General features: G+C 42.3%; 2 protein-coding genes and 1 long non-coding RNA gene across 6 annotated transcripts in view; 1 reads left to right on the forward strand and 2 right to left on the reverse strand.

Annotated features, from left to right (window-relative positions):
- Positions 1 to 2274: 2274 nt before the first annotated feature.
- Positions 2275 to 78986, reverse strand: LOC137332207 (glutamine--fructose-6-phosphate aminotransferase [isomerizing] 2-like). The gene is made up of 19 exons (XM_067995903.1): positions 78950 to 78986; positions 61342 to 61449; positions 58536 to 58640; positions 55647 to 55772; positions 41294 to 41352; positions 41080 to 41214; positions 40097 to 40158; positions 36475 to 36554; positions 32898 to 33018; positions 29752 to 29915; positions 23309 to 23404; positions 23040 to 23137; positions 18566 to 18686; positions 18149 to 18306; positions 13770 to 13884; positions 10952 to 11079; positions 4820 to 4987; positions 3816 to 3977; positions 2275 to 2922 (listed from the first exon to the last, which is right to left on the reverse strand). The coding sequence occupies exons 1-19, from the start codon at positions 78984 to 78986 to the stop codon at positions 2878 to 2880; spliced, it is 2088 nt and encodes a 695-aa protein (XP_067852004.1). The 3' UTR covers positions 2275 to 2877.
- A 44095-nt stretch (positions 78987 to 123081) lies between these two features.
- Positions 123082 to 130548, reverse strand: LOC137332442 (uncharacterized). Its single transcript, XR_010965663.1, has 3 exons — positions 130086 to 130548; positions 129164 to 129279; positions 123082 to 123633 (listed from the first exon to the last, which is right to left on the reverse strand). It is a non-coding gene; the product is annotated as an uncharacterized lncRNA (long non-coding RNA).
- cnot6a (CCR4-NOT transcription complex, subunit 6a) overlaps positions 130277 to 144179 on the forward strand; it is a 79527-nt gene continuing 65624 nt past the window's right edge. Inside the window, exon 1 of one of the 4 annotated variants that reach the window (XM_067996285.1) lies at positions 130277 to 130379. The gene's annotated coding sequence lies outside the window, so the exon portion shown is untranslated. Of the gene's footprint in view, positions 130380 to 130430; positions 130872 to 130911; positions 131015 to 144179 lie in introns of those variants that run through there. The other 3 variants (XM_067996288.1, XM_067996287.1, XM_067996286.1) reach the window with 3 other exon arrangements.

Genomic DNA, 144179 nt, shown 5'->3' on the forward strand with positions numbered 1-144179 from the left:
ACAAGCCAGATATGGAACCAGCACCCTGAAGAAGTTTCAGAATAACAGTTAAATTGCTACCTGTTCAAAGAGAGTGTAAACCACAACAACAACTTGCATTTATATAGCACCTTTAACTTAGTAAAACATCCCAAGGTGCTTCACAGGAGCATTATCAAACAAAATTTGACACCAAGCCACATAAGGAGATATTGGGACAGGTGACCAAAAGCTTGGTCAAAGAGGTAGGTTTTAAAGGAGCATTTTAAAATCTGTGTTACAATTTGGATCCTTCACCAATTCTCTTTATGGCTCGTGTGGAGCATTAAAACTGGCATAGACCTGTTGGGCCAAATGGCCTATTTCCGTGCTGTAAAATTCTGTGTAATTCTTCAATACTGTTCACCATAAATTGCCATTTCCATAGACAAATCTGTATTACCCATGAGCCAGAAACCCTACACGATTTTGAAGCGTCTAGTGAATAAGAGTATCATGCCACAGGGTTGACAATCTATCTATCCTTCTCCATCAAAATTAGCACTGGATAGTTCGTAGGTTTCCATACTGTTACTTTAGAAGGATGTTTAAGAAACCTTTTATAATATCTCTCTAAATGCTTGGTTCTGTAATTCTATTTGTAAATAAATGTGATTCATAGATTAGCATACTACAAAAATTTTGAACACTTAACCCACTTGAGAAGAGTTTAGGAGGGTTTTTCCAAGTCCCTCATCATAACTATATCTGTTCAGCCCTAGTTTCCTGCTAGTAAATCTATGTTGCACCTTTTTCATGTCTCCAATATGCTTTCTATAATCTTATACTAAACATTAGCAGTGTCGGGAAAATTTAAGAACTAGGGGGGAAGGGGTAAGAGGAGATGATTTTCTTTTTAAGTAGACATGGGTGTGATGGGTCAGGTAGAAATGACAACACAAAGAGAAGCTATGATTCATTAACAAGATGGAACTAAGGACTTTTCCGCGTGCTATTCACAGCCAAGATTGTTGATGATGGAAAAGAATTATATGCTCCACATCAGGTGAGATAGATAATGATGTAATCTTGCATGTATATTCAAAAGGAACAGTATTGCTAGCTGGCTTTCATGTTCCCCATGCAGATGAGCAAATGATCCTATTTGGATGTGGAGAATGAATGTAGCAAGAACAAGGAAACCAATATTTAGGCACAGAAGTCTAAGTTACAAAAACCTCTGTAGGATGCAGCACCATCATTTTTAAATGCAACTATTTTCTCCACACTAGGTCATAATCACCAGTTTTTTAAAAATCTGAATATCCCCTTTATGAAAAAAAATCTTTAACAAGCGAATGGAGATCAGGACTGCAGGGGTAAACTAAAATTCCTCCACTTGATATATAAATGCAAGCTGTTTTCTATTTATTGTATTAAAAGCCACATATGAAAGTGTAATCCCTCTGGTAAACTTGTATGAATGCATGTTATGAGCATAAGCTAATGAACCATGCAGCATTCTCAAGTTGTGCATTATATTAAAAAAAACACAGGGAGAGAACCATAACAGAACAGGGACATATATAGCAAATTACTCAAAATAGTGATACTGCTCAAACTTCACAACCGAACAGCTAAGTTTTCTGTAAAGAAAGAATCCTGCCATTCCATTAGGACTGTCACGTTGGAACTGGGTTGGCTAAGCACACTGTAGCAGTGTGACTATTTCCTAGGTAATGTATAATAATCTAAATCATATAAAATAGTAGGCATAATAAATAATTTTGAGGACTAAAAGAAGCTGCCAGAGGGTAATGAAAAGATGGTAGAATAAGCAAAAAAAGTGGCTGTTGGAATACAATGTCAGTAAATGTGAGGTGGTACATTTATACTATGAATGGGGACGGTTGGGTGATGTAGAAGAGCAGAGGTATTTGAGGATTCAATCAACTTTTAAGAATAGATCAGATTGGTGGTTGAAGAAAAGGAGGTTAAGGGGATATGGGAACAATGCTGGCAGATGGGATCAGAACTACTGCTCGTGTGGAGGATAAGCACCCAACATGAACCGATCGGTTGGCTCGACTGGCCTGTTCCCGTGTTTTAATATCTATGTAATTTTCAAAAGCAATGATTATTTTACATAAAGTGTTAGGTGCAAAAAAAGTGTGCATTTTGAATACTAAAATGAGTAATTAAATGATTTATTCTGACACAAGAATTCTTAATAGAAGACACACATACACAATAGGTACCTTCAATTTTTAAAAAATATTTGCTTCTTACATAATTACCAGTAAAGCACAATTCCAGTACGTGTAACTGCAAAATGAATAGTCAAAGCATTTCATTCTTGCTTCTTTATTTCATTCTCAAGTTTTGAAAAAATCCCCTTTAACACAAAAAATATAGATATACACAGTATTAAAGTATAATTCCAGTAAGCACGATCACTGCAGATACCCTTGACAAATAAAAACTGAAGTGATCCTTTGTAAAACAGTCATAAATAATCTAAAAGCCATGAAAATACAGAAAAAGGACTATCAAGGTCTTACATTTGCTTCTCTGCAGCTGTAAATATTGCACTATTGTATGGATTCATTCTGAGCAGCTTGTGTAAACATTAGTTTCCTTACAACTTTTAAATCAAGGTAGCGACAAGGATGAGATGTAGTTTATCCGTTGATAGAATACAAGGATGAGGTACTTAAAATTGTATTCATGCTACGTATAACATTACATCATTTAAAATCAAATATGCAATTTGTACATATTCCACATCACTGCATTTGCCCCAATTAGATATCTTAATTTAATTATAGCCATCACGTTTCGTAAGAAGAAAAAGATAACCGAAAGAGAATGGAAAATGGTTAGAACACCAATTTTCAAATGCTTGGAGTGTTCAGTTCTTCATTCTACAGTGACAGACTTGGCCAGGTTTCGAGGAAAGTCAACCTAAAATAAGAAACTCAATTTAGTTAATAGCCACTTACATTAAAAACATAACTTTTTTCAGACAGGAAAGAAAACAAAATTGACAGCAATAAGGTTAATGCTTAAGCCCTGGAATCTTTGTGGTCTTGGTCATTCAGCTTCTCCAAGCCAATAATCCAATAAATAGGGTGGCCCCAATTGGAGGAGCAGCAGGAAGATTACTAGTTCTTTGTACTGGTAATGTTCCCGCTGCTTGTCCAGCTAGGACCATTCTACCAGCTGGGATGACTTACAAGGTTTTTAGCTGACCAAACACCAGCAATATTGCTGTACATAAGTGGGAGTTCCTAAGTATTAGCTAAGTGGTCCCCATGGGTGGTGGGAGGGAAAGGAGAGAGAGACAAAACAGACAGAGACTGTACAAGGACAATATGGTTTTTTTGTTTTATACTGGATCATCCTAGCTATATAATAGAGTATTTGCTTTCGCGATAGCCTCTCGGCACTGGTCATGAGCCTTTAGAGGGTCATCAACTGAGACACCTGCTTAACGGACTAATTCAGAACCCAGCACGGTATACGCATGCTTGGCCTTAGCCCTACCCAAATATACAATGTCTACAGGGCTACCTTCATCCTGCACCCGAGTAACCTCCTTGAAGAATCCAACCTGATTGATAAGACAAGACCTTCTTTTCCAGTAGCCATGTTGAGCCTCTCTAATAATCCTTTCTTTGTCAAATTTTAAACAAATACAACCATAGACCCTTTATGGCTTCAGGTTTCAAGTAGAACTTAAGTTTATACTTAAATTGTAAGTTGGTATCTGAATGCTATTTAAAAAAAGTTTGACTTTTGAGAATTTACAATCAACAACTTAAGTCAGCACATCTTAAGATATACAATTAACTCACATCATATCCTCGAAGAACAGCCAAGTGGAAAGAAAGGAGCTGAAGAGGAATTACACTCAAAATACCCTGTAAACAGTCAACCGAATGTGGAATTTCAATAGTTTTGTATGCAAATTTCATACTCTCCTCGTCATTCTTTGCACAGAGTATTATTGGACGGCCCTAACCAAAAAAAAGAGCACAGATTAGAACTGCTGAACAAAATTCCTTTGCGACACCGATAAAAATTCCTGGTGAAATATTTTGGGTGAAGATACAATATATGAGGATCTGAAAGCAGAACTTTAAAAAAAAATTCACTGTGAACATGTGCATTCACATTGCAATTCCCTGCCCACTCACCCACCCTCCAAATATGTAATGTAATTTGCATAGCATTTTCCTGTCCTTGTGATTCAGACAAAACAATTTTCTACAACAAGTATATAAAGTTGATTTTCATTTATCAGTTGTAGGTAAATTTAATGCATGAGCAAGATCTGGATTTAAAAATAAGGGTCCAAATCCATAATTTCATCAAAGGCCACCTTCATTAAAAAATATTGAAGAACACCACCATCTTCGTATAATGGGCAGCATATGCTAATTTCACTTGTTGCTACAGCTAGTTTTATTTGCACGATATACATAGATCACATTTGTAATTGTCTGGACTAATGCTTCACCTAGCTCACATTTTTATAGAAATATAATAGCAAGGCTAGTTTTTCTTTCCTTCCCCAAACTTTGCACCCAGATCTGCTAATGAATCCAAAACTAAACATTTATCCAGTAATCCATTTAATTATGGGTTCAAATTTTCACAAAAATGCAAAAACATCATGCTAAATTTAATAATTATGAAGTACCTCATCAAAAAGTTAAAATTCTATTCTATTTACCTTTTCAAGTGATGTTTTACTCTGTCAATTGAACAGGGTGGCACACAAAGCATTGAAATTAGTACTGTTACCTCCAATGCAATACTAAGAGTATACAGCAAAATATTGCAATTATAGCTGTACCTGTCGTGCAGCGACCTGTTGCAGAGCATTCTGACACTTGGTATAGCATGGATCCCTCATGACAACCATTATGACAGGCATCAACTTGTCAATTAAAGCCAAAGGACCATGTTTCAACTCTCCAGCCAGGATCCCCTCAGAATGCATATAAGTGATTTCTTTGATTTTCTGTCGACATGACGAGAACAAAATTCATTACTATTCAAACTTATTACTGCAATCAATATTTCAGAGAATGCTGTATCAATTTATAAAACTAGAAATGGTCAGAATGGGGAATAGCTGATTCACGTGATCAAGTTCCGATACATAAATATTTTGCGGACATTTTCACCATATGTATTAAAGACTGCGATAAAAAAATATCCAAGTTTGCAGATGACACCACTTTAGGAGGCATAGTAAGCTTTGTAGATGTGATCAGGAAGTTATAAAAGGAACATAGACAGATTAATTGAGTGGGCAAAATTATGTCAGCTGGAGTTCAATGTGGAGAAGTGTGAACTTATCCACTTTGGATCCAAGAAAGGCAAATCAGAATATTTTCTTAATGGTGAGAGACTAGGAGCTGTGGCAGAGCAAAGGGATTTAGGTGTCCACTACACAAATCATTAAAAGCTAGTGCAAAGGTATAAAATTCAATCGAATAGGCTAATGGAATATTGGCCTTTATCTCAAGGGGGTTGGAATGCAAAAGTGAGGAAGTTGTGCTTCAGTAGTACAGAGCCTTAGTTAGACTCCATCTTGAGTACTGTATTCAGTAATGGGCACCAAGCCTCAGGAAGGATATAATTCCTTGGAGGGGGTACAGCACTGATTCACCACAATGATACCAGGGCTTAAAAAGGTTAAATTATGAGAACATGTTGCATAAACGTGGTTTGTATTCCCTTGAGTTTAGAAGGTTGAGTGGTGATCTAATCGAGGTGTTTAAAATGATAAAAGGGATTTGATTGGGTAGATACAGAGGGTCATACTGTAAAAATTAGAGCTAGGCCAGATAGGAGTGAAATCAGGAAGCATTTTTTCCACAAAGGGTAGAGTAAAGCTGGAACTCTCCCCTCACAAAAGGAGGAGGTAGTAGCAATATTGGATAGGATTAAAAAAAGATAAAGAGCACATACTTAAAAAGGTTAGCAATACTCAAAGTAGAAAAGATACCAGGTCTAGATGGGATGCATCCTAGGTTACTGAGGGAAGTAAGGGTGGAAATTTCAGAGGCTCTAGCCACAATCTTCCAATCCTCCTTAGATATCGGAGTGGTGCCAGAGGACTGGAGGATTGCAAATGTTACACCCCTGTTCAAAAGAGGGGAGAGATATAGATCCGGCAACTACAGGTGTGTTAGCCAAACTTCGGTGGTGGGGAAACATTTAGAGATAATAATCTGCAACAAGATTAATTGGCACTTGGAAAAGTATGGGTTAATAAATGAAAGTCAGCACGGATTTGTTAAAGGAAAATCGTATTTAACTAACTTGATTGACTTCTTTGATGAAGTAACGAAGAGGGCTGATGAGGGTAGTGCGGCTGATGTTGTGTATATGGACTTGCAAAAGGCGTTTGATAAAGTACCACTTAATAGACTTGTTAGCAAAATTAAAGCCCAAGGGATTATAGGGACAGTGGCAGCGTGGATACAAAATTGGCTAAGGGACAGAAAGCAGAGAATAGTGGTGAATGGTTGTTTTTCAGACTGGAGGGAAGTTTCCAGTGGTGTTCCTCAGCGGTCAGAATTAGGACCACTGCTCTTTTTGATATAAATTAATGACCTGAATTTGGGTGTAGAGGATACAATTTCAAAGTTTGCAGATGACACGAAACTCGGAAATGTAGTAAACAATGGATAGTAAATGTAGTAAACAACAGAGGATAGCAACAGACTTCAGGAGGACATAGACAGACTGGTGAAATGGGCAGACACATGACAGATGAAATTTAACGCAGAGAAGTGTGAATTGATGCATTTTGGTAGGAAGAATGAGGAGAGACAATATAAATTAAATGGTGCAATTTTAAAGGGGGTGCTGGAACAGAGAGTCGGGGACGTATGTACACAGATCTTTGAAAGTGGCAGGACAAGTTGAGAAGGCCGTTAAAAAAGCTTATGGGGTCCTTGGCTTTATAAATAGAGGCATGGAGTACAAAAGCAAGAAAGTTATGCTAAACTTTTATAAAACACTGTCAATTCTGGGTACCACACTTTAGGAAGGATGTCAAGGCTTTAAGAGAGAGTGCAGAAGAGATTTAGTAGAATGGTAGCAGGGATGAGAGACTTCAGTTATGCAGTGAGACTGGAGAACCTGGGGTTGTTCTCCTTAGAGCAGAGAAGGTTAAGAGGAGATTTGATAGAGGTGTTCAAAATCATGAAGGGTTTTGATAGAGTAAATAAGGAGAAACTGTTTACAGTGGCAAAAGGGTCAGCAACCAGAGGACACAGATTTAAGGTGATCGGTAAAAGAACCAGAGGCAACATGAGGAAAAAAATTTAGGCAGCGAGTTATGATGATCTGGAACACACTGCCTGATAGGTGGTGGAAGCAGATTCAATAGTAACTTTCAGGAGAGAGTTGGACAGGTACTTTAAGGGGAAAAAAATTGCAGAGCAATGGGTAAAGAGCAGGGGAATGGGACTAATTGGATAGCTCTGCTGGAGCTGGCACAGGCATAAAGGGCCAAATGGCTGCCTCCTGTGCTGTATCATTCTATGATTCCATTATTCTATGATTCTGTAAAAAGGCTGTGGATGCTGGGTCAATTGAAATTTTCAAGACCGAGAACAATGTATTTTGTTAGCTAAGGGTATCAAGGAATATGGAGCAAAGGTGCATAAATTAAACTAAGGTACAGGTCAGCTACAATCTAATAGAATGGCAGAACGTGATCGAAAGGCTGAATGGCCTACTCCTGTATCTATATGTCTATAGAATACATAAGGAAGAAAAAGTTCAAATTGGGATAAGGTGAAGTTAAAATAAAAGTTTAAATACTTTTCTAAAAATGTAATATTATTAGGACTAAAATAGTGGAATTATTGGTATTGATATGGAGAGGCTGCATAAAAACTGACCCAACTAGCATCAAGAAGCATGGCAATCAGCAGAAAATGCCCAGGAGATAGAGCAATGAATGTACAGAATAGACTGAGATGAGGAGAAACTTCTTCACTCAGAGGGTAGTAGGTCTGTGGAATTTGCTGCCCCAGGAAGATGTGGAAGCTACATCATTAAATAAATTTAAATTTAAACCAGAAATAGACAGTTTCCTAGAAGTAAAGGGAATTAGGGGTTACGGGGAGCGGGCGGGAAATTGGACATGAATTTAGATTTGAGGTTAGGATCAGATCAGCCATGATCTTATTGAATGGCGGAGCAGGCTTGAGGGGCCGATTGGCCTACTCCTGCTCCTATTTCTTATGTTCTTATTAAACTAGGTCAAGGAGTGGCATTGTGAGGATATAACAAGCATTGAAAGATTGGAATGGGAAAAAAAAGTAGGTAGCAAAAACAATACTGGTAGATATTATTGGTGAGGGCAAGTAAGAACTTGCCATTCACTAGCAGTTGTTAAAGTAAGCAGGTTGACAGCAAGAAAGGCTGCAGAGAATTTATTTACATCAGATATGAAACATGCTATGACTGAATTGGCAGATCAGTGATAACCAAAAGGACGGACTGAAAGTACAAACAATTCCACAGAGGACATCAGTGTGTTCCTGACACGGTGAAGCAGAATCGTATATCAGATTTAGAATTCGGCAGTTAGGCAAAAGTGAAAAACCTAAAAGCTCGCTTGGGTTCTGATGATCACTGAAGAGTTATATTTTATGTCGTGACGAGGATTGGGGAGGGGGGGGGGGGGGGGGTGAAGGAGAAAAAAAAACTACATGAATGTAAAAGACTTCGAGAACAAATTCGGAGCATCTGGAATCAAATTGAACTGGATATTTTTTTAAATAGATTTTACAGAATGTAAAAAAATTCCTTGTGAGGAATTAAAGAAAGAGCAAAATCAAGTCCTATTTGAATAATGCAGAATAAAAAACCCTAAAGACCAAGCAGAAATATTTTAAACTAACCAAGGAAACAAAGCTATACTTGGTGCCAAACAAAAGTTAAATGATAACTTGGAGGAATATCAGAGGAAGAATATCAGAAGAGCAAAAAGTATAATTATGGATTTTACTCTCCTCAGGTACTGTCCACCTCCCCTTCAAATCTGCCGTCATCACCTTCCTCAAAAAACCCACCCTTGATCCCTCTGTCCTTGCAAACTACCGCCCCATCCCCAACCTCCCTTTCCTCTATAAAGTCCTTGAACGTACTGTCGCCTCCCAAATCCGTGCACATCTTTCACACAACTGCATGTATGAATCCCTCCAATCAGGTTTCCGCCCCAGCCACAGTACTGAAACAGTCCTGATCAAAGTTATAAATGCCATCCCATGTGATTATGACCGTGGTAAACTATCCCTCCTCATCCTTCTCGACCTGTCTGCAGCCTTTGACACAATTGACCAAACCATCCTCCTCTTACGCCTCTCTTCCGTCGTCCAGATGGGTGGGTCTGCCCTCGCCTGGTTCCATTCTTGTCTATCCAGTCATAGCCAGAGAATCACCTGCAATGGCTTCTCATCCCTCACCGTTACAACCTCTGGAGTCCCCCAAGAATCTATCCTTGGCTCCTTCCTATTTCTCATCTACATACTGCTCCACCGAAAACGCAACTTCAGGTTCCACACGTACTCTGACAACGCCCAGCTCTACCTCACCAAAACCACCCTCGACCCTTCTACTGTCTCTAATTTGTCACACTGCTTGTCCGACATCCAGTACGAGATGAGCAAAAATTTCCTCCAACTAAATATTGGGAAGACCGAAGCCATTGTCTTCGGTCCCCACCACAAACTCCGTTCCCTAGCCACCGAATCCATCCCTCTCCCTGGCCACTGTCTGAGGCTGAACCAGATCGTTCGCAACCGTGACATCCTATTTGACAAAGATGAGCTACCGACCACATATCCTCTTTATCACCAAAACGACCCACTTCCACCTCCGTAACATCGCCCGCCTCCACCCCGCATCAGCTCATTTGCTGCTTAAACTCTCATCCATGTCTTTGTTACCTCTAGACTTGACTATTCCAATGCTCTCTTGGCCAGCCTCCCATCTTCCACCCTCCATAAACTTGAGCTCATCCAAAACTCTGCTGCCCATATCCTAACTCACACCAAGTCCTGTTCACCCATCGCCCCTGTGCTCGCTGACCTACATTGGCTTAAACACTTCGATTTTAAAATTCTCATCCTTGTTTTCAAATCCCTCCATGGCCTCAATCCTCCCCATCTCTGTAACCTCCTCCACCCCAACAACCCTCCGAGATCGCTGCGCTCCTCCAATTCTTACCTCTTGCTCATCCCCAATTTTAATCGCTCCACCATTGGCGGCCGTGCCTGCAGCTGCCTAGGCCCTAAGATCTGGAATTCCCTTCCCAAACCTCTCCATCTTTCTTTAAGCCACTCCTTAATACTTACCTCTTTGACCAAGCTTTTGGTCACCTATCCTAATATCTCCTTATGTGGCTTGGTGTCAAATTTTGTTTGATAATCGCTCCTGTGAAGCGATTATCAAACATTGTACTACGTTAAAGGCACTATATAAATGCAAGTTGTTGTTATTGTAAATAGTAGTAAGTGAGAACAAATAATAATTTATGCAAGAAGCATAATTTTAAAAAGGTTATTTGGCTCCCACTTGCCACCGTTTAACAGAGTATTTTAAAATCATAGTGAGATATACCCATTATAGAGAATCAGGAAATTAAAGAGTTGCAGACAGAAACAGACTATTTGGCTCAGCCTAGTCTAATTCCAGTGTCCTCATTGCACCCACATCCTTTAATATTCCTTTTTCTTAAAGGAACTATCTAATTCTTTTAAACGCATTCAACAGTAGACTCCTAGCCTAAGCAGATTAGCACCTCCTTGAAGAAGGTTACAATGAATTTAAGAATGGGACTGACGAGAGTAACAAAGAACACATATAATTAAAGAATCTATAGAACATGATGGTCTTACGTTGTAAATGATCATGAATAGAAATCAAGGAAGGCTTTTGTTGAGGCTATACTTACTAAAGCTCCTTCTAGGCATGTAGCATAATGATACCCACGGCCCATAACTAGGAGTGATTTGTGCTGGAACAGCTCACGGGCCAGTAGCTGAATTTTTTCGTCCAAGGATAAAACCTCTTTAATCAGGTCTAAGGGGAATTATTTGGGAAGAATAATGATGGGTTAATAAAATAAATGAAGGTAGCTTTAGGGTTAATAGCAACTACATCCTACCTGCAGCTGTTTACGTGTATTTATCTTCTAACTATTACAAGATTTTTACAAACTGCTGAGGCAACATGCATACAAACATTTAATATAAAAACTATATTTTCAAATAAAATCATAGAAGTTTACACCACAGGAGGAGGTAATTTGGCCCGTCATGTCTATGCCAGGTGTTTGCCAGACCAATCCCAATGCTCTGCTCTCCCTCCATAACCCTGTAACTTCCTCTGCTTCAAATATTTATACTCCCTGTGGCAAAGCATTCCATGCTCCAGGAATCTTCAGTGTAAAGAAATTTCTCTTAACTTCTCTACTCACTGTGCATTTTAAATTGATGATCCCTTATTACCGAGTCCCCAACCAGAGGAAATAGTCGTTCCCTATTATTCCTTCAAAACCCTTCATAATTTTAAAAACCGCAATCAAATCTCATTTTACCCTACTCTGCTCCAGTGGAAATGGTCCCAGTATTACATAGAACGTACAGCACAGAAACAGGCCATTTTGCCCAACAGGTCCCTGCTGGTGTTTATGCTCCACACAAGCCTTTTCCCTCCCTACTTCATCTAACCCTATTAGCATATCCTTCCATTTCTTTCTCCCTCATGTGTTTATCTAGCTTCCCCTTAAATGCATCAATGCTAGTCGCCTCAACTACTCCTTGTGGTAGCGAGTTCCACATTCCAACCACTCTCTGGGTAAAGAAGTTTCTCCTGAATTCCCTATTGGATTTATTAGTGACTATCTTATATTTATGGCCCCCAGCTCTGGTCTCCCCTACAAGTGAAAACACCTTCTCTACGTCTACCCTATCAAACCCTTTCATAATCTTAAAGACCTCTATTAGGTCACCCCTCAGTCTTCTCTTTTCGAGAGAAAAAAATAGAGTCCCAGCCTGCTCAATCTTTCCTGATAGGTATAACTTCTCAGTTCTGGTATCATCAAAGTAAATCTTTTTTGCACCTTCTCCAGTGCCTCTATATCCTTTTTATAAAATGGAGACCAGAACTGTTCACAGTACTCCAAGTATGGTCTAAACCAAGATTCTACACAAGTTTAACATAACTTCTCTGCTTTTCAATTCTATCCCTCTAGAAATGAACCCCAGTGCTTGTTTTTTTTAAAAAAAATGTCCTTATTAACCTGCATCACTACTTTTAGTGATTTGTGTATCTGTATCCCCAGATCCCTCTGTTCCTCTACCCCATTTAGACTCTTATTTTCCAGGCAGTATGTGGCCCCCTCATTCTTCCTACCAAAATGTAATACCTCACACTTAGCTATATTGAAATTCATTTGCCAATTACACACCCATTCTGCAAGTTTATTAACGTTTTCCTGTATTTTGTCACAGTCCTCCTCGGCATTAACTATACGCCCCCAATTTGCTGTAGTCCACAAACTTTGAAATTGTACTTCCGATTCCCGAGTCCAAATTGTTTATGTAAATTGTGAACAACAGTGGTCCTAGCACCAATCCTTGTGGAATACCACTTCCCACCTTTTGAGTATCTCAAGTTACTCCTCCTAACTATAGTTTCCCACACCTGACATCATCCTGGAGAATCTACACTGTATGCTCTGTAGCTTTACTGTCCTTTTTTTTAATGGAATGGCCAAAACTGTACGCAGTACTCTAACTGTGGCTGCACTAAATTTTTGTACAAATTATTTCATTACTCATTCTCTATAACCTATTTATAACCCCCCCCACCACCCCACCACCACCAAATATTATTTAAGCCCCGATTTTAACTCTGGGCACGAGTGCCGCATTTGGGCGACGGCAGGCCAAATAATAAATTCGCACAGCCGAACCAGCATGAGGCCTGGACCATTTTAACCCAGGCCTCATTACCATGGTCAAGAAATGACTCCTGCCCGAGCCTGGTGGAAGTGATGAGGAGGCTGGCGGGCAGTTCAGGTGGCAGGAGACCACTGCCAGGAACCCAAGGGAATGGTTCCCAGCATTAAGGTAAGTCCTGGGGGCAGGGGGAGGCAAGGTTAGGAAGCGATCATTGTCAGGGGGAGCAGGAGGGAAGCCCGAGGTTTCCTTGTTAGGCCTGGAGGAACGCTCATGCTACACCTGGCCCACAAGGAAAGCAGTGAAACTTTTTTTTTAAATAAAAAAAAAGGAACCTTGCTGGGCCTCTTCTGGTTCTGATCCATCTGCCGGCAGTTTTCCCTGGTGCACATGGCACTGTGTGCGAATCGCGGGGCCCAGGATTAAAATCATGTTGGGGTCCGAGTGACATTATTGCACCCTGCCTCTTGAAGCCCTCACACATCTCCTGAAACCAGGGAGTTAAACTGGTGGCGGGCAGGAGTGCAGCATGAACAGAGGGTAAGTATTCTGCCCCTATTTTAATCCCGTTCTTGTTAGACGCAAGGGGTTAAATTCAGAGCAATAATATTTATAGTTTTAAAAAAAAATTAATGGTTCTAAAGAGATGAAATCAAGTCATCAGGGAGATTAGCATTTTTTAAATGTACAATAGGTTATTTACAAAGGTAAAACAAGAAAACATTTCATTTTAAATATTTCAATAATTTAATATACATTTCTCTGATTAAATGCTCAGTGCGCAGCCTGATATACAATGAGAACCACCTGGTAGAGACTGAAGCCCGGTGATAATCTCCTTTCTCCTTTGCTGCATAGAGATACGATCCTCAGACATCAGGAGGCCAAACATAATCAAGGAAACAAACTGGCTAGTATAGGCCTATAAGGAAGATAGGATAAAACAAGTTCTCAATAGACTCTGAATGTTGTACTTGCAATATTTAGGAAATGTTTATATTACCACTTGGAATTATCAAGTTCAAAAAAAAATATTGTGGTGGTATGGGGAGGATCAAAAGAGTATGTTCAGCACTGAGCTGCACAAGAAGTGAACACGGATCGGTGCTCCCTTCTAGCATGGCATCCCACTGGAAGTGCTGTATGCGAACTATCGTTAAAACTTTCACAAATTACTAATTTTAAATAAAGATATATTTTATAGTTTTATTCAGCAGCATTATTTACAATCCTGCTTGTATAACTAGTAAAATGCATTTAATGTTTTTTCAAAACAACCAATGCAGTGCCCACTCTAGAGATATAATCCACTCACGAAACAGTTTTAGAGTATTGCTGTAAGTGGCTCTTATTTTGTTAACCTTATTGCTAAAATTGCATTGCACAGGTTTGAAAACATTAGAAAATCATTAACAGACATTTTATGAAAGGGAAGAGAGAAGGTTAATCAGCGCCTGAGGATTGTAGAACGGCTACCTCAACAGGAAGATTCTTTGATCTGAGTTTCCTACAGTTTCTTTCTTTGAAGTATTTGATTTCAAACAAAAACACTTCTGTGAGAAAGTTCAGCCTGAAATCCCAGCAGAGGGCACACTTCCAACAGGGATCCATGTAAAGAAACTGAAGTCTGCAAAAAGGCTACCAATAATACTTACACAACATGGGAGCTAATTTATCTTAAATTTATATAAAATGTTCGTATGGGGCCTTGCAAGCATATGAATTGGCTAGTCATATTTTTAAACCATCCAAATGGTAATTAAAAAATGTATAATATTTACTGAAAAAATCATTTTCAGTTATTCCATCATTAACAACTTGATCTCAGCAGGAAAACTCTTCAGATTACTTCCTTTTCTTCACGCCCGAGCTCATTCTTCCTGTTTGAAAAGTGATTACAAGCATCTCTGCTGCTTGTTTGCTTTAGTATATCAGATGCCTTCCAAAGCACATTCTTTAAATCCTATTCCCTCTCAACTAGCCTAGAACTGAAGGCCTGCTTCTTGCAAGAACTGAAACTTGATTCTTCCAAATAGACACAGACTGACTGGACATTTTTGGTAAAAGGGCAGCCTTTCAGGTGAATAAAATGATTGAAGCAAGCTCTTTTGCTAAGCTTATAGTAGGCTTCATAATTCTGAAAATCATCCAACATTAAAAGACAATCGCCTGGAATTTCCGCAGGGTTCTCCAGCAGAAGATCAGCGGAATCTCTGGAGTAACGGCATAAATGGGCTAATAACGGCAATTTACACCATATCTTCAGGATTTCCACCAAAGCTACAGTGGAGATCCCCATGGAAATTCTCCCTTAGTGTAAAGTAGATGCTGTGGGTACCAGTCACTGAGAAGGATCCATGACATTCAGTACAAATTTTGAAACTCGTATTAGTTGAAGACCACATGGATTGAAATTAATCTTCCCAAAGCAGGAAAATACTGATGCACACAAAAAAACAAACAATCATGTTGTATCAGTGGAGAAGGTGGTTTTGGAAACTTTTCTAACTAAACCTTCAAGCTCAATAAACTAAATTCTAACTTTTCAAAATTTTTGCTGGACTTTGCAGATTATATATTAAATACTATTTTATAACAGAAAAAGATACCAAAATAAGTGAAGCTTTCCTGTGTACAGTCAAGATTGCTGCTAAAAGACATAAACTAAAGGTGTATCACACGTACACCCCAATCCAAATTTTTTTTTGTTCTCATAATATGGCCGATACCAGCAGGGCCACATTTTATTGCCTATTTCTAATTGTCCTGAGGTGGTGGTGATAGGCCTTCTATTTGAACTGCTGCCGCCTTTGTGGTGATGGCGTTTCCAGAAAATGGCAGCATAAGGATACAATTTTCACAAAAGTGACAGAGTGCTAGGCAATTCCCCCTCCCCCAAAGGAACAGTATCTTGGGTGACATTTCTCCTCTAGGGAAGTTGGCAATTTCTATTCAAAACAAGTTTATCCTCCATATATAAAGAATGGAGATGATCATTTCTATCATACGTAATCCATAATTTGTTAATTTCTTTCAATTCTATCCTAAAAAAACAAATTTAGTGTCATAAGCTGAAGTAATAAGAGCAGGAAAACTATTCATATTATATTATAAACACTGACCTAACTGTTGCATAGTAATGGTTTAAGCTGGGCTAAATTATATTTGTACAGCGCTGCTGCTAAATAGTTTAAACTATCGAGGAGTAGGAATAGACTGGATGTTAGGAGGTTCTTCTTTTCCCAGATAATTGAGAGCCTCTGGAATTCATTGCCAGCTGCTGCGGTGGGTGCTGACTCTCTGCCTGCCTTCAAGAGGGAGCTGGACTGGTCCTGACTGGAGCAGAGATTGCATCATATAGCAGGTAAATGTCATTATAGATATCACTTGGTCCATGTGATCTTCTAGACTGGTTTCGATCACCTGAGGGGGTTCGAAGAGGAATTTTAGGGAGTATTTTTTTCCCCTTATTGGCCCTGGGTTTTTTCTCTATTCTTTTGCCTCTCCCAGGAGATTACATGGCTGCGGGGGAGGGAAGAAGTGTTAGCCATAATGATCCGGCCATCATGGTGTGGGGCAAGCTTGATGGACCAGCTGGTCTTTTCCTGCCTGTTAATTTCATATGTTCGTAACAGCATTAATGTCAAGTCAACAGCATAAACATTAACAGCATCCTTCTGCAGTAATCTATTTTAGTCATCCTCCTCACCTCAATTAAAAAGCAATACATAATTTCTATACATGGTAGGAAACAGAAAATAGATATTAGTCACCTGAAGCACTACTAATGGAATTTAATTTGTGCCACTATTAGCTTCAATCAATATTGTATATAATGATACTTCTGACGAACCATTCTGGTGGGGCTATGATTCCCTACACCGTAAATACATACAGAAGAAAAATGTAGTCCCTTTACTCAACAGGGCAGGGATTCACAAAATTGTTTTGCCATTTCCCATCCTCAATCTTTTTTCACCCGCATATTTTGAAACTGGGATGATTTCCTGGGATATAGATGGCGATTTCTACCAATGCTTCAGGAAAATTCCAAATGGTACTAGCAAGAAAGTAGGGCCGAGCATATTTAAAATTGTGATGTAATTATTTATTAGGGTTCTAATTCTATTTCTCATCTCAAGTATTTCAAAGCTTCTTTAATCATCGGATCCAAGTATTATTCATACACTATGGATTGCCATTATTTTATTTCAATTGTTTGGAACCTTATGACCAATACCACCAAATGGGACAGATCTTCCACTCTGCTCTGAGCTGTGCCACGTGGGGCAATGCCAGGAGATCCCCAGATCATTATTGCACATCTCTTTGTGCTTAGTCAATGAGAGCATTGGAAGAGACACCAGCCCCCGTGGGAAGAATGGAAAAGAGAAGGAACATGGAGGAGAAAGCAATACACACCAGAGAATGAAAATAAAGTGGGTTGGTTGTAGGTTTAAAAAACTGTAGTGCATTTTATGTGCTCCCCATTCATTAATATAAATCTTGTTAACAGTCAGAAACTAAGTGAGAACCCGACATAGCCAGTGGTGCATGAATCTTAGAACGTGGTACCAGCATAAGGAACAATTTACTGCAAATAAACTCTCACTCACATATCTATAGTCTTGCACCTGGTGTGCAACAAATTTTCACACTTGAGGTGTGACACTTAAACCCTTCTGATTTAATTTAACAAATCACAACTGAACAGGATATAGAACCTTCTAATGAATAAGCAGCAAATGGAAATCAAAACTACTGATTAAATGCAAAACACGCCAATTGTGAATTTAGCCAGCAAACAACTAGGGGAACCAATGAAAAAATAATAATTTTGACCTCAATCTTGTATATGCTATAATTGTAAGTTTAACATTTTACAAAATCACTTTGTACTACAACATTTTGTATTTGCTCCTCTCAGATTTATATCTTGATAAGAGTATGTCAAAATTCAGTTGTGCACTTTGAGTGCACTGTACATCAGGCTACTGCAATAGGAGTTAAGGCAATTCAGACTGTGTTAACTTTCTTGTCACACCTTATTTTACTATACTGCAGTACATATTACAAAATTGAAAATATCAATTACTTAGGTTGTTTAAGCAGTCACAAAATTCTAAAGTACTCAAAGCATAAATACAAGGTAACATTGTTTGTTTTAAAAGAAAGAACTCATTAACCTTTGTGCTCGCCACTCCAATTTCAGGTCCTGCGTTAATATGTACACCACAATCAGTTTCTCGAGAAATAGAGCTTCCAACTGTGTTTGTAACACCAATAGTCAAGGCACCACGACCCTTACAGTATCGCAGAGCCATGAGAGTATCTGCAGTTTCACCTGTTAAACAGAAACAGATGTTATATCTTTTTTATAAACAATTTTGTTCACTTCAAATCCGTTAAATTACAGGAATATAAAATGAGAGATAAATTTATCTTCCAAATGAATAATGTTCAATGTTGTTCAATTAGCAGATTCCAAGATACCTCTTCAGAACTGCAAAGGATATTTTCCTCATGATTGCATGCAGATGTACAGGTTATTACAAGAAATAATAAATGACATCAGAATTCAAAAAATGTGTTTTAATGCACACCTGACTGGCTAATAAAAAAGCAGACATCATCTCTGAAAATAGGAGTATTTCTGTCCAAGAAATCACTGGCAAGCTCAACCATCACTGGCAGTTCAGTTAGTTCTTCCAATACTTGACGTGTCTAGATTGACCAAAAATATTGGATATAATGATCAAACAGAATGTATGAATCTATGTTGATTATAAGGTAGGATTTGTAAAATAAAGAATAACCATTCCTAACTACATAAATATCCACACTTACGTACAGTTTAAGCTAGTTTTTTTTTCACGCTTTCTAGAATCATTCACTTTTTTCAACTATGAACAAACTCCAGATACAAGATAGAATTACATAGAAATTACAGCACAGAAATTACAGCCATTCGGCTTTATGCTCCACACCAGCCTCCTCCCACTCTATTTACTCTGCTCATCTCCCCCTATCAACATATCCTTCTATTCCTTTCTCCCTCATGTACTTAAGTAGTTTCTCCTTAAATGTATCTAAGCTATTCGCCTCAACCACTCCATGTGGTAGCAAATTCCACATTCTCACCATTCTGGATATAGAAGTTTTTCCTGAATTCCCTATTGATTTTATTAGTGACTATCTTATATTTATGGGCCCTAGGTTTGGACTTGCCCACAAGTGGAAACATTTTCTCTTATGTCTACCCTATCGAACTCCTTCATAATTTTAAAGACCTCTATCAGGTCACCTAAGTCTTTTCTTTTTTAGAGGAAAGAGCCCCAGCCTGTTCAGTCTTTCCTCTTGGTTGTACCCTCTCCGTTCTGGTATCATCCTTGTAAATCTTTTTTTTCCACTTTCTCCATTGCTTCTATAGAATCATAGAATCATAGAAGTTACAACATGGAAACAGGCCCTTCGGCCCAACATGTCCATGTCGCCCAGTTTATACCACTATATCCATTTTGTACCATGGAAACCAGAAATGTGCACAGCACTCCAAGTGTGGCCTAACCGAGGTTCAATACAAGTTTAACATAACTTTTCTTTTGAATTCTATTCCTCTAGAAATGAACCCCAGTGTTTTGTTTGATTGCTTCGACATATTAGAGAGAAGATAGATAATCTGTGTTCTACCATGTTTATCCTGAAGTAGATTACGCAAATAAAAAGTGCTGCATGTGTGAAATTACTTGACTTAAGTGCATATTTTAAATCAATAAATAAAAAGGATGTAATTTCATAAGTTTACAACTGAATGTAAAGCCATCTATGTAAAGGTAATCGAAACAAAGAAAGACAGAAGAACAAATTTGCATTTATATAGCGCCTTTTACGTCCTCAGGACATCCCAAAGCAGTTCATAGCCAATTAATTACTTTTGAAGTGTAGCCACTGGTGTAATGGAAGGAAACGCAGCATCCAATTTGTGCACAAGGTCCTACTAACAGTACGAGATAAATGGCGAGATCATCTGTTTTAGTGATGTTTGTTGAGGGATAAATTTTGGCCAGGACACCGGGAGAACTCGCCGGTTCTTTTTCGAATAGTGCCATGGGATCTTACAAAGAACGTACAGCACAGAAACGGGCCATTCAGCCCAAAATGGTCCATGCCGGGGTTTATGTTCCACGTGAGCCTCCTTCCACCCTTCTTCCTCAAGTCCTATCAACATATCCTTCTATTCCCTTCTCTCTCATATGTTTATCGAGCTTCCCCTTAAGTGCATCTATGCTAGTCACCTCAACTACTCCTTGTGGTAGCAAGTTCCACATTCTTACCACTCTTTGGGAAAAGAAGTTTCTCCTGAATTCCCTATTGGATTTATTAGTGACTATCTTATATTTATGTTCCCTACTTCTGGTCTCCCCCACAAGTGGAAACATCTTCTCTACGACTACCCTACCAAACCCTTTCCGAATCATAAAGACCTCTATCAGGTCACCCCTCAATCTTCTCTTTTCTAGAGAAAAAAGCCCAAGCCTATTCAATCTATCTTAATAGGTATAACCTTTCATTTCTGGCATCATCCATGTAAATCTTTTTTGCACCTTCTCCAGTGCCTTTATATCCTTTTTATAATATGGAGTCCAGAACTATTCACAGTACTCCAAGTGTGGTCTAACAAAGGTTCTGTACAAGTTTAGCATAACTTCTCTTCAATTCTATCACTGCAGAAATGTGCTTGGTTTGCTATTTTTTTTAAATGGTCTTATTAACCTGCATTGCTATTTTTAGTGATTTGTGCACCTGTACCCCATAATCCCTCTGCTCTTCTACACCATTTAGACTCTTATTTTCCAAGGAGTCTGTGGCCTCATTATTCCTTCCAAAATGTACCACCTCACATTTATCTATATTGAAATTCATTTGCCAATTTCATGCTCATTCTTCAAGTTTATCTTTTACATCCATCCAAAAGGACAGATCGATCCTCAGCTTAATGTCTCTCTTCTATTGTGGACTTTCTTGGCCTGTTTTCATAAAGACATGAATGAAATGCTGACAGTTTGCTAAGCCCTACCAAAGCTAGGCAATTGGCAACTGTGCTTCTCTAAACAGGAATGCAAGAACAGACAGCTTGCAAGTGGATATTGGTTGCCTTTTATGGTCCTATCCACATCAGTGAAATGTTTTCTCGGAGATGAATGGTGTATCATGCTAGAACATGGGCTCTCTTGTGTGGGTGGTAGAGACAGCCAAGGGTGTATAAAAGGAAAGAAAGCATCTCACATGCGTATACAGCTGATTAAGGGCAAGCATGAATGTATTGCAGGCATGCCTTACAAAGAGGTAAGTAGAGAATTCACTTTCCTTGGCAAACTTCATGAGGGTATTAAATGTCGTCTTGATTTGGGAGGATGAAATATTTATTGCAGAGAATGCACTGACCTGCTCAGCCACATTTTCCAGGCCATACTGACTGCAGCTCACTAAGGACCTCAGATTCAAAAATGGCCTATCTCCTTGCCAGGACCTCACTTAACATCACCTTCAGGATTCTGTCACTAAAAGTAGTTGTACCTTCTCCTCCACCTCCCAAACAGAAAGTGCAGGTACAGCTATAAAAAGGTGCTTTTAAAGCTCTGCACAAGAAATCCTGCCCCAGCTTACCTCTGCGCTCTCGTGTATGACGCAAAGTGTGCTGGCAGCACGTCAGTCATTGTTACATGTTTATAAGGGGACCCCAGAAAACCAGGGGAGATTGCTAATCTCTGTTGGTGGCACAGGCTGCTTCTGTGGTGGCAACCACCTGGGAGTGGAATTTCAGCCCCCAGATTATTTTTCCAACACAATAAAACTGGGGCTGAATTTTTCGGAACTGGTAGTTTAGCAAGATATTTGCATTTCAAAAAACAAAATCCTTTTTAAGCAGACGTTTTAATAATCTACTTCAATTCATCTCTGAAACTAATGTATGTGTTTAGTTTTCCAGCCCCCCCCCCGCTTTTTAATTCTTCTGTTCCTAACATCAATTGTGCCAAGATCAAGGACAATATGCAGCGAGAATTAGCAAATAAATTAGGATCAGGAGCAGCTTTTCAATTCAGTGAAGGATCGAATAAAAATAGGTGAGTAACCATTCCAACTGAGTAATCACTGCAGTGAACAGCAGAATCTTTCCTGTGCAACATAGGGGCTGATTTTTAACTTCCGCCCAAAACAGGCCACGTAACTTGCCTGAAGCCTGCATCTGGAAGCCGGAACCATTTTCAGGTTTGGGCCTCATCAGCATAATTGGGACGAGCTGGACAGTGGTCAGTGACCACAAACAGGCAAGCTTGCTACACTAGAGGGCGGGAAATCTGGTGGCTCTATGGGTGAGTCAAGCTGGATATCAGTGGTAAACAGGGGGTGGGGGGGGGGGGGGGGAAGAGAGGGGAGGGGAGGAACCATCCAGTAGCAGGCTGCAGTATTTTTGTGGGGCAAGGAGGAGCACTTTTGCTTCTCCTGGCCTCACAATATTTCCAAAAAGTTCTAAGATGTTTCTGAGCAGCCTCCAGCAGTCTCTTTAAAGACCAATGGTTACTCCGCTCACTGCTTGGTAAAAAATAAACAGTGAATGCGTGGCACATGCTCTGCCCATTTGTACCTGAAAATTCCAAATGAGGTCCTACAACTGGCGTAAGATTTGCATATGTAAGAAGCATTCCTACCTGTTTCAAGCGGGCAAGCTGTCCACCCATTTACAGGTTTGCTTGTAAATTGCACCAGTGGGGGAGGAATTACATCGCCTCTTGGATTCCTCCCCCACTGATTTTCCACTGTCGGCCACCCATTTTTCAGGTGGGAAACGAGTGAGCGGTAGTTGAAATCGGCCCCAGAGTGGCACATGTTTGGTTCAATATTAATTTTTTTTTGGGGGGGGGGGTGCGGGGGTTAAGAATTTTAATAGATAAACTAAATTTTGTGAACTAAGCAAAAATAGCAAATCTAAAATAGTGTTGCAAAAGATGGTGATTCTAGAGGCAGCTGTTTAGATTTTAAAAATTGTGCAGCATAATAGTGAATGTTCAAACTTACTGCCACTGCAGCATGGTAACTGGTTCCACAGCCAATCAAGAGCAAGCGCCTGCACCTCTTTATTTCTTTGAGGTGGTCTTTTAATCCACCCAGCACAACTGTAATAATTAAAATATATTAATGATTAGAAAGCACTGTATATCTTCACTTTTTTTTTAAAAGTGTATTTAAAACACTAATAACTTGCCAACTAATGATTAACATAATTAACAGATCATACTGAAACTGGCTTTTGCCTCACAAATGCAGATATGAAGCTTATATATTACCTGTGTTTGTTTCAAAGTTTACTCTTCCTCTCAAAGTATTAACAACAGATTCTGGCTGTTCAAAAATTTCTTTCTGCATGAATGCACTGAAGTTACCTGCATCAAAAAATTGAAATTACTAGTTACCCCCCAAAATTTTTTAGATACACCTGGAAATGGTTACCTCAACAAATATTTAAAGCACTCCACAGTCTACTGTTCAACTTAGGGCTCATAAATCATAACAATCAACTTGTCCAATAATAAAATCAATAAAAGAGGCAGCGAGAGTGGACCCGAGCGGCCGATAAAAGAGGTGCCGGGAGAGCGGACCTGAGCGGTGAAATCAAAGAGAAAAAAAAAATCAAGAAAAAGACAAAGGTGATATCACAGAGGAGTGCCGAGGGTAAGCATAGAGTTTATTGGTTAGTGTATTTAGTGGCTAGTCTATTAATGTTAGTTAAAAAGCCTTAAAGCTAAACAGTTAAAAAGAGCGGGAAGTCAGAGCAGTTAAACAAACCCAGGGAGAAATTTCAAAAGGTGACATCATAGCAGAGGGGGCAGTGGCAGAACCCAAGAAAATTAAACTAAGTCATTAATTTAGAATACACACACTATCTTTAACTATAAAATATAAATAGTTAAATAAAATCAATATTCAGAATGATTATTTACTAATTAATTCAAAATCAAGCTAAAATCTACCTACCAAATATAATCTGGACCAAAAGTGTTTCTATTAGTTCTAGAATTAAATTAATACTGATAAATAAAAACTAGAAATGGCTATGCAGGCTGTGTGTTGGAACGGTGGCATGAGAGAGTCTGTGGACGGTGAGAATGTCCCGGATTGCCACGTCTGTAGCAAGTGTCTCTGCATTGAGTCACTCCAGCTCAGAGTCGTTGAACTGGAGTGCGAGTTAGAGACACCCCGACACACAGCTCAGCAGGGGAAGGGGAACCAAGGGGAGGTAGAGAAGGAGGTCCCGCAGACACTGGTCCTATCCAACAGGTACAACATACTTTCCACCTGTGAGGATAAGGATGTAGGCTGCAGGCTGCGGGGTGGACAGCCAGAATGCTAACCATGGCACCGTGGAGCAGGAGGCAGTCCAAGGAGGGGAGAAAAGAGCAGAATAAAAAGGTTGTAGTCACATGGGATTCTATAATTAGGGGGATAGATAGCATCCTCTGCAATCGCAACCGAGAGTCCAGAAGGGTATGTTGCCTGCCTGGTGCAAGGGTAAAGGATATCTTGGAGCAACTGGAGAGGAACTTGGAAGGGGAGGAGGAAGATTCAGTTGTCGTGGTCCACGTTGGGACCAATGACATAGGGAAGAAATGGGAGGAGGTCCTGCGAAGAGAACATTAGACGTTAGGAACTAAATTAAGAAACAGTACAGGGTGAGAAATGGGTGATAATCTCTAGATAACTACCCATGCCACGTGCTAATTGGCATAGGGATAGACAGATCAGGAAGGCGAACGTGTGGCTGAAAGACTGGTGTGGGAAGGAGGGGGTCCATTTCATGGGACACTAGCACCAGTACTGGGACAGGAAGGAGCTGTTCCGTTGGGACGGGTTCCACCTGAACCGGAACCGGACCGGTGTCCTACTGGAAGGATAAATAGGGCTGTCAATGGAACTTTAAATTAGTGAGATGGGGGAGAGATCTGGGGAAGAGAACATAAGTCTGTAGAAAAAAGAAATAGGAAATGAAAGTAAAGGTCAACAACAACAACAACTTGCATTTGTATAGCGTCTTTAACGTAGTAAAACATCCCAAGGCGCTTCACAGGAGAGTTAGCAAACAAAATTTCACACGAGCCACATAAGGAGGTATTAGGACAGACGACCAAAAGCTTGGTCAAAGAGGTAGGTTTTAAGGAGAGTCTTAAAGGAGAAGAGCGAGGTAGAAAGGTGGAGAGGTTTAGGGAAGGAATTCCAGAGCTGAGGGCCTAGGCTGCTGAAGGCACAGACGCCAATGGTGGAGCAATTAAAATCGGAAATGTGCGAGAGAAGAATTGGAGGAGCGCGGACATCTTGGAGGGTTGTAGGGCTGGAGAAGGTTACAGAGATAGGGAGGGGCAAGGCCATGGAGGGATTTGAAAACAAGGATGAGAATTTTAAAATCGAAGTGTTTAAGCCAATGTAGGTCAGCGAGCACATGGAAGATGGGAGAACGTGACTTGGTGCGAGTTAGGATACGGGCAGCAGAGTTTTGGATGAGCTCAAGTTTGTGGAGGGTGGAAGATAGGAGGCTAAGCAGGAGAGCACTGGAATAGTCCAGTATGGAGGTAACAAACACATGGATGAGGGTTTCAGCAGATGAGCCGAGGCAGGGGTGGAGACGGGCGATATTACGGAGGTGGAATAGGCAGTCTTGATGACGGAGCTGCTATGTGGTCGGAAGCTCTTCTTGGGGTCAAATAGGACCCCAAGGTCGCGAATGGTCTGGTTCAGCCTCAGAGAGCAGCCAGGGAGGGGATGGAGTCAGTGGCTAGGGAATGGAGTTTCCAGCGGAGACTAAAGACAATGGCTTCGGTCTTCCCAATATTTAGTTGGAGGAAATTTTTGCTCATCCAGGTCAGACCAAGTTAAGGAATATGGGTAACATAAACAGTCAGGGAACAAATACAGTTATAGAACATAAGCGCAAAATGATTGTTAAAAACAAAGGGAGGGGAACTATTACTAAAAACAAATTAAATTGCCTCCACAGCAATGTGCACAGCATCCGAAACAAAACAGGGGAATTGGAGGCAATTCATAATGAGGAGCCAGATGTGATAGGGATAACTGAAACATGGTTACATAAGGAACAGGACTGGCTGTTAAATATTGCAGGATATAATATATTTAGAAAGGATAGGGAAGGAAGTGGGTAGTTGTACTAATTGGAGACAACATAATGGTAATAGAAAAAAAGGGACATAAGTAACATTGAGGTAGAAACAGAATCCATATGGATTGAGACAAAAAATAAGAAAGGATCGGTCACATTAATAGGCAGAATCATAGAATGGTGGAAGGGAAGTGGAGGATGAAATATGTGGACAAATCTATGAAATGAGTAAAAAACATCAAATAATAATCATGGGACGACCCCCCAAATAAACTGGCAGAAAAGGAGAAAACGGAATGGAGTTTTTAAACAGTGCGTACATAACTCCTTTCTTACCCAGTATGTGAGAAGCCCAACAAGAGAGGAATCACTGCTGGATCCAGTAATGGGAAATCAACCAGAACAGATGAGAAGTAAGCCAAGGGGAACATCTAGGCAATAGCGATTATAACATAATAAGAGTTAAAATAATGATTGAGAAAGACATTAGTAAGACAAAGACCAAAGTAATAGGTTGGAAAAAAATCTAATTTTAAGGGTATGAGAGTGGAGCTAGGGCAGGTAAACTGGGAAAAAATTTTGACAGACAAAGAAATAGAACAGCAGTGGATAATATTCAAAATGGTGATCAATAGAGTTCAAGAGAAATATATTCCTCTAAAAAGCAAGAACAAACTAGCCAATAATGAAACACCACGGATGAATAAGGAGATAAGGGTAAAATTGAAACTGAAGAAAAAGGCATACTCTAAGTATATAGACAATAAAGGAGAGGATGACAAAAGGGTATATCGAAGAGGTTAGAAAAGAAGTAAAAAAACAAAGGAAAGCAAAGAGGAATTGAGATTAAATTATCAAGGAATATAAGAAGAAATAGTAAAGTATTCTACAGACACATAAATAACAAAAGAAAAATCAGAATAGGAAACGGGTCACTAAGGGATACACAAGATAAACTCATAGGTAACGATAGTGAAATGGCAGAAATATTGAATAGCTACTTTACCTCCATATTACTGGGGAGTCCAACTAGGTGGGCAGGACATTAGAAGACGAGGTTGAAAAAGATATTAAAACATTTAAGATAGAAAGTGGGGAGATAATTAATAAACTAATCAAACTAAGGGATAAGACCCTTGGTCTGGATGGATTGCATCAATGAATATTAAAAGTTAGGGAGGAGATAGCAGAGGCACTATTGCATATGCATAAAATTTACTAGAAAAGGAAAAAGTGCCAGAAGACTGGTGGACAGCTAATGTTATTCCTATATTTAAAAAGGGAGATAGAACAAGTCCAGGGAACTATAGACCAGTTAGCTTAACGTCGATGGTAAGAAAGATAATGGAAGATTTTACTCAAAGATGTAATAGAAAGACATCTAGAACAAAAATATAATAAAGAATAGTCAGCACGGATTTCAGAAGGGAAAGTCATGCTTGACCAACCTTATTGAATTCATGAAGAAGTAACAGAAAGAGTAGACAAGGATAATGCAGCAGATGTAATATATTTGGATTTTCAAAACGCCTTCGATAAGGTACCGCACTGTAGACTCATGACTAAGGTAAGAGCATGTGGAGTCAGGTTACAGGTAGCAGAATGGACAGCAAGCTGGCTACAAAACAGAAAAGAGTTGGGGTTAAGGACAGCGACTCAGACTGGCAAAAGGAGGGAAGTGGTGTACCACAGGGATTGGTGCTGGGATCATTGTTGTTCACAATTTACATTAACGATTTGGATTCAGGAATCGGAAGTACAATTTCAAAATTTGCACACCACACCAAGTTGGGGGTGCAGTTAATATAAAGGAAGACTGCGTCAAAATACAAGAGGACATTAATAAACTTGTAGAATGGGCATGTAATTGGCAAATGAATTTCAATGTGGATAAGTATGAGGTGGTGCATTTTGGTAGGAAGAATAAGGAGGTCACATGCTGCTTGGACAATGAGACTCTAAATGGGGTAGAGGAGCAGAGGGATCTGGGGGTACAGATACACAAACCACTAAAAGCAGCGACGTAGGTTAATTAGGGCATAAAAAAGGCAAATCAAGCGCTAGGGTTCATTTCTAGAGGGATAGAACTGAAAAGCAAAAGCGTATGTTAAACTTGTATAGAACCTTGGCTAGACCACAATTGGGAGTATAGTGTACAGTTCTGGTCTCCATATTATAGAAAAGGTGTAGAGGCATTGGAGAGGGGGCAATAATTATTCACAAGGATGATACCAGAACTGAGAGGTTATTCTCATCAGGAAAGGTTGAACAGGTTGGGGCTCTTCTCTCTGGAAAAAGAGAAGGCAGAAGGGTAACCTGATAGGGTCGACGTAGAGAAAATGTTTCCACTTCTCAAATATAAAGTAGTCACTAATAAATCCAATAGGGAATTCAGGAGAAACTTCTTTACCCGAAGAATGTAAGAATGTGGAACTTGCTACAACAAGGAGTAGTTGAGACAAATAGCATAGATGCAATTAAGGGGACGCTCGATAAGCACATGAGGGAGAAAGGAATAGAAGGGTATTTTGATATGGTTAGATGATGCAGGGAGGGAGGAGGCTCGTGTGCAGCATAAACACCGGCATAGGCCAATTGGGCTGAATGGCCTGTTTCTGTGCTGTAGTTTCAATGTAACTCGATGTAAAGTATCTGTAGGATATCCTCAATCCAGCAAGGGATAAAAGATGAATTAAACATAATTGGGAAATTTAAGGAAATAATTTAAGTGCAGCAGAACCCAGGGATACAGAAGTGAGACAGTTGGAGGGGGAAATAAGAGAGAAGTTCCTTTAGTAAAACCCTGACAATTGGCGTAACTTGCCAAATTTGTGTTTGGAAATTGATTTATCAATTCCAGGTTTATAAATATTTTAGTATGAATCATTTATGAATCCATGGAGCGTGAACTGTCAAAGCAACAGTGCTTGCCCTCTGATGCTTAAAATATAATGAAAAGTTAACTCCATGTCTGTGACAATAATATATGAATCTTCACACTCTGAAGCATTGATTTAATTAAGAGTCTTGGGGACTATAAAAATTAGCCACTGACTGGCTGAAAACAACCTGGCTTCCACTTCCAAACTGAAGGCACAAAAAAAAGATAAATATTTAGGCTTCAAAAAAATATTGGGACAAAAAAAAACAAAATTAGAAAAGTATAAGTTAAAGGTAAAGATAATGTTAGAATAATAAAAATACAAGAATAAAGGATTGAGACAGAGGAAAGATTAGATAGGGAGGGGAAGACAGGACAATCAGAAGCGTTACAAATTTATGTTGACTACTTGAATGTGGTTAATATTAACTGATACAACGAATCAAATTAATGGTTTAAAAACTACTCCTAAGAGAGTAGCTTTATTACTACAATATTGGGAATGATTGTAATATTATTATTTCAGCATTACAACATGAAAGCTGATCCAGGGAATTCCAGTCAAAGTACACTGCTGGTACAAATAAAATACTGGTATATTTTAATTGACTGATGTGAGCTAACATGAATTTACTCAGGGAAAGAAGAGCTCAGTGTATACACACTGTAACAAATGTACAGATCTCCGCTCACTGGCTTCTACTTGAGTTTTTATTGGTTTTGCATATTCCACTCACCTTTCATTATTTGATGCAATTCCATCTGCAGAGTGTGTATGGCTCTAGATGCCAAATCACCCACTGATCTTTCAACGCGGTGAATGGAGAGACAACCATCAGCCACCGCAGCAATGTCATCGTCTTCCAGAAATATAACTCTGTTTGTGTGCTCAATGATTGCACTGTTAAAGAATGATTAAGATACTGTTGTATTTACTCAATAGGTAAAGATATATTTTCTAATAACCTGCCATAATTGTAACTAAGAAATATACAACTGCATAATGCTTATATATTACTATTTCTGGTATATATGTATTACAGCAACATTTGTAAAGTCAGTAACTGATATTTTCAAAATTTTCCGAGTTAAAAATTTATCCAGACATTTCACATATTCCCCAGTAAAAACACAGCGATACTAAAGCACCTTTCTTCTGTAGCACCTATTTTAACTTCAGTGTTTCTGTTTGGCAAAGGTCTTATCCACTTAATAAACAAAAGAACAAAGCATTTATGTAGTGCCTTATCATATCTTCAGGACATCCCACAGCGCTTCACAACCAATTCATTACACTGAAAGTGCAGTCACTATAATGTAGGCAGATGCAACAACAACAACTTGCATTTATACGGCACCTTTAACATAGTAAAATATCCCAAGGTGCTTCACAGGAGCATTATCAAACTAAATTTGACATCGAGCCACATAACGTGATTTTAGGACAGGTGACAAAAAACTTGGTCAAAGAGGTAGGGAAGCAGAGAGGTTTCGGGAGGGAATTCCAGAGCTTTGGGCCTCGGCAGCTGAAGGCACGGCCGCCAATGGTAGGATGATTAAAATCGGGGCTGCGCATGAGGCAAGAAGTGGAGAAGCGTAGAGATCTTGGAAGGGGTTACAGAGATAGGGAGGGGAACGGCCATGGAGGGATTTGAAAACAAGGATGAGAATTTTTAAATAGAAGCGTTCCCGGACTGGGAGCCAATGTAAGTCAGCGTGCACAGGGGTGATGGGTGAACGGGATTTGGTGCAAGTTAGGACACGGGCAGCAGAGTTTTGGGAGAGCTCAAGTTTATGGAGGGTGGATGATGGAAGGCCGGCCAAGAGAGCATTGGAATAGTCAAGTCTAGAGGTAACAAAGGCATGGATGAGGGTTTCAGCAGCAGATGAGCTAAATCAGGGGCAGAGACAGACATTGTTGCAGAGGTGGAAGTAGGTGGTCTTGGTGATGGAGCGGATATATGGTCGGTAGCTTATTTCAGAGTCAAATAGGACGCCAAGGTTGCAAACGGTCTGGTTCAGCCTCAGACAATGGCCAGGGAGAGGCATGAAGTCGGTGGCTAGGGAACGGAGTTTGTGGTGGGGACCGAAAACAATAGCTTCGGTCTTCCTAATATTTAGTTGGAGGAAATTTTTGCACATTCAGTACTGGATGCCGGACAAGCAGTGCAACAAATCAGAGACAGTGGAGGGGTTGAGGGAGGTGGTAGTGAGGTAGAGCTGGGTGTCGTCAGCATATACGTGGAACTTGACGTGTTTATGGATGATGTCACCGAGGGGCAGCATGTAGATGAGAAATAGGTGGCCAAGGATAGATTTTTGGGGGACTCCAGACGTAACGGTGCAGGAGTGGGAAAAGAAGCTATTGCAGGTGATTCTCTGGCTACGATTGGATAGACAGCAGTCAATTTCTACATAGCAAGGTCCCACAAATAAGACTGATTAACGTGTGCGTTTTTGGTGGTGTTGGTTGCGAGAAGAACATTGGCTGAGACACCAAAAGATCCTGCTCTTCTTCAAATAGTGCCATGCGATATTTAATGGCCATCAAACCATTGGGATAGATAGACAAGGCCTCGATGTAACTTCTCATCTGAAATATGGCACTTCTGACAATGCAGCACTTCCTCACTACTGCACATACGTGTCAGCCTAAATTATGCACTAATGTCCTGAAACCCACAACCTTCTGATTTAAGAGATTATCATCGACTGAGCCAAGCTAGCAATTTATAACTTAATTGTTTCATATAGTTTTATAAGGCTGCATATAGTGACACTGCTATTCCCGGCCTGAATGGGGATAATTGGATAATTCCTCCGTCAATCATGCCTGGAAACTGCTGTAAGTGACAGGGATTGTTTCTCCGCACATAAAATTATGTAACTATCCCCCACACACTGCATTTTGCTGGAGAAATCACGGTGCTTTTATCGGGAGAAGTTGCTGCAGTTTTAGTCATGCATGAGCTGTTTGCTGCTATTGTAAATAGACATTGTTTACTTTGCTGTCTGCTGCAAAATACACTTGTCTGCTGCAAGTCCTGCCACGCCTCCAACTCATTGGCTGACCAGGGGTGTCAATACACACTCTGGTTTTATAATTAAGTTTTAGCTTCTGTGGAGGCAGGTTGGTATTTACTAAGTGATACAATTTCTCATACTGCTAAGTATCCAATAGTCCCATGTGATGTCACATCCTACTTTTAATCGTCGAGCAGAAATTGATAGCCAAGTTCCGCACCCATGAGGACGGCCTCAACCGGGATCTTGGGTTCATGTCACGCTACACGTTACCCCACCAGCGAACAAATGTTATCTGTTTTTAATATAACGGGTCAGTTGCTGTCTTTTCTATGTTTCTACCTCTCTATCTCTGTTTTTTTTTGTTTGTTGTTTTTTTTGGTGATTTGTATATTCTGAGACCTGGCAGGTAACACCTGTCTGTCTGCACACTGATTGCCTTGGCAACAGGCAGTTGAAAAAACTGTCTGTTATCACCAAGCATTGTTCTGTGAATTATAAATGCGACTTCATTTCGAGGATTTCATTTCCACATCGTTCACCTGAGGAAGGAGGTAGCCTCCGAAAGCTTGTGAATTTAAAATAAAATTGCTGGACTATAACTTGGTGTTGTAAAATTGTTTACAATTGTCAACCCCAGTCCATCACCGGCATCTCCACATCATTAATAAAAGGAGAACATTTCTTCAGAATTAACTAGCTCACATTCAAAGAAAGCAACAATACAGGCTAGTACTTTTGATTGATTAATTAGCATGTCAAGACAATATTGTTGACTTTAGCAAACAGTCAGTACAGATTACAGTGGAATTTCAAAACACAAACACAAACAAAATAGAAGAGTATGTTTTGCACTGACCTAGCATCAGATGCCAAATAAAATTCAACAGTTTTCTCCTCTCCAATGGGATGCAGGCACTTAACATTTTCAGTCTCAATTCGTTGTGTCTTGGTCGTACTGCCACTTTTGCTGTTGTTGTCTATAGTGTAAAAAAAAACTTCAGCAAATCATTCCGTTGAGTGCTTTTGCTAAAAATAAATTAATAATCATACTGGAAAATAAGAAACTCCTTCCTAAAATATGTTACGAGTAAAAAAAAAATCACACAGCTCCGAGTTTTTGTTGTGAAAGTTTCAAGGCGCAATATGCAGTGCCTTTCTGAGGGAGAGCTGCACTGTCTTTTGGACGGGATATTAAACTGAGAACCTGCCTACCCTCTCAGGTGAACATAAAAGATCTCGTGGCTCTACTTCAAAGAAGAGCAAGGGAGTTCTCCCGGTGTCCTGGCCAATATTTATCCCTCAACCAATACCACCAGAACAGTTTAATTGGTCATTTATACTATTGCTGTTTGTGGGACCATGGTGTGTGCAAATTAGGCTGCCCCTTTAAATAGAGCTCCTCCAACTGACAGATCTTACTGCGCATGCGCAGCCCGCCCAACGCGCAGATCAGCAGTGGGGAACCCGGAGGAGCAGGTAAGTGGATCCAATTAGTGGATTGGATGCTACAATCGCGCAGGATTATAACAGTGGCCACACTCAGAAAAAAATAACGAATTGGCTGTGAAGTGCTTTGGGATGTCCTGAGGTCATGAAAGGTGCTATATAAATGCAAGTTTTCTTTCTTTCAATTCTAATTATAGTTTTCTTGTGACCATTTACAGTAAAGCTGAAGAGGAAGCTTACTGATTACCAACATTTTCCTCACCAGGCTTGCTTAAACTTGGAGTGGGGGTGACAATTTAATGATTCAACTATAGCAGCTTTAATTATCTATCATATTTCTGATCACTCCTAATTCTTTCACAATTAGAAACAGCAATCTTATTGAAACATACAAGATTCTGAGGGGACTCAATAGGGTAGCTGCTGAGAAGATGTTACCCCTCATGGGGGAATCTAAAACTAGGGGGCATGGGGCCCGATGTTAGCAGGGCTGCGGGTTCTCGGTGGGGGGGCTATCAGGCGCGTGGGTAACGCGCCCGGTGAAATTAGTCAGCTTCCCGCGCGATTGTAGCATCCAATTCACTAATTGGAACCACTTACCTGCTCCTCCGGGTTCCCCACTGCTGATCTGCGCGTCGGGCGGGCTGCGCATGCGCAGTAAGATCTGTCAGCTGGAGGAGCTCTATTTAAAGGGGCAGTCCTCCACTGACAGATGCTGCCACAAATAGCAAAAATTACAGCATGGAGCAGCCCAGGGGGAAGGCTGCTCCCAGTTTAATGATGCCTCACTCCAGGTATCAATACATGGGGTGAGGAGGAGGGGGAGGACAGAGATCCTCCTCCCGGCGTGCGGGAGGAAGCGGCCTGCCTCTGCCACCAGGAAGGCCTGGCTCGAGTGGCAGAGGAGATCACCAGCGCAACCAACATATCGCCCACCTGCATACAGTGCAGGAGGCGCTCCAATGACCTCAGTAGGTCAGCCAAAGTGAGTACACGTAGTCTTTCCCTTACACTCCGTCTGCCACATCACTGCCCCCACCCCACATCTCCTTCTGCACTGCCAACACTACTCTGTCACATCATACCTCATACCCACTCAAACCTCATTCTCATCTTACCTGCACCTACTCATCCCGATCCTCATACAATCTCATGGCTCTCTCTCATACTCACCCTCTCGTGCATCTCTTTGACGGCCAGCCTCACTCAACCTGCCACCACCTGTGCTGCAGCCACAGGGCATGCATCACATATGTGCAGTAGGCAGCGTAAGGCAAACGTGTCGTGAGCATGAAGGGGATGCACAAGGGTGTTTGAGGGTTTGTCATGTGTGTTACTTATTTTGAATTTCTGATCAACTCACATTACATATTATATTGGCACCACTACTGCCATGTCTTCACGAATCCTGTCTGGTTTGTGCAATAATGCCCTCTCCTGAGGATCACTATGAGGACCCACAACTGATGCCACCCATTGTGTCACTGCAGAGTGGGTGTAGGTGTATTTGCAGGGCTCTTTTGCGCAGACGACTGAGAGACATCGGCGATGTCCCCGGTTGCACCCTGGAAGGATGCGGAGGAGAAGTTGTTGAGGGCAGTGGTGACTTTGACAGCAACAGGTAAGAAGATGGTGCTTGGGCCAGCCAGGAGCAGCTCGGCATGAAAGAGGCTGCAGATGTCCACGACTACATGTCGAGTGACTCTGAGCCTCCGTGTGAACTGCTGCTCAGAGAGGTCCAGGAGGCTGAGCCTCGGTCTGTGGACCCTGTGGCGAGGGTAGTGCCCTCTGCGACGCATCTCTCTCTGCGGTTGCCCTCCCTCCTGCTGTACAGGTGGATGTGTCACAGCACTCTGTTGTGGAGCTCCACGTGTCAGAGGTGGACGGCGTGGATGGCGAGGCTGGTGATGCTGTTCGCCCTCCGAGGAGGTCATTACTGCAGCTACGGCGGCCCCCATCCGCAAGATGTACATCTGAGGGGGTCCGCAAGGTAGGTACATGTCTCCGGACCCCGGGGTAAGTGTGCAGGTTGGTGACTTTGACTGTCAGGAGGAGGGTGGTGGAAGCCAAACTTTGTCCCAAGTGACAGAGTGGCCTCCTGCAATGGGTGAGGGTCTCCCGCCCCCCCCCCCACCTGTCAAATGGACCTTTGCAGCTGCCACAGGCTGACAGCTGCAACACGTCCATTTGACCTGGGAGTGTTTCCCCCAGTGTGGGAAACAGTCCCAGTTTGCTCTAAAATCCCACCCCTCCTCACATAATCCCTTAATCAGGTCAGTTAATGACCTGAAATACCTAAATAAATACTTTCAAGTGGCATCCCGCTGGCTTAAATTGCCTGCGGGATTGCCACCAGCGGGGGCTGCGCGCGCACGCCGGCGCGTCAGCGGGGAACCCGGAAGTGCGCGGGTTCGAGGCGGGCTCCGGTCCCGCTCCGGGATTCTCCGATTTTCGGGGCCCCCCCGCCAGGACGCACCCGATAGCGGGTGCTAAAACGACGCCCATAGTCTCAGAATAAGGGGTCGCCTGTTTAAGACGGAAATGAGGAGGAATTGCTTCTCCCAGAGGGTAGTGAATCTTTGGAATTCTTTACCCCAAAAAGCTGTGGAGGCTGAGTCATTGAATACATTCAAGGCTGAGTTAGACAAATTTTTGATCAGCAAGGGTGTCGAAGGATATGGGGAAAAGGTGGGAAAGTGGAGTTGAGGTAAAAATCAGATCAGCCATGATCTCATTGAATGGCGGAGCAGGCTCGAGGGACCAAATGGCCTACTCCTGCTCCTATCTCTTATGGTCAAACTAAAATTCAAGCCTCGGGCTAGAATAAGTTTCTGATTCGCTAAAACCCAGTCAGCTCTGGTAAAAAAAAACAGATTTTCCTCGTTTTTGGCAAACAGAGGTCAATTAAGAACACAAAAAAGCTGGCAGAATTTCTAAGTTTGAACAAATATTGACTAGTCCACTTATACACTAATGGCCCGACTTACATGTTCGGTACAGGATTGGAATCTGGTCAGTGGCGAGCTTGTACTTGCTGTGAACACCAATTAGCAGGGGGCTCCCTCGCCTAAAGAGATTTTAAAAACAAAATACTGAATTTTCTAATTTAAATTCCAATTTATAAGTTTAAATTTAAAGGGAATAGCACAACTGAATTCATGTGGCATTAGCAAGAATTCAGGTTCACTAAATCAACAATATTTCTAAACCGTATAATATCTGGATTGTCCCAAATTACTATTGTTTCACTTCTTACAAGTTGCTTTACTTTGCAACAGTTTCGTAATAAATGCCTTTTCAAAAATCCTTTTGTGTACAGCTAAATCACTTCCTCAGCTGATATACTGCAGGCTAATTGTGATGCCTGGTTTGGAATACATTCACTAAACACTTTAGGGTTGATTTTAACCTTGCCTGTTCCATGGAAAGCAGACGTGCAGGCAGTTAAAATCAATGTGCCAACTGACGCACTGCCTTCCTGCTGGTTGGAATTTTAACTTGCTCTTTTGAGCAGGCAAGCAGAACATCGACTGGAAGGCAGCGGGGGCCTGGGGTTAAAATATGGAGATTGGGACTCAACTGCAATTTTAAAACCAGGCCAGCGCCGGGAAGCCGTCGTGGTTTCTCCAGGCCCACCTGGCGGCAAACTGGAGCTTGGCTAGAAGAGGTCCAGAAAGGCAAGCTTAAAAATTTTTTTTTGGTTTCTTTGTGGGCTGGGAGGAGCAGGAGTGCTCTTCTGGGCCCCACCAGGATACCTAGGGCCTCCCCCAGGCTTCTCTCCCCGTCCTCCCCCAACCGCGTTGCTCTCCTGACCCTCTCCTAGCCACTTACCTGACTGCCGGGAACTGTTCCTACTGCCGCCCAAAATCCCGTTCCTGTCTGCCAGCCAGCTATCACTTCCCGCCAGGTTCGGGCAGGAAATTGATGGGGGCCATTCAGATTAGGCCCAGGAGATACAATCTCCCAAGCTTTGAGTTGCTGAGGGCCAGACGGTTTATCGCACGCCCCCAGCCCATGCCTGGACAATTCCCGCTGACAGTTAAAACTGGTACTTTTGTAAATGAATAACAAATCAATTAATTTAAATTAAAAGAAAATTACATTTTTTCCTTCATTTTAGTACTTTCAGTGCTCAATGTTAATTTACTTTGCCTGCTCATTGACTCACGTAACAGTGTCCTATGTATTCTTTTGAACTACAGCCAGAAAGAAACCTCGATTTGTACAAGAACTGCATTTAAGAGTTTGTAGAATAGACTCCATTCATAACCTTTTTAACACTGGCTGGGAGAGAAAACAAAGCTGCACACAGCATTATTGACTATGGCCACGCATTTTAATTCATCTTTAAAGTAGCTCATAATAACTTCATTTTTGTATACAAAATCTAGTTATTTCATAGCTGATCAATTCCATGCTACTCCCAACCCATCAGACAGTAGAAAAATTTACTGCACAGAAGGAGGTCATTTGGCCCATCATGTCTGTGTCGGTCGAAAAAGAGCTACCCAGACTAATTCCTCTTTCCAGCACTTGGTCCGTAGCCTTGCAGGTTATGGCACTTCAAGTGCATATCCAAGTACTTTTTAAAATGTGATGAGGGTTTCTGCCTCTACTGCCCTTTCAGGTAGTGAGTTCCAGACCCCTACCACCCTGTGGGTGAAATTTTTTTTCCTCAGCTCCCCTTTAATCCTTCTACCAATTACTTTAAATTTATGCCCCCTGGTTATTGACCTCTCTGCTATGGGAAATAGGTCCTTCCTGTAAACTCTATCCAGGCCCCTCATAATTTTATACACACCTCAATTAAATCAGCCCTCAACCTCCTCTGTTCCAAAGAAAACAATCCCAGCCGATCCAATCTTTCCTCATAGCTAAAATTCTCCAGTCCTGGCAACATCCTTGTAAATCTCCTCTGTATCCTCTCTAGTGTAATCACATCTTTCCTGTAATGTGGTGACCAGAACTGTATGCAGTACTCAAGCTGTGGCCTAACTACAGTTCTATCATATCCTCCCTGCTTTTATATTCTATGCTTCGGCTAATAAAGGAAAGTTTTCTGTATGCCGCCTTAACCACCTTATCTACCTGTCGTGCTACCTTCAGGGATCTGTGAACATGCACTCCAAGGTCCTTCACTTCCTCTACACCTCTCAGTATCCTCCCATTTATCGTATACTCCCTTGCCTTGTTTGCCCTCCCCAAATGCATTACCTCACACTTCTCCGGACTGAATCACATTTGCCACTTTTCCGCCTGACCAGTCCATTGATATCTTCCTGCAGTCTACAGCTTTCCTCCTCACTATCAACCACATGGCCAATTTTAGTATCATCTGCAAACTTCTTAATCACGCCCCCTACATTTAAGTCTGAATCATTAATACATACCACTAAAAGCAAGGGACCTAGAACTGAGCCCTGTGGAACCCCACTGGAAAAAGCCTTCCAGTCACGAAAACACCTGTCAACCGTTACCCTTTGCTTTCTGTTACTGAGCCAATTTTGGATCCAATTTGTCACTTTCCTTTGGATCCCATGGGCTTTTTCTTTTTTGACCAGTCTGCCATATAGGACTTTGTCAAAAGCCTTGCTAAAATCCACGTTGACTACATCAAATGCACTACCCTCATTGAATTTTTTGAGGAGGTAACGAGGAGGGTCAATCAAGTTAGTCAGACATGACCTTCCCTTGACAAATCCATGTTGACTGTCCTTGATTAATCAGTGCTTTTCTAAATGACGGTTTGTACTGAACCTCAGAATTGATTCCAATAATTTGCCCACCACCAAGGTTAGACTGACTGGCCTGTAATTACTAGGTCTATCCATTTCTCCCTTTTTAAACAACGGTACAACATTAGCAGTCCTCCAATCCTCCGGCACCACATCTGTAAGCCAGGGCGGATTGGAAAATGATGGTCAGAGCCTCCGCTATTTCCTCTCTTGCTTCTCGTAACAGCCTGGGATACATTTCATTTGGGCCTGGCGATTTATCTACTTTCAAAGATGCTAAACCCCTTAATATTTCCTCTCTCACTGTTTATCCCATCCAATATTTGACAGTCCTCCTCAACTACAACCTCTGCATCGTCCTCCTCCTTTGTGAGGACAGACGCAAAGTATTCATTAAGAACCATACCAACATCACATGTTACCTTTTTGGTCTCTAATAGGCCCTACTCTTTCCTTAGTTATCCTCTTGCTCTTTATGTATTTATAAATCATTTTTGGGTTTTCCTTAATTTTACTTGTCAGTATTTTCTCATGCTCTCTCTTTGTTTTCCTACTGTCCTTTTTAATTTCACCCCTGCACGTTCTATACTCCTCTAGGCTTTCTGCAGTATTGAGCTCTCAGTGTCTGACGTAAGCTTCCCTTCTTTGCCTCATCTTACCCTGTATGCTCCTTGTCATCCAGTAATTGAATATTTGACTTTAAATTAAAAAAAACAGTAATAAAAAGATAATAAACATTCCTAAATAGGCTGCAAGAATCAAAAGTAGACATTTTTGAAATTTTAAGACAAGGTAGATAACATCACAAGCGCTCAATGATCTGACAAAGAAGCTCCAATGGTAACTATTACAGACACCATAACCTCTCACTAACCTAGTAGCAACTGCTTCACCTGGAAAGCGACTGCTCTTGAAGACAAGTGCAAATGCTCCTTCCTGCAAGTACAAAAAGAATGTAATTTCAGTTGTTAAATCAGTTTTATTGCCACCTGAAAAAGCAGATTTAATCACTGCACTAAAACGGCTATTAGAAAATCAAGAGTACATTCTCAGTACAATTATGCACAATGTTCAGAAGTGCTCTGCAAAAAAAATTCATAAAACACAATTCATTCTTTGACCTTTAGAGGCATTTCCACACATTTCCACTGCTTGGCACAGTTTTAGGAAAATAGTCTCCAAATTAATGATGTAATCGGCATGAAAGAAATGGGAGGCCCCAAAGTTGTGTGAAATAAAATCCCAATTCAACCATTTGTATTTGTATGGCTATCCAAAATAAATGCACAACTTAAAAGAATGTGTTCAAACTTTTCCCACTGTTATCTACTTAGATTTTGATTCGATGGCCAGTACTGCCACCAAAGCATCGATTAATAGGCAACTAAAACAACACTTTAAAAGTTGCAGTTACTGCCCTAATCTCAAAAATGAGGTAGCCATGGGTGCCCAAATAGTGGCAACACAGATCCCAAAGTTTCAAATTTTGTTCAGAATTTATCAATTGCAATACTAATTACAACTATATCGATATTAATAAATGTAACTTGATTTCAATACAAGTACTTAAGTCTATTTGCACTGTTATTTAAGTGATGGTAGTCGCAATCATAAAATATTTTAAACTGCATGTTTTGGCTTTCCATTCATGAAATATGTCTAAATCTTCAATGTCCAGCATATAGGTGATGAAATTCTGTTGTAAATATTCATCAAACATTGATAAAAGGTATATGAACCAGATTACTATGGATACATAAATAACATTTATATTCCATTTCCCATGTCAACATAACATTCAAATGTTTTAACATTCAAATGCTTTTCTTTTTGGAAAGAGAATTAATTGCAGCTCACCAGCTGTTGAACAACTCTTTCCACCAAAGTGGAAAATCCAATGTCTTCACTTTCTCTGTTGTCATACACATACTTCGTTAGTTTTGGAATCACTTCAGTGTCTGTCTCAGATTCAAACTCATAATTTTTACTCTCCTGTAATGGAAAATTTTGGAATTAACAGATATTTATTAAGTACATTAAATTTAGAACAGCTTACTACAATTCTACTTACCAGAAATGTTCTTAGATCTTTGTAGTTCGTGATAATTCCATTATGAACTACCACAAATTCTAAAATAAAAATAACACTGTTGAACCTGTAAGTCATCAATTCTTTAATGTTGTACAAGTATGAATTTAAAGATTCACGGCTGCCACAGCATATTGGCAAGTCAAAATGGTAGGACGAGTCATGCCTTGTACTCCTTACCCAATGATTTACTGATCTTGGCAATGCAATCGAGGATGTTGGTGACAGAAGCCGAGAATTTCCCCTTTATCCAATTTTAGATTAATTCTTTGTACTGGGTTCCCACTATGGATCATTTACACTAAACATACAAGCTAGAGGGATCCTAGATACAATTCCTGGTCAGTACCGAGTTAGCTGTTTTCAGGTCAGGCCAGTGGCAGATACACTACAATTTACATAAGAACATAAGAAATAGGAGCAAGAATAGGCCAATCGGCCCTTCAAGCCTGCTCCGCCATTCAATAAGATCATGGCTGGTCTGATCCAAACCTCAAATCTAAATTCATGTCCAATTTCCTGCCCGCTCCCCGTAATTCGTACTCAGTTTTCCCAGGCAGGGTTTCAGAGAAAAATAATATTGAAAAAATCTTTGTACATTAAATAAAAAGTGATATGCTATTCCCTTTCTATGATTTATCCATCTCACACAGTATCTTGGGCAGACAGGATCGGCAGGTGACCTATCCCCAGGCTCTGCCAATGTCATTCTGTTGGCTCTGCGAATGGCATACTGTAGATGGGTTATCAGAAATGCAATTAGCCGCATCTGGATTCCCAATTAGCCACATTTGGCTGGCAGCTAATGTATTGGACAACGCTGCTCTAGAGGCCCCAGCTTTTTCACAAGGCTACTTTCAATCAGCACATTTTACTCCCAACTGCAGCACGTGGATGTTTGTGGAGAGCGACGTGATCTCGGGTAACCACATCTGCAGTAAGTGTCTGTAACTTGAGGAACTTCGGCTCAGAGTTTTTGAGCTGGAGTCCGAGGTGCAGACATTGCGATGCATCAGGGAGGGGTAAGAGTTACCTGGACACTGAACCAGGAGGCAGTCATACCCCTTAGGTTAGGTAGTGGTTTAGATTTGGTTAGTGGTTAGTGGTCAGGGATAGGAGGGTGTGACTGCAAGTCAGGCAGATAAGGGGACCCCAGATGCAGTGGTGGAGAAGCCTCAGTCATTGCCCTTGTCCAACAGGTACAAGGTACTTGCTACCTGTGTGGATGAGAACAAAGACTGCAGGGAGAATGGACAAATTGACCACGGCACCATGGTACAGGAGGCCATTCAAGTAGGGGGAGCGAAAAGGAATGTGGTAGTGTTAGGGGATAGTCTAATCAGGGGGATAGATACTGTTCTCTGCAGCTGTGACCAGGAGCTCTGACGCCCATGTTGCCTGCCCGCTGCCAGGGTCAAGGACATCTTCTCGTGGCTGGAGAAGAACTTGAAGCAGGAGGGGGAGGATCCAGTTGTCATGATCCACATAGGTAGAACTAGGAATGAGGCTCTGCTGAGGGAGTTTGAGGAGCTGGGGTCTAAATTAATAAGCAGAACCTCAAAAGGTAATAATCTCTGGATTGCTATCTGAGTCACATGCAAATTGGCATCGGGACAAACAGATTAGATGGTTAAATGCGTTGCTGAAAGAGTGGTGTAGGAAGCAGGGGTTTCAATTCATGGGGCACTGGCACCAGTACTGGGGAAAGAGGGAGCTGTTCCGTTGAGACGGGCTCCACTTAAATCGGGCTGGGATCAGTGTCCTAGCCAATCGAATAACTAGAGCAGTAGATAGGGCTTTAAACTAATAAGAGAAGATGGGGGGAGGGGTTGGAAGAGGGTTCAGGTGAGGGTAAATTTATAAGTCGAAAAAGAAAAGTCAAGGCTGTAGAGAAGAGTAGCGATTTGGGTGAAAGCAAGCAGAGTGTGTCAGGAAGGGACAGAGAGTTTAACAAAGGTAATAGGGCATCAGTGACTAAGGTCACATCAGGGAAAAATAGTAAAAAGTTAAAACTGAAGGCACTATATCTGATTGGATGAAGCATTCGTAACAAGACAAATGAATTAATGGCTTAAAAGAGAGATAAATGGGTTTGATGTAGTAGCTATTACTGAGATTGCAGGGTGGCCAATGTTGGGAACTAAGTATTCCAGGGTACTTGACTTTTAGAAAAGACAGGCAAAATGGAAAGAGGAGTGGCAGCCCTGATAATAAAGGATAAGATAAAGGCAGTAGTGAGAAAGGATCTTAGCTCAGAAAATCAAGATGTAGAATCAGTATGGGTGGAGCTAAGAAATAACAAGGCGCAGAAAACACTGCTGGGAGCAGTTTATAGGCCCCTTAACAGTAGTTACAGTGTTGGAAAGAGTATAAATCAGGAAATTAGAGGAGCATGTAACAAGGGTAATGCAATAATCGTGGGGAACTTTACTCTTCATTATCGACTGGGCAAACTAAATTGGCAAAAGTAGTTTGGAGGACGAGTTCGTGGAATGCATTCGAGACAGTTTTCCAGAACAGTATGTCAAGGAACCAACTAGGGTACAGGCTTATTTTAGATCTAGTATTGTGCAATGCGACAGGGTTAACTAGTAATTTTATAGCTAAGGATCCTCTGGGGCAGAGTGATCGTGATATGATAGAATTTCATATTGAGTTTGAGAGTGATGTAGCTAAGTCTGAAACTAGGGTCTTAAATTTAAACAAAGCCAATTACGTAGGTATAAGGGACGAGTTGGCTAAGGTAGATTGGGAAATTAGGTTAAAAGATATGATGGTAGATAAGCAATGGCGAACATTTAAAGAAATAATTCATAATTCTCAATGAATATACATTCTCGAGGAATAAAAACTCCACGGGAAAAATGATCCAACCATGGCTAACGAGAGAAGTTAAGGATAGTATTAGATTAAAAGAGGCTCACAATTTTGCCAAAAATAGTAAGCCTGAGGATTGGGAGGCTTTTAGAAATCAGCAAAGGATGACCAAGAAATTGATAGAGGGAGAAAATTGAACATGAGAGTAAACTGGCAAGAAATATAAAAACAGATTGTAAGAGCTTCCACAAGTATGTAAAAGATTAGCGAAAGTAAACGTGGGTGCCTTAGAGACAGAAACAGGAGAAATTATAATGGGAATAAGGAAATGGCAGAGACGATAAACAAATGCTTTGTATCTGTCTTCACAGTAGAAGACACAAAAAACATACTGGAAATAGTGGGGAGCCAAGGGTCTAATGAGAGTGAGGAACTTAAAGCAATTAATATTAGTAAAGAAAAATTACTGGAGAAATTAATGAGACTAAAAGCCGACATATCCCCCAGACCTGATGGACTACATCTTAGGGTTTTAAGAGAGGTGGTAGAGATAGTGGATGCATTGGTTTTGATCGTCCAAAATTCCCTAGATTCTAGAACGGTCTCCACGGATTGGAAGATAGCAAATGTAACCCTACTATTCAAGAAAGAAGGGAGAGAAAACAGGGTACGACAGGCCAGTTAGCCCAACATCAATAGTAGGGAAAATGCTAGAATCTATTGTTAAGGTCATAGTAACAGGGCACTTAGAAAATCATAATATGATTAGGCAGTGTCAACACGATTTTAAGAAGGGGAAATCGTGTTTGACAAATCCATTAAGAGTTTTTTTTTTGAGGGTGTAACTAGCAGGGCAGAAAAAGGGGAACCAGTGGATGTAGTATATTTGGATTTTCAAAAGGCATTCAATAAGGTGCCACACAAAAGGTTGTTACACAAGATAAGGGCTCATGGGATTGGGGGTAATATATCAGCATGGATTGAGGATTGGTTAACAGACAGAAGACAGAGAGTAGAAATAAACAGGTAATTTTCAGGTTGGCAGGTTGTAACCAGTGGGGTGCCGCAAGGAGTAGTGCTTGGGCCTCAGCTGTTTACAATATATATCAATGATGAAGGGACAAAGTGTAATGTATCCAAGTTTGCTGACGATGCAAAGCTAGGTGGGGAAGTAAGCTGTGAGGAGGACACAAAGGGTCTGCAAAGGGATATAGACAGGTTAAGTGAGTGGGCGAGAAGTTGGCAGATGGAGTATAAGGTAGGGAAATGTGAACTTATCCACTTCGGTAGGAAGAATACAGAAGCAGAGTATTTTCTTTTAAAAGGTGAGAGACTAAGAAAGGTTGACAGTCAAAAGGATTTGGGGATCTTTGTACATGAATCACCAGAGGTGGCGGTACAGTGATATACAGTCAGGAGGGAGTGGCCCTGGGAGTCCTCAACATTGACTCTGGACCCCATGAAATCTCATGGCATCAGGTCAAACATGGGCAAGGAAACCTCCTGCTGATTACCCTTCCTACCGTCCTCCTTCAGCTGATGAATCAGTCCTCCTCCATGTTGAGCACCACTTGGAGGAAGCACTGAGGGTAGCAAGGGCACAAAACGTACTCTGGGTGGGGGACTTCAATATCCATCACCAAGAGCGGCTCAGTAGCACCACTACTGACCGAGCTGGCCGAGTCCTGAAGGACATAGTTGCCAGACTGGGCCTGCAGCAGGTGGTGAGCGAACCAACACAAGGGAAAAACTTACTTGACCTCGTCCTCACCAATCTACCTGTCGCAAATGCATCTGTCCATGACAGCACTGGTAGGAGTGACCACCGTACAGTCCTCGTGGAGATGAAGTCCCGTCTTCGCACTGAGGACACCATCCAACGTGTTGTGTGGCACTACCACCGTGCTAAATGGGATAGATTCAGAACAGATCGAGCAGCTCAAAACTGGGAATCCATGAGGCATTGTGGGCCATCAGCAGCAGCAGAATTGTATTCCAGCACAATCTGTAACCTCACGGCCCGGCATATTCCTCACTCTACCATTACCAACAAGCCACGAGATCAACCCTGGTTCAATGAGGAGTGTAGAAGAGCATGCTAGGAGTAGCACCAGGCGTACCTAAAAATGAGGTGCCAACCTGGTGAAGCTACAACTCAGGACTACATGCGTGCTAAACAGCGGAAGCAACATGCTATAGACCGAGCTAAGCGATTCCACAACCCACGGATCAGATCAAAGTTCTGCAGTCCTGCCACATCCAGTCGTGAATGGTGGTGGACAATTAAACAACTAACGGGAGGAGGAGGCTCTGCAAACATCCCCATCCTCAATGATGGTGGAGTCCAGCACGTGAGTGCAAAAGACGTTTGCAACCATCTTCAGCCAGAAGTGCCGAGTGGATGATCCATCTCGGCCTCCTCCTGATATCCCCACCATCACAGAAGCCAGTCTTCAGCCAATTCGATTCACTCCACATGATATCAAGAAACGGCTGAATGCACTGGATACAGCAAAGGCTATGGGCCCCGACAACATCCCAGCTGTAGTGCTGAAGACTTGTGCTCCAGAACTAGCTGCGCCTCTAGCCAAGCTGTTCCAGTACAGCTACAACACTGGCATCTACCCGACAATGTGGATGAGAATCCCTACGTGGTCAGTTTTTAGTAAAATATTAAAATGCCTACGTGGCAAAGAAGCAGAATGCAAAATGGTTAGAAAGGGTTAATTAGTTAGTAACTGAGATTGATACAAGTGGCCTGGCCCTCCTGCTGGGCCATATGTTTGCTTAGTCAGCAGGCCTGCATTGTCTTATCAATGATAGGTCTTTGATGTGAGTCAAGGACTGGTCTGAATGTCTCCATGTTTATGGCAGATCAATATAGGTAACGAGCTTAGCCAAAGTTGAAAGACATTCCAGGTTGGGAGATAAGGAACAGAAGGAACAGGGAAGAACATTCCAAGTTGGAAAGTGAGGAAGTATCCCCTTTGATGTCTAACAGCAGCATGATCAGCACATGGACGATTTATGATTGGCCGGAAATAATGTAACCTCGCATGGCAACCTATGCCCGGCTTATGATTGGTGTTGACCCTCGTTAAGTATGTTCCAACCCTATTCATCTGTATAAAAACGTGTGGATTTCTGTATGTTTTTGTTCTTGCTCTGCTAGCATAGAGGGACTCTATCAGGAGTCCAAATCAATGCTGCAGACTAAGAACCCTGCTATTAAAGATGTGTTGAACTTTAAAATGTATTCGACTTCAGTTTTTACTGAACCAGACTGAGGGGAAAGAATCCGGATCATCATTTGGTGTCAGAGGTGGGATCTTAACGGTCGTTCACCGAGAGTTCGCGGAGTAAGAGGCGGATTGTCTCAGACACGGAGGAAGGAAATGGCGCCCCGATGTAAGTAGTCTTAATTTACTATGTCGGTTTTCCTCCAATCCGTCAGTCTGACGACGAATCGTCCGATCGCTAACACTCGTGTGGTGTCCTTACAAGATTCAGGTCAGTCTGGCGAATACACAGATATAGCAGGAAGAGGTCAGTGGTCGAATATCACTGAGGGAATAACTTGTAAGCGGTAGGTCAGTGGTTAATATCACTGAGGGTAGTCAGGGTTTAAGTTCCTGATGATTGGATATAAACAGGAACTAGTGATAAAACTTAGATGCCGCCAAAAAAGGCTCAGGAATTAATTTGGAAAAATAACAGAGGTACCACAGCCAAAGAACTAATTGCTTTATGGAGACAGTACTGTAAAAAATATGGATAGAATTAAGTGACTAGACAAATGTTTAGAAGACAGAGGCCCGAAAAAGAAAGGTTTTGTTGTTTAAGTGTACTGTCCCTTTAAAAAGCCTGTCTTGATCAGTGTTTTTTTTGTCGGTGTTGTGGGCCACGCCCCCTTCTTACTGTGTCTTACGTGTTTTCTTCCTTTGTGTAATGTATCTGTCTTGTCGTGTGTTTAATTCTGATACTGCCGAATTAAAATTGGAGTTATTGAGGTTAAGTGACCTATTAAATTCTGGTTCTTATAAAGTGTGGGCATGTTAAATTCCAGACATGGGATCTTCAAAAAATTGGCATTTTGAATGTTTATTTTGTGATTGGCTGTGGTTTAAAAAGAGGTTAAAAATTAACGGGATAGATTAAAAAAACTATCTGGTATCACTGTGATAGGAAAAGTCGGAAAGCTGGAACAGCTCACATCCACTAAAAGTATGTGAAAAAATAGTGTGCAAAAATATAGTATAAAGCAATCCACAAATGTGAGAAGTAAAAAAATCAGTCAAACCTGTGTGAAGTGAAATTTTGAAGGTGGGAACTTAATCTCAAAAGGGAGAAGGATCAAGTTACTCCTACCACAAGAGCAAGTTAATATTAACCCCTTCCATCCCAAGAAGCCAGACTGTCATGCCAAGACCAGTTCAAACAGATAGAAATGACCCAGTCGGTTGAGAACTGTCTGAGGCTTGCCCAGAACACAGGTGAACATGAGGTAACAATTGGTATAGGTTATATTAGTAAAATTGTCCCAATCACTCGGAAATGCCAAAGGCTACAATTGACTGAGATATAAGTTTTCACGCTACAGTGAAAAATTGATAAGAAAGGAATGTAAAACAAATCATATGAAAAGGAAGCATAGGTTAGACAATTGGAAGTCCATTACTTGAGCTATGTACTGACACAGGGTACTAAACGCCTATCAGTTTTACCCTGCCACAGTATGATAAGGAAGTTTGGACAAGTTCTGGGGCTATTCAATTTTATTTGAAATTAATAGTAGAATACAAGATCTGACCAAAGAGGGGAGACCTTCCCTGACAAATTATATAACTCGCATTGAGACTGCTAAGAAAACTCAACAATTAGATCAACACCTCCTAACTCAAGTGTTAAAACAAAGAGCCACATGGAATGGAGGTGGACATCGTAAAAAGAGATAGGCAAATATGGAGACGTAAAGATCTGTGATAAGTGATATAGCAACTGCCTTTGCCTCCGTTGTTAACACCATTGATTTGACAACATTAGATCAAAAGGTCAGAGATTTAGGGTCTCGCATTAAAGATATATTAAAAGATAAATGAAAATACAGATAAGGAATTGTCTGAGGATCAAATGCTGACCATATATTTGCAAAGGATAGCTACAGTGCTAGAAACACATGCCCAAACCATTAATAAATTAATAAAAGAGGAATATAACGTATCTTAGCAGGCGGCTGCTAATGATATCTGCTTAATGTGGTTACATCTTGAAAACACAGAGATCAGGACTTGGAGTTAGAAATTCCAGTCTGCAGCCCTGCGTACATCTGTATGTGGGAGAGACAGTGTTTATTTCAGACAGGCTGCGTGCTTCAGAGAGAGAGCGAGAATGGAACTAGGCAATTTCTCTCTCCTGTTTTGTTTTCTGAATTTGTTTTGGGTATAGGGATTATTCCTTTGGATAAATAAATAATAAATGAAGATTTGACAAATTAATCACTTGGGCTCTCAAGAAGAGCCGCAATGGATTTTCTGTGTTTCTTTTAAAACAGGTGACCCTGGTTTTTTTTTGGGACCACGTGAGTGTTGATGGTGCAGGATTACCAAGAGTAGTTACAAAGTTACGGTGCAACCTTTGCTGGAGAAATTTGGTGCAGGAAACGATCCAGTGGTGTTAAAGATTTAAGACTTTAGCTGCAGACATCAGCAGATACCAAATGTCACAGCGTTGTGATATCAACCTGATTCTGTTCTTTTGAAAACATTTTGATTTGTTTTGTTTTAGCCTATTTGTTGTCTTCCGAGACAGAATGCTCGAGGTGGGGAGATATGGGAATTTCTCTAAAGTCATTGAATTGGGCATGATAAAAAAATCAATCTGGCATAAATATACAATCTAGTGGAAGTCAGGAAAGTGTAGTTGAGAATAGTAAATTGATAGCTTTCTCGTGGAGATATTTGTGTCCTTGCCTATAATGAATAATGAGAAAACTACACTCAATAGCCTGGCCACTACCCTGACATCGGGACCATGCAGGGGGAGATAAGCACTCTAGACACCCCTGATCTTTTTGATAAAATAACCTGAAAACCTAAGAGTGGCTACAGTGGACATAAAAGATACAAATGTATGTTGCCATCATCTGAAACGGAGATCAGGATGAAGAACATGATTACAAAGGCCTATGGCCTGGTGAGCTATTGCAACCACTCTTTAAACAAACCAGTTGCTTTTACAGGACTGAATCCTACAGGACATATGATGTGTGCCATGGAAAATGTTCGAAAATACCATGAGGAAGAAGAGACTGGCCAGCAGAAAGTTAATATCCAAGAACACTAAGCTCATTCCTATGAGATGCTGCTAGTATGCGGAGATACATGAAGAAGATACAGTGAAGAATGAATCTCAGACAGGCTCAGTTACTTGACAACAGCACAACAGGAAAATGGTTAATGTGGTCCAGGCGAGTGAGAAATCCTTTTAAACAAGGCACTGACACATGGTCCATAGAGAAACCAACTAATTAATGAAACAGTCAGGAAACACTGGTATCAATCAAAAGGACTGAAATTAAAGTAAAGAGGGACACAGTAATTTGGATTTCCAAAATTCAGGGTTAGGTTCCCATTAGTTAACAATAAAATTGGGAGAAACAATATTTAGAAGATATCCGCACGATGGATACAAAATTACAAGATTATGAGGGGCCCAGATAAAGTAGACAGGAAGTACCTGTTTCCCCTAGCAGAGGGTTCAAGAACTAGAGGACGTAGATTTAAGCTGATTGGCTGGAACAAAATTAAAGGGATGTGTTACTAGACATGCTGTCACTGTGTGTCCACATAGTGTTGGACACAGCCCAGAAGCACAGTGTGGGTTTAATAATACCGACCAATCGGGATATTAACTGTACCATGGAGGCCCTAGAGGCGGATCTAAAACCCACTTAAGTGGCATATGCCGGAGAGGGCGAATACTGTGTTACAACTAATTTGAAAACGTTTAAATATGCCAATCTAACTTGTGATATTTTAAGTCCAGAATTCTACTCCATTTCTGAAGTCCTGGTTCGGATTGGACCCGAGGAACTGGTAGAGATACATCGGCATAACCTCACCACCTTACAAGTTTCTGAGAATGTCAGAAAGGACTTAAAAGCATATCAGGACACATTTGGGTATCTGACACCCCTGTTGCCTAAATACTTGGAAGCATTGCGAATGGAGATACGCCTCTCCCAGAAGGTTTATTATAACCTACAACAGGACAATAACAACATTAAGCATGACATTGACCAAATTAAAGTCACCACCTGGTCAAATGACCTCTGGAATTTGGGACTGAATATACAGATCCATCTTTGGATTAGATTAGTTTCATATGTATTAGTCGTAGTGCAGTTTGTTGGAATGTGCTTCTTGATTTTCATTGCATGTAATAAATGTAAGTAGAGGATGAAGGGTTTGGCAAAGATAGTAAAACAGAGCCTGGGTGAGAATGTCCCCATTGTCTCTGTGGTTTCAACTAAGAAAACATCTTAATGGTACCGGGAGTAGCACCCGCTGGGGTAAGGTGCATGTAAAAGGGAAGACAATTATAGTTTGATAGGATTATCAGATGCTCTGCCTCTCTTCCACCCGGACTGGTGGCCAACACGAAGGGAACCTGGTTAAGATGAGGTACAGCATCTAACGGGATATTGTAGGGAGAATTTGGATTAAGGGATATAATGGGGAGGGCACCAATTCACAGGTGTAAAATGGTCTGAAAGGTACCATTTAGTCTAGTTAGGCTGGAAACAAAATATAAAGCACCATAGGACATTTGACCATGTTAGCCTTTTCAAACTAACATGAATAGGTTTAGCTGATCAAGGACATTCGCAGCTTACTTGAGAGATGTTTAGAAGGAGTCTGTTCCTGAGAACAGATAAGATACAAAGGCGTATTGATGAAACATGTCTGTGTTCTATTGGGACTTCTCTAGTTCAAGGGCTAGTCATATTCATTGTTATAATTCTTATAGTTTATTGCTTACTTAAATGTTGCTGCAGAACCTGCAAGACCAGTGAGCACCGTAATAATTGGTTATCATGATATGATAAAAGGGGGGAATGAGAATCCCTACGTGGTCAGTTTTTAGTAAAATATTAAAATGCCTACGTGGCAAAGAAGCAGAATGCAAAATGGTTAGAAAGGGTTAATTAGTTAGTAACTGAGATTGATACAAGTGGCCTGGCCCTCCTGCTGGGCCATATGTTTGCTTAGTCAGCAGGCCTGCATTGTCTTATCAATGATAGGTCTTTGATGTGAGTCAAGGACTGGTCTGAATGTCTCCATGTTTATGGCAGATCAATATAGGTAACGAGCTTAGCCAAAGTTGAAAGACATTCCAGGTTGGGAGATAAGGAACAGAAGGAACAGGGAAGAACATTCCAAGTTGGAAAGTGAGGAAGTATCCCCTTTGATGTCTAACAGCAGCATGATCAGCACATGGACGATTTATGATTGGCCGGAAATAATGTAACCTCGCATGGCAACCTATGCCCGGCTTATGATTGGTGTTGACCCTCGTTAAGTATGTTCCAACCCTATTCATCTGTATAAAAACGTGTGGATTTCTGTATGTTTTTGTTCTTGCTCTGCTAGCATAGAGGGACTCTATCAGGAGTCCAAATCAATGCTGCAGACTAAGAACCCTGCTATTAAAGATGTGCTGAACTTTAAAATGTATTCGACTTCAGTTATTACTGAACCAGACTGAGGGGAAAGAATCCGGATCGTCATGGAAAATTGCCCAGGTATGTCCTGTCCACAAAAAGCAGGACAAATCCAATCCGGCAAATTACCGCCCCATCAGTCTACTCTCAAGCATCAGCAAAGTGATGGAAGGTGTTGCAGACAGTGCTATCAAGCAGCACTTACTCAACAATAACCTGCTCAATGATGCTCAGTTTGGGTTCCGCCAGGACCACTTGGCTCCAGACCTCATTACAGCCTTGGTCCAAACATGGAAAAAAGAGCTGAATTCCAGAGGTTAGGTGAGAGTGACTGCCCTTGACATCAAGGCAGCATTTGACCGAGAGTGGCACCAAGGAGCCCTAGTAAAATTGAAGTCAATGGGAATCAGGGGGAAAACTCTCCAGTGGCTGGAATCATACCTAGCACAAAGGAAGATGGTAGTGGTTGTTGGAGGCCAATCATCTCAGCCCCAGGACATTGCTGCAGGAGTTCGTCAGGGTAGTGTCCTAGGCCCAACCATCTTCAGCTGCTTCATCAATGGCCTTCCCTCCATCATAAGGTCAGAAATGGGGATGTTCGCTGATGATTGCAGTGTTCAGTTCCATTCACAACCCCTCAAATAATGAAGCAGTCCGAGCCCGCACGCAGCAAGACCTGGACAACATCCAGGCTTGGGCTGATGAGTGGCAAGTAACATTCGCGCCAGATAAGTGCCAGGCAATGACCATCTCCAACAAGAGAGAGTCTAACAACCTCCCCTTGACATTTAACGGCATTACCATCGCCGAATCCCCCACCATCAACGTCCTAGGGGGTCACCATTGACCATAAACTTAACTGGACCAGCCATATAAATACTGTGGCTACGAGAGCAGGTCAGAGGCTGGGTATTCTGCGGCGAGTGACTCACCTCCTGACTCCCCAAAGCCTTTCCACCATCTACAAGGCACAAGTCAGGAATGTGATGGAATACTCTCCACTTGCTTGGATGAGTGCAGCTCCAACAACACTCAAGAAGCTTGACACCATCCAAGATAAAGCAGCCCACTTGATTGGCACCCCATCCACCACCCTAAACATTCACTCCCTTCACCACCGGCGCACTGTGGCTGCAGTGTGTACTATCCACAGGATGCACTGCAGCAACTCACCAAGGCTTCTTCGACAGCAACTCGCCAAGGCTTCTTCGACAGCACCTCCCAAACCCGCGACCTCTATCACCTGGAAGGACAAGAGCAGCAGGCACATGGGAACAACAGCACCTGCACGTTCCCTTCCAAGTCACACACCATCCCGACATGGAAATATATCGCCGTTCCTTCATCGTCGCTGGGTCAAAATCCTGGAACTCCCTTCCTAACAGCACTGTGGGAGAACAGTCACCACACGGACTGCAGCGGTTCAAGAAGGTGGCTCACCACCACCTTCTCAAGGGCAATTAGGGATGGGCAATAAATGCCAGCCTCGCCAGCGACGCCCACATCCCATGAACGAATAAAGAAAAATGAATCACAGAAAATTAACGTGCGGGTAGAGCAAGCAATTAGGAAGGCAAATGGTATTTTAGCTTTTATTGCAAGGGGGTTGGAGTATAAGAGTAACGAGGTCTTGCTCCAATTATGTAGGGCTCTGGTGAGACCACACCTGGAGTACTGTACACAGTTTTGGCCTCCTTACCTAAGGAAGAATATACTTGCTTTAGAGGGGGTGCAACTAAGGTTCACAAGATTGATTCCTGGGATGAGAGGTTTGTCTTATGAGGAGAGATTGAGTAGAATTGGCCTATATTCTAGAGTTTAGAAGAATGAGAGGTGATCTCATTGAAATGTATAATATTCTTACAGGGCTTGACAGGGTAGATGCTGAGAGGCTGTTTCCTCTGGCTGTAGAGTCTAGAACTAGGTCATAGTCTCAAGACAAGGGGTCAGCCACTTAGGACAGAGATGAGGAAAAATTTCTTCACTCAGGGGGTTGTGAATTTTTGGAATTCTCTACCCCAGATTGCTGTGGACGCTCAGTCGTTGAGTATATTCAAGACTGAGATCGACAAATTTTTGGACACTGAGGAAATCAAGGTATATGGTGATTGGGCGGGAAAGTGAAGTTGAGATAGAAGATCAGTCATGATCTTATTGAATGGCGGAGCAGGATCGAGGGGCCACATGGCCTACTCCTGCTCCTATTTCTTATGTTCTAACCTCTTTGAAAGGCTCCAGATCAAAACTCAAGTGATTTGAAAAGTGCAGGCTAATAAATTTCCCTGAAAACAGTAACCAGAAGCAAACATTTATTTAATTAACTATTAAAGCAGTTAATCAAACATATATCTGAACAAATTACAGCAGGTTTGTATTTGAATTGAATAGCTTGCTCCTCCCTTAAGCATAATACCAGGAGACCAAACCATCACAAAGATTATATGAGGTTAAGTTGGTACCTTGTTGTCTTTTAGCTCCTTATGAACCATGACAGAATTAAAGAAGTTCAGATCAAGCGAATAAAAGACAGGCTTTATTTTTGTCTTAGTAGGTTCCTCCATCATTTACATCATGCCCCTTTATCTAACAAATGTACTCAGCACACCTACCACCTAACAGTAAGAAATATAAGACCATTCAGTCGATATTATATTAAATGGCTAGCAGTGAGTTATGGGCTGCAATTCAATCTTGTGGAGTTCTACTGAAATTCATAAACGACCCAAATTTTTATATTCTGATTGATTTAGATTATCTGAACTCCTCTCATCATTTTAATGCATTAAAAACACATACCATTGTTTTTATCAGAGCGATGAGGATGACTGTTCATTTCATTTGGAACCCCATGCGTTGCCCATCGAGTGTGAGCAATCGCAAAGTGCATTTCAAATTCTGTGTCAAAGTCCAGAAGTTTTTGTTCTGAAAACAAAATAATTGTTGTATATCAAGTGCTGTATTTAAGCATAAATAGTGATCACTACAGAATATTACGCAACTAGTTTACAACTGAATTTATTACAATATTCCATATTACTTACAAGCTTGGAAGGCAGAAAGTCAAATCTCATAATTAACTTTAAAAAAGTCAGTTGAGCAAGTATTTTATTTTTGGTTTAGGTACACTACTCATGAAGCCTGAAGGGATACTTACTTCCTTTGTGAATGTCACAAATCTTTTAGTGTTGGGAGTGACGTCTATTTGCTCAGAAAATAGTACAGAGGAATTTGCTAGATAGGTCACTGGGTTGTGCCAGCGCACGAGGTAAAATATCTTTCAGGCAGCAGCTGTAATAAGTAATCTTTATGGGATAGTAGGAAATTAGGTATTTCACACTGCAATTATTTCCCACCCTAGAACGACATTCGGTGTTGATGTGGAAAGGCTCTACCCCTCCCATTTCATGCAGATAACGCCAATTCTGTGAAATATATATACTTTTAACTTCAAAACAAAAGTCAAACTATTTTTTTCTTTATCTTCACTATCAATTATTTGAAATTGTAGGCTAATAGAATAAATGGCAAGAAGAAAAAGTTTTCAAGGGCTTTTCACTCTGAATGTAAATAGTCTGAAAAATTACTCAGCTCAGATGCTTGGGAACTCGTCCTGAATCTCTGTTCTGGTACAGCATAAGCAAAATGTTTGTAATATCATGATTCTACAATAAAACTAGTATTTAATCAATGACAACTCCTAGGAGTGTTTGATACTGGTTTAGCATTAACGTCTTTTCATCATTTCAGTCCAAATTGGGAAAACAACCAGATTTCAAAACACAGACTTTATTCAAGGAATTGAGCACAACCCAAAATAGGTTATATATTATAAAAAGGGTCAAAATGTAGATATTTTAAAGTCTATTTTTAGGTTTTAGATCACAAAGGACTCTTCATGCTTAAAAGAGCCTTTGATGTAGTAAGAGATTTAAAAAAACACTGTTGTAGAAGAGGCAAAGGATATCAAAAAGTTAAATGAGAAAACCAGCAAAAAAAAAGTTAATGCTCCAAAAGGTTGGAGTCAGGATTGAGTGGTATTTGTGAATGCAGAAAGCATTCAAAACAAAATTGGAAGCATTAATAACTATGGAGTGATATGATGTAGTAGCTATAACAGATATATGACTTGGATTCAGTCAGGACTGGGGCTTAATATTCCTAGTTATAACATTTTCAGAAGAGATAGGAGAGAAAAAAGGTGGTATGATGGCAGTGTTAGTAAAGGATGCTATCAAAGCAATAGAACATCATGATGTCCTAGGGGGGTTGCATTAAGACAGACTCCATATGGATAGTTAAGAAACAGAAAGGGAAATAGTATCATTCTCTGTGTGCATTATAGGCCACCAAACAGTGGAGATGAGATAGAGGAAGAGCTGCAGACATTTCAAAGAGATATACAAGGGCAATAATGGGTGATTTTAGCCTAACCAAGATAGATTAGAATAAAGATCATGCATACAATCATATAATGATACAGCACAGAAGAAGGCCATTTGGCCCATCATGTCTGTGCCGCTCTTTGAAAGAGCTATCCAATTAGTTCCACTCCCCTGCTCTTTCCCCAAAGCCCTGCAAATGTTTCCACTTCAAGTACTTATCCAATTCCCTTTTGAAAGTTACTATTGAATCTGGTGCTGAAATAAAATCATCCTTTTTCACAAAAAGATTGGAGGTTGTCAATATCAACCAATCAGATCTTTGGAAGGCATGACTGAAGGCTGTTGGAACCAAATCAACCAGGTATAATTTTTTCCTATTGCTGGGTGTGCATGAATGAGACAGAAAATTTTAAGGTTAGTTGTTGGTTTCACACGGCAAAAGTGTGCGCATTTAGTGTTTGCCCCAACTAATTTGTAGACAACGAACAGGCTGCTAAAATCCAGCTTTTGATAAAAGGTTTCCATTTTCCTCAGAAAAACTTTCTGGGGATTCTCAGCTGTTGTCTTAGGAGAAGATTGGTAGCAACTAGTTTTGAGACCAGAAGACTGTTTCCTGATGTAAATTTACTAATGAGCTTTATTTCAGCACTCCTGTTGCTATATTTCTGGAATCAGCAGGGTTTTGAAATACAATGCAAAGTAGGGTTGAAGTGGTTATGGGTTTTAATTTGAAAAATTACTCTGATATTTACACTCTATTCGAGTCGGTTTTAAATGCCAGAAAATGCACAATCATGGGGTTAAAAAATACACATTTGGGCGTTCTGGGGAACATGACCTCAGACATCCCTGGGAAATAAATGTCATGCCCCCACATCCCCCTTCAATAATTTCGAAATGCAGCACTACTGTAAACTCTGATTTTGTGTACAGCGTCTTCATATGTCATAAGGCCTACATTCAGAGCAGTTTTGAGCTGTAGCTTTTGCTAGTTTTCTAGATTGGCATGTATATTGAGATCACATATTTACTGGTTTGATTAATACTTAGCTGGAAAAAAAGCTCAGGTTTTTAAAAATTATTTGACAAACAAATTCATACTTTTTTTACAGCCTAAAAAATGAATACAAAAATTACAAAAATAAAACTAAAATAGAATGGTCAGTGTAATATTTTATATGGCTCATTATTTGCAGAGAAAAAATATACAAGCATCAAAAATAAAAATGTTAAATACCAAAGACTACTAAATTAAGTATTGCCAAAGAACTGAAACAATAATTTATAGATCATGGTCACTTACTATAAAGCTCTTCAGCCAGGGCCTTGACTTTGCCTCGGTTTCTGAAGAGACAGATGCGTCCACCATTTTTATGATCTTTGTCACTATCTTCATCAATTGCTATTCCTGTTATTTAAAACAGTAGTTATTCAGAAATGAAAGCAGATTATTTCAAGTTCTTCTAAAGAAACTAATGTATATGGTTGCGCAAGCAACAGAAAAAAAGGATTTGTAATAAAGAATTTTCATTTCTGTTGTGATCAGTCACACCTCAATTGGGTCTGTTTGTCACAGACTAGAAAGGAGGGGCAGGATCTCTGCTGTAATGTGCATATACGAAGATGTTGAGCAAGACAGGGTTTAAAATGTGATGCACCCTTCCAAACCCCTCCTCATTCATTGTCTGGGCTTGCAAGTGAAGAATGAATCACTGGAGGGAACTGTGCTGTATTCTAGCATGAATCACTGTCTTCAGAAGGGCGGGGGCAAGGGGGGGCAGGGAAAGAGAAGCTGAGGGATTTAAAAGACAACATGGAGCACTGTCCAAATACTCTCCTCTTCCACAGAATATGGACAACTGAATCACCTGGGCTTGGTTAAAAGTCTTTTCTGAAATAAGATACCTTCAACAGTGCAGCACTCGTCAATACTGTACTAAAGTGTCAGCCTAGATTACGTGCTTAAACTTATGACCTTCTGACTCAGAGGCGAGAGCACAAAACTAAGACAAGGCTGACGAGTAAATTATGTGTACCCGATTCGGCTGCCTGAGGCCTTGAACTGCACAGGTCCTGCTCACTGATCACTCCCGTCCTTGCTAACTTACATTAGCTCCCTGTTACGCCCAACACATTAAATATAAAATCCTCATCCTGGTCTTCTAATCCCATGATGGTCTCTTATCACTCATCAAGCCTTATATACCTTCCTGAATCCTTTGGTCCTCTGACTCTGTCTGGCCTTGTGCAATTGCCCTCCCTTCATCCACCACAGCCCTAAAATTCAAACTCCCTGAAAACTTCCACCTCAACACCTACTGAAAATCCATCTTTTTAGCCAAGCTTTCAGTCACCCCTCCCAATCTCTCTCCAAGTCTCAGTGTCTGTACTTCTATTTCCATTATGAAGTGCTTTGGGATATTTTTAAGTTCATGACACTATATAAATGCAAATTATTGTTCTTGTATAGCATTAGATATTTCTAGCCTGCTTTAGATATTCCCTCAGGTTCAGCAACGCTGGTCACTCCTGTAAGTGGACCAGTGTCTTACGCTTAGGAATTCATCTGTACTGCCCAATATCTAGTGCATTAGCATGACTTGGGGGGGTGGGGGGAGGTAAGGGTGCATCAATAGAACCCCCTTGTTATCTGAACTGGATACCATGTCCTTCCCACAAGCTCTCATGCACTTCTCCAAATTTCTGGTAGGCAAACTGACAAACACTTTTGTGAGGTGAGGCCACGTACAAATAGTTAAGCTGCTTTATTTTACAGCCAACAAGTTTACATACAGAACAATTACAGTGAATCACACGTTATCTTGACCATCGTCCTTGTAAATAAGAAAAATAATAAACCAAGCCTTCATGTCCTGTTTTTTGGGCTTTTGGTCAGTCCTAGCATTGAATCTGATTAAGATGTATGCTGAGCTTGATTGGCTCTATTCTTAAGCTAACCTGTCTGGGCCTTATTTTCTCTCTTAGCAGACATAATCAATTGACCTTCAACATATAGTTCTTTGTTGTTTTGTTGCTTGTCCAACAGGAAGTTGGGGGTTGGCTCTTGAAAAAGGGGAGCAAAGTGGAGAAAGATATATCTATTTATTTACTTACATTAGAGATAGATAGATTAGGGTGAGTTCAGGAAACACAATCATTGATATAATGGTAAAAGAAGTCAGGGAGGAGTAGGACTGGAACAAAAAGTGTTCACATTCAGCCAGGCAGATGAGAGTATTGGTGGATGAGGCTGGTGTTTGAGCAATAAATGCAGGGCTCACAGATGGTCCAGGTGAGTGATGGAGATGTAGAGGGACTGTATATCCATAGTGAATTAGAGACAGTTAGGGCCAGAAAAAAAATTCAAGTAGCAATGGGTGTGAGAAGCATTGTAATTTTAGGTAGGTAAGGACTAGACAAGCTATGGGGCAGGGTGGGGGGGGGGGGGGGGGGGGGGAAAGAGGGAGGAGGAGAGGGAAGAGTCAAGATAAAAGGAAATTAGTTCAGTGGGACATTAGCAGGCTGAAACAATTGGTCCACAATTCTGTCTGTGTATCTTGGGGAGGAGGTAGAAGAAGGCTAATCAGGATTGGAGGCAGGCTAATCTGGTTTGGAGGTACGTTCGTGCGCATGTGTTTCCCCCCCCCCCCTTCTTTTTGTTCTATTTATCTTTAGTCCTCCCACATCCGGTCGGTGGCAATACCAGAATGTGTTATTGCTACCATTGTGGTGACGGTAGACCCGCGACCTATGTTTAAACGCTACTTCTCAGTAAAATCCTCCAGCTCTAATGAAGGGCCCACACCTGGAATGTCAAGATATTTATTCTCTCCATAGATGCTGCTTGACCTGCTGAGCCTGCCCAGCATATATGGAACGGGTTGTTCACTTATATACCCAGTTACTACATCAGTCACGCAATAGACTTCCCAGCGAACATAATGTGCTTCAGTCCTTCGCTATTACGTATGTGTATCTGATGCTGATGAATTCGTACACTAAGTAATTACACAGAATTTATTTATGACTTGAAACTTATTGTATTCTGCTATATTTCCCGATACAAGAGAACATATTCAAAACTGCATTAATATATTTTGAGAATTTACCTGCTGAATCATACCCTCTGTATTCAAGTCTCTGAAGACCTTTGATTAAGGTCTCAAAGATCTCCTTCCGGGTGCGAGGGACTCTGTAGTTCAAGTATGCAAAGATTCCTGCAAAATACAATTTTGCTATTCAAACTGCCGATTTACCAAACAACAACTTGCATTTATATAGTGCCTTTAACGCAGTAAAACGTTCCAAGGCGCTTCACAGGAGCGTTATCAAACAAAATTTCACACCGAGCCACATAAGGAGATATTAGGACAGGTGACCAAAAGCTTGGTCAAAGAGGTAGGTTTTAAGGTGCCTCTTAAAAGGAGAGCGAGGTAGAGGGGTTTAGGGAGGAAATTCCAGAGCTTAGCGCCTAGGCAGCTGAAGGCACGGCCGCCAATGGAGGAGCGATTAAAATCGGGGATGAGCATGAGGCCAGAATTGGAGGAGCGCAGAGATCTCGGAGGGCTGTAGAAGGTTAAAGAGGTAGGGAGGGTCGAGCCACGGAGGGATCTGACAACAAGGATGAGAATTTTAAAATCGAGGCGTTGCCAGACCGGGAGCCAGTGTAGGTCAGCGAGCACAGGGGTGATGGGTGAATGGGACTTGGTGCGAGTCAGGATACGAGTTTTGGATGAGCTCAAGTTTACGGAGGGTGGAAGATGGGAGGCTGGCCAGGACAGCAATGAAATAGTCAAGTCTAGAGGTAACAAAAGCACGGATGATGGTTTCAGCAGCAGGTGAGATAATCAGGGTTGGAGGTGTGTGTGCGTGTACTCCCTCTTCTTTCTTTTGTTCTGTTTATTAAATAATACTTCTCTGTAAAACTCCTCCAGCTCTAATGAAGGGCCCATATCCGAAATGTCAACATGTCTATTCCCTCCACATCTGCTACTCGACCTGCTGAGTCCAGACCCCATGAAATCTCATGGCATCGGGTCAAACGTGGGCAAGGAAACCCCCTGCTGATTACCACCTACCGCCCTCCCTCAGCTGATGAATCAGTCCTCCTCCATGCAAAGCACCGCTTGGAGGAAGCACTGAGGGTAGCAAGGGCACAGAATGTACTCTGGGTGGGGACTTCAACGTCCATTACCAAGGGTGGCTCGGTAGCACCACTACTGACCAAGCTGGCCGAGTCCTGAGGGACATAGCTGCCAGACTAGGTCAGCGGCAGGCGGTGAGCGAACCAACACGAGGGAAAAACCTACTTTACCTCGTCCTCACCAATCCACTTGTCGCAGAGGCATCTATCCATGACAGCACTGGTAGGAGTGACCACTGCACAGTCTTTGTGGAGATGAAGTCCTGTCTTCACACTGAGGACACCATCCAACGTGTTGTGTGGCACTACCAATGTGCTAAATGGGATAGATTCAGAACAGATCTAGCAGCTCAAAACTGGGAATCCATGAGGCGCTGTGGGCCATCAGCAGCAGCAGAATTGTATTCCAGCACAATCTGTAATCTCATGGCCCGGCATATTCCTCACTCTACCATTACCAACAAGCCAGGGGATCAACCCTGGTTCAATGAGGAGTGTAGAAGAGCATGCCAGGAGCAGCACCAAGCGTACCTAAAAATGAGGTGCCAACCTGGTGAAGCTTCAACACAAGACTACATGCACGCCAAACAGTGGAAGCAACTTGCTATAGACAGAGCTAAGCGATTCCACAACTAACGGATCAGATCAAAGTTCTGCCGTCCTGCCACATCCAGTTGTGAATGGTGGTGGAAAATTAAACAACTAAAGGGAGGAGAAGGCTCTGTAAATGTCCCCATCCTCTATGATGGCAGAGCCCAGCACTTGAGTGCAAAAGACAAGGCTGAAGCATTTGCAACCATCTTCAGCCAGAAGTGCCGGGTCGATGATCCATCTTGGCCTCCTCTCGATATCCCCACCATCACAGAAGCCAGTCTTCAGCCAACTCAATTCCACGCGATAACAAGAAATGATTGCGTGCACTGGATACAACAAAGGCTATGGGCTCCGACAACATCCCGGCTGTAGTGCTGAAGACTTGTGCTCCAGAACTAGCCGCGCCTCTAGTCAAACTGTTCCAGTACAACGACAACACTGGCATCTACCTGACAATGTGGAAAATTGCCCAGGTAGGTCCTGTCCACAAAAAGCAGGACAAATCCAATCCGGCCAATTACCTCCCGATCAGTCTACTCTCAAGCATCAGCAAAGCGATGGAAGGTGTCGTCAACAGTGCTATCAAGCACCACTTACTCACCAATAATCTGCTCAACGATGCTCAGTTTGGGTTCCGCCAGGACCACTCGGCTCCAGACCTCATTACAGCCTTGGTCCAAACATGGACAAAAGAGCTGAATTCCAGAGGTTAGGTGAGAGTGACTGCCCTTGACATCAAGGCAGCATTGGCCATGTGTGGCACCAAGGAGCCCTAGTAAAATTGAAGTCAATGGGAATCAGGGGGAAAACTCTCCAGTGGCTGGAGTCATATCTAGCACAAAGGAAGATGGTAGTGGTTGTTGGAGGACAACCATCTCAGCCTCAGGATATTGCTGCAGGAGTTCCTCAGGGCAGTGTCCTAGGCCCAACCATCTTCAGCTGCTTCATCAATGACCTTCCCTCCATCATAAGGTCAGAAATGGGGATGTTCGCTGATGATTGCACAATGTTCTGTTCCATTCGCAACCCCTCAGAGAATGAAGCAGTCCGAGCCCGCATGCAGCAAGACCTGGACAACATCCAGGTTTGGGCTAATAAGTGGCAAGTAACATTCGTGCCAGACAAGTGCCAGGCAATGACCATCTCCAACAAGAGAGTGTCTAACCACCTCCCCTTGACATTCAACGGCATTACCATCGCCGAATCCCCCATCAACATCCTGGGGGTCACCACTGACCAGAAACTTAACTGGACCAGCCAATACTGTGGCTACAAGAGCAGGTCAGAGGCTGGGTATTCTGCAGCGACTGACTCACCTCCTGACTCCCCAAAGCCTTTCCACCATCTACAAGGCACAAGTCAGGAGGTGTGATGGAATACTCTCCACTTGCCTGGATGAGTGCAGCTCCAACAACAAGCTCGACACCATCCAGGACAAAGCAGCCAGCTTGATTGGCACACCATCCACCACCCTAAACATTCACTCCCTTCACCACCGTGGCTGCAGTGTGTGCATTACAGGATGCACCGTAGCAACTCGCCAAGGCTTCTTCGACAGCACCTCCCAAACCCACAACCTCTACCACCTAGAAAGACAAGGGCAGCAGGCACTTGAGAACAACACTACCTGCACATTCCCCTCTAAGTCACACACCATCTTGACTTGGAAATATATCACTGTTCCTTCATCGTCGCTGGGTCAAAATCCTGGAACTCCCTTCCTAACAGCACTGTGGGAGAACCTTCACCACACGGACTGCAGCGGTTCAAGGCAGCGGCTCACCACCACCACCTTCTCAAGGGCAATTTGGTTGGGCAATAAATGCTGGCTTTGCCAGTGATGCCCACATCCCATGAACAAATTTTAAAAAAGGTATCGAACAGGTCGTCCACCACGTACCCAGTTATTAAAACAATCACACAATAGATTTCCCACAACAACATGTAATAAAATTAATTGTACTCATTAAGTAAACCTGTGCCTTTAATCAGCCTCAGAAAGCAAATATAAGAATACATTTTCAAATACAGGTACAAAAAAAAATTGAAGTTACCAATTAACAGCCTGACCAATCTCTCTACGTGGTATTTTGGACTTTCAAGAAGAATCATAGAATTACACAGCATAGGAAGAAGCCATTCCAGCAATCATACATTTCTGCTGGTTATCCAAATGAGCTCTCCACTTCATTCTATTCTCCTGCCCTTTCCTCAAACTTTTAAAATTGGTCTTTCCCAAACAATTATCCCAATTTAAACGCTAATAGGGATTCTGCTTACAATTCTGTTTCTGGCATTCATGTCCTAACTGTGCAAAAAAAATTCTCCTAACCTCTCCCTTTTGTGATAATCTTAAATTTATGCTTTCCAGTTACTGACTCCCCAACCACTGGAAATAGTTTTTCTCCAACTTCCAACTCCAACTCAAAACCTTTCAATTCAGAACAGCTCCATACTCTTTGTTCGAATGGAACGAACCCCAGTTTCTTCAATCTCTCCTCATAACTGAAATCTCTCATCTCTGGTATTCAATTCTGTGCCAAATTATGGGCACCCTATTTTGCTGCAATTCCTGCAGCAGGACCTCTAACCTACAAAGCATTCTCCCCAATGCAGAGTTTTATCTATATTTCCTCACATCCTTGCATTTGCTTGCCAGATTTTTTTTGCCCAGATGTTTTTATCCCCCCATCAAAAATTGTACTGCATACAGTTTTGGTCTCCTTATCTAAGGAAGGATATTCTTGCCTTAGAGGTGGTGCAACAAAGGTTCACTAGATTGATTCCAGGGATGAGAGGGTTGTCCTATGAGGAGAGGTTGAGTAGAATGGGCCTATACTCTCTGGAGTTTAGAAGAATGAGAGGCGATCTCATTGAAACATATAAGATTCTGAGGGGGCTTGATAAGGTAGAAGCGGAGAGTTTGTTTCTCCTGGCTTGAGAGTCGAGAACTAGAGGGCTTCGTCACAGGATATGGGGTCGGCCATTTAAGACTGAGATGAGGAAGCATTTCTTTACTCAGAGGGTTGTGATTCTTTGGACTTCTCTACCCCAGAGGGCAGTGGATGCTGAGTCATTGAGTATATTCTGTGCTGAGATAGATAAATTTTTGGACTCTAGGTGAATCAAAGAATATGGGGATCAGGCAGGAAAGTGGAGTTGACGTTGAAGATCAGCCATGACCTGACTGAATTGCGGAGGAGGCTCGAGGGGCCATATGGCCTACTCCTGCTCCTATTTCTTATGTTCTTACCCCCCTTTTTAATGGCAAACAGCAACTAATTACTGCTACCTCACCAAATTTCCCAATCCTTGGTTAATTGCGTAACTTTTTGTGCTCATTGGTCCAGCAAGGCCAGCTCTCCTTGCTACCAGGCCAATCCCAGCTGTGCTCCCAGCAGAGATTTTGCTATAGTGCTGTAGTGTCGGGCTATAGTGCTGTCTCTGCAGTGCTATGTACTTGGGCAAAGTGGAGCTCTGCATATACCTGCTCAAACTTATCCAAAGATCTTTACTTAGGAAGCCACTACACTTTAAAAGTTTTTACAATAAAAGAAATCCCCTGCACGCAAACAAAAAGAGCAGTGTAATTGGCCCATAACATTTACTTTTTAGTATAGGGATAGGTGTTTGACAGCTGGGGGCAATGTGCTATAATTCAATCTCTTTTTCCTAAAAGGAAGCAAGCTGAAAAGAACTAAAAAAATAATAGCCATGAATTCTAATGTGGCCTACACAAAATGTTCTTGAAATGCCATTAAGATTTTTCAGTTAAAAAAAATACAAGCTGCTGGCCGTAATGTCTCTTGGTAATCAACTGTAGGAGAACATCATGGTGCAAATGGGGAGGTGAAAAGAGAAAGATGCATGCTCGAAAAGAACAGCATATCCTCTCAAAATAAAACACTTCACACTTGGAACTGGTAACTAGACACATGATACAAATCTAAATTACTCTATTACTAGTTTATTATTATTACCCATGTTACCCATTCTCCTGGCCCATGCTTATGTGGTTCAATGTCATTTAATTGTTCATATTTTGGTACTCTTTAATATTTTCTCCCATTATATATCCATAATTATAAACACATACATAACAAAATATTTTACTTAAGTAAAAATGTAAATAAATCTTGGGATCAATGTATGCTAACATAAAAATACCTGCGATGTGGAGATGCCGGTGATGGACTGGGGTGGACAAATGTAAGGAATCTTACAACACCAGGTTATAGTCCAACAGTTTTATTTGAAAATCACAAGCTTTCGGAGGCTTTCTCCTTCGTCAGGTGAGTGTGGGATTCCATGAAGGTTACCACATATATAGTCAGAGAACAATGCCTGGTGATTACAGATAATCTTTCCAACTGCCCGTTGTCAAGGCAATCAAAGTGTTCAGACAGAGAGACATTACATACAGGACTACTGCATATACAAACGGTCAGAACCCAAAGAGACAGAGAGAGAGAGAGAGAAACATCAGAAAGGAAGAGAAAGACAGAGAATGACCAGTTGTATTAAAAACATAACTCTTTTTTTGGCTGGTGGGGTTACGTGTAGTGTGACATGAACCCAAGATCCCGGTTGAGGCCGTCCTCATGGGTGCCAAACTTGGCTATCAATTTCTGCTCGACGATTTTGCGTCGTCGTGTGTCTCAGAAGCCACCTTGGAGAATGCTTACCTGAAGATCGGTGGCTAATGTCCTTGACTGCTGAAGTGTTCCCCGACTGGGAGGGAACCCTCCTGTCTGGCGATTGTTGCGTGGTGTCCGTTCATCCATTGTCGCAGTGTCTGCATGGTCTCGCCAATGTACCATGCTCCGGGGCATCCTTTCCTGCAACGTAGGAGGTAGGCAACGTTGGCCGAGTCACAGGAGTATGAACAATGTACATAGTGGGTGGTGTCCTCTCGTGTGATGGTGGCATCTGTGTCGATGATCTGGCATGTCTTGCAGAGGTTGCCGTGGCAGGGTTGTGTGGTGTCGTGGACGCTGTTCTCCTGAAAGCTGGGTAATTTGCTGCGAACGATGGTCTGTTTGAGGTTGGGTGGCTGATGAAGGCGAGTAGTGGAGGCGTGGGGATGGCCTTAGCGAGGTGTTTGTCGTCATCGATGACATGTTGAAGGCTGTGGAGAACATGGCGTAGTTTCTCCGCTCCGGGGAAGTACTTGACGACGAAGGGTACTCTGTTGGTTGCGTCCCGAGCAGGAAGTTTGAGAAACTCGGCATCACCACCAGCATCAACCAAGCCTCCCCGGTACCACGGTTGCAACCACAGGGAAGTCTATCGTCAATTTGTCCGACCACACCCTTCAACCAGACGAAATCGAAGTTCTCAGCCGAGGGCTCAATTTCTGCCCCACCACCAAAATGGACCCCATTGGTCTCGCGGCGGACACAGAGGAATTCATCAGGAGAATGAGGCTCCGGGAATTCTTCCACAAATCCCAAGATTTCAGCAGCGAACCCAATGAGACAATCAGCGATCCGGAACAGCAGACAGAGGGATCCGCGGTACAGCAACCGAAGAAGAAAGAGTCAAACCGGACTCCTCCGGAGGGTCGCTGCCCTAAGCTTGACATGTATGCTCAAGCTGTCAGGAGATGCGTCAACGCCAGATTCATCAGCCGCACTCACAAGACAGTCCAGAATGTCACCCGAGCACAACGCAACGCCATCGACGCTCTCAAGACCAACCGCAACATAGTCATCAAACCAGCGGACAAAGGAGGAGCCATCGTCATACAGAACAGAACGGACTATTGCAAAGAAGCATACCGACAACTGGACAACCAGGAACACTACAGACGGTTACCCGCAGATCCGACCAAAGAACACACCCACCAGCTCAACAAACTGATCAAGACCTTCGATCCAGACCTTCAAAGCATCCTACGCACTCTCATCCCACGTACTCCTCGCGTGGGAGACTTCTAGTGCCTCCCAAAGATACTCAAAGCCAACACATCCAGACGTCCTATTGTATCAGGCAACGGAACCCTGTGTGAGAACCTCTCTGGATACGTTGAGGGCATCCTGAAACCCATCGTATAGGGAACCCCCAGCTTCTGTCGCGACACTACAGACTTCCTACAAAAACTCAGCACCCACGGACCAGTTGAACCAGGAACACTTCTCACCACGATGGACGTCTCGGCACTCTACACCAGTATACCCCACGATGACGGCATCGCTGCAACAGCATCAGTACTCAACACCAACAACAGCCAATCTCCAGACGCCATCCGAGAACTCATCCACTTCATCCTGGGTCACAATGTCTTCACCTTCGATAACCAGTTCTTTACCCAAACACATGGAACAGCCATGGGGACCAAATTCGCACCCCAATACGGCAACATTTTCATGCACAAGTTCGAGCACGACTTCTTCACTGCACAGGACCTCCAACCAACGCTATACACCAGATACATCGACGACATTTTCTTCCTCTGGACCCACAGCGAAGAATCACTGAAGAGACTACACGATAACATCAACAAGTTCCATCCCACCATCAAACTCACCATGGACTACTCCTCAGAATCGGTTTCTTTCTTGGACACACGAATCTCCATCAAAGACGGGCACCTCAGCACCTCACTCTACCGCAAGCCCACGGACAATCTCACGATGCTCCACTTTTCCAGCTTCCACCCTAACCACGTCAAAGAGGCCATCCCCAATGGACAGGCCCTGCGAATACACAGGATCTGCTCAGACGAGGAGGAACGCAATGGACACCTACAGACGCTGAAAGACGCCCTCGTAAGAACGGGATAAGACGCTCGACTCGTCGATCGACAGTTCCGACGGGCCACAGCAAAAAATCGCATAGACCTCCTCAGAAGACTAACACGGGACGCAACCAACAGAGTACCCTTTGTCGTCCAGTACTTCCCCGGAGCGGAGAAACTACGCCATGTTCTCCACAGCCTTCAACATGTCATCGATGACGACAAACACCTTGCTAAGGCCATCCCCACGCCTCCACTACTCGCCTTCATCAGCCACCCAACCTCAAACAGACCATCGTTCGCAGCAAATTACCCAGCTTTCAGGAGAACAGCGTCCACGACACCACACAACCCTGCCACGGCAACCTCTGCAAGACATGCCAGATCATCGACACAGATGCCACCATCACACAAGAGGACACCACCCACCAGGTGCATGGTTCATACTCCTGTGACTTGGCCAACGTTGTCTACCTCATACGTTGCAGGAAAGGATGCCCTGGAGCATGGTACATTGGCGAGACCATGCAGACACTGCGACAACGGATGAACGGACACCGCGCAACAATCGCCAGGCAGGAGGGTTCCCTCCCAGTCGGGGAACACTTCAGCAGTCAAGGACATTCAGCCACCGATCTTCGGGTAAGCGTTCTCCAAGGCGGCTTTCGAGACACACGACAACGCAAAATCGTCGAGCAGAAATTGATAGCCAAGTTCCGCACCCGTGAGGACGGACTCAACCGGGATCTTGGTTCATGTCACGCTACACGTAACCCCACCAGCGAAAGAAAGTTATGTTTTTAATACAACTGGTCATTCTCTCTCTTTCTCTTCCTTTCGGATGTTTCTCTCTCTCTCTCTCTCTGTCTTTGGGTTCTGACCGTTTGTATATGCAGTAGTCCTGTATGTAATGTCTCTCTGTCTGAACACTTTGATTGCCTTGACAACGGGCAGTTGGAAAGATTATCTGTAATCACCAGGCATTGTTTTCTGACTATATATGCGGTACCTTCCATGGAATCCCACACACACCTGATGAAGGAGAAAGCCTCCGAAAGCTTGTGATTTTCAAATAAAACTGTTGGACTATAACCTGGTGTTGTAAGATTCCTTACATAAAAATACCTGTTAGCCAAAAAGTTATTGCAGGAGTTTCAAACTGGTATCTTCTGTATTAAATAGTTGGGGACAATGCCTTGCATTCAAATCATCCTACTGTTCCCCTCATGCAAAATGTCCGCATTCATCCAGTGAGTGACAGAGGCACAAGAATATTTTTTTTTAAAAACATTTGGTCATCATTATTCACTTGCTGCTTCAAATAGGGATTACTTTAGTTCAGGTCCAGCTGATTAATAACTGCTGATATATTTTAATTTGAAATATTGCAATGGTAGCAAATAATAAACCAGCACATGCTAACCAGTGCTAACTTTTACATAAAATAATCACCAAAACAAGAAATACTGTGAATTTACTGAGTATTTGTGACCAAAAAAAATTGAGGCCTCCTTCATATTGCTTTCACAATGCTCCCTTTATTCTTTGACTGGCTAAAGTTTCATTTTCAAGCAAACCCTCATTTTGCTCCTGCACATGCAAACCATAAGGCTCACCAGTCACTAGAGACCACTTCTCAGACAGTTTTTCTCAAAATGGGCTGCCAAAAGGCAAAATTAACATTTCCTGGACTGAAGTCAAACATACCTTGCATTCAGTACACTAAACTTTCTCATGCTGCAGATGCTAGGCTATAATAGCGGCATCTTCATGTTCCAAATTTAAAACTATTACTTTTGCCTAAAATAGGCAACTTACAACTGTCCAAAAGTGCCCAAGCTTACTGACAGTAAGACTAGGGTTTAGATTAGGCATAAATTGGTTATTGCAGAATAAAATTTGAGAATCAACCAAAAAGCACATGACTGTTACCTCACATTGTCCCCACAACCCTTTCCACTGCCAGTTACAGGGCATCACTGGCAGTGGCCTAAGAACAAATCACCTTCATTCCCTCTCAGTTGTTAAATGATGCCTAACTTTATGATAGGAATTGATGTTTCCTAATTCTGAAGTTCTGAGTTTCTATCTACATTTATACATACACACACACATACATACGTACATATATTTAAAAATAATAGAAATCCTCAAAAATCAGCTAGATAGCATTTCATAAAGATTACAATTCAGTGAAAAAATTAGAGGATTATTCCAACAGCTTAAAAAATAAAACCAGTATTCATTAATTTACAAACGTTACTCACTGAAAACTATACCCATTAACATCAATTATTAAGAATAGCGAATTCTATATTAGTACAATACAAACAGTCTTCAGTCCTAAATCATTTGAGTCTACTGGCATTTTAAAATTTAAAAATCATACAATTGGCCAAATCTATTGGCAGAGCGTCTCAGAAAACTCCAACATCACTAAAATTACATTAAGGGTCATTTGAGTGAGTGAAGCTGAAGTCATCTTTACTTCCGATCAACGCGTTCAATTAAATGCATAACCAATTAAGATTAAAAGAAACAGACATTTATTTCTCCATCACCAGTCAAAAGTTCAGTTAACTTTTTGTAGAACAACAGGATACCATATTGTATGACTAATAATGTCTAACAAATGAAATCCAGACATTATTTCTCCAACACCAGCCTAAAGTTCATTTTTTTATTATACAATTTAAAGCCATAAGGCAGGAACTAAAACAGCAATTGCTCCCCCTTCCCTCAGAGCACTTGCAACATGCAAAACCTCAGTCCTAACTAAGGTTTCCATCAACAATGTCAACCTTCTTTTCAGGTGCTGATTGAACTTCTGTAAATTTCCAGCATTATGTCAGAATTAAAAGGACTCTAGTCTTTTCAAAGTACATCACTAATTTGGGATGGGTTGGGGGGGGCGGAGGCAGGGGGGAAAGAATTGAGAAAAAAAGCTGCTCAACATTATTATATGAACTTCTGCTAAAATATATAACACACAATGGGTTGGGAGACCTCAGAAACTTGGGCTGGATGAAGGGATAGAGAGCCGTATATCTGTTTGCTGATGCCACCAAGTTAGGTGAGTAATGTAGATGGGAGCAGAAAGTTGATAAAGGACATTGATAGCTTAAGTGAGTGGGCAAAACTGTGGCAAATGTGGTTCAATGTGGGATGGGCGAGGTCATCCACTTTGGACCCAAGAACAACAACTTGCATTTATATAGCGCCTTTAACGTAGTAAAAGATCCCAAGGCACTTCACAGGACTATCAAACAAAATTTGACACTGAGCCACGTAAAGAGATATTAGGATAGGTGACCAAAAGCTTGGTCAAAGGAGTAGGTTCAAAGGTGCATCTTAAAGGAGAGAGAAGGGTAGAGTCGGAAGGAATTCCAGAGCTTAGGGTCTAGACAGCTGAAGGCATGGCCACCAATGGTGGAGCGAAGTAAATTGGGGATGCGCGAGAGGCCAGAATTGGAGGAGTGCAGAGATCTCAAGAGGGTTGTAGGAGGTTAGAGAGATAGGGAGAGGCAAGGCCATGGAGGGATTTGAAAACAAGAATGAGAACTTTAAAATCTAGGCGTTCCCGGATCGGGAGCCAAAGTAGGTCAGCAAGCACAGGGGTGGTGGGTGAACGGGACTTGGTGCTAGTTAGGATACGGGCAGCGAGCAGCAGAGTTTTGGATGAGCTCAAGTTAACAGAGGGTGCAAGGTGGGAGGCCAGCCAAGAGAGCATTGGAATAGTCGAGTCTAGAGGTAACAAAGGCATAGATGAGGGTTTCAGCAGCAGATGAGCTGAGGCAAGTCCGGCGATTTTAGTGATGGAGAGGATATGGGGTCAGAACCTCAGCTCAGGGTTAAATAGGATGCCACGGTAAATAGATCTAAGTATTTTCTAAATGGTAAGAAGCTAGGGACTGTGGAGGAGCAGAGAGATTTAGGGGTCCATGTACAGAAATCACTAAAAACTAGTGGACAGGTACAAAACATAATTATAAAGGCTAATGCAATGTTAGCCTTCATCTCAAGGGGACTGGAAGACAAAGGGGTGGAAGTTATGCTACAGCTGTACAGTGCTCTGGTAGGACTGCATCTGGAGTACTGTGTTCAGTTCTGGGAACTGCACCTCAGGAAGGATCTATTGGCCTTGGATGGCGTGCAGCGCTGACTCACCAAAATGATACCGGGCTTTGAGGGTTAAATTATGAGGACAGGTTGCATAGACTAGGCTTGTGTTCCCTCGAATATAGATGATTAGGGGATGATCTAATTGAGGAGTTTAAGATGATTGAAAGATTTGATAGAGTAGAGAGAGAGAAACGATTTCCTCTGGTGGGGGAGTCTTCACTCAGAAGGTTGTGAATCTTTGGAATTCTCTACCCCAGAGGGCTGTGGATGCTCAGTCATTGAGTATATTCAAGGCTGAGATTGATAGATTTTTGGACACGAAGGGAATCAAGGGATATGGAGATAGGGCGGGAAAGTGGAGTTGAGGTGGAAGGTCAGCCATGATCTTATTGAATGGCGGAGCAGGCTCGAGGGGCCGTATGGTCTACTCCTGCTCCTATTTCTTATGTTCTAATGTAGTCCAGAACAAGGGTGCATAAGCTTAAAATTACAGCTAGGCTGTTTAGGGGTGATGTCAGGAAGCTCTCCTTCATGCAAAGGGTAGTGGAAATCTGGAACTCTCTCTCCCCCAAAAAGCTGTTGAGGCTAGGTCAATTGAAAATTTAAAAATTGAGATTGATAGATTGTTAGGTGAGGATATTAAGGGATATGGAACCAAGGCGGGTAAATGGAGTTAAGATACAGATCAGTCATGATTTAATTGAATGGCGGAGAAGGCTCGAGGAGCTGAATGGCCAATTCCTGTTCCTTGTTATTCCACACAGCCGTCTAGAAGCCAGACCCTGCAACTACACTGTGATGGTTAACATAGCAAAACTGAATGCTAAATGTTGACAGCAATTTACAATGGAAATGTTGACACAAAAGGCAACCAAAAATTATGACAAATGGAAGTAAGATGTGTGAACAGGAAGAGTGCACCGTACAAAATATTTTAAATATAATTCCCAAAATTTTATAGCTCTCAGAAGTACAATACTTAATAAAATAAATGGCAGTTTCCTGGGGAGAGATAAATTAATCCTACTTCAAATCTAAAATTTCATATAACGCCAGTGTTTTGGTCAACATTCATCCTTCAACCAACACCAAAACAGATTATCTGGTCACTTGTCTCATTTGCTTTCTCTAGAATCTTGCTGTATGCAAGCTGGCTGTTGTGTTTCCCATGTAACAACAGTAACTGCACTTGAAAGGTAATTCTGTGAAGCACTTTGGGACATCCTGAGGACATGAAAAGCACTCGTCAAATCCGATTTATTTTCAGTGAGGGTCACTTTTTCCATTCAGAATTATAGCTGATTGGACAGGGAAGGAAGATACAGGCAAAGTATTTAGAATAATAACAATATAAACGTTTTGATTTCAGTGAACTGTCTTGAGTGCACTGACTGTAAAAATCAAATGTACAGTCAAAAAATTGTTCTTTTTAATAAATTAATACTGGGGTTAGAAAACTGATGATAATAGAAGACAATATGGACAGTTGGACAGTTACATGGGTAAGATGGGTATAGAGGGATATGAGCCAAGTGCAGGCAATTGGGACTAGCTTAGTGGTATAAACTGGGCGACATGGACATGTTGGGCCGAAGGGCCTGTTTTCATGTTGTAAACTTCTATGATTCTGTGATTCTATTCTAATATCCTTGAAAAAAGTTTGCAGACAGTACTAGAAGTCATTAATTTAAAACACATGACAGAAATATGCCTATATAGAGATTGATACTTAAAACTGGTCTTGACATGGCAGTTAAAGTTTAAATCAGACCTTAAACTACACTAAAGTAATATAGATTTCCATATTTCAAAAGTTATTCATATAGTACTATATTTGACACAAGAAAACCTATAAAACAATGGCCCTATAGTTAAGGTGGTTTGGGCCCAAGTTAAATGTACTTTTGTAACGTTTATTTAGAAAAGCTCTGCAGCTGCTTAGAGAGAAACTTTTTTTTAAAAAGTCCCTCATTCACATCTTTCACAGAACCTGCTTTTTGGAAAGTTACACAACCTATTAATCCCCGTTTTACTGTTTAAAAAAGTTACCCGAGCTCTATTCATTTCAACAGGCTTGCAATGTATTTCACTTCTTTTCTGAGGGGGAAGAGAAGCCCCCACTGATTTCAATTGTCTGCCCAGGCAAATACAGCTCTAATTACCAGATCAGAATTATCAGCTCTAGTTGGAAACTCTACCGCTGCAATCTCTTAAAAATACGAAACGTCCCAGCTAAAAAAGCGCTGCCACGAATAACATCCACCATACAGTACTTTTTGCTCTGGGCTTTCAGGTTTTCCGTACAAAAACACTTAAGGGTACAAGACAGTGGCTAAAAGCAGGAGTGAACATATTTCAAAGGAGAATTCAAGTACTACAAAGTAACCAAGAAAACAAACAGGGAGAGGTGGGAGACTCATCATCGAGGTGCCATGGAAAGAATCTCCCGTCCACAACATTTTAATGTTTTTTTTCTTACCGCACATCGTGATAGAAACAACTCCGAAACTCAAGAAACTGTCCAAATGGCTTCGATCAGTGTCTGCGTGACTTTCTGCGCGTGTGGCTCTCACTGAACACGTTACCTGCCTCCCCGATCCTCTGAGGGAAACGGCGCGCATGCTGCTCGTCTAATATCCTCGCCGCTGATTGGCGCTCGGTTGCTAGGCAGGCAGGGCCGCACCCAACAAGCCTGGGTGGGGTCGCCAGCCTCAGGCGGACAGGTTCTGGGTGGGGTCGCCAGCCTCAGGCGGACAGGTTCTGGGTGGGGTCGCCAGCCTCAGGCGGACAGGTTCTGGGTGGGGTCGCCAGCCTCAGGCGGACAGGTTCTGGGTGGGGTCGCCAGCCTCAGGCGGACAGGTTCTGGGTGGGGTCGCCAGCCTCAGGCGGACAGGTTCTGGGTGGGGTCGCCAGCCTCAGGCGGACAGGTTCTGGGTGGGGTCGCCAGCCTCAGGCGGACAGGTTCTGGGTGGGGTCGCCAGCCTCAGGCGGACAGGTTCTGGGTGGGGTCGCCAGCCTCAGGCGGACAGGTTCTGGGTGGGGTCGCCAGCCTCAGGCGGACAGGTTCTGGGTGGGGTCGCCAGCCTCAGGCGGACAGGTTCTGGGTGGGGTCGCCAGCCTCAGGCGGACAGGTCTGGGTGGGGTCGTCATCCTCAGGCGGACAGGTCTGGGTGGGGTTGCCATCCTCAGCCCGGCAGGTCTAGGTGTATACACAGGTATTCGAATTAGCGACAGTGACGGCATTGATCCATCCCAAATAATCAGTTACTTTACTTTGAGGTTTAGTAAGTTAATGGCGGTGAGAAGTAAAAGGCATTCCTGTAACTAGCTGCATCAGTGGCAGGTACGAGACATACTCGTCAAATCGGGTTCATTTTCAGTGAGGGTCACTTTTTCCATTCAGAATTATAACTGATTAGACAGGGAAGGAAGATACAAGCAAAGTATTTAGAATAATAACAGTATAAATGTTTTGATTTCAGTGAAATGCCTTGAGTAGATTGCCTGTAAAAATCAAATGTACAGTCAAAATATTGTTCCAAAAATGTTAGATTTCCTGTCATGAATGTGTTTAGAAGGGTCTGGAAAAGGATATTTTAAATTCCCTCTGGATTTTCTTTTGGGCAGAAATGAGTGTGCGCACTAGAATCCCACAGTTAGATCATGTATAAAGGGCCGGCTAAGCCTCAATCCTTTTGGAATGAGATTCACTTTTTTGGTGTAAATATACGACCCATTTTGAAAAATACCACTTTTTAAAATATACACAGCTCAATGTATTTAAATAGGGTTGAGATCTGTCATAGGTGTTTGATCATAAATTTCTTCAAACATTTCCTCAAATGTTGACAGTTCTGGATAAGTTCATCTAGATTCAAGCCTCTTTGAAGTTAAGGTTCATAAACACTGTTGTTGAAAAACAAGAACCTGTCAAGTAAAGGGAATTAGGGGTTACGGGGAGCGGGCAGGAAATTGGACATGAATTTAAATTTGAGGTGAGGATCAGATCAGCCATGATCTTATTGAATGGCGGAGCAGGCTCGAGGGGCCGATTGGCCTACTCCTGCTCCTATTTCTTATGTTCTTATGCAAGTACAAATGATCAATTACCAATTTTAAACAGCATCTCCTCAGTTGTAAGGCAAGCAAATATGAAATTCTTATGGTTTAAAAATTCTAAAATGATTGTTGCAGTGAACAGTATTGAATTTTGTAACTCAAGACCAACCACTCTTTTTGTCTATCCACTTTTTTTTGTTCTTTCTACATCATTCTCTCATTAGCTCACTGCCGTTGGACTATAATAGTCTGTTCTGTCTGCTTCTGGTGTAGTCTATGGATTCGTTTCTCTGAACTTTTCCAAAAAGGACTGGAAGAATAACTGGATCAGTATATAAAATATACTCATAGTCATGAGCTCCTGCCATAAATGAAAGCCATTATAGAATTTTACAACACAGAAAGAAGACCAATTGGCCCATTAAGCCTTTGCAGGTTCTCTTCAAAACCTATACACTTAGTATCATTGAACTGCCATTTCTCCATACCCTTTAATTGAGGATGAAATTACCACATATCTAGATAAAATAGAAAATAGTAGTCAGCAGAGATTTGAAAAGGGACAATCATACTTGACAAACTTCAGAGAATTCTGTGATGAGGTAACAGACATGGTAGATGTAATGTACACGGAATTTAAGAAAGCCTTTGACAAGATACCACATGGAAGATTACTAGAGAAGATTAAGAAGTATGGAATATGGGGGAGGAAAGCAAATTGGATTAAAAATTGGTTAGAAGGGCCACAACCTTATTGTGGATGATTACATTGATATCATGCTTTGACAGAAACTTAGCTTACAGGTGGTGACATATTGCCCCTTACTGAGGCCTGCTCACCTGCTTATACATTCCACCACCTGCCCTGCTGAAACTGTCATGGTGGCAGTGTGGCCCTCATCGCCAAATCAAAACTTGGTCTCTGGCACCTTCCCCTTAGAGCACCACAACTTGTTCCATCCCTCTCACCTCTCCTTTAAAATCCTCATTCTGTACTGACCACCACAAGCTCCATCCCGTTTCTCCCTGAGATATCCTCACTCCTTTCCTCCTTCGGTACTGAGCAACTCCTCATCCACGGTGATTTGAATCGCCATCTCAACTCTCCTTGCCCTCTCTCCTTTGATTTCACTGCCCTCCTGTCATCCCATTGTCTCGATCACAGATTTGTATCCCTCACCACTCACATCCCTCTACCCCCTTCAAACCTCACTGCCTTCTGTGTCCACTCATCAAAAAAAACTCCTCATTTACAACTACAATTTTAAATTCCCAACTGTTTAGCTTTTCTCCCTTATATGGCATGAGTTTGTGGCAGGCGCTGAAGGCGATGACTTTTATCTTCTCAATGTTGAACAGGAGGAATCTGCAGCTCATCCAAAACTGGATGTTGGAAAAGCACAAGGGTAATGGAAAGGTTGAGAGAGGTGGTGAAGAGGTAGAGCTGGGTGTCATGAGCGTACATGTGCAAGCTGACCCCACGTTTTTGGATAATGTCGCCAAGGGGCAGAATGTAGTTGAAGAGGAGTGGGGGGGAGAATCAAAGATGGATCCTTGGAGGACTGCAGAGGTTACAGCAACAATGGGAAGGGAAGCAATTGCTCAAGATGCTCTAGCCATGACTGGACAGGTAAGAATGGAACCAAGCAAGGACAGTCCCTGGACAACAGAGGAGTAGCTTTGGATGAGGAAGGTGTGAACCACCGTTTCAAAAGTTGCAGAGAAGTCCAGGAGTAGCATGGTCACACTCACAGAAGATGTCATTTATGGCTTTGATTAGGATAGTTTCAGTGCTGTAGCAGGGGTGGAAATATGACTGGAGAGATTCAAACATGGAGCGAGAAAGATGGGCATGGATTTAGTATTCTGAAAAAAAAAGCTCTTGTGGAAAAGAGTTGTTTTGGGGTAAGGGAGGTGAAATTAGATTAGGCTGAAGCTCTGAACTTCAAAAACAAATGCAACTAAAATAAATAATGCATTTGTCTTTTGAAGAAATTGGGCTATTCTTGGAAAAATGGGATTTTGCAATCCATATCCATTCTCATGACAAATAGTAGAATCAGCTATGAGTGAGGGAGAGGTTTAGTAACTGGAGATGTCTTATTAGAAATCAGTTCATAAAAAACAAAAACTGTAGACTGGAATTAACGAGATAGAGAGAGGGAGTGAGAGATTTAGAGAGGAGAATGAGAAAAAACAAAGGGGAATGAGAGTGAATGAGATGGGAATAGGGAGAAATGAAATGATATGGGTACAGGGAGAGAGGAAACAATAATAGGGAGAGAATGAACACGAGGTAGGAAAAGATGGATGAGAAAAAGGAGAATAGAGAAGAGAAAGAAAGGCAAAGAGGAAACGAGAAAAACATGGTGAAATAAAGGAGGGGGAATAAGTGAATGATAAAGTGACAGATTGAGATGGAAAAAGGAAATGAGAAAGTGATAAATATGAGAGATAAAGGAAGAGGGAACAAGAGAGACAGGGAAAGAGGGAGAGGAAAAGAGGAAATGTGATAGGATAGAAAAGGAAATGAGAGAAAGAATGGAATTCGTGAAAGGGAAAGAGGGAATAAGAGAAACAGGGAGAAAAAGAATGACATTTTTACCAAGAATCATTCAGGGTAAAATTCCAAATGCTCTTGACAATTGAAACTACTGTTTTCCATGAACAAAAGGTATGTGGAAGCAAGCATGCACAGATGATGGTTTTACTTCTTATTCAACAATGATTTTGAAATGGACCTGTCATAGGGGCTGATAATGTGATCTTCAGTGCCTGTGGTGCTGCTGTGTATTGGGTACTGGCTGCCTGCATAATGGGACGCTGAGGCCCGATGCCTATGGAGTGCATATTGCTGGATACCTGACCAAGAAGTGCCCCACATGTTTGGAGCCTGGACACCAGTTCTGTACTGGGCAGAATTCAAGTTCCTTGGGCTGGAAGTGTACCTGGTGCTTGTTGCAAGGCACATTTAATGGGTCACACGGTCAACACTTTCATATTACACAATGCCCAGGAACAAAATAAATGTACCTGTGTATTTAGAAAGCTGAACTGTTGGGAAAGTGCACTGCATTCTCCCTTTGTGATGATGCATCAAGTTTAGAGGCGAAATGTAGTTAAGATGCATTGTATGCCAACATTTTACAATTAAGTCACGTATTAGCACATTTGCCTTGCCAATCTTGCATACTCCAGCAAATCCGATTCTCACCTGCTTCCAGTTTGGGCTACAGCTGAGATAGCATTCACTTGCTCTGTCACCTCCATCCATGCTATTCTGGTGCTGCTTTCTATTGCAGAGTGGCCTTCACCTCCAAAAGAGTAGCCCTTCTTCGAACGATCTCCTGCAGGACTCCGAAAGCTGTCTCACCTAATAGGACAATTCTCCCCCCTTGCCAGCCTCTGGCCAAGTTTTGCCCCAACTGCAGAACAGCTTTAAGTGTGACCAGAAGTCCTTTAAGAGCTGTTGACACCCAATAATCCACCCCTTCATTTTCTAATGAACCGACTGCGTTAAAGAACAATGTTAGCAAGGAACACCACAGGTGTGTGTATAACATTCAAAAACCAGTGGTCCCAGCACCCTGGTTTATTTGTTTGTGGAAATATTTTTGAATCATCAACATTAGCCTGAATGTGCTGCTATATCTGGGAATGGGGGTGGGGAGGAAGAAAGCTGCCAGGATATTCAGCTGTTATACAATCAGCGGCATGAAGCCCAGCAAAGCAGCAAGCAGGGAGCAACACGACTGCTACTGTCACAAGCATAAACCTTCAGCGCCGTTGATCTCTCCAGTAGAAAAGAAGCCAAATGGTGTTAACTGTAGTGAGATTCAGCCGAAGTTTATGAGACAAAGAGATGATACTAGTAACTGTGTGTGAGAGAGGGCTGAGGAAATTAGAGAAAGAAGGAAGGAGAGAAGAAATAGAGAGAGGAAATAGGGAATAAAAAGATCAGGGGAGAAAGAATGAGAGAAAGAGGAAAGGAAAGAAGAAATGAAAGTGTGGGAATAAGAGAAAGGCAGCAGCAACCTGAGCCAAGTTTCAAAATTTATTTATACCTGTTGTTACGGTGAGCATACTAATGTTGATCCTCTAAACATGGAGTCTTGTGGTTTTGGACCCCAGATAATCAAGCTCACAACAATTTAGTTTAATAACTTCACTGAACAGCACTGCGAACTACAGAAGGAGTTAATAGTTACCTCAATTTCTGAGAACTGTGGTTTCAACTCACTATCTTCTCGATTCTGTTCTGTTCTAATCTGACAATCAGCGAGTCTGTTCTGTTCTAACAGTTAGCAGCTACACTACCGACATTTATATTGAACTAGCTCTGCTTTGGCTCGAACCACTAAGCCATCTGGTTGTCAAACGGGTACATTCCCCTGTGTCACTCCACATACAAAGATGATCTGTTTATACATCCTCTTTCTACAAAACTGAAACAGAGTTGAGTCGGGAAATTAGGTTACTATTAAATACTCTCAGATATTGCAGCTTTAACAAAGCTACCACTTCACCCTGAAAATAGTAAAGGTTTTACTGGTAAAATTGATTCAGTATTCTAGGTAAAATGAGTAGCAGTACAACAGACCAGCCAGCTTACTCACTAAAGCTCACCAGTCGACAGTAATTTTCCAGTATAGCAAAATGTTACCATGACAAAACTGGAAGAATTTATAATGCTCAACAGCAGTACAAAGTTAGTAACATTTATTCATGGTCATATCATTCCGGTTAGTCACAGGGCCTATGCTACACTAGTATATTTAAAACTTGTGGCTCTTAAGGGATATAAAATTTGTTTCTTGCCTCTTGAGCTTTGAAAGGTTAATCATCCCTGGTTTAGATTGTAGGTGCGTCTGCTTGAATAAAGATTGTCATACTTATCATAGACAAATAATTCTTAGTAGTATTTGTTCTCAAGTGAAGAAAATCTGGTTCAGATCTCTGTATAACACTTCATAGAATGAACAGCACAGAAACAGGCCATTTGGCCCAACAGGTGCATGCCAGTGTTTATGTTCCACATAAGCCTCCTCCCTCCCTTCCTACTTCATCTAACCCTATTAGCATATCCTTCCTCTCCTTTCTCCCTCATGTGTTTATCTAGCTTCCCCTTAAATGCATCTATGCTAGTCGCCTCAACTACTCCTTATGGTGGCGAGTTCCACATTCCAACCACTCTCTGGGTAAAGAAGTTTCTCCTGAATTCCCTATTGGATTTATTAGTGACTATCTTATATTTATGGCCCCTAGTTCTGGTCTCCATCGCAAGTGGAAACATCTTCTCCATGTCAACCCTATCAATCCCTTTCATAATCTTAAAGACCTCTATCAAGTCACCCCTCAGTCAAGAGCCCCAGCCAGCACAGTCTTTCCCGATAGAACTGAGAGGTTATACCTGATATCATCCTAGTAAATCTTTTTTGCACCTTCTCCAGTGCCTCTATATCCTTTTTATAATATGGAGACCAGAACTGTTCACAGTACTCCAAGTGTGGTCTAACCAAGGTTCTACACAAGTTTAACATAACTTCTCTGCTTTTCAATTCTATCCCTCTAGAGATGAATCCCAGTGCTTGGTTTACTTTTTTTGTGGCCTTATTAACCTGCATCACTATTTTTAGTGATTTGTGTATCTGTACCCCCAGATCCCTCTGCTCCTCTACCCCATTTAGATCTTATTATCCAAACAGCATGTCACCCCTTTATTCTTCCTACCAAAATACCTCACACTTATCTACGTTGAAATTCATTTGCCAATTACACACCCATGCTATAAGTTTAATAATATCTTCCTGTAAATTGTCGCGGTCCTCCTCAGTAGTAACTATACCCCCCAATTTGGTGTCATACGCGAATTTTGAAATTGTACTTCCGATTCCAGAGTCCAAATTGTTCATGTAAATGGTGAACAATAGTGGTCCCAGCACCAATCCTTGTGGACCACCACTTCCCACCTTTTGCTAGTCTGTAACTACCTTTAACTCCTACTCTCTGTTTTCTGTTTTGTAGTCAGCTTGCTATCCATTCTGCTACTTGTCCCCTGACTCCACATGCTCTGACCTTAGTCATGAGTCTACTATGCGGTACCTTATCAAAAATGTCTACTACAGGAGCAGCTGACACATGCATCCAGACAAGGCTGCAGGGCATGGCACAGTCAGGGAAGAAGGTGCTACAATTTCTTACAATCTGACCTTCAAATCCACCTCAAGAAAATTATCAGGAGATACAGACTGTTGGGTGTCCATTGCAACAAACCGGCTAGGAATGTCACTCATGCCACCTGGAGGGAGGTGGCACTGGCACAGAGTGCCAACTCTCACCCGCAGGACTGCAGACCAATGCTGCAAGAAGTTTAATGACCTCACCGTGACAGGCAAGGTAGCACACCTTGCTTTTCTTCCCTGGCTACTCCGGATGCCAGCATACTCTTATCTAAAAGGAACCCTTCAAAATACACTCTGGTTAAGAAGGGATCTATCTTACACCATGGCTGCTCATCTCCCCTAATAGCAATTACTTACATGCACAACCCTAAACCCCTTCCTCCACTTTAACAGGCTGATATACATCTTTTACTTCACTTCTCCTGGCATACACTCAACTGCTAGCCTTCCCCTCATTTATTGAATCTTGTTGCAGGGCAAATTGGTGCACAATGTTCGCAAGAGGCAGGCCACATGAAGGTGTATCCCCAACTTGAAACAACCTATGCCCTATGAGGAGAAAGCCACAGAGCTCATGGTGAGGCGCTCTGCTCTTGCAGCGGGAGATGGAAAGATTGGGGGCATATTCCTAGTGCTAGGTTATTGACTGAACACTAACACTGTTGCCCTGGCATTCCTGTGAAGCACCACACAACCAGTCTAGGAGTCTATGTCTCCATAATTGCAAGGTCTTAATGCTCACCCATTCTTAGCTTCTTCCATCCTTTCCTGCAGCTCCACCACAGCAACAGTGGTGGAGGAAGATGGTGATGACGAGGAGGAAGACCAGAGACACAATTACCTCCTTGTGAACTATGATGATGAAGAAGACAAGGAAAACGACAAGGAGGATGACGAAGATGAATATGAAGATGACGGTCAGACTCAAGCTTATCCACGAGAGCCTGGGGAGGAATTGGATAGTGCTACTGAAAATGTGCACCTGATGATTCAGAGCACGAGGGAACCAGAGGAATGGAAAGTGGTTAAGGATATGCCACACTCCCAGCGGAGGCTGCGGAGAAGGCTGCCCATGGCTTTGGAGTCAAGTCAGTTCTGAATACTGGTGAGGGAGAGGAGTCCTCTGCAGAGTGCAGCCAGAGCCAAGACCATAGCACCATGGGTGGCCCAGCTGTACTGGGTTTGGGGGGGGGGGTGCGGAGGGGGTAAAGAGGAGAAAGGTCAGCAGAGCAATAGTGATAGGGGATTCCATAGTTAGGGGAGCAGACAGGCGTTTCTGCGGCCGCAGATGTGATTCCGGTATGGTATGTTGCCAGTGACATCAGGGTCAAGGATGTCACTGAGCAACTGCAGAACATTCTGGGGGTGGCGGGGGGGTGGGGGGGGGGGAAAGGGTGAACAGCCAGAGGTCGTGGTCCATATCAGTACCAACAACATAGTTAGAAAGAGGGATGAGGTCCTGCAGGCAGAATTTAAGGAGTTAGGAAAGAGATTAGCAAGCAGGACCTCAAGGGTAGTAATCTCCGGATTACTCCCAGAGCCACGCGCTAGTGAGTATAGAAATTGAAGGATAGAGCAGATGAATGCATGGCTGGAGAGATGGTGCAGGAGGGAGGGCTTTAGATTCCTGGGGCATTGGGACTGGTTCTGGGGGAGGTGGGGCCTGCACAAGCTGGACGGGTTGCACTTCAACGGGGCTGGGACCAATATCCTTGCGGGGAGATTTGCTGATGCTGTTGGGGAGATTTTAAACTAACTTGGCAGGAGGATGGGAACCTGAGATGAGATTCAGAAGGGAGAGTAACAAAGCTGGAAGTGGAAGGCAGAAAAGTAGTAAGTGAAATTGGAAGGCAGCAGAAACAAAGGCCAGCAGCAAATAAGGTCAAAATAGGAAAAAATGTTTAAAAGGCAAAATTAAAGGCACTTTATCTGAATGCATGCAGCATTCGCAACAAGGTAGATGAATTGACAGCACAAATAGAAGTAAATGGGTATGATCTCATTACGGAGACGTGGCTGCAGGGTGACCAAGGCTGGGAACTGAATATTCAAGGATATTCGACATTTAGGAAGGACAGGCAAAAAGGAAAAGGAGGTGGGGTAGCACTGTTAATAAAGGATGAAATCAGTACAGTAGTGAGAAAGGATCTTGGCTCAGAAGATCAAGATGTAGAATCAGTTTGGGTGGAGCTAAGAAACAGCAAGGGGCAGAAAACATTGGTGGGAGTTGTTTATAGGCCACCAAACAGTGGTGGTAATGTAGGGCATGGTATAAAGCAGGAAATTAGAAGTGCATGTAATACTAGAGAACCAAGTGACTGGCGAGAATGAGGAACTGAAGGTAATACAGTAATCATGGGGGACTTTAATCTACATATAAATTGGGCAAACCAAATTAGCACTAATACTAACGAACAGGCTATTTTAGATCTAGTATTGTGCAATGAGAAAGGGTTAATTAATAATCTTGGTGTAAAGGAGCCCTTAGGGAAGAGTGACCATAATATGTTAGAATTCTTTATTAAGTTTAAAGTGATGTAGTTCAATCTGAAACTAGGGTATTAAATCTGAACAAAGGAAACTACGTAGGTATGAATCGCAAGTTGTCTGTGGTTGACTGGGAACTACGTTAAAAAAGGTATGACAGCAGACAGGCAATGGCTCACATTTAAAGAATTAATACATTATTTGCAACAAATATATATTCCTTTAAGGCACAAAAACCCAACAGGAAAAGTGGTCCAACCGTGGCTAACAAGAGAAATTAAAAATAGTACTAAATCAAAGGAAGAGGCATATAAAGTTGCCAGAAAAAGCAGTAAGCCTGAGGATTGGGAGCATTTTAGAATTCAGCAAAGGAGGACCGAGAAATTGATAAAGAAAGGGAAATTAGTATATGGGAATAAACTAGTGAGAAACATAAAAACGGATTGGAAAAGCTTCTATAGGTATGTAAAAAGGAAAAGACTGGCAAAAGCTATTGTGGGTCCCCTAAAGACAGAGGCGGGAGAATTTATAATGGGGAATAAGGAAGTGGCAGAGAAATTAAACAAATACTTTGGGCTCGATTTTACTGTCTGGTTTCCTGTGGGTTTCCAGCGGGGGGGCCCCGAAAATCCCGATATCCAGTCACGTGACCGGATCGCGCCACGATCCCGACCACTTCCGGGTTCCCCGATGACGTGGGGGGCTGCGTGCGCGGCCCCCGCTGGTGGCAATCCCGCAGGCAATTCAAGCCAGCGGGGTTCCACTTGAGTGTACTTATCTTGCTTGTTGAGGTCATTAAATGAGCTGAATCAGCTGTCAAAAAAGCAAGTGTGGGATTTTACCTTCAACGCAGAGTGTTTCACACACTGGGGGAAACAGTCTCCCTCCAACCAGGCGTGTTGCAGCCAGCAGCCTGTGGCAGCTGCCAAGGTGCACTCCACGGGGGTGGGGAGAGAGCCCTCACCCACGCAGGAGGCCACCGCGTCACATAGGGCAACCCCTGCCCCCCACCACCCCCCGCCAAGCCAGAGGACAGACCGACGCGAAACCGCAGCCCCAGTCCGAGGAACCACCCACCTACCCTGCACAACCCCTCAGACCAACACCTGCCAGATGGGTGGTGCGTGGACATATTTAATACCCTAGTTTCATACCCTCGGAGGACGAACAGCATGACCAGCCCCAGCAGCCTCGCAGTCCACGTCGTCCGCCGCAGAGACATGGAGCCCCCCAACACCGTGCTGTTGCACGCCCACCTGCACAGCAGGAGGGAGGGCAACCGCAGAGAGAGATGCGTCGCAGAGGGCACTACCCTCGCCACAGGGTCCACAGACCGAGGCGCAGCTCCCCGGACCTCTCCGAGCAGCAGTGCACACGGAGGCACAGATTCACTCGACATGTAGTCGTGGAGATCTGCAGGCTCTTTCATGCCGAGCTGCTCCTGGCTGGCCCCAGCACCATCTGCTTACCTGTCACTGCCCTCCACAACTTCTCCTCTGCATCCTTCCAGGGTGCAGCCGGGTACACCGCCGATGTCTCTCAGTCGTCTGCGCGGAAGAGCCCTGCAAATACACCTGCACCTACTCTGCAGTGACACACTGGGTGGCATCAGTGGTGGGTCCTCAGTGATACCCAGGAGCGGGCATTATTGCACACAACAGACAGGATTCGCGGAGACATGGCAGTGGTGGTGCCAATATAATGTGTGATGTTTGTTGCTCTGAAATTCAATATAGGTAACACCCATGGCAAACCCTCAGACACCCTTGTGCATCCCCTTCATGCTCACGACACGTTTGCCTTACGCTGCCTACTGCACATATGTGATGCATGCCGTGTGGCTGCAGCACAGGTGGTGGCAGGTTGAGTGAGGCTGGCCATGAGGGAGATGCACGAGAGGGTGAGTATGGGATCGAGCCATGAGATTGTATGAGGATTGGGTTGCGTGTTAATGGCGGGGTGAGTACTGGCGAGGTGAGTAGGTGCAGGTAAGATGAGGATGGGGTTTGAGTGGGTATGAGGGGTGATGTGACAGAGTAGTGTTGGCGGTGCCGAAGGAGATGTGGGGTGGGGGCAGTGTTGTGGCAGACGGAGTGTAGGGGAAAGACTACGTGTTCTCACTGTGGCTGACCTACTGCGGTCATTGGAGCGCCTCCTGCACTGTATGCAGGTGGGCGATATGTTGGTGGCGCAGGTGACCCCCTCTGCCACCTCGAGCCAGGCCTTCTTGGTGGCAGAGGCAGGCCGCTTCCTCCCGCCCGCCGGGTGGAAGATCTCTGTCCTCCCCCTCCTCCTCACCCCATCTGATGATACCTTGGGTGAGGCATCATTAAACTGGGAGCAGCCTTCCCCCTGGGCTGCTCCATGCTGTAATTTGTTCCATTGGTTGCAGCATCTGTCAGTGGAGGACTGCCCCTTTAACTAGAGAGCCTCCAGCTGACAGATCGTACTGCGCATGCGCAGCCCGCCCGACGCGCAGACCAGCAGCGCGGACCCCGGAGGAGCAGGTAAGTGAATCCAATTAGTGGATTGCCTGCTACGATCGCGCGGGCAACCCACTAATTTCACCGGGCGCGGAGGCCACGCACCCGAAACCCAACCCGCCGTAAACCCGCAGGCCTGCTAAAATCAGGCCCTTTGTGTCTGTCTTCACGGAAGAAGGCACAAAAAACCTTCCAGAAATACTAGAGAACCAAGTGACTGGCGAGAATGAGGAACTGAAGGAAATAGTAAAAAAATAGTACTAAAGAAATTAACAGGACTGAATGTCGATAAATGGCAAGGTCCTGATGATCTACATCCCAGGGTTTTGAAAGAGGTGGCTATAGAGATAGTGGATGCATTGGTTGTCATCTTCCAAAATTCCATAGATTTTGGAATGGTTCCTGCAGATTGGAGGGTAGCAAATGTAACCCCACCATTTAAGAAAGGAGGGAGAGAGAAAACAGGGAACTACAGACTTGTTAGCCTGACATCAGTCGTAGGGAAAATGCTAGAATCTATTATAAAAGGATGTGATAACAGGACTAGAAAATAATAATAGGATTTGGCAGGGTCAACATGGATTTATGAAAGGGAAATCATGTTTGACAAACCTATTTGAGTTCTTTGAGGATGTAACTAGTAGAATACATAAGTGGGGGGAACCAGTGGATGCGGTGTATTTGGATTTTCAGAAGGCTTTCGATAAGGTCCCATACAGGAGGTTGATGAACAAAGTTAGAGCACATGGAATTAGGGGTAATATACTGGCATGGATTGAGAATTGGTCAACAGACAGAAAACAGAGAGTAGGAATAAACGGGTCTTTTTCAGGTTGGCAGATTGTGATTAGTGGGGTACCGCAGGGATTGGTGCTTGGGCCCAAGCTATTCACAATCTATATCAATGATTTGGACGAGGGGACCAAATATAATATTTCTAAGTTTGCAGATGACACAAAACTAGGTGGGAATGTGAGTTGTGAGGAGGATGCAAAGAGGCTTCAAGGGGATATAGACAGGCTAAGTGAGTGGGCAAGAACATGGCAGATGGAATATAATGTGGAAAAATGTGAAGTTATCCACTTTGGCAGCGATAACAGAAATGCAGAGTATTTTTTAAATGGTAAGAGATTGGAGAATGTTGATGTTCAGAGGGACCTGGGTGTTCTTGTACATGAGTCACTGAAAGCTAACATGCAGGTGCAGCAAGCAATTAGGAAGGCAAATGGTATGTTGGCCTTTATTACAAGAGGATGTGAGTACAGGAGTAAAGATGTCTTACTGCAACCAAATAGGGCGTGGTGAGACCGCACCTGGAGTAGTGCATACAATTTTGGTCTCCTTACCTAAGCAAGGATATACTTGCCATAGAGGGAGTGCAATGAAGGTTCACCAGACTGATTCCTGGGATGGCTGGATTGTTATATGAGGAGAGATTAGAACATAAGAACATAAGAAATAGGAGCAGGAGTAGGCCAATCGGCCCCTCGAGCCTGCTCCGCCATTCAATAAGATCATGGCTGATCTGGTCCTAACCTCAAATCTAAAATCATGTCCAATTTCCTGCCCGCTCCCCGTAACCCCTAATTCCTTTTACTTCTAGGAAACTGTCTATTTCTGTTTTAAATTTATTTAATGATGTAGCTTCCACAGCTTCCGGGGCAGCAAATTCCACAGACCTACCACCCTCTGAGTGAAGAAGTTTCTCCTCATCTCAGTTTTGAAAGAGCAGCCCCTTATTCTAAGATTATGCCCCCTCATTCTAGTTTCACCCATCCTTGGGAACATCCTTACCGCATCCACCCGATCAAGCCCCTTCACAATCTTATATGTTTCAATAAGATCGCCTCTCATTCTTCTGAACTCCAATAAGTAGAGTCCCAATCTCCTCAACCTCTCCTCATATGTCCGCCCCCTCATCCCTGGGATTAACCGAGTGAACCTTCTTTGTACTGCCTCGAGAGCAAGTATGTCTTTTCTTAAGTATGGAGACCAAAACAGTATGCAGTATTCCAGGTGCGGTCTCACTAATACCTTATATAACTGCAGCAATACCTCCCTGTTTTAATATTCTATCCCCCTAGCAATAAAAGCCAACATTCGGTTGGCCTTCTTGATCACCTGCTGCACCTGCATACTAACTTTTTGATTTTCTGGCACTAGGACCCCCAGATCCCTTTGTACTGCTGTACTTTCCAGTTTCTCGCCATTGAGATAATAACTTGCTCTCTGATTTTTCCTGCCAAAGTGCATAACCTCACATTTTCCAATATTGTATTGCATCTGCCAAATCTCCGCCCACTCACCCAGCCTGTCTATATCCCCTTGTAGGTTTTTTATGTCCTCCTCACTCTCTACTTTCCCTCCCATCTTTGTATCATCTGCAAACTTTGATATGTTACACTCGGTCCCCTCCTCCAAATTGTTAATATAGATTGTAAAGAGTTGGGGACCCAGCACCGACCCCTGCAGAACACCACTGGCTACTGGTTGCCAGTCCGAGAATGTACCATTTATCCCAACTCTCTGCTTCCTGTTAGATAACCAATCCTCCACCCATGCCAGAGATTGAGTAGACTCAGCCTGTATTCTCTAGAGTTTAGAAGAATGAGAGGTGATCTCATTGAAACATACAAAATTCTTATAGGTCTCAACAGAGTAGATGCAGGGAGAATGTTTCCCCTGGCTAGGGAGTCTAGAACCAGGGGTCAGAGTCTCAGAATAAGGGGTAGGCCATTTAGGACTTAGATGAGGAGAAATATCTTCACTCCGATGGTGGTGAATCTTTGGAATTCTCTACCCCAGAGAGCTATAGAGGCTCAGTCATTGAGTACATTCAAAACAGAGGTCGATAGATTTCTAGATATTAAAGGCATCAAGCGATATGGGGATAGTGCAGGAAAATGGCGTTGAGTAGAAGACCAGCCATGATCTTGTTGAATGGCGGAGCAGGCTCGAGGGGCCGGATGGCCTATTCCTGCTCCTACTTATGTTCTTATGAACCAGAACTCGTGGGTGCTCACCTGAAAAGAAGCATGTTCAACATCACACCTACTTGTAGGCTCTGAGGTTCTTCTCCAAGGATGTGTGTAAATCTGACGGATGTGACTCTTGAGTTTACAGCTCTCATTTGCAGCGGGAAGTTTGGTCATTCTTGCAGGCACCAATGGAGCATTTAGCAGTTTCACAGGAATTTGCAGCAGAACCCCACCTCAGAAGCAGCCACAGATCAGTTGGTGCCTCCAGCTCAGCAGAAGCACACACTTCAGCTCTGGTCTCAATAAGGGAGATTATCGACAGTACCATGCATACCAGCTTCCAAACCACGGTGCTTGCGGTGCATGCTGCTCTTCTTCTCAGAGCTTTCAGGATCCAATAGCTGCTATTAGACCATCCATCCTGCTGATCAGATCCAAGGCCCAGTGGAATGACAATAGTTGGAGTCCACCTGTCTGATACTGCTGTTTTTAAGGCCTTTCCCCTAGAATGCAGGAGGTGACACCAAGCTGCTTAGAAACAAGCTCCAAGTATGCAACCAGCATTGGCTTCCTGCTAGAATCAAATTGTCATGAAAAAAGGGCCACCTCAGTCCCATGACCTTTTTGTAGAGCAGAAGCGGCCAACCATCTCATGATACTGGCCCTCAAGTTGCTCCTAGGAGAATCACTAGAATAAGAAAAAGACTTGCATGTGTAGCAACCCAGGGAAAGCACGTGTTAGGAAGAGTTAGTTGACTTTTGTTCACTTCGAACTTTATTTTAATAAAATGGGATGTGCATTGACATTGTGTTATTCTTTGAGGTTAGAGTCATACAGAAAAGGGTCAAAAGAACATAAGAAATAGGAGCAGGAGTAGGCCATACACCCCCACGAGTTTGCTCCACCATTCAATAAGATCACGGCTGATCTTCTACCTCAACTCCACTTTCCCGACCTATCCCCATATCCCTTGATTCCCTTAGTGTCCAAATATCCATCAATCTCAATCTTGAATATACTCAACAACTGAGCATCCACAGCCCTCTGAATTCCAAAGATTCACAACCGTCCAAGTGAAGAAATTTCTCCTCATCTCAGTCCTAACTGGCCAACCCCTTATCTTGAGACTATGACCTCTAGTTCTAGACTCTCCAGCCAGGGGAAATAGCCTCTCAGCATCTACCCTGTCAAGCCCTCTCAGAATTTTATACATTTCAATGAGATCACCTCTCATTCTTCTAAATTCCAGAGAGTATAGGCCCATTCTACTCAATCTCCCCTCATAGGACAACCCTCTCAACCCAGGAATCAATCCAATGAACCTTCGTGGCACCCCCTCTAAGGCGAGTATATCCTGCCTTAGGTTAGGAGACCAAAACTGTACACAGTACTCCAGGTGTGGTCGCACCAGAGCCCTATAAAATTGCAGCAAGACCTCCTTAATCTTATACTCCAACCCCTTTGCAATAAAGGCCAACATACCATTTGATTTCCTAATTGCTTGCTGTACCTCCATGTTAACTTTGTGATTCATGTATAATGACACTCAAATCCCTCGGACTACCAATATTTCTTAGTCTCTCACCTTTTAAAAAATTCTGCTTTTCTATTCTTCCTACCAAAGTGGATAATTTCACATTGCCCCACATCATACTCCATCTGCCACCTTCTTGCCCACTCACTTAACCTCTCTATATCCCTTTGCAGCCTCTTTGTGTCCTCCTCGCAGCTTACTTTCCCACCTAGCTTTGTATCGTCAGCAAACTTGGATACATTACACTTGGTCCCCTCACCTACGTCATTGATATATATTGTAAACAGCTGAGGCCCAAGCACTGCTCCTTGCGGCATCTCACTAGTTACAACCTGCAAACCTGAAAATGACCCGTTTATTCCTACTCCCTGTTTTCTGTCTGTTAACCGATCCCCAATCCATGCTAATATATTACCCCCAATCCTATGAGCTCTAATTTTGTGTAACAACTTCTTGTGTAGCACCTTATCAAATGCCTTTTGAAAATCCAAATATACAACATTCAATCGTTCCCCCTTATCTAGCCTGCTGGTTACACCCTTAAAAAACTAATAGATGTGTCTAACACTGTTTCCCTTTCATAAAACTGTGTTGACTCTGCCTAATCATATTATGATTTTCTAAGTGCCCTGTTACTACGTCCTTAATAATAGATTCTAGCATTTTCCCTACCACTGAAGTAAGGCTAACTGGCCTGTAGTTCTCTGTTTTCTCTCTCCCTTCTTTCTTGACTAGCAAGGTTACATTTGCTACCTTCTAATCCACAGGAACCATTCTAGAATCCTGGGAATTCTGGCCCTCCTCCATGATAATGGCATACAAATATGTCAGAAATGGCGAGAAAATTCACCCCCTCACATTCTTTTGTAAAGACTGAATGTACTATGAATACACATTGGATATTAACAACACTTATCTAGACGGCAAACGGTGCTGAAGTTAGATTATAAAATGGGCAATATCAATTTCTGAACACCTTTCAAGAATTGACAATAGCAGGAAAAAGTCTGATCAGGGAACATCAAATACAGTGAGAGCTAGAGACTCTGCTGTAAAATTCATAAACCCATTTCTGAAGATATTTATTTAAATATGCAACTGGGACCAAACTAAAATGTAGTTTTTAATTACATTTTCTTTTGGAATAAATCTGTAATATAGTAAAAGTCTTGCATATAAGTACCATATTTATTTCCTGTAACACTTTCCTGTCATGCCTATTTCTGTCTTGCTTTTCTGTCACAAATAAACGTACCTATTCATTTTACTTACCTCTGATTGAGTGCTCCAAGCTTGGCCTCAATGTAGGTGGCTGTTACAAATGTACAGATCTATTGTATTCTCTCAGGTTTGTCGCCATTGGTCGCTCTTGTAGGTAGACGTTGCATCCCCACAAATTGGAGAGTACCTTTACTACCCAATGTCTAGTTAAACAATAGCGTGTCCTGGGGATTGTAACAATAAGACCCTTATTGTGTGTAATGGATACTGTGATCTCATAAGCACCTTCATGTGCGTTCTTTTTTCTTTTCAGAAGGCAAAAACCAATTTAACAAGACAAGGCCAGATGCAAATCAACAAATTGGTTTATTTTACATAAACAGAAAACTGTCTTCTAGTGAAATATATTTATTTACTATTACTCCTCGTAATATCAAAACAAGGCCTTTCCCCTGTTACAAATTAGCAGTCCCTCAATTAAAATGTCACTAACCTTCTCGCCTACAGGCCATTGCATTTTTATAGCACTTTTCACAACTTCAGGATGTCCCACTGAGAGTGCTACCACTGAGCCAAGGCTGACAACAATAACTTACATTTATATAGTGCCTTCAATATAGAAAAATGTCCCAAAGCGCTATGCAGAAGCACAAGCTAAAGGAGATGATTATTGGGAGGGGTGACCAAAAGCTTGGTCAAAGCGGTGGGTTTTAAGGAGGGAATTAAAGGAAGAGAGGGAGGATGAGAGATGGAGAGATTTCGGGAGGAAATTCTGGAGTGTGGGGCCTAGATGCCTGAAGGTACAACCACCACCAATGGGAGGGGAGGTTGCACAAAAGTTCAGTGTCAAGATTTCTGAAGAAGGAGCAGGATGTAGAGCCTGAGGATGTTAGAGAGATAGGGATGGGCAAGACCTAGTCTGGGAGTGTGTTAGAGGTGTTGGCATTGGTAGAGTTGAGAACTGCTGAGGGGAACAGAATTGTTTGTAATGAAGGGAGATGACGAGTTCCTTGGAGGAGACAGCTTCAGCATCACAGGTGACGTGAGTAGTGGATTATGAGTTTTGGACCATTTAGAGTTTATGTCATTTGGTAGCACTGGAAGGGGGGATTAAACTACAGCACTTGGTCAGTGTAACAATAATGTCATGGATTATGGCATAACACCATACAAAATAAAATAAAATCCAGCATTTCATAAGTACTTGGAGTAAATTAGACAAATGAGTTGAGGATTAATCTGTCTAAACAATTCTCTCACTTATTTTATATTTCATTATAATTAACATGAATTGATATTAAGTAGGTGGGCAGATATTAGAGCAAAAAAGACCACTGAGAAAACTGCCACTTTTGTTATAGTTCACCAATATACTGCTTGTGGTAAATTTCCTATTTAAAATCCACATCGGAAACATAATTCCTAGCTTTGCACGACTTTTAAATTTTATTTGATTTTAAAATTTAATAACACAAAGCATGGTTTGAATACAAGCTTGCAGTGGCGTAAAATGAATTGAATTGGTCATTTACTTTTTAAAACATGGCTTAATAACTTTAACAACTAAGGTCAGTAAAATTATGTGCACAGCAGTTTCAAACCTTGATACTTAAGACAGGATATTTTAAAATTGCTTGTGAGGAACTTTAATGCTAACTCAATGGTACTTTTACTCTAATATCGGCTGTCCTACTTCTAATCTCAATAAAACAACCACCTCCATTGTTGATCATAAAATTTGACCGTAGAAATCTAAAAATGTTTATCATGTTATACTTATCTGAAGCCAACTCATACAGAAAACTGTTGAATGAATTAATTGCTTCGGGACATCTTACTAAGAAATGACAACACCAATTAATTGGACTGTACAGCACACTCCGTTCAGTAAATAGCATGTCTGCAGCGTTACTAAATGAGTAACAAAAGCATTGATTCTTCTACAGCAGCTCAGGTTAATTCTTGAACTTCCTCCAGCTAAATGTCAACTAACCTACTTAAACAAGTTCTGATGGGAAGGAGAAATGTGGACAGAATTGTTCATGCAATGATGTGGTGGTCAAGAGAAGGTCTGCTGTATCAGATTGGTAAGATTGTCTCCTGTAGCCATCGGGGTTTATCCTCCACTTCTTCAGGCTGCTGTTCCTCTTGGTGATGCCCTTGCTCTTGATGGGAGCTTCATTCTCCGGGCCTCCATGAGGAAACCTCTGTAGGGCAAATATGTAGTTCACCACCTCAATCCTTGAGATCCTCACCAGGCCATACTGCAAGTCACCTCCTAATCAATCCAGGCACTTGAAGTGCACCTTCAACATGTTTATGGTGTGCTCAATGATCATTCTGGTGGATGAATGGACCTGGTTATGGTGCTGCTCAGCTCGGGTTCTGGGAAAGCCCACGTTATTAGCCAAGGTTGAGGGCAGCCTTTATATAAAATGAACCATCCAGAGACTTGCCTTTTTCGATTAAAAAGTGCTGGCAATACAAAGTTTTCAAGCGTATGATGGTACGCTGCTGGTTGCAAACAAGCGATACATTGACAGTGATATTCTTTCCTGTTGACATTTGTTCATTGATGAAGGTAGCACACATGGCCACACGGGTGCCATCCGTGACTCCTTAGACCCTGGGAATCCAGCCACTCAATAAAATTACAGTGCTCGGTTATATTGGCACTGGAAGTCCATGGGGACTCTAATGAAATTGCTAGCTCCAGAGAACAACACATGTTTGCTTGATACATCTGTGCATAACTGTTTGGCTTATGTTGCAGATGTGTCCTGGACAGCTTGGAATGACCTAATCGCACAGAAGTTAAGAGCATTGGTGACCATAACAGCTATTGACAGAGCACTACATATCGTCAAGGTGGACTGTAAGACTGATTGCAGCATGTGGCATAGCTCTGCGTCAGCTTCCATTGTAAAGTGAAGCCTCCACTCCGCAGGCACTGCTCCTTGGTTAGATTCAGCCTGTATACTCTGGTGTAGGGATATTGGTGGATGGGTGCCAAGCACTTCCAGTACTGCCTGACCAACCTGATCTTCATCTGTTGCTCCTTCTTCCTCCAAAAAATAAAGATACATGGGAAATTTCAATGGGAATTGTACCTTCTTTAGAATGGTAAGAGGAGGAATAATGCGTGGCAACTCAACAGCGAATGGTACAAAGACAAATGGTAAACAAATTGCATGAGAAATAAGGTCTCAGTGAGTCCGTATAATGTAGTTGCTGGGCTCTTTAAATCCATTTCTGCATTTGTTGTAGGGCATAGCAGACGCGGACATTTATTTTATATGGACAAGGTGAGGACTCAGCACAATTGAGGCTGTAATGACGGGAAATTGAGGCATAAGATGTTATCATCTCATTACCAGCTTGCTTGAATGTGCTAAAATGGGTGGGCACGTCTGCCATCCACAGAAATGACATTGGAAAATAGTGGTGTGCTGGAGTGAAAGGGGATGTACTGTAACACATCCCCGCCTCATTTCCTCCTCAAATACTGGCCAAAAATCAGGTTGTAAGAGAGGAAAATCCAGGTTCATGTTTGCTAATCATTAGATTTAAACCTACAAATAATAACAACATCTTGCATTTATATGGTGTTTTTAAAGTGGAAAAAACATCCTAAGGCACTTCAGAGGCATAAGGAAAGAATGGACGCCGAGCCAAAGGAGGAAATATTAAGAAGGGTAACTGACCACTTAGTTGAAGAGATGGGTTTTAAGGAGGGTTAAAGGAGGAGAGTGATGCTGAGGTATAGGGGTTTATGGAAATAATTCCAGAGAGTGTGGGGACTAGGTGGCTGCCACAGCTGCCAATGGTGGGATGAAGGCAAGGAGGATGCGTAAGAGGCTAGAATCAGAAGAACGGAGAGCTCGGGAGGGAGTGGGGGTTGTAGGGCTGGAGGAAGTTACAGAGATGGGGAGAGCATTTTTTAACACAGGGATGAGAATTTTAAATTTGTGATGTTTGGATACTGGGAGCAAAAGTAGGTTTACAAGGACAGGGGTGATGGGTGAACGGGACTTAATGCGGGAAAGGATACAGGCAACAGAGTTTTGGATGAGCTGAAGGTTACAGAAGGTGGAGAATAGGAGGCTGGCCAGGAGAAAATTGGGAATATAGTCATTTCTGGAGGTGATAAAAGGCATAGGTGAGGGTTTCAGCAGCAGATGAGCCGAGGCAGGAGTAGAGGCGGGTAATGTTACGGAGGTGGAAGTAGGCAGTCTTTATGATGGGGAGGATATGGGGTTGGAAATTCAGCTTGAGGTTGAATAAGATGCTTTTTTACTTGCAATCTACTCGCACATCGAGCAAGAACCTGACTGTGGCAGTGTTATAATACCCAGAATGATACAAGTGCTCCCACCACAACCACACAAAGTCTTAATTGTAGTGCTCTGACCAGATGCTTGGTGCTTCTGTTCATGAACAGGAGCAGAGGGATGTTTCTGTACTTCTATACTTCTGTACTTCTGTACTTCTAACTCAGAGTGCTTCTCAGGGAATTAGTATTTCTATCCTCAGGCATCTCCTGCAGTTCAGGAAACTAACTGATTCAGTTTATTTCCAATGAATAAGACTCAACATTTTCATTTGTTACTGTAAAGACATGACCTTTTAATGGTTTAAATGTTATTTTAGTTTTCTGAAATGCAATTGTAGTTTTAGGATCCAAACAGATAAATACTGAATAACTCAGATATTTGAAATCACAAGAAATAGCAAGTTACAAATTTTAAAATGTACACAATTATAATACGATCTTCATCAACATTAAATTGAATTTTTATTAGTGATAGCCTGATATAAAAAAGCTTAAAGACAAAGGGTCTCTACTTCCTTGCTGTGACTGTTAAAACACTAGCAATATCAGACAAGAATTCCATACCACAACACAACCTGATAAAATCTGAAAATATAAAAAGTGATCTGATTTTACCATGTATTTCAGAGATCATTTTACCTACCCTTTCTCCAAAATCTGAAGAAAAATCACTTCTGAGTTTGAAGGCTCTAGATCTAAAGATGACTATTTCTGGTCAGAAATATCTAGCATTACTAATCTTCATACAAAAGTACACTCTTTCAGAAATGCCAAGGTTGCAATTTCAGTCAAACATAGAAAACATCTAAATGCAAACAAACATAGAAGAAAAAGTCCTCTGTGTCAAAGTTCCTGTCCTGTTGTCTCCAACAGCAATCCAGAACAAACAGAAAACAAAATGTACTCAATAAATAGACATTCCATATATGCACATCCACTCACACCCTTAATGCACACCAGTTTAGCAAAATTTCATAAAATATGCACATTATAAAAACAAAATAATTTTTGCATTTGTAAAGTAACCTTTCATTGAAGTATTAGCAGTTAATGCTGGGAGAACTGAAGATGTTTGAAACCTATGCCACCTTCACTAAATTACTCAATTACACGTTGCTTGTTTTTTGTTTAATCAAATTTGTATTAAATTTTATGTTCAATGTGCAGGTACTTTTGTTTGTACATGCACTGAATCTTAAAGATTTTTTTAACCATCATATATATTGAGACTTTGTTTGTCACACCTATTTCCTGTTATCACAATTTATTAACACTTTTGTGATATTCGTAACACCTAAAATATAACAGTGGCACCTGCGTTCATTACTTTTAATAGGTAATTCTGCAAAGCGTGCTCTTCAGTCCATGCACCACTGCTGACACTTCAACAGAGATTTCTTAGGCCCAACTGCCATTTTGACTTGTTACAACAAGAACACCTAAAACCACTATTTCCTCTGATTAACCGAGTAAAGTTACTGGATATTCACTCGCATTATAATAGCTGATATGCAGCATGCTTTTTGTTCTATGTTTGTTTCCTATTGTTATTAATGATTTTTATTCTATACAATAGAACACCTAGCCCAACAGCAGTTTCCAAAATCTGTGTTCCTTAAGAACACAATGTTGCGAAGATATGGCCATTCAGCCCAATTAACTTGCGCTTTCCTTTAAGCCACGTCCAGGACTTTCATATGTTATCGTCATCTCCAGCCTGTACTGCACTTCTCCCTGTGGAGTCAGGAATCTGAGCATTTCTTTTCTGAATGCTTCAAATGTTTCCAGATTCTCTGTGCAAGGTGGAAGTCTACACCATAAAGTTAACAAATTTAAGAATGAATTGGTTACTCTTCATGTAAAACCAGGAAGTATAAGCGGTAAATAAAGCATACATTGAAGAACTTCTCCACATCTATCGTGCCACCCAACATAATTTAAAAAGGTATCATCTGAACCAAGATTCTTTTAAGATTCTTTTCTCCCCAGCAGAACAGATTTAAATTTTAGTTCCATTAACCTCTTTTCATAGCTCTTTAATTTAAGCCTGGTATGTACTTGTTGCCCTTCTTTGAACTTTTTACAATTGCTCTACATCTTTTTGAAATTATGATAACTAAATGTAGCCATGATACTCCACACATGGTTTCATCAATGCTTTATAAAGCATCACCTCCTTAGACTTGTACTATCTGGATATACTTAAACAGTATAACATTATCTTTGCAATTGCTTTCATATAATGCAACAAGTCAATGTCTGGACAACTAAAACATGCAAATCTTTTTGCTGCTTCATTTTAAACAAAAATGTTGATACTACTTATTGCATAATCATATGTTATTTTCAAATGTTACAATTCTTATTATTATGCTGCCCAGTTGCTGGGTGTCTGAATGTCCCGGGACAACACTTCTCTCCTGGGAACCTTTTTTCCCCACACAACTTTATACCATCCACAAACACACTAATTATAATACCAACTTTGAGGTCACCAATAAACATTAACAGTCTGAGGAGAGATCTATAGATAACCAGCTGCTTCCAGTTACCACACCAATTAATAACAATTTACAAGTTCATCCTGGATTTCATGAGCTTTCAGTTTAACTTGAAGTCTCATGTGATGAATGCTATCAAATATTTTCTGAACGTTGTTATGTAATACTCAGCATCTTCAAAGAATGTCAGTAAGTTTGTTTAGTATAACTTACCTTTCAAAAACCAAACGGCTTAGATTTATTGCCCTTTTTGTTGCAGGATACCCTTGAATTGCTTCTTTTTAGTAGATTCCACTATAGATGTTAAATTCATAATTAATTCCTGGTATCATGCTTCTGACTTCTTTTTAAAGAAGAGAAAATCACATTGGTTATCTTCCAGTCCTATAATACGTCCATGTGAAAGAGGTCTGCAAACTATCTGTAACTACAGCTCCCATTGCCACCCCAATTTATTTTAATTTGTCTGACTGCATTCAATTCTGGCCTGTTTCTTTAAAAACCCTCAAATATTTTCAATGTCCTAATGCCCATTTTATTACTAACCATTATTTTCTGCATTAACTTGCATTCCTCCCCACCAAATCATAATTAGTCCCTGGAGAACCCTACCAAAATCTCTGTGACCGTGTGAAAAGTCTTGTAAAAGGCCATGTTGTTGTTCTCGCCCACTATCTCATTATAATACTTTCCTGCAATGACTACCCCAAAAATATTATCATTTGCCCTATGTGCTTTAAAAAAAAGTTTTAATTTTTTTTCTTTTTACCCCAATTATCATGTTAGCATCTCGTGCTTTTTTTGTGTATCTCCAGACAAGATTTCCCCTGTGCAGTAAAATCATAAATGTGCTCTGCAGGAGTAAATACACACTCTTGGCAGGGTACTTCACCCACCAAGAGTGCATACTGCAAATTCAGGTACACGATCTTCTGAACATTACATTATAAAAAAATATGCACAGTGGGCTCAGAATGGCCAAGACTCCCCACTGTGAGTGTGAAATTGGAAAACCACTGCTTTTATAAATATATTTATGATTTCACTACACACCGTGCACAGAGGAAATCAACCCCACTCCCAGTTTTTTTTTACGTCTGTAAAACATTTTTATTCTTCCTCTGTGCTTCCTCCAACTTTTCTCCTTTACTATTTCAGTCCAGGCTCTGAATATCCTCCCACATTTCTACAGCATTATATTGCTGCTGTTTGTGTTGCCAAAACCCATCTCTTTAGTATCTATTCCGAAAAGACAGCAACACTGCCTTGTGTGCCTTATGCATTCCTGTCTGCAACAAAAATAAATGCCACTCCTCGATGTCATACCACATGCATCATGTTGCAAGCAATATACTATTTCTAAAAATAAAAATACTATGTAATACCCAACTTGTGATTATAAAAACAACACAGATTTGGGACCAGTGGGACATATGAAAATAGTCCATCTTATGACAATGAAGTAAATCACAAGCCCATACACTTCATGGGCCCTACTATCAAACACAAAGTATCTGTGCATAACCCTGTTACTTCCCAGTCATCCTATTAATAATGTGCAATATTTTTAGTTAAAATATAATATTTTCAGCCAATGTTTTATTGATGGTATCAAATGCTACAGGCTCTGTGTTATGATGCATCAGAACCATTACATCATTCTTATGACTGACATTAGTCAGAGCTCCCTGGATGACAAAGGAGGTAGAGAATAGAGAATAAGATGAAGTGGAAAAAAGGGGCATATGACAGATGTCAGGTTGATAACACAAGTGAGAACCAGGCAGAATATAGAAAGTTCAGAGGGGAAGTGAAAAAGGAAATAAGAGGGGCAAAGAGAGAGTCTGAGAATAGACTGGCAGCCAACATAAAAGGGAATCCAAAAGTCTTCAACAGACATGTTAACAGTAAACGGGTAATGAGAAGGGGTGGGCCGATTGGAGTCCATAAAGGAGATCTGCTCATGGAGGCAGTGGGCATGGCTGAGGTATTAAATGAGTACTTTGCATCTGTCTTTACTAAGGAAGAAGATCCTGCCAGAGTCTCGGTAAAGGAAGATATAGGTAAAATACTGGATGGGCTAAAAATTGAGAAAGAAGAGGTATTTGAAAGGTTAGCTGTACTGGAAATAGATAAGTCACCTGGTCCAGATGGGATGCACCCTAGGATGCTGAGGGAAATAAGGGGGGAAATTGCAGAGGTACTGGCCATAATCTTCCAGACATCCTTGGATACGGGGGTGGTGCCAGAGGACTGGAAAATTGCAAATGTTACACCCTTGTTCAAAAAAGGGTGTAAAGTTAAACCCAGCAAGTATAGGCCAGTCAGTTTAACCTCGGTGGTGGGGAAGCTTTTGGAAACGATAATCCGGGACAGAATTAACAGTCACTTGAACGAGTGTGGATTGATCAGGGAAAGCCATCACGGATTTGTTAAAGGCAAATCGTGTTTAACTAACTTGATAGACTTTTCTGATGAGGTAACAGAGAGGGTAGATGAGGGCAATGCAGCTGATGTGGTGTATATGGATTTTCAAAAAGCGTTTGAAAAAGTGCCACATGGTCGGCTTGCTATTAAGATTGCGGCACATGGAATAAAAGGGGCAGTAGCAACATGGATACAGAATTGGTTAAATGACAGGAAACAGAGAGTAGTGGTGTGCGGTTGTTTTTCGGACTGGAGGGAGGTGTGCAGTGGTGTTCCCCAAGGGTCGGTGCTGGGACCACTGCTTTTCTTGATATATATAATGACTAGGACTTGGGAGTACAGGGCACAATTTCAAAATTTGGGGATGACACAAAACTTGGAAGGGTAGTGAACAGTGAGGAGGATAGCGATAGACTTCAAAAGGATATAGACAGGCTGGTGGCATGGGCGGACACCTGACAGATGAAGTTTAACATGGCAAAATGCGAGGTGATGCATTTCGGTAGGAAAAATGAGGAGAGGCAATATAAACTAGAAGGCGCAATTCTAAAAGGGGTGGAGGAACAGAGGGATTTTGGGGTGTATGTGCATAAATCGTTGAAGGTGGCAGAGCATGTTGAGAAAGCGGTTAAAAAGGCATACGGGGTCCTGGGCTTTATAAATTGAGGCATAGAGTACAAAAGCAAGGAAGTCATGATGAACCTTTATAAAACACTGGTTCGGTCACAACTGGAGTATTGTGTCCAGTTCTGGGCACTGTACTTCAAGAAGGCTGTGAAGGCCTTAGAGAAGGTGCAGAGGTGATTTACTCGAATGATTCCAGGGATGAGGGACTTAATTTACGCGAATATTATGGAGAAGCTGGGATTGTTCTCCTTGGATCAGAGAAGGTTGAGAGGAGATTTGATAGAGGTGTTCAAAATCATGAAGGGTCTAGGCAGAGTGGATTGAGAGAAACTGTTCCCATTGGCGGAAGGGTCAAGAACCAGAGGGCATAGATTTAAGGTGATCGCCAAAAGAGCCAAAGGTGATATGAGGAAAAACTTTTTTACATAGCGAGTGGTTAGGATCTGGAATGCACTGCCCGAGGGAGTGGTGGAGGCAGATTCAATCATAGCCTTCAAAAGGGAACTGGATAAGTACTCGAAATGAAAAAATGTGCAGGGGAAAGGGCATGGCAGTGGAACTAGCTGGATTGCTCATGCATAGAGCCAGCACAGACTCGATGGGCTGAATGGCTTCCTTCGTGCTGTAGCCTTCTATGATTCATCTCACAGTCTTGTGAATTCGCAAACAAGAAAGTAAAATTTTGCCAAACACTTTTTTCATGTTCTTCTCTGCTAAACTTGTCATTTATTGCTGCTACAAAAAACAAAATAGATACAAAATGGGGAAAACCTACAATAATCAGAAATGTTTTTAACATATACTAGCTGATATCTTGTAGCATTGCTCATGGCGAATCAGAGGTTATATAAGGGAGTTAAGCAAAATATTATTAGGGATACTGATTTGTCAACATTGAGGTAGCCCTGGGATGGAGTATCAGAGTCTAACAAGTACTTTGAAGAGGATCCCGGTGTCTGAGAGCATTAGGGCAGAGCTAAGGATCGAAGAAGGTGAGTGCCAGGGTTTGGGAGCAATGAGGGCAGGCTTGGGATCAGGGTGCCTTGAGAGGGAGTCCAGGAACACTGAGGATGGTTCCAGGATCTAACATGTTTGGAGGGGGTAGAGCCTGATGGTGAAGGAGAGGGACTGGGAGAATGTCCAAACTGCCTTTGGACCCTTCTGGGCCAGATAAACCCCGCCCCCCCCCCCCAACAATGTATTTGCTCTATGTCCAAGGGCCTTTTTCAGCCATTAAGTATGCCTCCAATGCTTCCCTGTCGTTAAGTGGTTTCTGCCTTAAAGAACTTAATGCAGTTTTACCTTATAAAATACACAAACATTAATTGTTTACAAAGTTTGAAAAATGTTATGCAAAAATTAATTTTTGGCTTGAAAAATGGTTTGCTGTCTTTCTCAAAAATTGATTAAATCTACACATTGAATTATCTTTAATTGATAATATAAATGCAAGATTATTCTTTTCCTTTCTTTAAGTGTTTTACTTCAAGGCCTCAACCTATCTTAGGGTTGCCAAATCTGGTTGCACATATTCCTGGAGGTATTGGTTTTAAGGACATTTAATTTGAAAGATATTACACTGGTAAACAAATTTCCACACTTTGCTGTTACGAAAAATCAGGCCCAGAGATGCAATCGCAGTGCATCAGTGATGTTGGCATACACATTGTATACAGTATATACCGCGCTGAAGTCATGGATGTGATATGCACACATCCTTGTACAGGATTTTTGGTGGGAAGGAAAATGAAGGGTGTGCAATTTTGAGTTTTTTTAAAAAAGGGACCTGGATTTTCTTTCGGTACTGATGTGGGCACTATATTATTTACATTGCAGAAAACATCAGCCTTTCCTTTCTAATTAGGTATGGAAGAAGAACAGCAGTGCACTGACACAATTGCCTCATTGACAATCTCCTGAATACTGAGCTCAATCAAAGGCTGACTCAGGTCACACACCAAGACACTTAACAAAACCAAGATTGCAACTCTTCCTACATCTAGGTGTTAAATGAGAATCCGATGATGAATCCTATGTAAATGGTGACCAGGAACTATGCAAATAACTGTGGGTTGTAATTTAGTTTACCTACCTTTTTTAAGTTCCTTGCTTATTTTCTGGAGTTTTAATGATGTTTAAAATAACTTTTTTTAATGACTTTTTAAAAAGAAATTTACCCAGGTTTTTTGGGGTACAACATTTTCCCACTGATTTTTTTCCCATTTTGTACACTAAAAACTTTTTTTAAAAACTTGTTATTCAAATTGGCAATAAAAGTTGAATTTAACCTTATGGTTATGCCACAGCCTTGTAATACAGCAGAAAAAGCAACTGTTAATAAGTTGTAGACTTAGGAGATAGTGCCACCTTCTGTTGACTATTAATTGTATTGCAAAGAAAGTTATAATTTTTCCAGGAAATAACTAAAAGGGCCAATTCCTCAATAGGGGTAATAAATGGCCCACGCTCCCACATGGGCCATTTCTTCATCAAAGTCCAATGCTGCCAGATTCCATGGGGTTGGGTCATTAACATAGTTTGCCTGAGCTCCCTGGGTGTTTTTCATGTGCGCAGGGAACGCTGGGTAGAGTAACTCTTAAACAGCTACTGCACTGTTCTTGGTAGAGACTGAATGCTGGTGCCACGAGGGCCTGGCTCAAGGTGGCAGAGGAGATCACCAGCACCACCAACACGTCACGCACCTGCATACAGTGCAGGAGGCACTTCAATGACCTAACCAGGTCAGCCAAAGTGAGTACTTTTACTCATTCCCCTACACTCCGTCTGCCACATCACCGCCCCCACCCCACATCTCCTTCTGCACTGCCAACACTACTCTGTCACATCACCCCTCACCCCACTCAAAGCTCATCCTCATCTTACCTGCACTTCCTCACCTCCCCAGTACTCATCCCACCACTACCACTCAACCCAATCCTCATACAATCTCATGGCTCTATCTCATACTCACCCTCTCATGCATCTCTTCCACAGTCAGCCTCACCCCACCTGCCACTACCTGTGCTGCAGCCACAGAGCATGCATCACGTATGTGTAGTAGGAAGCATAAGGCAAACGTGTCATGAGCATGAAGGGGATGCACAAAGGTGTTTGAGGGTTTGTCATGGTTTTTACTCATATTTGATTTCTGATCAGCTCACATTACATATTATATTGTCACCACTACTGCCACATCTTGGCCATTCTTGACTGGCTTATGCAATAAGACCCTTTCATGAGGTTCCTTGATGCCACCCATTGGGTCACCCTACAGTGGGTGTATGTGTAGTTGCACGACTACTTTGTGCAGGTGCCTGTTGCGCAGCACTGTGTTGTGGAGCTCCAAGTGGCAGAGGTGGACGGCGTGCCTGGCAAGTCTGGTGATGTTGCTTGTCCTCCAATGGAATGATGAATGCAGCAATGGAACCCCCGCCCCACCCCTACCCCCATCCTGACGGTGTGAGTGTGAGGGGGTCCACAATGTAGATAAATGTGTTTGGACAGCAGAGTTTAGGGTATGATTTAATAATTTGGAGTATGGAGACAACGGTGTGCCAGGCAAAACTTTGTCTGAGGTGACAGAGTGCCCTGCTGCAATGAATGAGGGTTTACCCCGCACCTGTTAAATGGACCTTTGCAGCTGCCACTAGCTGCTGGCTGCAACATGTCTGTTTAAACAAGGAGTGTTTCCCTCAGGATGGGAAACACGCTCTGGGTAGTCCAAAATCCGAATCCTCCTAAAATCTCCAACTAAAGAGGTCTGTAAACGACCTCAAGTACCCAGATAATGATCTTAAGTGGGATCCCGCCGGCTTTGATTGCCGGTGGGAGTCCCACATGCGAGGGCTGCGTGCGCACTGATTCGCGTCATTAGGGAACCCGGAAGTGGGTGGGCTGGAGCCGGGCTCCGGATCTTCTCCGGGAATCCCCAATTTTAGGAGCCCCCCCACCCCCCACCCCCCACGAATGCACCCGCTCGGCCATCCGAAAATTGACCCCGGGGAGTCAGAAAGCAGTACCTGTGAAACACATTACCAGTAAGGAGGAGCAAGTGAAAGTGGGGATAGCAGCAAATGAGCAGAAACAGGAGAAAGGGATGATTAGAGCCAGATGAACAACTGCTGCAGGATCCACAAATTCGTATCTTACTAGGACTGTATACCAGGCTGCACTAATTAAATCAGCAGCTCTTCGTGGAGTCCTTTAAGAATTTTCAGAGCTCCCTGCATGAAATGGCAGAGAGTATGGAGCACTGCTGCCCTGACATCTGTGTAGGATTTTGGGAACATGCAGAGCATTATGCAGCGAATGGCAACTCCAGGGTATCCTGTGGGGGGAGTCCCCAAGGCCAAATGCTCAGCATCACTGCTGCTATTGAACCTCTGGGCTCCAGTTTACAGAAGACACTCACTTCTGTTCCACAGAGGCTTGAGGAACAGCTTGAGAGCACCCTTATGGCAGGCATCACGCTCATCTGCAAGGGGGAAGACAACTGCTGGGGTATGGCAGGTGGCAAGACATAGGAGGACTTGACCTCTCAGGGTGTTAATCCATCTGTCTTTCCAGCCAGCCCCCATAGAGGACTGCAGAACAGGCAGGTTGAAGAGAGAAGCAGCCAGCCAGTGCAGATGCTGAGGTGCTGGCAGCAGTGGCAGGGCTTTCGCCACAGGTAAATCACAGGGTCCATATTGAAGAGCAGTAGCGTGACAAACTTACTCCTCTCCGTGAGGCAACAGGAAGGCTCAGGAGATCAGAAGTAGACAACACACACTGTACACCATCACCAAGTGCAAGCGCCAGGGAAGCAAACATTATTGCAGGGACACATATGTGGAGTGGGAAAATAAACTGCTTGCACCTTCTTTAGAATGATTCAGGATGATTTTTTGGATAGAACGCACTGGATGAATGTTGCTGTTGAGGAAATAATGTCCGGAATGGTAACGAAGGCAGGGGGATTAGGGTCATGATGCTAATATAGGGTCAGAGTATTAGAGGAAGGACCATAGGGCTGTTCATGGAGGGACTCAAAGGTTGCTTTTAACAGAAAACCCTGCCAATCACTCCCTGACGCATCAGCCTCAGCCACTTCTCCTTCCTTTTCTTACGCAGCCAATACTGCAGGCTTGCCTTCCAGCCCTTGTGGCTGCATGGGCTTCCCTCTACAGATGGCAAAATTAAGCGACACTTAACTTTCTCAGGGATGAAAAGTAGGACCCCACCTGATCCGCTCAAACATCAGAAGCGCGGCTTTAACGTAATGATTGAATTCGGGTGGAACATACAATGATGAAATAAGCCTCATTAAACTTCTGTTCCACCCCAATGCGTGGCTTGCTGCCTGATGTTAGACCTAATTCTCTGCAAGTGGTAACCTTGGTTCTCAAATAGCCACCCATCTATTCTGCCTACTCCTTGAAATGGTCGTGGCATCAGCAATGATGAAAGCATTGTGGCTGCTGCCAGGGTATCTGCATATTGTGTTGTGGTGGTCTGAGACCACCTTAGCATTGATCAAATGGAATCCTTTGTGATTCACATTTGCCACGGGGTTGTTGTCACCCAGCATCCGTTTTATATGGACACTAAGCAAATCAGGAGTTGCACAGCAGAAGAGTATGAGGACTACGTCGTAGGACCAATTTACATTCATTTGAATAACTTTATTGCCTGTAATGAGGCCAGCCCAGTGCTGCCTGAAGAACTTTTCCCATGGAATTGGGAGCTCTGTGCATTGAGGTCTGTCTTCCCAATTCCACAGGCCTTATGTCTTCCAGGCAAAAGAGTGGGGGTTACTCCCCAAGCACAACATCAAAGAATTAGCCTTTGAGTTCATGTAACTGCTGTTATGTAACTGAGTTGCTGAAGTTCTGATTTGAAAGGGAAGTTTAGGAGGTTGAGGTCTCTGACTCACTATCATTGGTTGGGATGTACTCTCCATAACCATAAACTTTATGTCCAGATGGTTTCTCTTATTTCCCCATTATAGTTATCACGGTCTGTCAGAAATGTACTCACAACCCTTTGTTTTACCTAATTTCTACTGACAGCAACACACAATAATAAAAGGGGAGAAAAATCTGGCAGCAAATCAGTGTACTGCTGACTCATTCTCACATTAACCAGTCTTCTGTCAGCTCTAAGGTCAGTGCCGCTCAGAGATGAGTGAGCATTTGTAAACACTCAAACTTGCCACTCACCCATTCATATTGCTATTAGCAAATAGAAAATTAAGTGTTTCTTCCCACACACTGCAACTGAGAAAACGACACTTGAGGTTCCACAGCAGTACGGGCAATACATGAAATGGGGGGCATTGTAGAGACCATGTTTTACCAAAAATGCCAATCAATTCAATGACATCGTGATCTGTAGTTTTTTTTATATATTCGTTCATGGGATGTGGGCGTCGCTGGCGAGGCTGGCATATATTGTCCATCCCTAATTGCCCTTGAGAAAGTGGTGGTGAGCCACCTTCTTGAACCACTGCAGTCCATGTGGTGAAGGTTCTCCCACAGTGCTGTTAGGAAGGGAGTTCCAGGATTTTGACCCAGCGACGATGAAGGAACGGCAATATATTTCCAAGTCGGGATGGTGTGTGACTTGGAGGGGAACGTGCAGGTGGTTGGTTCCCACGTGCCTGCTGCTCTTGTCCTTCTAGGTGGTAGAGGTCGCGGGTTTGGGAGGTGCTGTCGAAGAAGCCTTGGCGAGTTGCTGCAATGCATCCTCTGGATGCTACACACTGCAGCCACGGTGCGCCAGTGGTGAAGGGAGTGAATGTTTAGGGTGGTGGATGGGGTGCCAATCAAGCGGGTTGCTTTGTCCTGGATGGTATCAAGCTTCTTGAGTGTTGTTGGAGCTGCACTCATCCAAGCAAGTGGAGAGTATTCCATCACACTCCTGACTTGTGCCTTGTAGATGGTGGAAAGGCTTTGGGGAGTCAGGAGGTGAGTCACTCGCCACAGAATACCCAGCCTCTGACCTGCTCTCGTAGCCACAGTATTTATACGGCAGGTCCAGTTAAGTTTCTGGTCAATGGTGACCCCCAGGATGTTGATGGTGGGGGATTCGGCGATGGTAATGCCGTTGAATGTCAAGGGGAGGTGGTTAGACACTCTCTTGTTGGAGATGGTCATTGCCTGGCACTTTTCTGGCGCGAATGTTACTTGCCACTTATTAGCCCAAGCCTGGACGTTGTCCAGGTCTTGCTGCATGCGGTCTCGGACTGCTTCATTATTTGAGGGGTTGCGAATGGAACTGAACACTGTGCAATCATCAGCGAACATCCCCATTTCTGACCTTATGATGGAGGGAAGGCCATTGATGAAGCAGCTGAAGATGGTTGGGCCTAGGACACTGCCCTGAGGAACGCCTGCAGCAATGTCCTGGGGCTGAGATGATTGGCCTCCAACAACCACTACCATCTTCCTTTGTGCTAGGTATGACTCCAGCCACTGGAGAGTTTTCCCCCTGATTCCCATTGACTTCAATTTTACTAGGGCTCCTTGGTGCCACACTCGGTCAAATGCTGCCTTGATGTCAAGGGCAGTCACTCTCACCTCACCTCTGGAATTCAGCTCTTTTGTCCATGTTTGGACCAAGGCTGTAATGAGGTCTGGAGCCGAGTGGTCCTGGCGGAACCCAAACTGAGCATCGGTGAGCGGGTTATTGGTAAGTGCCGCTTGATGGAAGGTGTCGTAGACAGTGCTATCACTTTGCTGATGATTGAGAGTAGACTGATGGGGCGGTAATTTGCCGGATTGGATTTGTCCTGCTTTTTGTGGACAGTACATACCTGGGCAATTTTCCACATTGTCGGGTAGATTCCAGTGTTGTAGCTGTACTGGAACAGCTTGGCTAAAGGCGCAGCTAGTTCTGGAGCACTACAGCTGGGATGTTGTCGGGGCCCATAGCCTTTGCTGTATCCAGTGCACTCAGCCGTTTCTTGATATCACGTGGAATGAATCGAATTGGCTGAAGACTGGCTTCTGTGATGGTGGGGATATCGGGAGGAGGCCAAGATGGATCATCCACTCGGCACTTCTGGCTGAAGATGGTTGCAAACGCTTCAGACTTGTCTTTTGCACTCACGTGCCGGACTCCGCCGTCGTTGAGGATGGGGATGGGGATGTTTGCAGAGCCTCCTCCTCCCGTTAGTATCTGTTCAAAAGTCTGGTTATCAATTTGGCACATAATGCACATACATTTTATTTTGTTTCTTGGTGTGGGGGACAAAGTTGCAAATATAGAGATGATGCAAATCTCTAGCGATTCTCTTGTAGACACTTGTCTTGATATTGAATTACTCCAATCAACTTAGTTTAACGTTCATACCCTATGGCCTGCCTTATCGAATCAGCAAAGCCTTCTAAAATCTGCTTGTTGCTTGTACAGAATGTGCTGAAAGCAGCATCATTTAGATTGAAGAGGAATAATTGTCCTGGATAAAAGAGGGATATTATTTTACCACATATGTAAACAATAACAATTGCAATAGTAAGATTCTTGCAAAAATCAGCAAAATGAAATTTAGTGTCATGAAAAATTAAATTTATAAATGAATCATTCATTATAATGTGAAAACTAATTAATTACACATCCCTAGGCTCTTGTGCACCAAAGATAATCCAAAAAATTAAATATCTGCACTCGACATAACTAGATCAAGATTGAGCCAACAAATCACTTTGACAACTTTAAAACCACTGATATTTAATGAAAGTCCCAGGTTTCCACTGTTGTTTCCTTTTACATTTTTGAAATAATAAATATGTTTATGGTGGGGGGGGGGGGGGGGAAGAGAGTGTAAGTATGGTCTGATGGATAATGTCACAAAGGCTGAGTAAAATATCTGATTTTTCTTTTCCCCTCCAGGTTTCTGGTGTTCCTCCAGATGTAAGCACACAGAGCCACCTGCTGGTACACCTCAAATTTGAAATTGTGCAGAGTTAATGTCAAATTACAAGATTCCTTTTACAACCCTTTCATCATAGCTGAATGGAACACAACAATCATTTTCCTAATGGATTTACTTATTGCATATGACCCATTTGAAGTCCCTTTGATTACTTAACTTCATTCATCCAGGAGAAAGGTGGAAAATAACCAGAAAATTCAGCTGAAAAAAAATATCTGCACTCTATTATGTAAGTAAGCTGCTGCCCCCCCCCCACAAAAAAAGTTTCCTCCCCTCCTGGGACAAACTGCTCAGACCAATAGTGGAGCATTTCTTCTCTGCTCCATGTCAATCAGCATTAGTGTACTAATGCTCACTGCCATCACACTGCCTGTGTGTAAATTTTATATAACAAAATGGAATGGTAAATGTTATAATAGAAATTTGTTCTTGTTCTTAAGTACAATCCTTCTGGTATGAACCAAATGATCACTAGAATGCAATATTATCAGAACTGATGATTATATTCTGACAAGCTTGGGCTGCAGATTCATGCACACTCTTTATGCCTTGTGCTTTACTCTTTCGGCTTTACTTGTTTATTTCTTTAAAGTTGCAGTTTTCTTTTCCCTGACTCATTTTACATGATTACATTGAATCTTCAAATACTGTTCCTTTTGAATGTATAACCTCCAATTGTTCCTTTTTAGAGAGTAACTCCACTTTTCCAACAAAGCACTTGTAACTTAACTTATCTGCAATTCACCTGCTCACATTAATTTAAACCAAAATTAGCATATAGAAGCAATTTTTTGTCATATGCTTTTGAGGAGCTGTAAATGTTACATTAAGGGTTAAAAAAAGAATTTGCATTTATATAGCGCCTTTCACAACTTCAGGACATCCCAAGGTGCTTTACAGCCAGTGAAGTACTTTTGAGGTGTAGTCACTGTTGTAATGTAGGAAATGCAGGACAACTTTACTAAATCGCTGATTATGAGACACACAATTGAAGATGATAATCCTTCAATAATCTATGAAATAAAACTCAATTATGAGCATAGTAAAAGTCACATGAATATTAACAATATTGAATCGAAGCAATTACAAGTACTTACCATCAGCATGAAACAGAAGTCACTGTAACAAACATAAGGGGGTAGAGTTTCCACTTTGGGCGCAATCGGGAAAAGCGCCCAAAATGCACTTGAAATTGCACTGGTTGAGTTACACTTCAAATTTCCGGTAAAATTTATTTGCATAATTATAAGCGTAAAATGTTCCATGAACTAGCGCAATCAGGCAGCATAATAGAACATAATTGTTTCTTTTTTTCTTTCCATTAAAAAGTATGCCTTGACGTATTTAAGAATGGTAACCTGGTGCAGTTTTATTAATACAGCTGAAAATGAGTTCATCACCTAAAATAAGCACTTTTAATGAGGGTGTCCAGTCCTCCACCTGTGAATCACTGAAAATGACTTTTAAAAAAAACTGTACTGAAGCATTTAATAATTTCATTGGTGTACACTAATCAGTTTTAGTAAATTAAATATTTTTTTGATTTGAAAAAGCTTTTAAAACGTGCCTACTAGTGCCTGTGCACCTAAGGAAATAAGCGCAATCTGAAGTGCCTGCTTGAAATTTCAACCTGGGGGCATGGCCAAATATGTGGGCGGGGCCTGATTCGGCTGAATTGAATCTTGAAACAGTGTAAAAGATTGTAGAAAACACAAACGTAAGTGTTATTGGGCGTAACTCACTTACATATGAAATTCCCCGATCTTTTGTGCTGGTTCGGCCCGGATTGCGCTGATATAACTAGCGGAAACTCGACCCCATGTTCATATGACCTTTGTTATATCGAGAAGTAGATGTGTCCAATTTGTGATCCTAGGGTCACATGTAGCCCAAACAACTCAGTTCTATTTGAACTTATATTTCTTACTTGCTGGTTGGTCCTATTTGAAAGTTGAGATATTTTGTAAAAGGCTGTTTATAGTGGAATTGCATCACTGTTGGATATATTCCAAATCCAAACACCAAGATCTGTTAGTATCAGCAACTTGAGATATATGCAAATTAATGGGAACATAGATTTAAACCATTTACGTTACGACTTAGCCTCTATACTAAGCACCTATACAGGTTATAAAGCCAAACACTTGCACAACCATGCTGTAAACAAACCTAAACAATGGGATGAGCTAGTTGACGTGAATGGCCTGTCTTCATCATCAAGGAAATGTGGTTACAGAGCTCTCCTGTCAAGTTCTTGTTCCAGCGCTTAATGAAGCAGAGATGGCTTAGAACAGGGTAGGGCAAAGGGATCCCCGATAGCCAATCCACCAAAAAATGAATGATAATGGCAGCTTTGGAGATGATAATTTGCTGTCCTCCACCCTAATTACTGCCACATACCCAACTGAGCAACTGCTGGAAAAAGACTGTAAACTTGCTAATTTATCACATCGAAAAATATGATAAACAGTCTAAAATATGTAATTTATTTTTTACAATTCTAAAGTGTATTACAGCTCTGAGTTCACAAAATAATTACATATGAGGAAGGCTATTCAGCCCATTTTAATGCAACAATCCACAAAGATCCTAAACTTCACCACCACCACTCCCCCCCCCCCCCACACACACACACAATTGTAGCTTCCTTTTGTTTCTTAAATGATTCCAGGGTTTTTTTCCCATCTCTACTCTAGCTGGAAGTCTACTGCACAAATTGAGCATTTTCTGTTAAGAATTTCCTGGTATCAGTGCTAAATTTACTTTTTATTAGTTTGAATGTCCTCTTGTTCTACAATTGTAATGTAAAGTAATATTCTGGATCTACTTTTTCCATTCCCTCAACTATCATGTAACTCTGTAAGATCACCTCTCAGATGCCTTCATAAGGCAAACAATGAAAATGCTGGAAACAGTCAGCATCTGTGGAGACAACAGAAAAGTTAACACTGTAGGTATGGAACCTTCATCAGAAATTCTGAAAGCTTTCAGCTCTGCACTGGCAAAAAAAAGAGATTAATTTGGCTTTCTTATTCTCTCCACAGATGCTGGCTGACCTGCTGACTGTTACCAGTATCTTTAGTTTTTGTTTCAGATTTCCATAATCTGCTGAGTTTTTCTTTTTGTTTAGACAATGTATTTTTATTATTTGTTCTTGGGATATGGGTGATGCTGGCAAAACTGCATGCTTAGGTGCCCAGAAAAGGTGGTGGTGGGTAGCCTTATGATGTTGGTGCTTTGATAGTGTTAGGTGGTGGAGGCACACTTCAAGTACCTGGGAGCATCAGCACAAAAAGTGGCTGCAGCTACCAGCAGGTGCTCAAAAAGTGCCACAGTGGCACTTTCAACAAAGCAGCCACACCCTCACTGGAAAGGAAAGGGAAAGATGCAACATAATTGAAGTATTGCACATATGAACCATTGGACCCCAGGCTGCACATTCATGATGGGGACTCTAAGGGTTTACAACACCGAATAGATAACTATAAGTAAGAATAATTATTTTATTCTAAATTGATTCATTTTTTATAGGTTTCTGTTATAATTGTTATTTTTACCAGTAAATTTTCAGGTAGGTGAAAAATTCAAAATGGCCAAATTCACAAAATTTTAGAAATTTGAAGGGACAATTTCTGTTACTTCCCAATTCAAGATTGACAGGTTTAAAGAAAAATTGAGTAGTGATTTGATTGCCTAAAAATCAAATAGAAATCAAGTGGATAAGTGACCAGGTCCTGATGGCAACATCATAGTTTATTGAGGAGATAGCAGAGGCTCTTACCACAATTTTTCAGTCCTCTTTAAATATGCAACTTGTGCCAGGAGACTGAAGGGCAGCCAATCTAACAGCTCTGTTAAAAGGAGAGTAGGATAAACTGGGTAACTATTAGGACAGTTAGTCTAATGTCAGTTGTGGGCAAATTCTTTGAATCCATGAGAGATAAAATTAGAAAGCTTTTGGAGATGAATGAATTAATCAGGGGCAGCTCAATTTATTAAAACCAAGTTGAATCGATCATGGGGAGATAGAGTAAACTCTCCACCTCTGTGACTTGGAAAAAATCTTGTTTTAAAAAAAACCTGTCCCTCTTCGGCTGCCAGCCATGCTGCAGCAGGTTTTTGAGGCCTTCCACAGACATTTTCCAGCCACTCCCAGGCAGTCGCCTGAGCAGAGGCCAGTGAGCCCACCCAAATTATTTAAATTACCATGACCCCATACTCAGCTGGAGTATGGGAATACCCTCGCGGGGCCAAAAGTCCTGCGCCAGCCACATTTCCACCAGTGTTATGGCTGCGCAGAAGGTGTTGAATAAGGTGTCTCACAAGCTTCTTCCAAAATTTCGTATAGTACAAAAATGAAATGGATATAATGTTGGTTGACAGAATGGAAACAAATGATAAGATTAATGCTGGGATTAGAGAACGGTTGGAAGTAGTTTATCCCAAGAATCAATGCTGTGTCAATTTTGTTTTTGAGCAATATATATTTGGATTCAAGCATAGGGAGCATGATATCTTACTTTTCTGACAATAGAAAAGTACAGGGTTTGGTGAACAGCAAGGAGGACTGCATCAAAGACCAAACACTTCAGGACACAGATAGATTAGTGGAATGGGTGAAAAAGTGGCAGGTGCAATTTAATGAGGAGAAATGCAAAGTGATGTATTTTGGGAGCAAAATTAGGAATATACACTAGATGGAAAGATACTGACGGTTGTGGATAAACAAAGAGCCCAAGGGGTTCAAAGATATACCTCTGTTTACTCTTTCACAGCTACTTGCTGCTATTGTTCCCACGACACCTTCCCATACAACCACAGGAGATGCAATACCTTTTCACTTACTTCCTCCCACACGACTGTCCAAGGCCCCAAACACAACTTCCATTTGAGACAGTAATTTACCTGTACTTTGTCCATTCTAGTACACTCTATTCACCGCTCATGATTCGGTATCCTCTACCAAACACAAAACAAATGGATGCTTTGCTTAACATCTCCATTCTGTTTGCAAGTGTCACCCTGACCTCCCTGTGGTTTTCCACTTTTAACACCCATTCTCACTCTACCCCCTCTGTCTTTATGGTCCTATACTATTCTAAAATAGCTCAACATAAGCTTCCGGAACAGTATCTTTTGCAGCGTGCTCTGCAGCCCTTTGGTCTGAACATTGGTTCAAATATGTAATTCCCTGGAAGCAGGAAAAGGCCTGTAAAATTTAGCATTTTATGAATACTGACATAGAGTACAAGAACAAACAAATAATGATAAATTTGTACAAAGCAACGGTTAGGCCACAGTTAAGAGTGCAGTTTTGGACATCACATTATAGAAAGGACATTAAAGTCACAGAGAGCTACAGCAGTTCAGAAGCAACCAAGAAAAATGTGAAGTCCTACGTAGCCATATTGAGAGTGAAGTTTATTTCGTACTAAGAACATAATAGGAGCAGCAGTAGGCCGTACAACCCCTTGTGCCTGCACCGCCATTAGATCATGGCTGATCTACCTCAATTCCACTTTCCTGCCCTATTCCCATATCCCTTGATTCCCTTAGTGCCCAAAAATTTATCGACCTCAGTCTTGAATATACTAAATGACTGAGCATCCATAGTCCTCTGGAGTAGAGAATTCTAAAGATTCACCACCCTCTGAGTGAAGAAATTCCTCTTCATCTCAGTCTTAAATGGCCGACCCCTTATCCTGCAACTATCCCCTCTATTTCTAGAATCTCCAGCCAGGGGAACAGCCTCTCAGCATCTACCCTCAGAATCTTATGTGTTTCAATGAGATCACCTCTCATTCTTCTAAACTCCAGGGCATATAGGCCCATTCTACTCAACCTCTCTTCATAGGACAACCCTCTCATACCTGGAATCAATCTAGTGAACCTTCATTGCACCCCTTCTAAGGCAAGTATATCCTTTCTTAGGGAAGGAGACCAAAACTGTATACAGTATTCCAGGTGCATTCTCACCAGAGCCCCATATAATTGCAGCAGTACCTCCTTACTCGTATACTCCATCCCCCTTGCAATAAAGGCTAACATACCATTTGCCTTCCTAATTGCTTGCTGTACCTGCATGTCAACTTTGAGATTCATGTACAAGGACACTCAAATCCCTGACTACCAACATTTTAGTCTCTCTCCTTTTAAAAAATATTTTGTTTTTTTATTCTTCCTATCAAAGTGGATAAGTTCACATTTCCCCACCTTATACTCCATCTGCCACCTTCTTGCTAATATATTACCCCAATCCCATGAGCCCGAGTCTCGTGTAACGACCTCTTATGTGACACCTTATCGAACGCCTTTTGAAAATCCAAATATACTACATCCACTGGTTCCCTCTTATCTACCCTGCTAGTTACATCCTCAAAAAACTAATAGATTTGTCAAACACAATTTCCCTTTCGTAAAATCGTGTTGACTCTGCTTAATCATATTATGATTTTCTAAGTGCCCTGTTACTACCTCCTTAATAATAGATTCTAGCATTTTCCTTACTACTGATGTCAGGCTAACTGGCCGATAGTTCTGTTTTCTCTCTCCTTCCTTTCTTGAATAGCTGGGTTATTTTTGCTACCTGCCAATCCACGGGGACCGTTCTAGAATCCAGGGTATTCTGGACGATCAAAACCAATGCATCCACTATCTCTGCAGCCACTTCTTTTAAAACCCTAAGATGTAGGCCATCAGGTCCAGGGGATTTGTCAGCTTTTAGACCCATTAATTTCTCCAGCACTTTTTCTTTACTAATATTAATTGCTTTAAGTTCCTCACTCTCATTAGATCCTTGGCTCCCCACAATTTCCGGTATGTTTTTTGTGTCTTCTACTGTGAAGACAGATGCAAAATATTTGTTCAACGTCTCTGCCATTTCCTTATTCCCCATTATAATTTCTCTTGTCTCTGCCTCTAAGGCACCCATGTTTACTTTTGCTAATCTTTTACATAGTTGTCGAAGCACTTACAATCTGTTTTCATATTTCTTGCTAGTTTACTCTCATGTTCAATTTTCTCCCTCATCAATTTCTTGGTCATCCTTTGCTGATTTCTAAAACCCTCCCAATCCTCAGGCGTATTACTCTTTTTGGCAACATTGTGAACCTCTTCTTTCACATATGAACATACGAATTAAGAGTAGGCCATGTGGCCCCTCAAGCCTGCTCCGCCATTTGATAAGATCATGGCTGACCTGATTGTGACCTCAACCCTACTTTCCCATCTACCTACTATAACCTTTGACTCCCTTGTTAATCAGGAACCTAGCTAACTCAGCCATAAAAATATTCAATGATCTTGCCTCCACCGCTCTCTGGGGAAGGGAGTTCCACAGACTCACGACCCTCAGAGAAAAAAATTTCTCCTCATTTCCGTCTTAAATGGGAGACCCCTTATTTTTAAACTGTGGCCCCTAGTTCTGGTCTCTCCCACAAGGGGAGGCATCCTCTCAGCATCTACCCCTTCCAGTCTCCTCAGGATCTTATATGTTTCAATAAGATCACCTCTCATTCTTCTAAACTCCAGTGTATACAGGCCCAACTTGTCCAACCTTTCCTCATAAGATAACCCCCTCATCCCAGGAATTAGTCAAGCGAACCTTCTCTGAACCTCCAAAGTAATTATGTCTTTTCTTAAATAAGGAGACCAAAACTGCACACCAGTATTCTAGATATGGTCTCACCAATGCCCTGTACAACTGGAGCAAAACATCTCTACTTTTATATTCCATTCCCCTTGCAATAAATGACAACATTCTATTTGCCTTCCTAATCATTTGCTGTACCTGCAGTCTAACTTTTTGTGATTCATGTACCAGGACACCAGATCCCTCTACCTCAGAGTTCTGCAATCTCTTTCCATTTAAACAATATACTGCTTTGCTATTCCTCCTGCTAAAGTGGACAAGTTCACATTTTCCCACATTATACTCCACCTGCCAAATTTTTGCCCACTCTCTTAACCTATCTATATCCCTTTGCAGACTCCGCATGTCCTCTTCACAACTTATTTTCCTACCTACCTTTGTGTCATCAACAAATTTAGAAACCATACATTCGGTCCCTTCATCCAAGTCATTGATATAGATTGTAAATAGTTGAAGCCCACGCACTGATCCCTGTGGCATTCCACTTGTTACATCTTGCCAACCTGAAAATGACCCATTTATGCCTACTCTCTGTTTCCTGGTAGCTAACCAATCCTTTATCCATGCTAATATGTTACCCTCTACACCATGAGCTCTTATTTTGTGTAGTAGCCTTTGATGTAGCACCTTGTCAAAAGCCTTCTGGAACTCCAAGTACACCACATCCACAGGATCCCCTTTATCCACGTTGCTTGTTACTTCCTCAAATAACTCTAATAGTCAAACACAATTTCCCTTTCACAAAGCAGTGTTGACTCTGCCTGATTGCATTGAGATTTTCTAAGTGCCCTGTTATAACCTCCTTAATAATAGATTCTAGCATTTTCCCTATGACAGATGTTAAGCTAACTGGCCTGTAGTTTCCTGCTTTCTGTCTCCCTCCTTTCTTGAATAGAGAAGTTACATTCGCTATTTTCCAATCTGATGGGACCCTTCCAGAATCGAGGGAATTTTAATCTAATACTATCCTTAATGTCTCTAGTTAGCCATGGTTGGATCATTTTTCCCGTGGAGTTTTTATTCCTCAAGAGAATGTATATTTTTTTGAGAATTATTAATTATTTTTTTAAATGTTTACCATTGCTTATCTACCGGCGTATCTTTTAACCTAATTTCCCAATCTACCTTAGCTAACTCGCCCTTCGTACCTCCGTAATTGGCTTTGTTTAAATTTAAGACCCTAGTTTCGGACTTAACTACATCACTCTCAAACTCAATATGAAATTCTATCATATGATCACTCTGCTCCAGAGGATCTTTAACTATAAGATTACTAATTAACCCTCTCATTACACAATACTAGATCTAAAATAGCCTGTCCCTTGTTGGTTCCTCGACATAGTTCTAAAAAACTGTCTCCAATGCAAGTTATGGAGATAATGCTAAGACTGGAATCTGAGAGTACCTACATCCACCAATTCTGCACAGTACAGTTGGAACTCCACCCTAAAATACTGTGAAGGTAAGCTAAGGGAAGTTTTTCGAAGTTTGGGGCATCTACCCATGTACTGTTCATCTGCTTGTCATATGACAAGCTGCAAAACTTAGAAGCCAGCTTCAGGATTCTTTTGACCACAAAGCATTAATGTTAACAAATTTCAGGTCTGTCTTAGATATTCCTCTGGTTTAAGCATCACTGGTCACTCCAGTAAGTGAACCCTGCATGCCCTACCATCTGGAGTATATATTTACCACCCAATGTCTAGTTATACAATAGTGTGACCTGGTGGCTGTAACAATAAAATGTCTTGTGTATACTGGATACCGTCATCTTGCATATGCCCAACATACACTTCTATTTTCTAGAAGGTAGACCAATAAACACTCGAGAGAGACAAGGTCAACTGCAAAGAACCTGGTTTATTTTGCATGAAATACATGAATGTACAGAATATTATTCTATTTACCCATTTCCTATTGATCCTCACGTTAAAAATAATAAATTACGTAAACACTGCCCTTCATGTGGGTCTACTTTCACTTTACTAGCCAGTATCGCAGAAATGACTTGACACTCACTTAGAGTTCTCTGCCTCTCTGATGGTTCAAACTTATTGCAGATTGGCCTTTTTCCAGCCAGAGTGCATGTCATAAATCTGACTTCTGACTCTACCTGTTGAGGATAAGCTCACTGACACCTATCAAGCTATCATCTTGGATCAGGAAGCTCCCCTATTTGTCGAGGCCTTCTGCTGTGCCCAAAGAACGAAACTAATCTAAAATTATACGTGGAAGCTTCTCTGGAATGTGCAAATTAACGCAAATATCTCAAACTGATAATGGCATGTGAGAAACGTTTACGGTAGTTTCTACATCTGGTCCAAATCAATATTCCCAGATAACTTGTGTGTTGCTTGGAGTTAACCCCCTCTGGCCTGAATTTAAGCTCATAGCAACATAATCTGTGGAAAGAACAGACAGGTTGTTTCAGGTATTGTGTCCCACTCACCCAACATCCCTATCCACGTTGATGCGCACTAGCTCTCAGGCCAACATGTTAAACTAACAATCCTTGCCTTCAAATCTCAACATGGCCTGACCCCACCCTATCTCTGCAACCTCTTCCAGCATTATATCTCCTCCTGCATCCTTCAGTCCTCCAACTCTGGCCTTTTCTGAATCTCCTCACTCCATCATTGGTGTGGAGATGCCGGTGATGGACTGGGGTTGACAATTGTAAACAATTTTACAACACCAAGTTATAGTCCAATGATTTTTATTTGAAATCTACAAGCTTTCGGAGGCTTCCTCCTTCCTCAGAGTGGATTTCTTGAGAAGGAAGGGAATTTGGGATGTGAGGGGGTCAAGACTGTGGTGGTGTTCATGGATGAGATGAGTAAGCTGACAGCTGAAGGGGAGAAACTCCAAAGAACAGGAATGGCTCAATTACCTGAGGAAGGAGGAAGCCTCCGAAAGCTTGTAGATTTCAAATAAAAATCGTTGGTTCATCATTGGTGGCAGAGCCTTTAGCCACCTCAACCTGAAATCTCGAACTCCTTCCCTAGGCCCTTCTGCCTCTCCTTTTCTAAAAACGCTCTCAAAACCCATCTTTTCAAACAAACTGTCAGTCACCCCTCCTAATCTCTCCCTCTGTAGTTTGGTATCCATTCCTATGTATATTTTTTCTTTCCCTTTCCCACACCCTCCTCCCACCCATAAAGCATCTTGGGATGTTTTCTACATTTAAGGTACTGGATAAATGTAAGTTGGTGTTGTTGATATCAGAAGTGACTGACATTCACTTAGAAAAAGAGTTCTCTTCCTCTCTGATGCAGGGAAGTAGTTTGAAAATATAACAACTTTTGGGCTAATGCAGGAAGCAGCAAAGTAGAGGTGGGTGCCATCGATATACATGTCGGAGCTGACCCCAAGCTGGATAATGTACCAAAGCTTAGCAGGGTAGCACGTAGAGTGTGAAGAGGGATCCAAGCATGGACCTCTGAGGAACACTGTGGAAATAAAGGAGAAGCAAAAAGGAAGCCATACAACACTTGCATTGAAACAAATAAGGAGAGAGCAGTGCCCTGAAATGAGGAGAGATGTTGGAGGAGAATCGCATGATCAGCGATTATCTAAGGTGATAGTGAGCAAGGAGAATGAGGAAAGCCACGGTCACAAACATGCAGGATATAGTTTTGTGACTTTGACCAGTGCAGTCTTAGTAGTTTGGGAAGGAAAGAAGCCAGATTAAAAGGATGCAAATCAAAAGTATCAAGAGAGGGGAGAAACATTATTGCAAGGCAGCAAAGCATTACAAGATATTGGAGAGAAATGGAAGGTTTGAGATTGGGTGGTTATTGGAAAGAATGGAATATAGAGTGGATTTCTTGAGAAGGAAGGGGTTTTGGGATGTGAGGGGGTCAGGACTGTGGTGGTGTTCATGGATGAGATGAGTAAGCTGACAGCTGAAGGGGAGAAACTCCAAAGAACAAGAATGGCCAGGGCACCATTGGATGGAGGGCAGATGGGGGAGTTGAGAGTTTGTGGGAGCAGTCAGAAGAAGCAGTGGCTGTAATTTAGAGATGATCTTGGATACAAAGAAGTCTATGAATGTCTTCTATTTTGAGTCCAAGGTGAGAATGGGGGAACGGGAGATCTGAGGAGGTGGTTAGCAGTGCAGAAAAGGAGTTGAGAAGTTCCTGCAGTCCAAGATGTTTCCAGGATGATCATCTTCAATTAAAATGCAGTTTTGTCTAGAGACACGGCGACAGTACAAATTAAGCTGGTCCAACCAATGGACAGCCAGCCCAGATGAATGCCAAGGATCGAGTTTTCAAGCCACTGTTTTGAGGTTGTAGTGGTGGGAGACCGAGGGGGAAAAGGGTATTGAAGGTGGAGTTGAGACAGGTGTGAAGAAAATCAATGGCGGTATCAATGTTTCGGCATTGGAGACACTGCAGACAATGGCAACAAAAATGATATCTAGCTTAAGGCATCTGAGTTATAAGGAAAGATGGAAGAGCCTGGAATTAGGGGCACTGGTAGATAAATTACTGAAGCTATGAGAAAAGTACACAGCTGCATGACAGATAGCAAATAGAACTTTGACCAGAGAAACAGAGCATGAATCTCGAAGTGATTTAGAGTTTGTACAGAGCACTAGACCAGCTCAACTTGGAGTATTGTGCACAATTCTGGTCACCATATTATGACAAAGACATCCCAGCATTAGAGTGTGCAGCAAAGAGCATTTAAACTGATATCTGAGGTTTGGCACCTGGGTATGGAGGGGCAGCAGAAGCTAGAAGAGAAAGCTCAGTGATAATCTTATTGATGCATTCAAGATCCTAAAGGTATCAGCCTTGGCTCAGTGGTAACACTCTAGCCGGAGTCAGTTTTAAAAAATTCATCATGGGATGTGGGCGTCTCTAGCAATGCCAGCATTTATTGCCCATCCCTAATTGCCCTTGAGAAGGTGGTGGCGAGCCGCCTTCTTGAACCATTGCAGTCTGTGTGGTGAAAGTACTCCCACAATGATGCTAGGTAGGGAGTTCCAGGATTTTGACCCAGTGACAATGAAGGAATGGCGATATATTTCCAAGTCAGGATGGTGTGTGACTTGGAGCATTGGCCGGGTATATCCTGTCCACAAAAAGCAAGACAAATCCAATCCGGCCAATTACCGCCCCATCAGTCTACTCTCAATCATCAGCAAAGTGATGGAAGGTGTCGTCGACAGTGCTATCAAGCGGCACTTACTCACCAATAACCTGCTCACCGATGCTCAGTTTGGGTTCTGGGAACGAGCAGGTGGTGTTCTCATGCGCCTACTGCCCTTGTCCTTGTCCTTCTAGGTGGTAGAGCTCGCGGGTTTGGGAGGTGCTGTCGAAGAAGCCTTGGTGAGTTGCTGCAGTGCACCCTGTGGATGGTACACATTGCAGCCATGGTGCACCGGTGGTGGATGGGGTGCCAATCAAGCGGGCTGCTTTGTCCTGGATGGTGTCGAGCTTCTTGAGTGTTGTTGAAACTGCACTCATCCAGGCAAGTGGAGAGTATTCCATCATACTCCTGACTTGTAGATGGTGGAAAGGCTTTGGGGAGCCAGGAGATGAGTCACTCGGCACAGAATACCCAGCCTCTGACCTGCTCTTGTAGCCACAGTATTTATGTGGCTGGTCCAGTTAAGTTTCTGGTCCATGGTGACCCCCCAGGATGTTGATGGTGGGGGATTCGGCAATGATAACGTCATTGAATGTCAAGGGAGGTGGTTAGACGCTCTCGTTGGAGATGGTCATTGCCTGGCGCGAATGTTACTGGCCCAAGCCTGGATGTTGTCCAGGTCTTGCTGCGTGCGGGCACGGATTGCTTCATTATCTGAGGGGTTGCAAATGGAACTGATCACTGTGCAATCAAACATCCCCACTTCTGACCTTATGATGGAGGGAAGGTCATTGATGAAGCAGCTGAAGATGGTTGGGCCTAGGAGACTGCCTTGAGGAACTCCTGCAGCAATGTTCTGGGGCTGAGATGATTGGCCTGCAACAGCCACCACCATCTTCCTTTACGTTAGGTATGACTCCAGCCACTGGAGAGTTTTCCCCGATTCCCATTGACTTCAATTTTACTTGGGCTCCTTGATGCCACACTCGGTCAAATGCTGCCTTGACGTCAAGGGCAGTCACTCTCACCTCACCTCTGGAATTCAGCTCTTTTGTCCATGTTTGGACCAAGGCTGTATGAGGTCTGGAACAGAGTGGTCCTGGCAGAACCCAAACGGAGCATCGGTGAGCAGGTTATTGGTGAGTAAGTGCCGCTTGATAGCACTGTCGATGACACCTTCCATCACTTTGCTGATGATTGAGAGTAGGCTGATGGGGCGGTAACTGGCCGGATTGGAGTTGTCCTGCTTTTTGTGGACAGGACATAGCTGGGCAATCTTTCACATTGTCGGGTAGATGCCAGTGTTGTAGCTGTACTGAAACTTGGCTAGAGATGCGGCTAGTTTTGGTGCACAAGTCTTCACAGCTCTACAGCAGGGATGTTATCGGGGCCCAAAGCCTTTGCTGTATCCAGTGCACTCAGCCGTTTCTTGATATCACGTGGAGTGAATCGAATTTGCTGAAGATAGTCTTCGGTGATGGTGGGGATCTCGGGAGGAGGCCAAGATGGATCATCTGCTCGGCACTTCTGGCTGAAGATGGTTGCAAACGCTTCAGCCTTATCTTTTATACTCGTGCTGGGCTCTGCCATCATTGAGGAAGGGGATGTTTATGGAGTCTCCTCCTCCAGTTAGTTGCTTAATTGTCCACTACCATTCACAACTGGATGCGGCAGGACTGCAGAGCTTTGATCTCATCCGTTGATTGTAGGATCACTTAGCTCTGTTTATAGCATACCGCTTACGTTGTTTAGCATGCATGTCTTCCTGTGTTGCAGTTTCACCAGGTTGGCACCTCATTTTAGGTATGCCCACTGCAGCTCCTGGCATGCTCTTCTACATTCCTCATTGAACCAGGGTTGTCCACTGGCTTGATGGTAATGGTAGAGTGAGGGATATACCGAGCCATGAGGTCACAGGTTGTGGTAGAATAGAATTCTGCTGCTGCTGACGACCCACAGCACCTCATGGATGCTAGAACTGTTCGGAATCTATCCCATTTAGCACGGTGGTAGTGCCACAAATCACAAAGCACAGGGAATTGAGACAGTTAAGATCGTCATGGTTTCAAGCCCCAGTCCAGAGAGGGAGGAGAGGTGAAGGCAGGATCTCAATCTGAGCACCATGCCACCACCTCGATGGTTTGGGCAAGGGACTTGCTGTGATGTAAAGCCAGGTGGGGTAGCCTTGCTGAGAGGGCATGAGTGACCTGTGGTGAGCCAGGTCCCAATCAGAAACATTGAAATAATACTCCAGCCTGAGGTTGTAGACAGGAAAAGCCTGTTTGCAAATGAGAAAAACATTCTGTTGGGCAAAGTGAAGAATGGCCAGAGACTGAATAGGGTAGGAAGCTTTGCACAAGGTAGGCTAGAAGGTGTGAAGATGGGGGTGATATTCAGAAGTTTGACTTTTAGAAATGAGATGGATGGGGGTGGCTCGAGGAGAGGGGAAATGAGACAGTTAAGATGGTTATAGGATAGAGACCACAGTGAGTGCCAGAGTTAGAGAGGATACCTAGCTTGAGCAACAAAGTGGCTGCAAACAGTCGAAGAGGGACAAATACCTATAATGGCAGAGGGGGGAAAGATCTTTGTAGGGTGGGGCAGCAAGTAACAGAAAAAAATGGGGCAGCTTGTCAGGAAGAGTTCAGACTTAAAGGAAGCAAAGAAAAGGAAGTGAAACATGGGGAGGGAGAAGAGGAAGGGCCTGAAGGAGGTGGGTAGGGGATGCTTGGCTATGCACACACAACAGGGCACTTGTGGAGCAAGGTTATGCCCTTAGCACAACCAAAGTTCAGGTGCTTCGGAATGGAAAGTCTACTTAGGAGAACCTACAGAATGGTGGATGAAATTTTTGGCCCACATAGTACACAGTTCGTTGTCAGAGCAACCAAGTTCAGATAGGCAGTCAGGGGTCCGGGGTCATGCCTGCAGGTGCGACCGGGTCCCAGCTAGAGTTAAGGAAGGCAAAATTAATTTCAATGAGTTTCAAGTAAAAATATTCAACTATATAAACATTTTAAAAATGAGCTTCAATAGTTTTAACAAGAAAGAAAATAAGATATTTTAACCCTTATCTCTAGTAAACTCCTATTCCACAGTATAGAATCATACAGCGCAGGAGGCCACCATTCGGCCAATCTTGCCTATGCCGGTATTTTGTAAAAGCTATCCAATTAGTCCCACTCCACTACTATTTCCCTACAGCCGTGCAAATTGCCCCCCGCGTGTCAAGTATGTATCTGATTCCGTTTTGAAAGTTACTATTAAATCTGCTTCCACCACTCTTTCAGGCAGTGCATTCCAGTTTACAACTCGCTGCTAAAGAAAAACTCTCATCTCCCCTCTGGTTCTTTTGCCAATTACCTCAAATCTGTTACTAATGTGTAAGATCAGAATCGTAATTTGACACCGATCAATGCCGCTCTCAATAATTTTATTTTATTTTTGACGGAATTTAGAAACAAAGTGACGGCATCGTGAACTCAATATTACATCAGCCACGGTAACAATTACAAAGCGTTATGTTAAGACGCCGCTTTCAATATAAATCATAATCTATTATCTAACCCGGTCGTGTAAACTAGGCATTTTTAATATTTAAAACCCTTTTACTTTTTACAATTCGCATAACCTTCCAAATATATCCGACGAACATCTCTATTAAAACCATCTACATTATTTTGAAAACGAAATGATTACTGTGAAGCAGGCAAGGCGCCATGGTTTGTGTCTTCCACGGATTTATTAAAACTACCTCAGTCGATTCGGACAGTTGCAGGTCGACAAGACGCGCGCTTCCAACAGCCGCTCGCTCCTCACCTGCGGCTCGAGCCCGTCTGCCCCTCGCTCTACCTCCGTTTGTTTTTCTTCACGTGAGGCCGAATGGTACGGTCCACGCTGCAGCCAATCAGCGTGTCCCGAGGAGGGGGAAACTCTCCGGGAAATAATGGAAAGCGGGCGCCATGATGATTGTTTGCTTTTAGAACGGGCTCGCTGGGTTTATAGGCGAAGGCAAGAAAGGTCTAGAACTTTTGTTATGTGTTCGCAGGTACAAAGAAAAATGTTTTCTCACTTCAAACCTAATGGTTTAAGGTTTCATTAATTCCCTGCTTTGCTTAGTCAAAAGGTATTTATTGTAACGTGTAAACATACGAGCTCTGAACCGAGCGAGGTTTTTATATTTAAATTTAGAACTTCCAGCTCAAGTTTTTTTAAAAATTACTTAGTTATTTTTTCGACCTCGTCGACTTCATTCGTTTTACTTGAGTCTTATATTTCTATAAAAGTCATTAGAGTCTAGGTTCAACGAAAAACTAAGTATCTTCTTTTATGTAGTAAACGTGAGGCCTACACGTTGTTAGTGGTGGGGGAGCTTTTATTTGAACGACAGAGCGACCTAGCTTTGTGGCGGAAGTGTGCTCGTCTGGTTTGATTGACAGCTGAACGCGCCACTCAAAGGCAAACCGTTCACCAATGTGGCGCACGGCGGGTTTTTCTCAGCCAATGGGTGCAGTTTAGGGGCGGAACATCCGCGATGAAGGTAGGTTGATTTAGAACGTAGTTCTTTGCGCCCCAGTTTGATAATGGTAATACTAGGGATGTGTGATTTGGGGGTACTCATTCAGTCTGCAAATTACTGTATCTGTTCTTTTTGTATGGTATAGCATTTCACCACTTCAGTTGGTAAGTGAACATAGGTGTAGTATGTGCGAAAAGGGGAACTAAGCATACGTTTAGGGGAAAAGTAATAGTTTTGCATTTGCGATTCTCAAGTATTTCAACTTTACCACCACATTTTTATGATTATCTACATTTTCGCATGATCTGAAAAACCGGTTAAGTTTTTAAAACTACGTATTTAGTTCATAGACGCGAACTTCGAACGAAATGACCTTTTAAAGTAGATAACGTGGGGGAAAAGCTTGTGCTGTACATATTGCTGTAATATTACATTTAATTGTAATTCAAAATACACTGACGGGTGGTGCAAGAAGCCGAAACGAGCAATATTTATTTACCACGTGCAGCTGCTGCGATTGAATGTCCTTTGAGCCACCCTGTGAAGTGTGAATAACAGGTGAAAACAACACATTTTCAACATTAAGGGCTGTAGTGTACAGAAAGTTGTTCCCCTGATGAAGTGTAAAGCACAGTTTTCGTTTTGTACGTTTATCCTCTGAGCCTGCTTTATTGACTGGGAATTTGGGTGAAATGTTTTTCTACTTGTATAGATGTATTTGAAGCTCTACTTCCAAGTTACAGCTAGAATCATTGGTCTTCTGTGCTGTAAAATCCTTTCAGCCCATCGCACTTGTACCAGCTCTCATACATTTTTCTTTTCAAATATTTATCTACTTCCTTTATAGAAGTGAACTATTAGAGGTTATGTTTCCATCAATATTTCTGGTAGGGCATTTCAAATCCTAATAAGGCTGGATATTAAAAAAATCTTCCTTTGTTCTTTTGGTGATTTTTAAATTGATGCCAACTAGTTATGGGTTCACTGGCCAGTGGAAATAGTTATTCCTTATTTAATTTATCAGGACCTCTTAGAATTTTGAACACCTTGATCAGCTCTCCTTTTAACCTTATGAGCAAAAAGCAGAAAACTGCAGCTGCTAGAAATATGAAACAAAACAGAAAATGCTGGAAGCACTCAGCAGGTCTGATGGTATCTGTGGAGAAAAGAGAGAAATTAGCTTTGACTAAATACTTCGATTAAGGCTCCACACCCAAAAAGTTAATTGTTGATAAATGCTGTTTGACCTGCTGGGTTCCAGCATTTTCTATTTTTACTCCTCTTCACCTCTATTCTAGCAAGAATTTCATTTTGTAGCTAAAACCACCCAACCCTGGTATCTTAGTAAATCTCTTCTGCGCTCTGTCCATAGCCCTGACATCATTCCTGAAGTAGATGGTTCAAAACTTGGCATGCTAGACAACAATGTCAACCTGAACCTAAGTGAGAAACTTAGCATATGGATTGCATTTTTGCTAACTTTCCAAAGAGTATATTGGTGACAGAATAAATCTTGAGATTTTGTTTCTATTCTCTCCATGTTCATAAGTAGTTTGGGATGAAAAAGGCCATGTGGCCCATAAAGTCTGCCCCCCACGGTCTATATGACTACTGGAATTAAGTAACACTTCCAGGTGCAACAAGCCAAGTATGATTCCCTTGGTCGTATACTACTTCCAAGCAAATCCTTGATGCTCTCTTCCAAACTCCCTTGTGAATTAACCCAATCTATGATTGTTGGTTGCAGAGACAATCATCTTTCTTAACAGATTGGATCTGGTTGAAGCTAAAAATGCACAAATGTTATAATTTGTTGCTCACGCAATTTCAAGTTTTGAGGGTTTACCTTAAATGATGAAACTTGAATGCGGATGAAGCGAATTATGGCCATGTAAGTTAAGCAGGCCATTAACTCCTAGCTCATAACAATTTGATAGCTTGTTACAATGGTAGTTCTAACTTTAGCATCTGAAGGTTAAGTACTGTATCTCCTGTTATGGTTTTAAAAACCAAATTTCTTTTACACGGGCATATTTACTTAAGTTTAGTGTAAGTTTCTGTGAGAAACTTTTTAAAAGTTGCTTGTAGATCTTAATATAAATGATGCCCGTGAATGTTACCGCAGCCAGATGAGGGAAATGTGAGGACTGGATGTTTACTAAGAAAAAAGTTGACAAGAAGGATGTATATCTAGAGTACTGCATATTTTCATTTGCTTAATTCTTCATTGTGTGTAGCTACCATAAAATCTGTTCACTAAATCTAATTCAACCTTGCATTAGAAGTAAAATACAATGATCCGCCTCCCACCCCGTCCCTGGCCGCACCTAATCTGTCTCTGGCCTCCCCTCCTCTCTGTCCCTGGCCGGCCCGGCCCCTTTGACATTGGTCCCTGCCACAAACTCCATTCCTCTCCCTGACCACTGTCTGATGCTGAATAAGACAGTTCGCGACCTTGGCATCCTATTTGACCCTGAGATGAGCTTCCGACCACGCATCCGCTCCATCACCAAGACCACCTACTTCCACGTCTATCATCACTTGTCTCTGCTCCTGCTTCAGCTCATTTGTTGCTGAAACCCTGATCCATGCCTTTGTTACCTCTAGACCTGACTATTCCAGTGCTCTCCTGGCCGGTCTCCCATCTTCCAACCTCCATAAACTTGAGCTCATCCAAAACTCTGCTGCCTGTATCCTAACTTGCACCAAGTCCTGCTTACCCATCACCCCTGTGCTCGCTAATCTACATTGGCTTCTGGTGTGGCATCGCCTCGATTTTAAAATTCTCATCCTTGTTTTTAAATCCCTCCATGGCCTTGCCCCTTCCAATCTCTGTAACCTCCTCCGGCCCTACAACCCTCTGATATCTGCGCTCCTCCAATTCTGGCTTCTAGCGCATCCCCGATTTTCATCGCTGCACCAGCTGCCTAGGCCCTAAGCTCTGGAATTCCATCCCTATCTTGCTGTCCTCCTTTAAGACACTCCTTAAAACCTACCTCTTTGACCAAGCTCTTGGTCACTTGTCCTGACACCTCCTTATGTGGCTCAGTGTCACATTTTGTTTGCTAACGTTCCTGTAAAGTGCCTTGGGACATTTTATTATGTTAAAGGCGCCATATAAATGCAAGTAATTGTTTGTACCAAAGCTATGTTTATGCCTTTTTCGTTTACCCTCAAATTGCTCTATCTGCTCTCGTTGATGGGTTTTCCTGTGACTTTTTTAAAATCGACTCGCAGTTTTCCAGGGCTCATTATATATCTTATCCTGTTCCTGCTTCATGTCGATGACCCCCACCAGCTCCTATCTACTCTTCTGCTGATGATTGCTCTGTATGTTCATCAACTTCTTTCACATATCCCACCCTTAGTGAACACAATTTTCATACGTCTACATCCTGATTCGCTCCATGGCCTTCGATGAAGCATTGAAATTTTGTTTTTCATTTCTTTGAAGATGTAGTTTCTTCATGGCTCTCGAATTCAACCAACAGTTAGGATCTCTTACCTTTGACTTCACAGATAGTCCTTCACTTATTGATGATCTCCTTTGAGCTCAAATGGAACTCTCATACTTCCATTGTTAATGCTGTCTCCAGGAAACAGAGAGTAGGAATAAATGGGTCTTTTTCCGGGTAGCAGGCAGTTACTAGTGGGGTACCGCACGGATCAGTGCTTGGGCCCCAGCTATTTACAATATATATCAATGATTTGGATGAGGGAACTGAATGAAACATTTCCAAGTTTGCAGACCACACAAAGCTGGGGTGGAATGTGAGCTGTGAGGAGGATGCAAAGAGGCTCCAATGTGATTTAGACAAGTTGGGTGAGTGGGCAAGAACATGGCAGATGCAGTATAACATGGATAAATGTGAGGTTATCCACTTTGGTTGTAAATACAGAAAGGCAGATTATTATCTGAATGGTGATAGATTGGGAAAAGGGGAGATGCAACGAGACCTGGGTGTCCTTGTGCACCAATCGCTGAAAGCGAGCATTCAGGTGCAGCAAGCAGCTAGGAAGGCGAATGGTATGTTGGCGTTCATTGCAAGAGGATTTGAGTACAGGAGCAGGGATGTCTTACTGCAGTTATAAACAATTTTACAACACCAAGTTATAGTCCAGCAATTTTATTTTAAATTCACAAGCTTTCGGAGACTTCCTCCTTCCTCAGGTAAATGTTCAGGATCTCCTTGAAGCCTACGCATTTATACATATAGAACAATACATGGTGTTTACAGACTGCCCCTGCAACTGCCCGTTGCCAAGGCAATCACCGTGTTCAGACAGAGAGGTGTCACCTGCAGAACCCCCGAATACACATTCAACAAAAAAACAAACAGGAAAAAAAAAACAGAGAAGAAAAACAGAGAGAGGCAGAAACATCCGGAAGGCAGAGAGAGCCAGCAAATGACCCATTATATTAAAAACAGATAACATTTGTTCGCTGGTGGGGTAACGTGTAGCGTGACATGAACCCAAGATCCCGGTTGAGGCCGGGACTTGAGACTGTTTTTCTTCTCTTTTTTTTTCCTGTTTGTTTTTTTGTTGAATGTGTATTCGGGGGTTCTGCAGGTGACACCTCTCTGTCTGAACACGGTGATTGCCTTGGCAACGGGCAGTTGCAGGGGCAGTCTGTAAACACCATGTATTGTTCTATATGTATAAATGCGTAGGCTTCAAGGAGATCCTGAACATTTACCTGAGGAAGGAGGAAGTCTCCGAAAGCTTGTGAATTTAAAATAAAATTGCTGGACTATAACTTGGTGTTGTAAAATTGTTTACAATTGTCAACCCCAGTCCATCACCGGCATCTCCACATCATTACTGCAGTTATACAGGGCCTTGGTGCAGTTTTGGTCTCCTTATCTGAGGAAGGATGTCCTTGCCATGGAGGGAGTGCAACGAAGGTTTACCAGACTGATTCCTGGGATGGCAGGACTGACTTATGAGGAGAGATTGGGTCGACTAGGCCTACATTCACTAGAGTTTAGAAGAATGAGAAGTGATCTCATCGAAACATATAAAATTCTAACAGGACCAGACAGACTAGATGCAGGGAGGATGTTACCGATTGCTGGGGAGTCCGTAACCGGGGTCACAGTCTCAGGATACGGGGTATGCCATTTAGAACCAAGATGAGGAGAAATTTCTTCACTCAGAGGGTGGTGAACCTGTAGAATTCTCTACCACAGAAGGTAGTGGCGGCCAAGTCATTAAATATATTCAAGAAGGAGATAGATATATTTCTTAATGCTAAAGCTCTTAACTCCATAAAGCACAAAGTCTGTCCAAGATTTGAATAATGGTACCATTGCTGAGACGTCGCTTCTAACATCTAATTTGCAGTACTGGCCAGGTTCCAGGAAAGAACTTGTTTGGTAGGTGATCTTATTCTAACTTCCAGCCTCTCCCTCAGCACAACTTTCATGTTGCTTCATTTTTATCATCAGTACTACTATGGTTCTTACACCTTTGAAATGTTCTCTTTTAATCCTCCTAAACTTCACACACAATTTTGCTCAATCCTCTATACAAGATTGAAGAATGTTCTAAATTATATTAGCCAAAAACTCAATTAGCTTTGTTGATAGCTAGTTGAAATTAGCTCATCCTCATCTATCATATGGATAGGCTGGGGTGTGTTACAATTAGTTATGGCATTGAAAGGTTCAGGTGTTAACATTAATTCCAAAGTGAAGCTGAAGCAATTTGTGGTTGCTAAACATTGATATTTGTTACTGGCTTGCAACATGAGCATTCCAGTTATATATTGAACAAATTTGGAACTGAATAAGCTATTGAAAAAGATGTTAGTCAAAATAGCCTTAAACTAACAATGCATGGTTTCACTCCTGCATGTATCAACACAATCACCACATCTGTAATGCTTCCTGTTTCCCCACCCATACTGCCACCTCAGGAGTGCCCCAAGGTTCCATTCTTGGACTTCCTTTTCTTCATCTACATGCTGCCCCTCGGTGACATCATTAAGCATAAATCAGCTTTCTATGTATGCTGATAGTGCCCAGTTCTACATGCCTGCGACCACCTTTACCTCATTCGGTAAAATGCTATCTGACATCAAAAATCATGGATGAGTCTGGATTTTCACCAACTTAGCATTGGCAAGACCAAAGCCATCCAGTTTGGTCCTGAAGCCTGATTCTATCCACTAGCTGTTTGTTCAGGCTGAATGAGACAAAGTGCAGCCTTGGTTTCCTGTTTGACCATGAGTGGAGTTTCAGACTATACACTATCTATCACCAAGACTGTCTGTTTACACCCTTGCCTCATGCTCATCCTTGCTTTTTAAAATTGGTTAATGGACAGGAAAGAATTAGGGTAAATGAATGTTCGGATTGGAGAGGGGCTGGAAGTGGTGCATCCAAGGGGTCGGTTCTGAATCCATTTTTGTTCATAGTCGATATCATAGGTACAGCACAGGAGAAGGCCATTTGGCCCATTGTGTCTGCCGGCTCTTTGAAAGAGTTATCCAATTAGTCCCATTCCCCTGCTCTTTCTACATAGCCGTATAATTTTTTTCCCTTCAAGTATTTATCTAATTCCTTTTTGAAAGTTACTATTGGATCTGCTTTCACCACCCTTTCAGGCAGTGCATTCCAGATAATTACAAATAGCTGTTTTTAAAAAAAAAACGTTTCCTCATGTTGCCTCTGGCACTTTTGCTGTTCACTGTCAATCTGTGTCCTCTGGTTACTGACCCTTCTGCCACTGGAAACAGTTCCTCCTTATTTACACTCTCAAATCCCTTCATGATTTTGAACACCTCTATCAAATCTGCCCTTAACCTTCTCTGTTTTAAGAACAACCCCAGCTTCTCCAATCTCTCCACATAACTGAAGTCCCTCATCCCTGGTACCATTCTAGTAAATCTCTTCTGCACCCTATCTAAGGCCTTGACATCCTTCCTAAAGTGTGGTGCCCAGAATTGAACACAGTACTCCAGCTGAGGCCTAACCAGTGTTTTATAAAGGTTTAGCATAACTTCCTTGCTTTTGTACTCCATGTCTCTATTAATAAAGCCCAGGATCCCATCTGCTGTTTTAACAGCCTTCTCAACTTGTCCTGCCACCTTCAAACATTTGTGTATGTGCAACCCCAGGTGTCTCTGTTCCTACACCACTTTAAAATTGTACCATTTCGTTTATATTGCCTCTCATTCTTCCCACCAAAATACATCACTTCGCACTTCTCGGCATTAAATTTCATCTGCCGTGTGTCTGCCCATTTCACCAGTCACTCTGTCCTCCTGAAGTCTGTTACTATCCTCCTCATTGTTTACTACATTTGAATTTCGTGGCATCTGCAAACTTTGAAATTATACCCACTATACCCAAGTTCAGGTCGTTAATATCGATCAGTAAGAGCAGTGATCCTAATACTGACTCCTGGGGAACACCACTGTATACTTCCTTCCAGTCTCAAAAACATATGTTCACCACTACTCTCTGCTTTCTGTCCCTTAGCCAATTTTGTATCCACACTGCCACTGTACCTTTAATCCCTTGGGTTTTAATTTTGCTAACAAGTTTATTATGTGGTACTTTATCAAATGCCTTTTGAAAGTCAACATACACATCAGCCGCACTACCCACATCAACCTTCTCCGTTACTTCATCAAAGAACTCAATCAAGTTAGTCAAACATGATTACCCTTTAACAAATCCATGCTGACTTTCATTAATTAGCCCATACTTTTCCAAGTGTCAATTAATTTTGTCCCGGATTATTGTTTCTAAAAGTTCCCGCAGGCTGACTGGCCTGTAATTATTGGGTTTATCCACCTCCCTTTTTTTGAACTGGGGTGTAACATTTGCAATCCTCCAGTCCACTGGCACTACCCCCATATCTAAGGATGATTGGAAGGTTGTGGTCAGAGCCTCCGCAATTTCCACCCTTACTTGGTCAGTCAGTCTAACCTCAATGGTGGGCAAATTGTTGGCATCAATTTTGAGGGATAGGATGAACCGTCACTTAGGAAGGCACGGAGTAATCAAGGCCAGTCACATGGAATTGTTAAGGGAAGGTCGTGTCTGACTAACTTGATTGAATTTTTTGAGGCGGTAACAAGGAGGTTCGATGAGGGTAGTGCATTTAATGTAGTCTACACGGATTTTAGCAAGGCTTTTGACAACGTCCCACATGGCAGACTGGTCAAAAGAGTACGAGCCCATCGGATCCAAGGGAGAGTGGCAAGTTGGATCCAAAATTGGCTCAGTGGCAGGAAGCAAAGGGTAATGGTCGATGGGTGATTTTGTGACTGGAAGGCTGTTTCCAGTGGGGTTCCGCAGGGCTCAGTACCAGGTCCCTTGCTTTTTGTGAGATATATTAATGATTTGGACTTAACTGTAGCGGGCATGATTAAGAAGTTTGCAGATGATACAAAAATTGGCCATGGTTGATAGTGAGGAGGAAAGCAGTAGACTGCAGGAAGATATCAATGGACTGGTCAGGTGGGCAGAAAAGTGGCAAATGGAATTCAATCCGGAGAAGTGAGTTAATGCATTTGGGGAGGGCAAACAAGGCAAGGGAGTGCACAATAAATGGGATGATACTGAAAGGTTTGGAGGAAGTGAGGGACCTTGGAGTGCATGTCCACAGATCCCTGCAGGTAGCAGGACAGATAGGTTAAGGTGGTTAAGAAGGCATATGGAATACTTTCCTTTATTAGCCGAGGCATAGAATATAAGAGCAGGGAGGTTATGCTGAAACTGTATAAAACACCAGTTAGGCCACAGCTTGAGTACTGTGTACCGTTCTGGTCACCACATTACAGGAAGGATGTAATTACACTAGAGTGGGTACAGAGGAGATTTACGAGGTTGTTTCCAGGACTGGAGAATTTTAGCCAGGAGGAAAGATTGGATAGGCTGGGTTGATCTCTTTGGAACAAAGGAGGCTGAGGGGAGATTTAATTGGGGTGTACAAAATTGAGGGGACTGGATACAGTGGATAGGAAGGACCTATTTCCCTTAGCAGAAAGGTTAATACCCAGGGGGCATAGATTTAAAGTAATTGGTAGAAATAGAGGGGAGTTGAGGAAAGATTTTTTTTCACCGAGGGTGGTAGGGGTCTGGAACTCACTGCCTGAAAGGGTGGTAGAGGCAGAAACCCTCAACTACTTTTTAAAAAGTACTTGGATGTGCACCTGAAATGCCGTGACCGACGGACCAAGTGTTGGAAAATGGGATTATGCTGGGTGGCTCCTTTTCAGCTGGCGTGGACATGATGTGCCGAATGGCCACCTCCTGTACCGTAAATTTTCTATTCTATGATTCTACTTCCTTTTAGTAACCTCTGATGCATCCCATCTGGACCGGGTGATTTTTCTACTTTGAGCACTGCCAATCTTTTAAGTACCTCTTTTATCTATTTTTATCCTATCCAATATCGCTACTCCCTCCTCCTTTACTGATCCAATGGCAGCATCCTTTTCTCTAGTGAAGAGCGATGCGAAGTATTCATTTAGTTCTTCAGCCATGCCCTCTGCCTCTACAAGAAGATCTTTTTTGTCCCTAGTCGGTCCCACCCTTCCTTTGGCTACCCTTTTATTATTTGTATCTTCATGAAAGACTTTTGGGTTCCCTTTTATGTTTTCTGCTAATCTATTTTCATACTTTCTTTGCTCCTCTTATTCCCTTTTTTAGATCTCCTCTGTTCTTTCTGTATTCAGCCTGGTTCTCTACTGAATTTTGAACCTTATATTAATAATAAGCCTCCTTTTTCTGTTTCATTTTAATCTCTATATCTTTAAGTCATCCAGGGAGCTCTAGCTTTGGATGCCCTTCCTTTCCCCCTCGTAGGAATATGTCTAGCCTGTACCCGAACTAACTCCTCCTTGAAGGCCTCCCATTGTTCAATTACTGTGTTGCCTTCCAATTTTTGATTCCAATCCACCTGGGCAAGATCCCTTTTTAGCTCATTGAAATTTGCCCCCCTCCAGTTAAGCATTTTCACATTTGATTGTTCCTTGTCCTTTTCCAGAACTCTTCCAAACCTAATGATATTATGACCACTATTCCCCAAATGCTCTCCCACCGAAACATGCCCCACTTCATTCCCCAGAACTAGATCCCAGCACTGTTTCCTTCCTGGTTGGGCTGGAAACACACAGTTCCAGAAAGTTCTCTTGAATACATTTCAGGAATTCCTCCCCCTCTTTGCCCTCTGCACTGTTACTGTCCCAGTCTCTATTGGGATAATGAAAGCCCCCCCATTATCACTACTCTAGCTCCTGCATCTTCCTGTAATTTGCCTGCAAATGTTCTCCCCTGTCTCCTTCCCACTATTTGATGACCGAAAGTATGCACCCGGTAGCGTAATAGCTCTTGTATTGTTCCTTAATGCCAACCAAATAAATTCTGTCTTTGACCCCTCAACAACATTATCCCTTTCCAGTGCTATAATAGTTTCTTTAATCATTACTGTCACCCCCCTCCTTTCTTTCCTTCTCTTTCTTTCCTGAATGCCTTGTAGCCAGAATATTGTACCCAATCCTCTGCGTCTTTGAGCCAGGTCTCTGTTATTGCCACCATATCACAGTCACGTGACGACTTGAGCCTGCAGCTCACCAACCTTATTTACCACATTACGTGTGTTTATGCGAATTCACTCAATGCATCTTGGATTGCCTTGCATTTGCCCCATCTGATCCCTTCAATTTCTGAACTATCAATTACACTAGTGCTACTTGTCCCTCCCAAACCTCAGTGAACCTTGTTTCTCCTCTCTAATGTTTCATCCTGGTGCCCATCCCCCTGCCAAATTAGTTTAAACCCTCCCTCACAGCACTGGTTAACCTCCCCACAAGGACATTCTTCTCAGCTCTGTTGAGGTGCAGCACGTCCATCTTGAACAGGTCCCTCCTGCCCCAGAACTGGTTCCAATGCCCCAGGAATCTGAAGCTGCACCATTGCTCCAGCTACGTATTAACCTGTCTTATCCTACCAGTCCTATACTCACTAGTGTGTGGCACTTGGAGTAATCCAGAGATTACTACCTTTTGAGGTCCTGCTTTTTAACTTCCTCCTTAGCTCCTGAAACTCTGACTGCAGACCTCAACCCTTTTCCTTCCTATGTCATTGGTTCCCACATGGACCATGACTTCTGGCTGTTCCCCTTTCTCTCCCACAAAATGTTCTGCAGCCCCTGTGATGTCCTTTACCCTGGCACCAGGGAGGCAACACGTCGTGCCGAACTCATGTCGGCGTTTGCCGAAATGCCTGTCTATCCCTAGATAGAAAGATCCCTTTTAGATGATTTGGATAGAGAATATGGTATCAAAATTTGATGACTCAAATCTAGGAGGGTTGGCAAACAGTGAGGAGGACTGTTAAAGATTTCAGGAAGATGTAGACATGGCAGATGCATTTTAATGTGGATAAATGCAATACATTTTGGGAGGAAAAACAAGGACTGCAAGCATACACTCAATGGAAACATGTTGAAGTGTGTGGACGAATGGAGAGGCTTGTGTGTTAAAATACATAATTCTCAGACAGATAAAGCTGTAATAAGGCCAACAGCCTTTTGAGTTTTATAAATAGGGTATGGAGAACAAGAATAAAGAAATAACAAATTGGTATAAAATATTGGATAATCCACAGTTCTAACATACAGATATAGGCATCCCATTATAAATAGGGACATTAAAGCTATGAGAGATCATGCAATGTGGAATCATGACCATACTGCCGGGGATGGGAAACTATAGTTATGAGGAGAGACAAGATCATAGGACTATTTCCACTGGAGCAGTAAAAAAAAAACTGAGGAGATTTAATAGTGAGGAGAGAGGTTAGGCAAAATTTCTTTATGCAGAGGGTTATAGAATCATAGAATCATAGAAGTTACAACATGGAAACAGGCCCTTCGGCCCAACATGTCCATGTCGCCCAGTTTATACCACTAAGCTAGTCCCAATTTCCTGCACTTGGCCCATATCCCTCTATACCCATCTTACCCATGTAACTGTCCAAATGCTTTTTAAAAGACAAAATTGTACCCGCCTCTACTACTGCCTCTGGCAGCTCGTTCCAGACACTCACCACCCTTTGAGTGAAAAAATTGCCCCTCTGGACCCTTTAGTATCTCTCCCCTCTCACCTTAAATCTATGCCCCCTCGTTATAGACTCCCCGACCTTTGGGAAAAGATTTTGACTATCTACCTTATCTATGCCCCTCATTATTTTATCGACTTCTATAAGATCACCCCTTAACCTCCTACTCTCCAGGGAAAAAAGTCCCAGTCTGTCTAACCCCTCCCTATAAGTCAAACCATCAAGTCCCGGTAGCATCCTAGTAAATCTTTTCTGCACTCTTTCTAGTTTAATAATATCCTTTCTATAATAGGGTGACCAGAACTGTACACAGTATTCCAAGTGTGGCCTCACCAATGCCCTGTACAACTTCAACAAGACATCCCAACTCCTGCATTCAATGTTCTGACCAATGAAACCAAGCATGCCGAATGCCTTCTTCACCACCCTATCCACCTGTGACTCCACTTTCAAGGAGCTATGAACCTGCACTCCTAGATCTCTTTGTTCTATAACTCTCCCCAACGCCCTACCATTAACGGAGTAGGTCCTGGCCCGATTCGATCTACCAAAATGCATCACCTCACATTTATCTAAATTAAACTCCATCTGCCATTCATCGGCCCACTGGCCCAATTTATCAAGGTCCCGTTGCAATCCTAGATAACCTCCTTCACTGTCCACAATGCCACCAATCTTGGTGTCATCTGCAAACTTACTAACCATGCCTCCTAAATTCTCATCCAAATCATTAATATAAATAACAAATAACAGCGGACCCAGCACCGATCCCTGAGGCACACCGCTGGACACAGGCATCCAGTTTGAAAAACAACCCTCTACAACCACCCTCTGTCCTCTGTCGTCAAACCAATTTTGTATCCAATTGGCTACCTCACCTTGGATCCCATGAGATTTAACCTTATGTAACAACCTACCATGCGGTACCTTGTCAAAGGCTTTGCTGAAGTCCATGTAGACCACGTTGTTGGAGCATGGAATTCTTTACCACAAGCTGTTGAGGCAGAGGCCATTGCATCTTTTAAGGGAAAACTGAATAAATATTTGAAGCAGGCGATACAGGGTTTTAAGGAGAGAGTGGGGTTAGTTTTGGATTGCACTAACCAAGAAGTAGCACAACAGTGGACCAAATGCCTGCCTCCTATGCTGTAAAGTTCCATCTCCTGTGGTCAACTCTAAGCTTGACTTCTCGCCCTTTTGTGAAGCACAATGTAATGTTTGCTACATTAAAGGGGCCACGGAAGTACAG

The sequence above is a fragment of the Heptranchias perlo genome, chromosome 14 (genome assembly GCF_035084215.1).
Source record: "Heptranchias perlo isolate sHepPer1 chromosome 14, sHepPer1.hap1, whole genome shotgun sequence".
Taxonomy (NCBI): domain Eukaryota; kingdom Metazoa; phylum Chordata; class Chondrichthyes; order Hexanchiformes; family Hexanchidae; genus Heptranchias; species Heptranchias perlo.

Bases quoted from the DNA above. Each gene is read 5' to 3' on its own strand.
- LOC137332207 (XM_067995903.1), bottom strand. From the start codon at position 78,986: ATGGCGATTCAAATCACCGTGGATGAGGAGTTGCTCA. The intron at 61,450-78,949 runs GTACCGAAGGAG...TGTATTTTGCAG, and splicing joins CGTGGATGAGGAGTTGCTCA to GAATCTTTGCATACTTGAAC. The intron at 40,159-41,079 runs GTGAGCTGCAAT...TTGTACTTGCAG, and splicing joins AAAGAGTTGTTCAACAGCTG to GAAGGAGCATTTGCACTTGT.